The sequence below is a fragment of the Oncorhynchus clarkii genome, chromosome 2, assembly GCF_045791955.1.
Source record: "Oncorhynchus clarkii lewisi isolate Uvic-CL-2024 chromosome 2, UVic_Ocla_1.0, whole genome shotgun sequence".
In the NCBI taxonomy this organism is placed as follows: domain Eukaryota; kingdom Metazoa; phylum Chordata; class Actinopteri; order Salmoniformes; family Salmonidae; genus Oncorhynchus; species Oncorhynchus clarkii.
This window is the reverse complement of record NC_092148.1, coordinates 74191869-74315507: the sequence shown is the minus strand read 5'-3', so window position 1 is coordinate 74315507 and position 123639 is coordinate 74191869. Positions and strand designations below refer to the sequence as shown.

Below are 123639 nucleotides of genomic sequence, written 5' to 3'. Positions count from 1 at the left end.
CCAATATCTTACTGAGTGTAGGGAGTAGACTAATTGGTCGACTATTGGCAGGAGTAATGGGTTCTTTGCTGTCTTTCAGAATAGGACACAGTTTTGCATTCTTCCATACATTTGCACACATCCCCTTTTCCAGTGTTCAACTAAATATGTATCTCAGTGGAACTGCAATCTAGGGAGCAGCACAGCAAAGCAAAATAATTGTCCATAAGACCATAACCTGTAGATTTACTATCAGGTAATGACTTCAATAGGTTTAACACCTCCTCCACTGACACTGTTTGCAGACTAAAAGAGCAGATCTTGTTGCTCATAATATGATCATCAATCCATTGGAAAATAGCTTTTTTGGAAGAATGTATGTTTACATTGTTGCTCAGTAAATTAATTTTCTTTGTAAAAAAATCTGCAAAATGATTGGCAATGTCAACTGGTTTTGTTACTATTCTCCCATCAACCTCCACACTAGATGGGCATGATGAGATAAATGTACCAAGTAAGCCCTTTAACTGTGTTCCATACCTTTTTAGATTGTTTTTACAATCAATAAAAGCATTGTTGTAAAATAACAATTTTTTCTTTTGATTAAATTGAACAGCATAATTACATAATGTTCTATAATTCTGTTCATCAATTTCTAATTTTGACCTGGCTGCTAAGACTTTTGCCATATTTCTTTAAGAAAAAGCCTCACCCAGTTCATCATCAATCCATGGAAATGGACGAGCACCAACTGTACTCTTTTTTATAGGGGCATGATGGTCCATTACCTCAGTGAGCAAATCAATAAAACATTCTGTAGTGTGATTTAGTTCATTCTCTAGATAAATCAGCTCCCAGGGTACAGCAGCCAAATAATTTAGAAATAGCTCATGATTAAATGTTTTAAAATTTCTCTTGACCACAATCCTAGGGGGTTTCTTTGGAACCTTGGTGTTTATGGTTATGGTCACAATATCATGGTCTGGTGAGGGCAGCAAAGAGAGTAACGTTCCCATTGTCTGTCTGTCTTTTGCAGATTCTTCTTCCTGGAAGGTGGCAGACATCCCTACTGCCTGAGCAACAGGAGTTGGTGAGCCGGGCCCTGTTTCAGAGGGACAGTTCTGGAAACATCGAGTTCATTCTGAGACCAACCAAGAACTGCCACTAACCTCACCTGCCCCCTTCTTTGCAACACGTTTTTCTTGTGGATGCCCCAACGCATGTGGCAATTGAAGCTGTTATGCTCCAGTGCCAAGGCCACCCGTTCTCAGATTGTGGGCTGTATAAGACCGTGCGGAGGAATCTGGACATTGAGAAGTCGTATTACATGGCCACAGAGTGCCTTGAATGCAGTCAGTATTAGAGGGAAGGGAAGGGTGGTTTCTGAATGTGTTAAATCAACTGCCTCCAGGTTGCCACCTGTAGTTTGCAGCAATCTTTACCTCCCGGCAAGTTTATCCTTATCTGGTCCAGATGGCGATGAACTAAGTATCTAGAGAGAAGAAGGGGAAGAGGGAGGATCCATGGTCCTCAAAATTGAACAGGAAAACAAGAAGAGCAATAAAGACTTTCATTGCATCTTTACCCATCTAAAGGTTAGACTTTTTCAAACCAGAGTTGACCAACCACAGACAGAAACCAACCATATATCCAATCAGATCAAACCACAACCAAGTCCCCTCATAGAGGGGTCAAACCTTACTGTGATAAGTAGCCTAGGTGTACTGCTTGTATGAATTTGGGATGGTTTTTGTTGTTTTAATTGAACCTTTATTTAACTTTATTGGCTTGACGTCATTTCCGGTCACAACTTGTAGACTTCTTTACGTGCTGCAGTGCGGTTTGTTGCTAACCTTACTTTGCTACCTGCCAACTTTATGTTTTTTTACTTTTTAATTACCGTTTTATATTTTTATTTTTTCCCTCACTTTACTTTTTTCATTCAACTTTTTCACCCCGGACGCTTCATCTGGACAGGGTTCGTCAGGACCTCCACCAGCCGCAGCTAAGTAGTAGCATTAACATTATGCCTTCTAATTGCAGTTTCTGTGCTCATAATATACAGGAGAACGATCACCTTATAGCGAGGATAGCTTTGCTGCAAGCCCAGCTTCAGACGCAATCGTTAGGCAAGGGTCATTTAAGTGTAGGAAGGGATGAAACAGCGTCTGTGCCACCAATATGTACAGATAGTAGTATAAATCCGCTCGCACAGTCCCTGCAGCCAGACAATTTTCTCATGGCTTTTGGAAGGAAACGCTGTAGGAATTCTCAACCGGTGTCGCTCATTCAGCCTATGACCGGTTCTCCCCATTAAACAACGGTCAGAGGCCAAGCCTTCTCTGGTCTCTAATCCTCCCGTTATGGGGTCTGAGACACCGAAGCATCCCACCATTAGCTCTGACAAATTGAAAACCAACCACAGTCATTGGCGACTCCATTACCGGCAGTAATAGACTTAAAACAAATCATCCAGCGATCATACACTGTTTACCATGGGGCAGGGGTAAAGACGTTAAGGCTAATCTGAAGATGGTGCTGGCTATAGCTAAAACTGGCGAGTATAGGGATATTGTTATCCACGGCGGCACCAACGATGTTAGACTGACTACGCAGTGAAATCTATGTTATTCAATTATTGAGTCAAAGAGGTTCTGCGTTGCCAAGGGCTAAAATAGAATCAGTTCTATTTCTGACGCAGATCTTGCTGCAAGTCCTGCCTCTCCCATCTTCTCATTGGTTTATAGAAGCAGGTACCCACGTGCCATCTCCTCATTGGTTATACCCACGTGGGTGACTGAAAGACGAATGAGATCAGTGGCAGTAATGCCCCTAATTTGTGAAAGTTGCCAACCGCAATATAAAGTCAAGAGAAGAAAGGCGTGGAAGGAAGTGAGATGACTAGAACCGATTCAGTTGATCGTTTTATGTGTGGATTAATTGGTGGAGTAGAGGACCTTGTGCTTTTCAGGTAAAATAACAACTCAATGTTTATATCCCAGGACAAATTAGCTAGCAACAGCAAGCTAGCTAAATAGGACAAATTGACGTTAGCTAGCAAGTGCAAGCTAAATTGCCATACATGTTTAATGCTTTTCGACCTGTCCCCAAATGAATGTCATTGGTTCAGAGGTTGTTTTGATATTTTAACCTGCGTGTCATGATCGCGTTTGGTGTGGGGGGGCAAAATAAATTTATGCACGATAGCGCTTGGGTTCCGTAGGATGAAACAGTCAGTGGTCACCAAGCGCAACATAGCTTCAGCGTGTAAATCAGCTAGACAGATGTGTAGGCATTAAGTAATTGTCTCTGGACCCCTCCCAGTTAGGGGGAGTGATGAATTCTACAGCAGTCTCACAACTCAATCGCTGGTTAAACTGTTTTCTGCCCCTCCCAAAATATAGAATTTGTAGATAATTGGCCCTCTTTTGGGACTGACACACAAACCGGACCAAGCCTGGCCTGCTGATGAGTACCTGGAGAGGTGCTCTCATCTTATCTACGAACATAGACAGGGCTCTACATTCCCAAGCTCCACAATGAGAGGGTGCAGGCCAGGCAGCAGGCTGTTAGCCAGCCTGCCAGTTTAGGGTAGTCTGCCACTAGCACAATCAGTGTAGTCAGCTCAGCTATCCCCATTGAGACTGTGTCTGTGCCTCAATCTAGGTAGGGTAAAACTAAACACGGCGGTGTTCGCCTTAGCAATCTCACTGGAATAAAGACCTCCTCCATTCCTGTCATTATTGAAAGAGATTGTGATATCTCACATCTCAAAATAGGGCTACTTATTGTTAGATCCCTCACTTCCAAGACAATGATAGTCAATGAACTGATCATAATCTTGATGTGATTGGCCTGACTGAAACATGGCTTAAGCCTGATGAATTTACTGTGTTAAATGAGGCCTCACCTCCTGGTTACAATAGTGACCATACCGCAAAGGCAGAGGTGATGCTAACATTTATGACAGCAAATTTCAATTTACAAAAAAAACCTGAAGTTTTCGTCTTTTGACCTTCTACTCATGAAATCTATGCAGCCTACTCAATCACTTTTTATAGCTACTGTTTACAGGCCTCCTGGGCCATGTACAGCGTTCCTCACTGAGTTCCAATCAGACCTTGTAGTCATGGCAGATACTGTTCAAATTTTTGGTAACTTTAATATTCCCATGGAAAAGTCCACAGACACACTCCAAAAGGCTTTCGGAGCCATCATCGACTGAGTGGGTTTTGTCCATGTCTACGGACCTACTCACTGCCACAGTCATACTCTGGACCTAGTTTTGTCACGTGGAATAAATGTTGTGGATCTTAATGTTTTTCCTCAAAAGTGGCAGTGATTAAGCCTCTCTTGAAAAAGCCAAACCGTGACGCAGAAAATATTTTAAAAATCTATCGGTCTATATCAAGTCTCCCATTCCTCTCCAAAATGTTTGAAACGCTGTTGCGCAGCAGCTCACTGCCTTCCTTAAGACAAACAATGCATACGAAACGCTTCAGTCTGGTTTTAGACCCCTTCATAGCACTGAGACTGCACTTGAGAAGGTGGTAAATGACCTTTTAATGGCGTCAGACCGAGGCTCTGCATCCGTCCTCGTGCTCCTAGACCTTTGCTGCTTTTTATACCATTGATCACCACATTCTTTTGGAGAGATTGGAAACCCAAATTGGTCTACACAGACAAGTGCTGGCCTGTTTTAGATCTTATCTGTCGGAAAGATATCAGTTTGTCTCTGTGGATGGTTTGTCCTCTGACAAATCAACTGTAAATTTCGATGTTCCTCAAGGCTCCGTTTTAGGACCACTATTGTTTTCACTATATATTTTACCTCTTGGTGATGTAATTTTACCTCTTGGTGATGTCATTCGTTAAACATAGTGTTAACAGTCACTGCTGTACCACACACAGCTGTACATTTCAATGAAACATTGTGAAGCCCCAACATTGCCCTCCCTAGAAGCCTGTGTTTCAGACATAAGGAAGTGGATGGCGGCAAATGTTCTACTTTTAAACTCGGACAAAACAGAGATGCTAGTTCTAGGTCCCAAGAAACAAAGAGATCTTCTGTTGAATCTGACAATTAATCTTGGTTGTTCAGTCATCTCAAATAACTGTGAAGGACCTCGATGTTACTCTGGACCCTGATCTCTCTTTTGACGAACATATCAAGACTCTTTCAAGGACAGCTTTTTTCCATCTACGTAACATTGCAAAAATCAGAAACTTTCTGTCCAAAAATGATGCAGAAATTAATCCATGCTTTTGTTACTTCTAGGTTAGACTACTGCAATGCTCTACTTCTGGCTACCCGGCTAAAGCACTAAATAAACTTCAGTTAGTGCTAAATATGGCTGCTAGAATCCTGACTAGAACCAAAACATTTGATCATATTACTCCAGTGCTAGCCTCCCTACACTGTCTTCCTGTCAAGGCAAGGGCTGATTTCAAGGTTTTACTGCTAACCTACAAAGCATTACATGGGCTTGCTCCTACCTATCTCTCTGATTTGGTCCTGCCGTACATACCTACACGTACACTACGGTCACAAGACGCAGGCCTCCTGATTGTCCCTAGAATTTCTAAGCAAACAGCTGGAGGCAGGGCTTTCTCCTATAGAGCTACATTTTTATGGAATGGTCTGCCTACCCATGTGAGAGCCGCAAACTCGGTTTCAACCTTTACGTCTTTACTGAAGACTCATCTCTTCAGTGGGTCATATGATTGAGTGTAGTCTGGCCCAGGAGTGTGAAGGTGAACGGAAAGGCTCTGGAGCAACGAACCGCCCTTGCTGTCTCTGCCTGGCCGGTTCCCCTCTTTCCACTGGGATTCTCTGCCTCTAACCCTATTACAGGGGCTGAGTCACTGGCTTACTGGGGCTCTTTCATACCGTCCCTAGGAGGGGTGCGTCACTTGAGTGGGTTGAGTCACTGATGTGATCTTCCTGTCTGGGTTGGCCCCCCCTCTTGGGTTGTGATGTGGCGGAGATCTTTGTGGGCTATACTCAGCCTTGTCTCAGGATGGTAAGTTGGTGGTTGGAGATATCCCTCTAGTGGTGTGGGGGCTGTGCTTTGGCAAAGTGGGTGGGGTTATATCCTTCCTGTTTGGCCCTGTCCGGGGGTGTCATCGGATGGGGCCACAGTGTCTCCTGACCCCTCCTGTCTCAGCCTCCAGTATTTATGTTGCAGTAGTTTATGTGTCGGGGGGCTAGGGTCAGTTTGTTATATCTGGAGTACTTCTCCTGTGTCCTGTGTGAATTCAAGTATGCTCTCTCTAATTCTCTCTTTCTTTCTCTCTCTCGGAGGACCTGAGCCCTAGGACCATGCCTCAGGACTACCTAGCATGATGACTCCTTGCTGTCCCCAGTCCACCTGGCCATGCTGCTGCTCCAGTTTCAACTGTTCTACCTGCGGCTATGGAATCCTGACCTGTTCGCCGGACGTGCTACCTGTCCCAGACCTATTATTTGACCATGCTGGTCATCTATGAACATTTGAACATCTTGGCCATGTTCTGTTATAATCTCCACCCGGCACAGCCAGAAGAGTACTGGCCACCCCTCATAGCCAGGTTCCTCTCTAGGTTTCTTCCTAGGTTTTGGCCTTTCTTAGGAGTTTTTCCTAGCCAACCTGCATCAACAGCTGCATTGCTTGCTGTTTGGGGTTTTAGGCTGGGTTTCTGTACAGCACTTTGAGATTTTAGCTGATGTACGAAGGGCTATATAAATACATTTGATTTGATTTAAGAAGCGAGGTTAGACAGGTCGTGTTTCGGGGGACCGACCTTCGTCTCTCTCGAGCCCGTTAGGGAGTTGCAGTGATGAGACGAGATTGAAATTGGATCGCAATTGGGGAGATAACGGGAGTAAAAAAAATAAAGCATAGGCTTGCGGTCTGTTTCAAAATATAACTTTTTTTATATATGACAGCGTTTCCACACGTTCCCGTGACACAAGTTGTGTGGGTAAAATATTATTTGTATTTTGTTATATTCCATTAGGCCTATATTAGGCCTATATTCTTACTACAAAATGTGTGTTTACTGTGATTGGGGTTGGTATGTATTTTCTGTTTAATGAACTATTGATTTCATTTATTTGGAGGTAACATAGTTAAACTCCAAACATGTCATTCTATTGTTTAGAACATAAAACAAAAGGAAACCACATTTTTGACTGCACTGCCCCTTTTTTTTTTTTTAGATAAGAGCTTTATATAGCATGAATGTGTCCAACTTTACTATAGGGTCCAAAAAGTTAATGATTTAATTCTGAAATACCATTAATGAATGCATATATCAATAAGCCATTAGTAAAGTGAGAAGAAAAGGTGACACTTCACTTTAAATTAACACTGGTAGTTTGTGAGAGTGTCTTTGTTAATAGTGCAGTAAACATTGATTAATGCTTTGTAAATTGATTAATTGATATATTCATGTTAACTACTTCATGAACACATGTTGATTAATGTATCCTTACTGTAAAGAGTTGCTAATAGATTTTGTCTGAAAGGAAAAAGATGGAGGCAATAATAAATGTGGAAAGAAGCATAAAGGAAATTTGGAGAAGATGAGGGGTGAAAATGAAGCATAATTAATGGATATACTGTAAACTCAAATTATTGTAAGAAATATACTATCACATTTAGCGAGTCTAGAGTGTACCAGGATACTCAGCACTCAACACAAAATAGTGTACATATGCAAAGGATATACCAGAAATATTAAACCATATGGTACTGAGTAGAGCACCATATGAAGTGCACTCCATTTTGCTGGGTCTGTAGTTGACTCTCTCTAAAATTAATGTGGGTCTATTTTATAGCCTCCTATCAACTTCCTGTGTGCAATGACACAGATCACACGTTTAAGAGAGTGAGTTCCAGGTCAGTCTTTGAATTCAGAGATAATTAAATTCCTTTAAATTGCAACGTAAGGTAAATTCCAATAATTAAATTCCGAATTCAATATTATACCAAACAATTTCACAAATTCCAATTTGAATTAAATTCCCTCAGGCTTTCAGTCTGATCATGTCACTGTTCAGACAGCCTAGCTATACTGGAAATACAAGTTGAAATTATTAAAAACAAATCCTGCAGTCCATGTTGATACTAAGTGCATTCATTCCGTTAACTGGGAAATGTAAAAACATTGAATTCCAATTAAATGTAATTCCATAAATGAAGTTCCCTCAGCAAATAAAAGTGATTTTAATTCAATTGAACTTGAATTTAATTTGATTGAAATTCATCCCTTTTGTGATGCTTTACTTGTTAGGCTACCTGGGAAACAAGTATTTAAATTCTAAATTCTTTAGAATTCAAGTTAGTGACCATCGCACCGGTATAAAATGCATGTCGGCCATGTGGGGAACATTTTTAGAGGTATCAGAGCTGGGACAATCATCCCTGCGTCTCTGCAGTATAAATTCATCTTTATTATAACCATCCGGAGGTGTGACTTATTGAAACCAGAGCTGACCAACGACAGAGACCGAAACCAACCAATATATCCAATCATATCAAACCAACCAACTTCCTCAGACCTAGTGTGATAACCTGCGGGGGTAACCTGAGTACAATAGAGGTTCATTGTAGAAAAACACAAATTACCACAGATATATGAAATATCATTCATCCAAATAAATTACATCAAAGTTCTCTTCACAGCACAAGGTTTGGATAGGTACCAAACATAGATGCAAATTCAAACACACAAGTGCAGTGGTGGACTTACCATTAGGCAGAAGAGGCAACTTCCTCAGGCCTCACATCATCAATGTGCCTCATAAGCTGGGCATAAAAATGTAAAATAAAATATCTCCGCTTCAGGCCCACCCATTCTCTGCTTGAGTCACAAAGAGATCGGCACGTGGACCTACTACAGAACGTGAGTGATGATGACGTGAGTGATGATGCATATATATATTTTTATATATAGATAACTTGGTTCAGTCAAAGTAGAGGGATGGAGGACATCCAGCTAGATAGGTAAGAGCTCACCAGCATTGCCATTATGACCCAGGACCCAGTGAAATTGGGCATCAACTCAGACCAGGGTTCCACAGTAAGTACACATTAAATTTGTTTTCAGTCTGGTATAAAAAGTTTAAAAGACTTTGCAATTGATCTCTCCCCTTCTCCATTTTCTCCCTGCCTCTTTTTCCTTCCCTCCTTCTCTCTGCAGATTTTTCAGATGCAGGAGGATGTCAGTATGGTTGTGTTCCTCCCTGATGAGGTCACTGCCAACAAGACCCTGGTGGAGGAGAGCCTAATGGCCAAGATTGTCCAGGGCCTCTCCATGACCTTTCAGCCTGTGAAGGTGACCCTCACACTGCTTTCCTAAAGTTCAGCTACTCCACTGACTTGCTGCATCTGCTCACTGACCAGGGTGAGTACTCATTCATCCCACCTCATCCTGTCTTTGAATTGTTGTCTCCCTCCTCCTCCTCTGCCCTCTTCTCAACCCTTAGGACCCATAAAACTCAAAACTTTAGGAGTAAAGGAAAATAACTATTATAAAAAAAATGTGTAAGGATTCTTGTGTTCTTGTGGACAATCTAGTCCATTTTCTACAGTATTTGATTGCAGGAGTGCATTTATCTCTCTCTCTCTGTAATTTACATACGCTCTTATCCAGAGTGACTTACAGGCACAATTAGGGTTAAGTGCCTTGCTCAAGGGCACAACGTCAGATTTGTTTTCACCTAGTAAGTTCAGGGATTCAAACCAGGAGCCTTTTGCCTACTGGGCCAACACATTTAACCGCTAGGTTACCTGCCACCTGTATCGCACTCTCTGTATATCTCTGTCTATATCGCTCAACTTTAGAGTAAAGTAACTTCAATAAAAAAAATATGAGGGAAGATACGTATAAGGGGTAAATATCAGAAGTGGAGGGAATAATCTCTGTTTCTTACTTGTCAAGTACCTTCTGCCCTCTCCCTCTCTATCTTGATTGGTTGCAGGACACAGACCTGATGAAGATCACCACTCAGGCAGCAAAGCACACACACCAAGCAGCACTTAAGAGGATCCTAAGAGAGGACCAGCCAATAAATATCATATGTATTAATAGTATTAATCATATGAAACAAATCAAATTAATTCAAAAGAATAATAGTCTGTCTCCTCTTGTCTATTGTACTGCCTCGTCTTCTATGTGGCGATGCAAAGACTTTTACTAGTGAAGGGTATTTCAAGTCTTTTCAGTCTGCGTTTTCAATATCCTCCGAGGCGGTTCCGAACAGCTCTGGGGGAGGGAGATCAGACTGACATTAAAAGGTAATACATTTTGACATTGGGGGGGTCTCTACCTGGGGCCTCCAAATCACCAAGTCCGCCCCTGCCCATGTGACATGGGCAGAGCACATATGGGATGGGGCCTTCATGAATATAAATGTTGATTAAATGTTGATTAAATACCTATTTTCACTACCTTTCTCTTGTTCTCTGTATACCGCCATAAACAAACAGGAAAATGCTCATCCAAAGGTGGCGCTCCTAGAGGCCAGGGACTTTATGCAGGGAAACTTACATCCGTTTGACCTAATTTCTACCAGCATGTTAAACGTGCAACCAGAGGGGGAAAAACTCCAGACCACCTTTACTCCACACACAGAGACTCGTACAAAGCTCTCCCTCGCCCTCCATTTGGCAAATCTGACCATAATTCTATCCTCCTGATTCTTGCTTACAAGCAAAAATTAAAGCAGGAAACACTAGTGACTCGGTCAATAAAAAAGTGGTCAGATGAAGCAGATGCTAAGCTACATGACTGTTTTGCTAGCACAGACTGGAATATGTTCCGGGATTCTTCCGATGGCACTGAGGTGTACACCACATCAGTCACTGGCTTCATCAATAAATGCATTGATGACGTCGTCCCCACAGTGACTGTACGTACATACCTTAACCAGAAGCCATGGATTACAGGCAACATCTGCACTGAGCTAAAGGGTAGAGCTGCTGCTTTCAAGGAGCGGGGCTCTAACCCAGAAGCTTATAAGAAATCCTGCTATGCCCTCCGACGAACCATCAAACAGGCAAAGCATCAATACAGGACTACAATTTAATCGTACTACACCGGCTCCAACGCTTGTCGGATGTGGCAGGGCTTGCAAACTACTACAGACTACAAAAGGAAGCCCAACCGGGAGCTGCCCAGTTACACAAGCCTACCAGACGAGCTAACTTACTTCTATGCTCGCTTCGAGGCAATTAACACTAAAACATGCATGAGAGCATCAGCTGTTCCGGATGACTGTGTGATCACGCTCTCCGCAGACGATGTGAGTAAGACCTTTAAACAGGTCAACATTCACAAGGCCTCAGGGCCAGATGCATTACCAGGAAGTGTACCCCGAGCATGTGCTGACCAACTGGGAAGTGTCTTCACTGACATTTTCAACCTCTCCCTGTCTAAGTCTGTAATACCAACATGTTTCAAGCAGACCACCATAGTCCCTGTGCCCAAGAACACTAAGGTAACCTGCCTAAATGACACCGACCCGTAGCACTCACATCTATAGACATGAAGTGCTTTGAAAGGATGGTCATGGCTCACATCAACACCATTATCCCAGAAACCCTAGACCCACTCCAATTTGCATACTGCCCCAACAGATCCACAGATGATGCAATCTCTATTGCACTACACACTGCCCGTTCCCACCTGGACAAAAGGAACACTTATGTGAGAATGCAGCCTGGTATGGCAACTGCACTGCCTCCGACCCCAAGGCACTACAGAGGGTAGTGCGTACGGCCCAGTACATCATTGGGGCCAAGCTTCCTGCCATCCAGGACCTCTATACCAGGCGGTGTCAGAGGAAGGCCCTAAAAATTGTCAAAGACTCCAGCCACCCTAGTCATAGAATGTTCTCTCTGCTACTGCACGGCAAGCGGTACCGGAGCGCCAAGTCTAGGTCCAAGAGGCTTCTAAACAGCTTCTACCCCCAAGCCATAAGACTACTGAACATTAATCAAATGGCTACCCAGACTATTTGCAATGCCCCGCTCTTTTACGCTGCTGCTACTCTCTGTTATTATCTATGCCTAAGTCACTTTAGTAACTCTACCCATATGTATATATTACTTCAATTAGCTCGACTAACCAGTGCCCCGCACATTGACTCTGTTCCGTTACCTCCTGTATATAGCCTCGCTATTGTTATTTTACTGCTGCTCTTTAATTATTTGTTACCTTTTTTTCTTTTTTTTTCTTAAAACAGCATTGTTGGTTAAAGGCTTGTAAGTAAGCATTTCTCTGTAAGGTATTTGGCGCATGTGACAAATACAATTAGATTTGATTATGTATGAATATTTTTAATGAGGTTTTACTTTCTCAACTTCTGTAAGTGAGAATGAGATGTAAACACTTGTAATCTATGCAGTGATAAATGTACACGTCTCCAAAGCTTTCAGTGTTTTAAATCAGACCCTGGAACGCTGTTTTATATTTGCTTAGGCTTACTTTATAATAGGTTATGCATTATATAACGTTGGCACAGACATATGATTAGGGGTAGTTCACAGGCCAAAATTGGGGGGATGCTGTGTTCTGTGTGGTTTCACACTTTAATTGCAAAATGAAGCAGTTCGGGCTAGTTTGAAATAGAATATGTTTACCAAAGATGGTAGGCCTTGTAGTATTTTGTGGCCTAGATGCTTTTAGTAGCCTACCCTTTGGGACCTCCCTTACTGAGCATACTAAAAGAAAGCATCGCGCACAACCTAACCAATCGAATTCGTCTATTTCTCGACGGAGCCTTCTTCCCTACTGCCCTTGTGAAAAACCCTCCTCCAGGGTGAGTGGAATGAATATATCCTTCCTTTTCATTTGATCAGTCCTAAACATCGGACTGTAATCAGATATATGTAAATCATTAATAGTAAGAAAACCCGTATATTATTGGACTTTATTGTGTATTATATAAATAGGGCACTTCACGAAGGAGGACTAGGCGGGTGCGACGAGGGATCGAGGGACGCCGCCATATTTGCTCTTGCTAGCTAGTGCACTACGAGATACGTGCTTTGTTTCGTGTACCCTTCATTTTAGTACCCTTGTATTTGTTCATGATGGAAGCGATGGATAAAAGGCCTTTTGGTTCAGAATATAACTATAAAAGTAAGTTTTATGCCAACCACGAATGTCGTTTTCTAAAATGTGTGTTAACCTAATTGTTTATGTTAAGCATAGGGTATTATTTTGCGACGCCGACTTGGGAGTCTGTTAAAGTTATCAAAGTTATTTGTTTACTGCTGATGATGGATATACTAACATTGTTGTATTTTTTACCCAATAAGTGTCGGAAAATGACATATCCAGATTGATAAAATTGCGTGCAACGAATGACGCCATCTTCACTGGGAAGAGAAACTCTGCCATGCCTGCCTGGAGGTGAGTGAGTGATACAATGTCTGATACTCAAAACAAAAGTGGATGTTTGATGGCTTTGATAATGGCAATTAGTTGTGGCTTTCATCTATATGCTTACCTCAAAATAAACTGTATCTTATGCCACTTTATTTGATATGAGAATGTTATATTTGATCAATTTTGTTGATAAATCAATGTTGAATCACTGATGTACATTTCCTAACAAAAATATAATTTGAAAAACATGTAGGCCTATAGGAAAGTCAGTGTTTTAAGAGCTAGTTATGAAGATGAAACCCTATCGATATCTGACTTAACTCACTTTGATTCTGCAGAGCAATGTTAGTGGAGTTGGGTCTCGAAGGAAAGCTGACAACTGGGCAATTGAAAAAGAAGTGGGAAAACCTTAAAAAGAAATATAAGGTAATAATTATGAATGCAACACCCTTGGCCTTAACTCAAGATGTATTATCTTCTATTTGAATCACGCTTGAACACAGATTCTAGGCTTTGGTTCCGGCCCAGTACTAACCCGATGTAACTAATCAAGGGCTCAATGATGCATTTAATCAAGTGTGTGTCATAACCATAAATCCTGCAAAGACAAGTAATAGAACATTAACCTGATTGTACCCTGTCATCTTTCTTTGTAGGATTTTAAGTACCCTCCTCTTGGCATGGAGAAAGTCAATCCAATGTCCTGGCGTTGGTTCCACCTCATGGACGATGCCATCGAGGGTCGCCTATCTGGGTCTGCCCGTATCCTAAACCCTTCACTGTTTGATTTTGGGGAAGTTGGGGACGTTTCATTTGCATCCTCTCCCACTACCTCTCCCATAGCAAACAAGAGACTTTGTATGAGGCCGGAGGGGGGTGAGGGGACAAACATTTTTGAGTTCTGGGCCAAAGCACAGTTGGGGGAGAGTGTTGGGGCTGCGAGCACGGTAGCAGATGGACAAGTGGCGTACACAGACGCAGCTACAGAGGAGATCCGTAGGGCTGCGGTGGAGTGTGAGAGGGCCCTGCGAGAGGAGGGCAGGGGTGGGGGTCAGAACGAGAGGGCTGCGCCTGACAAAATGCCAGTGGGTGGATACGGGAGGACCATGGCTGAGGATGTAGAGACCATAGCTGAAGACGGAAGAGCCATGTTGGTGAGAAATCCTGGCAGGAACATTGAGAGGGAGACTGCTGAACTAGAGAGACAGATAGCAGATTTGGAGAAGGAGAGGGAAGTGTTAGAGAGGGAGCAGGCTGATTTTGACAGGGAGAGGTTGATATTGGACAGAGAGAGGGATGTGGTGAACAGAGAGAGGGTGGCTGTTGAGCGAGGCAGAGCATCACTGGACAAGGACAGAGCGGCGATGGATAGGGAGCGAGCGGCGATGGAACGGGAGCGAGCCATACTGGACAGGGATAGGGCGTCAATCGAGAGAGAGAGGACAGAGCTGCAGAAAGAAAAGGAAGCCCTAATGAAAAGCAAGATTTCCAGGAACAACGGCTCTGCTGATGTAGAACTGGACTCATCTACTATAGAGAAGAGAGAAAGACTGCTTTCCATATTTGAAAGACTTGTTGATAAGCTGTGAAAATGAAACATAATTCAAAAAAAGTGTCTAGGTGAAGGATACTATAGGTGACAGTGCGTACAAGACATGAACAGGTTTCTATGTCACCAGGCCCCTTATCATTGTGATCATTTTCATAAAGTGATCTAGTGGTGGCTCTCAGATCCTCCCTGCAGACACTGGGAGTGCAGTCATTTAATTAGTGCTTGGTGAAATGAGCATTGAGTGTGAGGTTTCACCTGGAAAAAGAACCCGCTGCGATGTTTGTTGCGCTTGTTCTGTTTTTAAATTTTTTTTTGTAGCTTGTTTACCATTAAATGTCATCCACTATTTAAGTATAGGTTTACACTACGAGAAATGACAAGAATTTCTGTTCCCTAAATGCATTTGTTAAACTGCATTTGACCATTATTTATGTTCTGTTCGATCTGCCAGAGTACCAGTGTAATGCTATACTGTTAATAAAGCCCACTTTTTTTTTTTCGTCCCTCTAGTTGTCATATACTGCCATTACTATGTAATTACCCTCTACCGAGGTAGTAAATATGCATGAATGCATTCAGTTGTACAACTATAGTCTTTTACAATAAGCACTATGCAACTGCCAATATTTACATACCTGGTACAATGTAATGCTCCTCTATGACCCTGGAATAATACCTATAACATAATGACATAGCCTTCCTCACTGCCACCATGTCAATGTTATGATCATTTTATTTACTTTAAAAAGGTGTGCTTGAATCATGCAAAGACAGTCAGATTAATGTTATCAGGTTTCCAGATATTTATTTATCCAGTCAACATTTTCAGAAATAAATAATCTCAAAAACATCTGTCAGACAACAGTCAGTCCATAATTATTCCATCTGTGCCTAATGGACAGCTCCTGAGATACTATTGTACAGCATTACAAGTTTAATAAAGTCAAAAAGGTAATGAGGTTTTCTGAACACCAAACGCATTAGTTCTTGTCACACCTTTTTGGCTTTGTGCAAAATCTGTACGATTCCATTGGCTGGAGACTTCCAATGGTGTCACGTGCCCTGCAAAAGGTGTTAGCATTTTAAAATGCTCGAATACAAAAAAACTAGAGAAAGTTGCCAGTCAACTCAACACTCATGACCTTTTCTTGACAGACAGCTGGTTGCCAGGCCAGGGAGTGTCCATTGGTTGGCTGTGGACACCAGGGCCTGAGAGATCCTGAAGTCATTGGAAAAACGTTAGGCCATTACCTCACAAGAGTGATGTGCCTAAACAAAACATCTGGAATACCTTATCTCAGCATAGATGTTCGTTAGAGGAAATGCCTGTATCCAACATGTGACACAATTACCTGACAGTGGCACGACGTGCCAGAGAAGACACTGACTGACTTCAAGGGGAAAGACCAAGCAAAACAGGTGCATGGCTGTGGGACAGAAAATCCAAAATAACTCAAAATTCCCCTCCAAGAGGAAATAGAGATGTGCATGTGATAATCCACCATGCATTAGCAGTACAAGCTCTGAAACATCAAAATAACTATAAACACTTGGAAGGAGTCATCAGACAGAGAAGAGCATACAATATACAAAAGATGGAGCTCTATAAAATGTTGGTCATTTTTTATGTTTACTGCACACCTTGATGCCTGTAGTCGGTGTGTGCGAAGTTCAAATGTGTGCCAGTCATGTTGAGAGTGCATATAGGGTGCTTTGTTTTTACACTGCTGCTACTCGCTGTTTATTATCTATGCAGTCACACGGCAAACTACCAAATTACCTCGACTAATCTGTACCCCCCGCACATTGACTCAGTACCGGTACCCCCTGTAATATAGCCTTGTTATTGTTATGTCATTTTCTTGTGTTACTTTTTTAGTTTTGTTAACTCTATTTCTTTAACTGCATTGTTGGTTAAGGGCTTGTAAGTAAGCATTTCACGGTAAGGTATACCTGTTGTATTCTGCACGTGACAAATGTAATTTGAGTTCAGCCACACCCCTTGCTGACACATGTATTAAAATCGAGCACACAGCCATGCAATTTCCATAGACGAACATTGGCAGTAGAATGGCCTTACTTGAAGAGCTCAGTGACTTTCAATGTGGCACTGTCATAGGATTCCACCTTTCAAACAAGTCAGTTTGTCAAATTTCTGCCCTGCTAGAGCTGCCCTGGTATGTGAAGTGGAAACGTCTAGGAGCAACAACGGCTCAGCCTCGAAGTGGTATGCCACACACGCTCACAGAACGGGACCGCCATGTGCTGAAGCACATAGTGCTTAAAAACCACCTGTCCTCGGTTGCAACACTCACTACCGAGTTCCAAATTGCCTCTGGAAACAACGTCAGCACAATAACTGTTTGTCGGTAGCTTCATTTAAAGGGTTTCCATGACCGGGCCGCCGCTCACAAGCCTAAGATCATCATGCGCAATGCTAAGCGTCGGGTGGAGTGGTGTAAAGCTCGCTGCCATTGGACTCTGAAGTAGTGGACACACGTTCTCTGGAGTGATGAATCACGCTTCACCATCTGGCAGACGAATCTGGGTTTAGCGGGTGCCAGGAAAACGCTACCTACCGGAATGCACAGAGACTGGCCTGCAGAGCCCTGACCTCAACCCCATCGAACACCTTTGGGATGAATTGGAACACCGACTATGAGCCAGGCCTAATCGCCCAACGTCACCAATGCTATGTGGCTGAATGGAAGCTAGTCCCAGCAGCAAAGACAAGCAAATCTAGTGGAAAGCCTTTCCAGAAGACTGGGGGCTGTTGTAGCAGCAAAGGGGGACCAACTCCATATTAATGCCTATGATTTTGGAATGAGATGGTCGACGAGCAGTTGTCCACATACACTACAAGACCAAACGCATCTTAAGTGTGTTAAGTCTAAAGACAAGTCAAACGCATTATCTGCTGATGTATGCATGTCCTGTGGCGAGAAGGAAAACACTTGTAGAAAATTATCTGGGGTTATTTAACTGTAGAATTGACACTTCTTTCAGAATCAATGGAAATATCCTAGTAGACAATGTTCATTAAATATTGGGTAGTATTATTCGTGGCCATGGTTCCAAGGGGTGAAGTGAAAGGCCCACATTGTACGCCCAATTTCTTCTCGTCACACTGAGACACAATAATAAACATCTCGGTGATGGCGATTCTTTGGCCTGTTCTTTCATGATATTGCTCTAATGGCGAGTAGTTTTGTCTCTGAAGTTTCAGATTGCTGTTCAAAGGACTTTGTTTTCCCTGGCAACATTGTGGCTTTTTCACCGACTTTCGATAGCAAGGACTGAATGTTCGTGGTTATTTTAAAGCCATTGCATCAAAACACATAGCTACCAAATTTTTGTTTTTTAATATCATGGAAAAAAAGTTATGTTTAGGACGGTCCTTTCTGTCAAATGGCTATTGTAGCTAGCATATCACAGAATTGACATCTACAGAAAATATTTTTGTTAAAATGTTTTCGTTTTGTTGAAAAGATTGAATATCCTCGTAATATGCAAGAAAAAACTATTTTTTTTAAAAGCGGCGATGTGTCAACTATAAACTGCTGCAGAATTTGTGAGCAAATATTTGGATCCAGTTGCATTGTTTTTCTACCCCATGTTACACGGTTAGGACACAGGAAACAACCAATCATATTGGTTGAAATACATGACACTCATCAAATTCATACGGATCGTCTATAACGTCAAAGTATATGCATATACTGACAAGATACTTGTCTCAATGGGAGTAGTTGTCCACAAAGCGGCACCTGTGTCAAGCTTCCGCCTATTCCTTTCTTTGGATTGGTGGATGCATATATTTAAATACATGTTTTAGTATTCGATAAGGGTTGTTGACGTCAACAGCCTGTATTCAATTGGGATATGCTATTTTCGCCTTCACCTGCTCGTCGCAACTAGGAAACTCGAAAATGTTCAGACTTGCTAACTCATTGAAGTCAACAACTGCGTTCATCCAGTTAGCATTTCGGAAATGTCTGAGTTTCCTAGTTCCGACTTGCATGTGAACGTGGCATAGGCTAGTAGACTATGCTAGTAGTCTCATTTACGTTCTAATGGCAAACGTTCTAATTTCTAGAGCTCCTTGGTCATGTGACCTACTGACCTCAAACAAGGTTCAGAATGTACACTCAGTGGGCAAGTCAGATCTGTAACTGTGTGATAAGGATTGGCTCTAAGGACTGAGTCGGTCAGGCTTGGTGACAGTGACTCTGGACGTGCCCCGGGCCATTCTTGCGGATCTCCCCAGCTACGGTGCTAGCCGGCCCTTAGAAGCTGACTTAGAACTGGTATGGACCTGGGGAATCCGACTGTTTAATTAAAACAAAGCATCACGAAGGCCCGGGGTGGGTGATTTCTGCCCAGTGCTCTGAACAAATTCAATGTAGCGCGGGTAAACGGCTGGAGTAACAATGACTCTCTTAAGGAATCCTTAGCCTTAGTAAGGGAGATAACGAGGTAGCCCTCTAGTAGGGCTCTTCCAATCCCCCCCTGTAATGTCACCTGTTTTCAGGTGTCGCTAACATACGCAAAGAGAGTCCTGCAGATGGTGATGGCTGTTGAACGTTAACGGAAGGCGGCAGTCGGTCCTGGAATATGGGACTTTCGGTCAAGCATGAAAATGTGACGGCGGTTCCACCAGACTCATTGATTTGCTGCGGGGCTCTTGTAAACGAATCCTGACCTTGACAGGAAGCCAATCAGAGAATGATGGCTCAAACCTATCCCTGGCTTTGGCTGGGAGGGGGGGAGTCAAGTCCTGGGAGACGGCTGATGAAAGTGTACTACTGGCATCAGTCTTATCACAGAGCGGGTGTGGTGAAACGTTTAAACTTGTCCCCGTATACTTAGCTAACTGTAAACCGCAAAAGTGTGAATCGAACGCTGGCTTCGGCTGGACCCACTAACAGTGGAGCACTAAATGGAGATGGAATGTGCTTAGCGGTTATGGACACTGCCAGGTCTCAGGTCCGCCTGGGTGCGGGACTCCACACATTCTATGTGGGGGCTCTCCTCCACACTCCTTGGAGCATGTAGTGGAGATGGCGTGTGCCTTACCATTAGCTGACACTACCAAGCCTCAGGCTTGCCTGAGTGCGGGACACCACACATTGTAGGTGGGGAGGTCTTCTCTACGCTCACTAGACTCTAGACCCATTGGCCCCGCAGTGATAGGGCATTGCATGGATCTGGATCATGCCCTACGAAGTGGGGAGAGGTATCTCCAGCTTGTCTTGGAGGGAGGCCTACATCTGATGTGGGTAGTACCATCCACGCCCATTGATTTGCTGCGGACCTATAAAATGGACGGGTGAAGCCTAGGTTCCCACTGGGCACGGATCACTGAATGTCAACTTGATGAAATTCAAAGGAGTATACCCACCTGTCGCGGTCGCACTCATATCACCCAAGCACATTTGGTGTATGTGCTTGGCTGAAGAGCCAATGGTGCGAAGCTACCATCTGTGGGATTATGACTGAATGCCTCTATGTCAGAATCCCCCCTAAATGTAACGATACAGTAGCACCACAGATCTTCGGTTGGCCCGGGATAGCCTGCCTCTTTTGGTAGGTGAGTAGAGCTGTTTGTGACGGGGTTGGGGTGCGGCCGGATGAGTTACCGCCCCTCTCCTGATGCGCACCGCATGTTTGTGGGGAACATAGTGCAAAATCACTTGCAGACAACCTGATTCTGGGTCGGGGTTCCGTACGTAGCAGAGCAGCTCACTCGCTGCGATCTATTGAAAGTCAGCCATCGATCCAAGCTTTTGTCGGGGACAGAAGGCCTTCTTCCCCTACCATCCTCCTTTTTTACTTATGGGTTACCAGATGTATGCAGAAGGGCCAGGGGCCAAAGGCCAGACACAGAGTGTGAGAGAGCCCAAGCGGGCAGGTAGAAGGCGTAAGACATTGACATGGGGCTCTAGATAGGTAAGGAGCTAGGTGGTGGTCACCCAACCACCCCCCCATCCACTCCACCTGTGAGTCAGGTTGGGACTCGCTGTAGAAGTCAAAGGGTCACCAGGTGCACGAGGAGGTGCACTCAGGTGCACTCCATCAAGGCAGGGGGCACTCAGAGTCCGAGCAGGGGTGGCCGGACACGGAGGCCATGGAGTTTATTTAACTAGGCAAGTCTGTTAAGAACAAATTCTTATTGGGACTGTTTGGGACAAATTCTTATTGCCTGTTTGGACCTGTCCAAGGGTATCGTCGGATGGGGCCACAGTGTCTCCCGACTCCTCCTGTCTCAGCCTCCAGTATTTATGCTGCAGGAGTTCATGTGTCAGGGGTCTAGGGTCAGTCTGTTATATCTGGAGTATTTCTCCTGTCTTATCCAGTATCCTGTGTGAATTTAAGTATGCTATCTCTAATTCTCTCTTTTTCTATCTTTCTTTCTCTCTCTCTCGGAGGACCTTAGCCCTAGGACCATGCCTCAGGACTACCTGGCCTGATGTCTCCTTGCTGTCCCCAGTCCACCTGGCCGTGCTGCTGCTCCAGTTTCAACTGTTGTTCCTGCGGCTATGGAACTCTGAATTGTTCACCGGATGTGCTACCTGTCCCTGACCTGCTGTTTTCAACTCTCTAGAGACAGCAGGAGCGGTAGAGATACTCTGAATGATCGGCTATGAAAATCCAACTGACATTTACTCCTGAGGTGCTGACCTGTTGCACCCTCTACAACCACTGTGATTATTATTATTTGACCCTGCTGGTCATCTATGAACATTTGAACGTCTTGGCCATGTTCTGTTATAATCTCCACCCGGCACAGCCAGAAGAGGACTGACCACCCCTCATAGCCTGGTTCCTCTCTAGGTTTCTTCCTAGGATCTGGCCTTTTTAGGGAGTTTTTCCTAGCCACTGTGCTTCTACACCTGCATTGCTTGCTGTTTGGGGTTTTAGGCTGGGTTTCTGTACAGCACTTTGAGATATCAGCTGATGTAAGAAGGGCTTTATAAATAAATTAGATTTATTGACAATGACTGCCTACCCTGGACCAATTGTGCGCCACCCTATGGGACTCCCAATCACGGGGGATTTGATGCAGCCTGGATTTGAACCAGTTACTGCAGTGACACCTTTTGCACCGAGATGCAGTGTCTTAGACCTCTGCGCCACTCTGGAGCCACACTCAGAGTCTCTGAGTGGTAAAAAGTGGACGGGTCACAAACTGCACAGAGACTGTTTCGGGTTACCAGGTGTACGTGGTTCCTGACAGCGGAAATATATATGTCTTAGTGTCCGGGGAGGGATGCTTAAGTGTGGTTGCCTAGTGGGCAAGGTTATGGAGATAGCTGACCCTGGCCGGGACGCGGTGATGGGTGATGCCCAGTGAGAGGGGTGTTGACCGGATAGGGAGAGTAGGTGTGGAGGCCCGGAGGTCTGTAGTTCCAGGGAGTAAGCTATACACTCTCAGCCCCAGGGAGAGGGCAGGCAGGCGGCAGGGAGTGTAGGCATAGAGGCCTGGAGTCAGAGGTCACCAGGTCAATGGGTGCCTGCCTGGAGGTCAGGAAGGCCCCAGGGAGAAGGCCCAAGTGAATAGGTGTGTGAGTGACACTGTCCTTCAGGGGAACAGAGCAGGCAATTAATGTAAAATTGTGTGAGATGAAAATGGACAAGCGAAAGGGTGTGCAATATAGAAGGGTAGTCAGTGGATATTCTGAACCTTGGTTGAGTCCAGTAGATAGCATGAACAAGGAGCTATTGAAATGAGAAAATTTGAAAAATGAATGTAAAATCTTGTGAGATGAAAATGGACGAACTAAAGAGTGTGCGATATAGAAGGGTAGCCGGTGTACATTCTGAACCTCTTTTGAGGTCAGTAGGTCACATGACCAAGGATCTATTGAAATTAGAAGGTTTGACAAATGTACAATGGCTTGCGAAAGTATTCACCCCCTTGGCAATTTTCCTATTTTGTTGTCTTACAACCTGGAATGAAAATTTAATTTTTTGGGGTGTTTGTATCATTTGATTTACACAACATGCCTACCACTTTGAAGATGCAAAATATGTTTTATTGTGAAACAAACAAGAAATAAGACAAAAAAACAGAAAACTTGAGCATGCATAACTATTCAGAGAGACCCTTTGCAGCAATTAAAGCTGCACGTCTCTTGGGATATGTCTCTATTAGCTTGGCACATCTAGCCACTGGGATTTTTGCCCATTCTTCAAGGCAAACCTGCTCCAGCTCCTTCAAGTTGGATGGTTTTGGCTGGTGTACAGAAATCATTAAGTCATACCACAGATTCTCAATTGGATTGAGGTCTGGGCTTTGACTAGGCCATTCTAAGACGTTTCCCCTTAAACCACTCAAGTGTTGCTTTAGCAGTATGGTTGGGGTCATTGTCCTGCTGGAAGGTGAATCTCCGTCCCAGTCTCAAATCTATGGAAGATTGAAACAGGTTTCCTCTCAAGAATGTCCCTGTATTTAGTGCCATCCATCATTCCTTCAATTCTGACCAGTTTCTCAGTCCCTGCTGATGAAAAACATCCCCACAGCATGATGCTGCCACCACCATGCTTCACTGTAGGGATGGTGTTCTCTGGGTGATGAGAGGTGTTGTGTTTGTGCCAGACATAGTATTTTCCTCGATGGACAAAAAGCTTAATTTTAGTCTCATCTGACCAGAGTACCTTCGTCCATATGTTTGGGGAGTCTCCCACATGCCTTTTGGCGAACACCAAACATGTTTGCTTATTTTTCTCTTTAAGCAATGGCTTTTTTCTGGCCACTCTTCCATAAAGCCCTGCTCGGTGGAGTGTACTATGGACAGTCCTATGGACAGATATTCCAATCTCCGCTGTGGAGCTTTGCAGCTCCTTCATGGTTATCTTTGGTCTCTTTGTTGCCACTGATTAATGGCCTCCTTGCCTGGTCCATGAGTTTTGGTGGACGGCCCTCTCTTGGCAGGTTTGTTGTGGTGCCATATTCTCTCCATTTTCTAATAATGGATTTAATGGTGCTCCATGGGATGTTCAAAGTTTAGGATATTTTTTTATAACCCAACCCTGATTTATACTTCTCCACAACGTTGTCCCTGACCTGTTTGCCACTTTTCCGTTTCAATAATTTTTGAATATTTTGAAACATGTTGTTTTTTTCATTTCCCTTCACCAATTTGGACTATTTTGTGTATGTTCATTATATGAAATCCAAATAAAAAACTATTTAAATTACAGGTTGTAATGCAACAAAATAGGAAAAACGACAAGGGGGATGAAGACTTTTGCAAGGCACTGTATGTAAAATCTTGTGAGACAGAAAATGGACAAACTTAGAGTGTGCAATATAGAAGGACAGTCAGTGTTCATTCTGAACCTTGGTTGGGGACAGTAGGTCACATGACCAAGGAGCTATTGAAATGAGAAAGTTAGAAAAATTAATGTAAAATCGTGTGTGATGAAACTGGACAAACCAAAGGGTATGCAATGTGTAGGCCAACTGAGTGTACATTCTGAACCTTGTTTGAGTCCAGTAGGTCACATGACCAAGGAGCTATTGAAATTAGAAACATTGAAAATGAATGTTAAATCGTGTGAGATGAAAATGGATAAACAAAAGATTGTGCTATATATATATGGCTACTCAGTAGATATTCTGAAAGTAGTTTGAGAGTTGTAGGTCCTAAGACTAAGGAGCTATTGAATTTCACAAATGGACAAACAAAAGGTTGTCCAATGTGTAGGCCCACTGAGTGTACATTATGAACCTTGTTTGAGATGTGTGGGTCACATGACCAAGGCGCTGTTGAATTTCAAAAATGTAAATAAATAATTTAAAATAGTGTGAGATGTAAACTGACAAAAAAAAATAATTGTGCAATGTGTGTCTATGCCATCGGGTTAGCTAGAACCAGTTTTGAATGTTTTAAGAGTAATGGTCACTACGTCGATGGTCCCAAACTGCTGTTGGTGGATGTAAGGAAAACTACAGGCGAATAAACAGCCATCACTAACACAAAGCGGCTGCTGACAACATACAGACTTGAAATCATTAGCCACTCTAACAAATGGATCCCTAGTCACTTTATTAATGACACTTTAATAATGAGGTTTACATATCTTGTATTTCTCATCCCATATGTATATACTGTATTTTAGACCATCTATTGCATCTTGCCTATGTCACTCGGTCATTGCTCATCCATATTTATATGTACAGTGCCTTGCGAAAGTATTCGGCCCCCTTGAACTTTGCGACCTTTTGCCACATTTCAGGCTTCAAACATAAAGATATAAAACTGTATTTTTTTTGTGAAGAAACAACAACAAGTGGGACACAATCATGAAGTGGAACGACATTTATTGGATATTTCAAACTTTTTTAACAAATCAAAAAATGACAAATTGGGCGTGCAAAATTATTCAGCCCCCTTAAGTTAATACTTTGTAGCGCCACCTTTTGCTGCGATTACAGCTGTAAGTCGCTTGGGGTATGTCTCTATCAGTTTTGCACATCGAGAGACTGAATTTTTTTCCCATTCCTCCTTGCAAAACAGCTCGAGCTCAGTGAGGTTGGATGGAGAGCATTTGTGAACAGCAGTTTTCAGTTCTTTCCACAGATTCTCGATTGGATTCAGGTCTGGACTTTGACTTGGCCATTCTAACACCTGGATATGTTTATTTTTGAACCATTCCATTGTAGATTTTGCTTTATGTTTTGGATCATTGTCTTGTTGGAAGACAAATCTCCGTCCCAGTCTCAGGTCTTTTGCAGACTCCATCAGGTTTTCTTCCAGAATGGTCCTGTATTTGGCTCCATCCATCTTCCCATCAATTTTAACCATCTTCCCTGTCCCTGCTGAAGAAAAGCAGGCCCAAACCATGATGCTGCCACCACCATGTTTGACAGTGGGGTGGTGTGTTCAGCTGTGTTGCTTTTACGCCAAACATAACGTTTTGCATTGTTGCCAAAAAGTTCAATTTTGGTTTCATCTGACCAGAGCACCTTCTTCCACATGTTTGGTGTGTCTCCCAGGTGGCTTGTGGCAAACTTTAAACAACACTTTTTATGGATATCTTTAAGAAATGGCTTTCTTCTTGCCACTCTTCCATAAAGGCCAGATTTGTGCAATATACGACTGATTGTTGTCCTATGGACAGAGTCTCCCACCTCAGCTGTAGATCTCTGCAGTTCATCCAGAGTGATCATGGGCCTCTTGGCTGCATCTCTGATCAGTCTTCTCCTTGTATGAGCTGAAAGTTTAGAGGGACGGCCAGGTCTTGGTAGATTTGCAGTGGTCTGATACTCCTTCCATTTCAATATTATCGCTTGCACAGTGCTCCTTGGGATGTTTAAAGCTTGGGAAATCTTTTTGTATCCAAATCCGGCTTTAAACTTCTTCACAACAGTATCTCGGACCTGCCTGGTATGTTCCTTGTTCTTCATGATGCTCTCTGCGCTTTTAACAGACCTCTGAGACTATCACAGTGCAGGTGCATTTATACGGAGACTTGATTACACACAGGTGGATTGTATTTATCATCATTAGTCATTTAGGTCAACATTGGATCATTCAGAAATCCTCACTGAACTTCTGGAGAGTTTGCTGCACTGAAAGTAAAGGGGCTGAATAATTTTGCACGCCCAATTTTTCAGTTTTTGATTTGTTAAAAAAGTTTGAAATATCCAATAAATGTCGTTCCACTTCATGATTGTGTCCCACTTGTTGTTGATTCTTCACACAAAAAATACAGTTCTATATCTTTATGTTTGAAGCCTGAAATGTGGCAAAAGGTCGCAAAGTTCAAGGGGGCCGAATACTTTCGCAAGGCACTGTACATATTCTTATTCCATCTCTTTACTTAGATCTGTGTATTAGGTAGTTGTTGTGGAATTGTTGGATTACTTGTTAGATATTGCGGCACTGTAGTAATTAAAAGCACAAGCATCTGCTAACCATGTATGTGACCAATACAATTTGATTACTCCACTTTTGTTTTGAGCCGACATCACTTTCGGGCAGAACGGGGCAGCCGGCTCATGCCCGGGAGACAGCCCGCTTCCAAAACGAATGCAATAATCTTCCACGCGTTGCAAAATACGCCTGCCCGGGCCAGATTAATAGAATCCCCTCACTAGCCAGCTTGTTAAATAGAAGAAAAACTGCATAACATCTCGTTAGATGTTGTACATTATTGTGCAACCTGTTCCATTTGGTACCAACTCGAAATATTCCTAACACATGGACAAATTTACTGCGAGATGAAAGGAAGAAATTGTTTTGATTGTTATTCCGTTAGTGGGTTGGGTTATCTGAGCTAGCTGCTTGCTACCAAAACGTTAGCGGCCACTATTGCCTGCCTAGGCTACGAAAACGTTAGCTCCTAGCCAAACAACGAATCGAGCGCTGGCAAATCCAAAGTTCTTTGTTTGAACAAACTGCACCTTGAAGAGAAATATTATCAAACTCAACGAGATTCTGGCTGCAGGATAGGTACAACTACCTACTCAGCTATTCTTAAAGTAAGCTCACTGGATGAAAAGCTTGGGCACGCTTCCTTCCTGTAAGTGTTCACTTCTCCATTCTTTAGCTGGCGCAAATGGTGGACCCACTTCCCGTCACGGATAGCTCTTATAAAAGTGAGTAGCTAATGTTATTAGCTAATTTCCCTTGTCTAATTTAGTTAGCTGGCAGAAGGTCAATTGTAACATGTTCAATTGCAGGTTGTTTTACTAGTAAAGTAATTTATTATGTGGATTGTTTTTATCAGCTGTGCCTCCATCGAGATCTCTAGCTTGTTATAGACAAGGAGATTGCAATACATTGTGTTTTGTTTACGGTATCTGAAAATGACATCAAGAGGTTAATAGAACTCTGTTCCTCCAATGATGTTATTTTCACAGGACAAATAAATGCTGCCAAGGTTGCCTGGAAGTATTTATTTATTTATTTCACCTTTATTTAACCAGGTAGGCCAGTTGAGAACAAGTTCTCATTTACAACTGCGACCTGGCCAAGATAAAGCAAAGCAGTGTGACACAAACAACAACACAGAAATAATGGAATAAAGAATAAAGAAACGTACAGTCAATAACACAATATAAAAATATATATACAGTGTGTGCAAATGAGGTAAGGCAATAAATAGGCCATAGTGGCGAAATAATTACAATTTAGCAATTAAACACTGGAGTGATATATGTGCAGAAGATGAATGTGCAAGTAGAGATACTGGGGTGCAAAGGAGCAAAATAATAATATGGGGATGAGGTAGTTGAGTGTAGAGGTCGACCGATTATGATTTTTCAACTCAACTCGATACCGATTATTGGAGGACCAAAAAAAGCCGATATTTTTTTAATATACATATTTGTAATAATGACAATTATAACAATACTGAATGAACAATGAACACTTATTTTAACTTAATATAATACATCAATAAAATCTATTTAGTCTCAAATAAATAATGAAACCTTTTCAATTTGTTTTAAATAATGCAACAACAAAGTGTTAGAGAAGAAAGTAAAAGTGCTATATGTGCCATGTAAAAAAGCTAACGTTTTTAAGTTCCTTGCTCAGAACATGAGAACATATGAAAGCTGGTGGTTCCGTTCAACATGAGTCTTTAATATTCCCAGGTAAGAAATTTTCGGATGTAGTTATTATAGGACTATTTCTCTCTATACCATTTATATTTCATGTACCTTTGACTATTGGATGTTCTAATAGGTACTTTAGTATTGCCAGCCTAATCTCGGGAGTTGATTGGCTTGAAGTCATAAAAGTCATAAAAGAGCTGCTGGCAAACGCAGTAAAGTGCTGTTTGAATGAATGCTTACGAGCCTGCTGCTGCCTACCACCGCTCAGTCAGACTGCTCTATCAAATCATAGACTTAATAATATAATAACACACAGAAATACGAGCCTTAGGTCATTAATATAGTCAAATCCGGAAACGATCATTTCAAAAACAGAACGTTTATTCTTTCAGTGAAATACGGAACCGTTCTGTATTTTATCTAACGGGTGGCATCCATAAGTCTAAATATTGCTGTTTCATTGCACAACCTTCAATGTTATGTCATAAAATTCTGGCATATTAGTTTGCAACTAGCCAGGCGGCCCAAACTGTTGCATATACCCTGACTCTGCGTGCAATGAAATGCAAGAGAAGTGACACAATATCCCAAGTTTAATATTGCCTACTAACATGAATTTCTTTTAACTAAATATGCAGGTTTAAAAATATATACTTCTGTGTATTGATTTTAAGAAAGGCGTTGATGTTTATGGTTAGGTACATTTGTGCAACGATTATGCTTTTTTCGCAAATGCGCTTTTGTTAAATCATCCCGCGTTTGGCGAAGTTGGCTATCTTTGTTAGGAAGAAATGGTCTTCACACAGTTCGCAACGAGCTAGGCGGCCCAAACTGCTGCGTATACCCTGACTCTGTTGCACAGAACGCAAGAGAAGTGACACATTTTCCCTAGTTAAAATACATTAATGTTAGCATGCAATATTAACTAAATATGCAGGTTTAAAAAATATATACTTGTGTATTGATTTTAAGAGAGGCGTTGATGTTTATGGTTAGGTACACATTGGTGCAACGACAGTGCTTTTTTTCACGAATGCGCTTGTTAAATCACCAGTTTGGCGAAGTAGGCTGTGATTCAATGATAAATTAACAGGCACCCTGCAACGCAGGGCAAGCTAGATAACTACACACATGGTTGATGATATTACTAGTTTAACTAGTGATTATGTTAAGATTGACAGTTTTTTATAAGATACATTTAATGCTAGCTAGCTTCTTACCTTGGCTCCTTGCTGCATTCACATTACCGGTAGTCCGCCTGCCACGCAGTCTCCTCGTGGAGTGCAATGTAATCGGCCATGATTGGTGTCCAAAAATACCGATTACCGATTGTTATGAAAATTTGAAATCGGCCCTAATTAATCGGCCGACCTCTAGTTGAGTGGGCTATTTACAGATGGGCTATGTACAGGTGCAATGATCTGTGAGCTGCTCTGAAAGCTGATGCTTAAAGTTAGTGAGGGAGATATGAGTCGCCAGCTTCAGTGATTTTTTTGTTGTTGTTGCAATTCGTTCCAGTCATTGGCAGCAGAGAACTGGAAGGAAAGCCAGTCAAAGGAGGACTTGGCTTTGGGGGTGATCAGTGAAATAGACCTGCTGGAGCGCATACTACAGGTGGGTGCTGCTATGGTGACCAGTGAGCTGAGATAAGGCGGGGCTTTACCTAGCAAAGACTTACAGATGACCTGGAGCCAGTGGGTTTGGCGACGAATATGAAGATAGGGCCAGCTAACGAGAGCATACAGGTCGCAATGGTGGGTAGTATACGGGGCTTTGGTGACAAAACAGATGACACTGTGACAGTGCCATCCACTGGCATCCACTGGCATCCAGTGGCATCCAATTTGCTGAGTAGAGTGTTGGAGGCTATTTTGTAAATGACATCGCCGAAGTCAAGGATCGGGAGGATAAAATCAGTTTTACGAGGGTATGTTTGGCAGCATGAGTGAAGAATGCTTTGTTGTGAAATAGGAAGCCGATTCTAGATTTAATTTTGGATTGGAGATGCTTAATGTGAGTCTGGAAGGAGAGTTTACAGTCTAACCAGACACCTAGGTAGTTGTCCACATATTCTAAGTCAGAACTGTCCAGAGTAGTGATGCTAGACGTGCGGACATGTGCGGGCAGAGATCGGTTGAAGAGCATGCATTTAGTTTTACTTGCATTTAAGAGCAGTTGGAGGCCACGGAAGGAGAGTTGTATGGCATTGAAGCTCATCTGGAGGTTAGTTAACACAGTGTCCAAAGAAGGGTCAGAAGTATACAGAATGGTGTTGTCTGCGTAGAGATGGATCAGATAATCACCAGCAGCAAGAGCGACATTGATGTATACAGAGGAAAGAGTCGGCCCGAGAATTGAACTCTGTGGCACCCCCATAGACTGCCAGAGGTCCGGACAACAGGCTTTCCAATTTGACACACTGAACTCTGTCTGAGAAGTAGTTGGTGAACCAGGCGAGGCAATCATTTGAGAAACCAAGTCTGTTGAGTCTGCCGATAAGAATGCGGTGATTGACAGAGTCCAAAGCCTTGGCCAGTTTGATGAATACGACTGCACAGTATTGTCTTTTGTCGATGGCGGTTTGATATCGTTTAGGAACTTTAGCGTGGCTGAGGTGCACCATTGACCAGCTCTGAAACCAGATTGCATAGCGGTGAAGGTACGGTGGGATTCGAAATGGTCTGTAATCTGTTTGTTAACTTGGCCTTCGAAGACCTTAGAAAGGCAGGATAGGATAGATATAGGTCTGTAGCAGTTTGGGTCTAGAGTGTCACCGCCTTTGAAGAGAGGAATGACCACGGCAGCTTTCCAATCTTTGGGGATCTCAGACGATACGAAAGAGATGTTGAACAGACTGGTAATAGGGGTTGCAACAATTGCGGTGGATAATTTTAGAAAGAGAGCTTCTGGATTGTCTAGCCCAGCTGATTTGTAGGGGTCCAGATTTTGCTGCTCTTTCAGAACATCAGCTATCTGGATTTGGGTGAAGGAGATGGTGGAGGCTTGGGCAAGTTGCTGTGGGGTTGCAGAGCTGTTGACTGGGGTAGGGGTAGCCAGGTGGAAAGCATGGCTAGCCGTAGAAAAATGCTTATTGAAATTCTCAATTATAGTGGATTTATCGGTGGTGACATTGTTTCCTAGCCTCAGTGCAGTGGGCAGCTGGGAGGAGGGGCTCTTATTCTCCAAGTATGTCAGGGTTGGTGTATGAAATGGTATACACCAGTATACCACAACCAGGTTTATATCTATCTTTTAACGATGCAGTGCAATTCTAAGGTGATTGGGTCTTGATGGAAAGCTGACAGCTGACCAGATTGCCAAAAAGTTGGAAAATCTGAAGACCAAATACAAGGTAAAGTGGGCTTGTGTTCTTAGAAGACTGAGATTTCGGACTTCTAAAATAAGTGTTTACTGATATTGTCAATATTTACTGATCATGAAGTCAAAACAAAAAAGCCTCATCCCAGCCATAGTCACACTTTTGTATTTGTCTTTTAGGACTTAAAATACATTTTTCTTGGCAAGGACACTGTTGCTACCAGCATAGCCTCCTGGCCCTGGTTCCAATTTATGGGCGAGGCCATGGAAGGACGCCTCTTCAACAGCGCCCAAGTTTTGGCAGTGGCATCTTTGGCTGGTGAGGCTCCAGGTTCTTCCTCACCATTAACCAACGAGAGAGGACAGGGGGGTGACGGTGCTGACATTTTGGAGTTCTTGATCAAAACTGAGATGGAGGACAGTGTGGGGACAGAGAACTTGGAGGACAATGCAACTGTTAACACTGATGCAACTCAGACTGAGGGCCCTACTACTATGGGCTGGCGAAGAATTTCAGAATGCTCGTATAAAAGTAAGTGAGTTGGGGATACTCTGATTCTGTTGACCTTTCAAATTATTTCTTCAACCTTAATTTGACCAGGAGGTCTGTTTAGTCCAGGGCTCTCCAACACTGTTCCTGAAGAGCTACCATCCTGTAGGTTTTCAGTCCAAACCCAGTTGTAACTAACCTGATTCAGTTTAACTAATTATTAGAATCAGGTGCCGTAGATTAGGATGGATTGGAGCAAAAACCTACAGGACAGTAGCTCTCCAGGAAAGGGTTGGAGAACCCTGGTCTAGACTCTGGTCTTTAAGGTTCCCTAGTGGCGCAGCGGTCTATGGCACTGCATCTCAGTGCTTGAGGCATCACTACACACACCCTGGTTCAAATCCAGGCTGTAACACAACCGGCCGTGATTAGGAATCCCATATGGCGGCACACAATTGGCCCAGCATCGTCCGGGTTTGGCCGGTGTGTGCCGTCATTGTAAATAATAATTTGTTCTTAACCGACTTGCCTAGTTAAATAAAGGTTCAAATTCAAGAATAAGAATTTAATTGTAGTTATTGGTTGTTAGCAAGCTTGCTGCAAAAAATGGTGTGTTATTTGATACATGGTAATGTATGCTCAATCTGATGTACCTGATTCATATTACTGACATTGGTTCCTGCTTATCAGTGACAGAGCAGGAGACGGAGAGAATGATAAAGCTGCGTGCCGTGAATGAGGCTCTCTTCACAGGCAGAAAACATACTGCCAAGCCTGCCTGGAGGTGAGTATGTTTGGAAAGGACATATACAGACCATGTTTTGGCCCAGCACATCCTGTGATTATCTGTCCCAAATCCACCTCCAGCTCCTTTGCACTTATGTATGTCTAAAAGGACTGGATAGGTGTAAACAATATGGTGATAAGTCTTTCTAGCTCGACTTGGAGCTATTACCATATTGCTTATACCTATTTGATAATTTCAGATTTCGTTAACTTCTCTAAATGAGAATTAGTTTGCAAATTGTTGTCTTCTGCATTTTTGTTTGTCTCTGACAGGAGGCTGCTGAGTGGAGGACGGGCTCATAATAAGGGCTGGAATGGAGTAAATGGAATGGTATCAAACACATGGAAACCATGTGTTTGATGAGTTCGATTATCATTCCATTGATTTCGTTCCAGCCATTACTATGAGCCCGTCCTCCCCAATTAAGGTGCCACCAACCTTCTGTGTTTGAGTTTATTTTATTTTTACAGGGACAGTGCACATTAATCAACGTTTCAGTAAAAGTGACGGTTTTAGCCGGCCGGCTAATTTTCAACCGCAGTCCCTGGGCAGGTTATTAAAAACAATTACAGTATAGACAATAGCAACATAGGACAAGCAAGACATAGCATACAGACAGAGCAACATAGAACAAAAAGCAGCAAGACAAAATTCATAAAAGCAACAAAGTGTTTCCACACCTCACAAACAACAGACAACATGGAAAGCGGCAACACACAGCTAGGGACCATGTTCACAAATCTGATTGACCTTTAGCCATGTCTTCAAGCATTTTGTGAAAGTGTGATATGTGGTGCAGTTATGTTGTCTCCATGTTTTCCTGCAGAGCTATTTTGAATGAGTTGGGCCTTCAGGGAAAGCTGACTACTGACCAGCTTGCCAAAAAGTGGGATAACCTCAAGAGGCGATATAAGGTAATGTGACAGTGACGGCAGTACTCAACCAGCGTATTTGTGCGTTTCATTTTCATTCTTGAATTTTTTTGTGTAGTGTATAAGAAACATTCCCAAAGTTTCTTGAAGTTATTCTTAATCCACAATGTATCGCTCTCTCATCACCTCCTGCACACATCTCTTCTCAATTCCACTCCACACTGCTTTGTCCACTGAACCCAGACACTTTATTCCTCTTTTGGTGCAGGAGTTGAAATGTCCAGCCCGCAGCATGGAGAGCAACCCAAATTCCTGGCCCTGGTTCTACCGCATGAATGATGCCATGGAGGGACGATTCGCCGGCTGCGCCCCCATCCTGACGCCAGTAGTAGAGGAGGGTGATGAGGAGTTTGAGCCCTCTCCACTACCAAGGAAGAGGGCTCGTCGGATGCCAGGGAAGGGGGGGATGTCTGAGTTCTTGACAGAGTCTGAGATGGATGAGCTGGTGGAAACGGAGGAGAGGAATGGAGCAGCCGTCTTCCAAGGGGCCACCATAGGGGAGTATCACACGGCCACAGAATTCTCATATAAGCGTAAGTGATGATGTTTTGCCTTTCAAAGGGACTATTTGCTCAAAATATAAATCAATATGATTTTCCACTTTCTTGGAATGGTATTGGTCGACCCAGACAGTTTATAAAGTGCATGTTTGAGTTATTGGCAATAAGCTAACTAGCAACAAGTTACTTCGATAACAATTATTTGTGAATAATAACGCTAGTTGTTATATTTGCTTGATTTACAGTGACTGAGGAGGACACCAAGAGATTGATAGAGCTGCGTGCTTCCAATGAGGCTCTTTTCACAGGGAAGAGAAATACGGCCAAGCCTGCCTGGAGGTGAGTTAGCTTGTGTTGGAAGAAACTATTTGGCTAAATAAAAATGTGATATTTCCAGTCAATGTACTCAGTTTATTTTATACTTCCATTATTTCTCTGTAGGGCTATAGTAAAAGAGATGGGCCTCGCAGGAAAGTTGTCTGCTGACCAGGTTGCCAAAAAGTGGGACAACCTGAAGACAAAATTCAAGGTATTGTAACTAGTGTGTGTCCATGTATATTTTGTCCATGATTTCTCACCCTGTTTCAGGGGCTGTGTGTGTAGTTGCTTGCACATGTACACTGACTGTACAAAACATTAGTAACACTTTTCCTAATATTGAGTTTCACCCCTTTTGGCCTCAGAACGGCCCCAATTCATAAGGGCATGGACTCTACAAGGTGTCAAGTGTTCCACAGGGATGCTGGCCCATGTTGACTCCAATGCTTCCCATAGTTGTGACAAGTTGTCTGGATGTCCTTTTGGTGGTAGACCATTCTTTTTATATATATTTATTTCTTTACTCCATTTTTCTCCCCAATTTTGTGGTATCCAATTGGTAGTTAGTCTTGTCTCATCGCTGCAACTCCCGTACGGACTCTGGAGAGGCGAAGGTCAAAAGCCGTGCGTCCTCCGAAACACAACCCAACCAAGCCGCACTGCTTCTTGACACAATGCCCATTAACCCGGAAGCCAGCCGCACCAATGTGTCGGGGGAAACACCGCTGACACAGTCACCTGGTGACTGTGTCAGCGTGCACTGCGCCCAGCCCGTCACAGGACATCCCTGCCGGCCAAACCCTCCCCTAACCCAGACAATGCTGGGCCAATTGTGCTCCGCCCCATGGGCCTCACGGTCGCGGCCAGCTTCGACAGGTGGTGGACCATTCTTGATCCATACGGGAAACTGTTGAGCGTGAAAAACCCGGTGGCGTTGCAGATCTTGACACACTCAAACCAGTGTGCCTGACACCTACTACCATACCCCGTTCAAAGGCACTTTTGTCTTGTGCATTCACCCTTTGAATGGCACATGTACATGATCCATATCTCAAAGTTTAAAAACAATTATTTAACCTGTCTCCTCCCCTTCTTCTACACTGTTTGAAGTGAATTTAACAGGTGACATCAATAAGGGATCATAGCTTTCACCTGGATTCCCCTTGTCAGTCTCATGTCAGTCTCCCTAATGTTTTGTACAGTCAGTGTATATGTACATGGATGCTCATATGTGGGGACCAGAAGATGGATAGGTCACACTAAGTGATATCTCCTAATAAGTTTATATCTTCTCTTAGGACTTGAAGTATCCGCCGCGTGGCATGGAGAACCAGAGCACCCCTGCCTCCTGGCCTTGGTTCCAACTCATGAATGATGCCTTCGAGGGCCGACTGGCCGCGAGAGCCCCCAAAATAACTCCCATATGGATGAACGAGGAAGACTACTTGTTTGTATCCTCACCGATGCCTACAGAGAGAGACCCGTGTCCCATGCCAGAAAGGAGTGAGATTTCTGATCTGGAAGAGGGAATGAGACCAGAGGGGACAGAGGTGGATGGAACGGTTACGTTCTTAGACGCCAGTGGAGAAGAGTGCTCCACACCTGTGGAATTCTCCTATAAAAGTCAGTGTCATTCCTTCATTCTTCATGTCTCCGAATGTTCTTTTCAAGGAGGATAAAATATACTTTTAGAAGTCAAATTTCATGAGTAAAAATGGATTAATGTGTTCAGGTGTATATGGACTAGGGCTGTCCCCGATTAAAATAAATCTTGGTCGAACGAGAGTAGTCTTTTCTTTTGAGCAATCGATTGGTCGAAATTTAAAAACATGTACTTTTCCATATATAGACACACCCTATGTGTTTTAATAAAATCAACTATATGTACTGAGCTTGTCTGATGCTTTAAGCTTTCTGTTTTATTAAATAATTAAGTCACACAAATGACTCAAGGGAGCCAGAGATCAAGATAGCCTAACCAGAAGGGGAAAAAATAACTGTTCCGTACCCTCCTCCTCCTGCTGCTGCTCGCCTTCAAAGATTCTGCCTTGCCGTTACACTCCTGAAGTTGCCGGTAATAGGCTACACCAGGGGTCGGCAACCTTTTTCCATTTGGAGTGACAATTTATCTTACCATTTCTATCGATCTGTGTGCCAGTTATGATTTTCATTTGCACATTTTTGTGGAACAGTTTGATTTAATTTATTGTCTTTTATATCTCAAAATCATTGTAATGTGGTTCATCTAAATTCTATCTAACAAACAAATAAAAACATGGTAGCCTGAAGGTAGAAAATATCCTGATAAATATACTATAAATCACATTGGCTACGCATGTCTGTCTGCAATGAACTTGAAACATGTATCAACTGTGTCCGGCCCAAAGCCCATTGCTAGCAAATTTTCAACATTGGATAGAAAATACTGGGCCCTCAGTTTCCCACCCTAGTGAGCTTAGGACAGACACAGCTGTAGACTATTTGTGCAAGGGATAATAAGTAATCAATTATTTTGAAGTTTACACTGGATCAGAGCATTACATTTTTCCCTTTCAGGCCGAGTGGTTATCAAAAGGGAGAGAGCTGGAAATATTTGGCAAATACATTGAGGAACTATTGTCATTCTCAATGGAATCTAAAAAGAGACTTTGTTTACTCGCTGTTTGAGTTTAAGACATTTTTAATTTGAGAAGCTCCACAGCTCAATAGTGGTAGTGAGTTAAGACAATCAGAAATACTATCCAACATCCCCAAATAGGCACATTTATAAGTCAAGTAGCCTAGGCCTACTTCTATATGCGTAATCAGGTGCACATCCTTACTCAACATTGACAGGAGCTCTCCAAACAAAAGACAATGGAATTTTTTTTTACAATTTGTAAATGTTAAGAAATAAACCAAAACATTTTCTCACAAGTGTAGCATAGGTTGTGAGCTCTGCAAACAACGTTTCCACTCCGACCATGAGAGAGCTTCACGACTGTAATAATAATATTGAATGCATTAACAGAAATTACCGTAACCAAACAAATATGGTAGATTAGAAATTATGTGAATTAAAGTAAATGTAGGTTACTACTGGTGATTACAGTGGGGCAAAAAAGTATTTAGTCAGCCACCAATTGTGCAAGTTCTCCCACTTAGAAAGTTGAGAGGCCTGTAATTTTCATCATAGGTACACTTCAACTATGACAGACAAAACGAGAGAAAAAATCCAGAAAATCACATCGTAGGATTTTTTATGAATTTATTTGCAAATTATGGTGGAAAATAAGTATTTGGTCACCTACAAACAAGCAAGATTTCTGGCTCTCACAGACCTGTAACTTCTTCTTTAAGAGGCTCATCTGTCCTCCACTCATTACCTGTATTAATGGCACATTTTTGAACTTGTTATCAGTATAAAAGACACCTGTCCACAACCTCAAACAGTCACACTCCAAACTCCACTATGGCCAAGACCAAAGAGCTGTCAAAGGACACCAGAAACAAAATTGTAGACCTGCACCAGGCTGTGAAGACTGAATCTGCAATAGGTAAGCAGCTTGGTTTGAGTAAATCAACTGTGGGAGCAATTATTAGGAAATGGAAGACATACAAGACCACTGATAATCTCCCTCGATCTGGGGCTCCACGCAAGATCTCACCCCGTGGGATCAAAATGATCACAAGAACGGTGAGCAAAATTCCCCAAAAATCCCAGACCCACACGGGGGGACCTAGTGAAGAGCTGAGACCATAGTAACAAAGCCTACCATCAGTAACACACTACGCCGCCAGGGACTCAAATCCTGCAGTGCCAGACGTGTCCCCCTGCTTAGGCCAGTACAATAAATGTGCATGAAATGGCGGGAAAGACGTGCTTTGTGCATCTTAGCCACACTCCCCTTTTCCTTGGATAGTGGCATCCCCGCAGCTTCCTCAATGGATTTAGTCCACTGAGACCGGCGAGAATCAGACATGTCAAGTGTGCCATGAAAAAATCTATATATTTGCGACTGCTCAACAAAAAAATTCTCGGCCGACCAAGAGCCTATCGACCAGACAATCAACCAGTTGACTAAATGCGGTCAGCCTTAATATGAACCATATACAGTGCCTTCAGAAAGTATTACTCCTTGACTTATTCCACATTTTGTAGTTACATTCTGAATTCAATATTGATTCATATTTTTTTTATCACCCACCTACACACAATACCCTATAATGAAGAGTGAAAATATGTTTAGAAACTTTTGCAAAAGTATTAAAAATAAGATACAGATCTAATTTACATAAGAATTCACACCCCTGAATACTTTGTAGAAGCACCTTTGGCTGAGATTACAGCATGAATTGTCTTGTACAGTGCATTCGGAAAGTATTCAGACCCCTCTACTTTTTCCAAATAATGAAAACCGGTTTAGACATTTTTGCAAATGTATTAAAAAACATATATTTTTTTAACATACCTTATTTACATAAGTATTCAGACCTTTTGCTATTAGACTCAATTGAGCTCAGGTGCATCCTGTTTCCGTTGATCATCCTTGAGATTTTAAACAACTTGATTGGAGTCCACCTGTGGTAAATTCAATTGATTGGACACACCTGTCTATATAAGGTCCCACAGTTGACAGTGCATTTCAGCAAAAACCAAGCCATGAGGTCAAAGGAATTGGCCGTAGAGCTCCGAGACAGGATTGTGCTGAGGCACAGATCTGGGGAAGGGTACCAAAATAATGGCTGCAGCTGTGAAGGTCCTGAAGAACACATTCTTAAATGGAAGAATTTTGGAACCACCAAGACACTTCCTAGAGCTGGCTGCCTGGCCAAACTGAGCAATTGGGGGAGAAGGGCGATGGTCAGGGAGGTGACCAAGAACCCGATGGTCACTCTGACAGAGCTCCAGAGTTCCTCTGTGGAGATGGGAGAACCTTCCAGAAGGACAACCATCTCTGCAGCACTCAACCAATCAGGCCTTTATGATAAAGTGTCCAGAGAATCCACTCCTTGATAAAAGGCACATGACAGCCCACTTGGAGTTTGCCAAAAGGCACCTAAAGACTCTCAGACCATGAGAAACAAGATTCTCTGTTCTGATGAAACCAATATTGAACTCTTTGGCCTGAATGCCAAGTGTCACGTCTGAAGGAAACCTGGTACCATCCCTATGGTGAAGCATGGTGGTGGCAGCATCATGCTGTGGGGATGTTTTTCAGCGGCAGGGACTGGGATACTATTCAGGATCGAGGAAAAGATGAACAGAGCAAAGTACAGAGAGATCCTTGATGAAAACCTGCTTCAAGTCACTCAGGACCTCAGACTGGGTGAACATTCACCTTCCAACAGTACAACAACCTTAAGCACACAGCCAAAACAACGCAGGAGTGGCTTCAGGACAAGTCTCTGAATGTCCTTGAGTGGCCCAGCCAGAGCCCGGACTTGAACCTGATCTCTGGAGAGACCTGAAAATAGCTGTGCTCCGACGCTCCCCATCCAACCTGACAAAGCTTGAGAAGATCTGCAGAGAAGAATGGGAGAAATTCCCCAAATACAGGTGTGCCAAGCTTGTAGTGTCTTACCCAAGAAGACTCGAGGCTGTAATCACTGCCAAAGGTGCTTCAACAAAGTACTGAGTAAAAGGTCTGATATTTCCATTTTTTATATTTAAAACATTTGCAAATATTTCTAAAAACCTGTTTTTGCTTTTTTATTGTGGGGTATTGTGTGTAGATTGAGGGGGGACACAATTTAATACATTTGAGTAAGGCTGTAACCTAACAAAATGTGGAAAAAGTCAAGGTGTCTGTATACTTTTCCGAATGCACAGTTTACTTGTATTTGGTATTTTATTAGGATCCCCATTAACTGTTGCAAAACCAGCAGCTACTCTTCCTGGGGTCCACACAAAACATGAAACATATTGACATAACACAGAACATCAATAGACAAGAACAGCTCAAAGACAGAACTACATACCATTTTTTTTTATACATAGCCTACATATCAATGCATACACACAAACTATCCAGGTCAAATATCTGCATTTGAGGATTTTCTCAAGCTTTCTCACCCACCAAGTTGGGTGGGGAGTGTGGGAGAACAGCAATCTAAGTCTTTCCAAAGATTTTCAATTGGATTCAAGTCTGAACTTTGGCTGGGCCACTCAAGCGCTTTCACATTTCTGTTCTGAAGCCATTCCAGGGTTGCTTTGGCTGTATGCTTGGGGTCATTGTCCTGTTAGACTGAGGCAAAGATTTCCATTCCAAGGTCATTTGCACTCTGAAGCAGGTTCTCGTCAAGGATTTGCCTGTATTTGGCTCCATTCATTGTTCCCTCTATCCTTACCAGTTTCCTAGTCCCTGCCGTTGAAAATCATCCCCATAGCATGATACTGCCACCATGCGTCATGATTTGGATGGTGTTCAGACCGGTGACCAGCTGTGCCTGGTTTTCTCCAGACATAGTGCTTTGCATTCAGGCCAAATGGTTACATTGTCTCATCAGATCATATAATATTTTGCCTTATGCGCCGAGTCTTTTACATGCCTTTATGCAATCTTCAGGTTGCCATGTGGCTTTTTCTCAGGAGTGGCTTCCTTCTGGTACACTCTTCCATAAAGTCCAGATTGGTGAAGTGTTATAGAGATTGTTGTCCTTCTGGCCAGTTCTCCCATCTTAGCCAAGGAACTCTGTAGTTCTGTCAGAGTGGTCATTAGGGTCTTGGTCATCTCCCTGACCAAGGTCTTTCTTGCCTGGTTGCTCAGTTTGGTTAAATGGCCAGCTCTCGGCAGAGTAGATCCAAATGTGTTCAATTTCCCAATGATGGAGACCACTGTGCTGTTGGAATCTTTCAACACTCTAGAAATAGTTTTACACCCTTCCCCAGATATATGCCTCCCCACCACTCTATTTCAGAGCTCTACAGCCAGTTCCTTGGACTTCATGGTATAGTTTCTGCTCTGACATGCACTGTCAACAATGGGACCTTATATAGACAGGTGTTTTCTTTCTAATTTATCTCCAAACAATTCAATTGGCCACAGGTGGACTCCAATCAATTTGTAGCGACGTCTCAAAGATGATAAAAGGAAATTGGATCCATCTGAGCTCAATCTGGAGTAAAAGGGTGTGAATACTTATTTAAATGAGATTTCTGTATTTCATGATGTGTGAGAAAAAAAATAAACAAAACAACAATGTGGAATAAGTCAAGGGGTATGACTACTTTATGAAGGCACTGTAGGCAACAATCAAGAAAAACATATTGGCAAACGAATAGTAACTTGAATTTTGTTTTGATGACAGTGACAGAGCAGGATACGAGGAGGCTGATTAAGTTGCGTGCGGCCAATGAGGTTCTCTTCACTGGGAGGCGAAATGCTGCCAAGGCTGCATGGAAGTGAGTAGGATTTAGTATGAAAATAAATGTCAATGATGAAGCACTAAAGTCAGATATGCATAATCAACACTGATCACATTGGTTATTTTTGTGTGCAGGGCCATTTTAAAAGAGTTGGTTCTCCTGGGAAAGGTGTCAACTTACCAGGTGGCCAAGAAGTGGGACAACTTAAAAAGAAGATATAAGGTAAACAAATTGTCAAGTGTTTCTGGCAAATTTCTGCAACATGAAATAATCAAAGTTTAAATAGATCAAAATCAGAATGTTTATATTGAAGGACCAATCCTTAATAATGTCCATGCATTGCTAAAACACTTTCACCCAGCTGAAGTCTGCTCTGTTGTTTGTATTCTACACTGTGGTCACACTTGTCCCCTCTTGTTCCCTGAACAGGACCTGAAGTACCCTCCTGTGGGCATGGAGAGCATAGCAGACAACGCTGCTTCCTGGCCATGGTTCTACCTCATGAATGAGGCCATGGAGGGCCGCCTCGCCGCCAGCGGACCTGTCTTGACCCCTATAACGGAGGGTGATGACCCCGAGCCTTCCCCTTCACAGTCGTCTCGAAATAGAGGATGCCCATTGCTGGAAAAGGGTGACATCACACTGGAGTACCAACAAGAGATTTATGTGCACCCCACCATCGAGGAGTGCCACCGGGCCACAGCGGAGTGTGAGAGTGCACTGAGAGAGGAGAGGTTGGGTAGGGGGCCAGCAGGGGGCACTGCTGCTCAGAAGTCAGTGACACTGGAGAGAGGGTGGGAGATGGTGGAGAGGGAGAGGGCAGCGATAGAGGGGGATAGAGCGGCGGTAGACAGAGAGCGGCAGTGGCTGGAGAGCGAGAGAGCCAACTTGGCAAGAGACAGGATGCTGTTGGAACAGGACATGGCGGCACTTGGTAGAGAGAAAGAGGCCTTTGAGAGCCAGAGGGCAGCAGTGATGATGCACAGTGCTACAGGGGTGCACACTGGACACGTCAACCACTGTGGGATGGGGATGTAGACCTATGGTATTAACTGCCTTGGAAGCCAAGGACTGTTCAAGAGCCTTCAAGTTAATTAGAGGAGTCTTTTCAGCATGTTTTCACCTTATTGGCTCGAGATTAATAAATGTTTTACACTCACAAGAGAACACGCTGTCTTTGATTTGTGATTGATACATTCAAAACATCTAAATGTAATGGTTTATTAAACTAACCAGTGACAGAGACTTCAATCTGTAACATTGTTGACTTGTTTTAAATGTAATTTGAGAATTTCTCTTTCTTTTGACAGAACAGGCTAATGATGTCATGTAACCCTTAAAGTGTTTGTGGTGTGACTCATTATCTCAATGGCCTCATCCTGTCTTTTCAGTCTCGGTTGCAATTATATTGTAATATAAGACAAAATTAGCACTATAAGTGAGAGAACTGAATTTGTTATGGAAGTGTTAACTTTTTATGTACTGACTACTTTTCTCTAATGTGAAAACTGTTTCCATTTTCAAACAATGAATATGCTATAAATTACTGCCAAAAAAGTATGGAAGTGAAATATTGTTTAAGAAATCAAATCACAGTATGACCAAAGCTCAAGTGAGAAATGTGGTAAGATATTTTTTTGAGGAAATAGTACCCACTCAACAATTGTGTATAGCCTACAATAAAAAGGATCATACTCTGCTCGTGATTTTCTTGTTATCGGATCTGTACAAATGTAGAGGACTAGGGGCTAAAATCAATGGATGGTTAGGTTTGAACGTAACAGCTATTTTATTTAACCTTGATATAACTCAACATAGTAATGCATGGAATTAAATATGTTTGTGTCCAGATGCCCTTTGTAGCCAGCTGAAGAAGCTTTGCTAGGAGAATCTCCAGGTGGACTTTATAAAGTCCTTGTCTAACCCGCTCCACTGGCTGGGACAGTGTGCCACGTGCTGGGACAAGTCCTTCTTTCTTCGCGGACCTGGAGGTCATGCAGTTCCACCGACTGTCTAGCTTGAAGTGTCATCGCGGCTGCAGCCTCCAGTGCAGTGAGCAGAGGGTTTCCGGGTGGAAAGGTTCCATATTACCCAGGAGATTCATTGCCTCTTGCATAGACCTTGTTGAAACATAATGCACAATGTGTTTTTGACAGGCAATGCCTGTGCATAGTACTGCAGTTGTATATTGTTTTGAGAGGGGGTGGAGAAAAGGAGGGATGATTCAGTTAAAGAATCTGGTGAAGAAAGAAACTTAGGTTAAAAGCTAACTGGATCAACCTGACTAGCAACCAGCTGCATTTGCTCTTTTGTGTTTTTCATAAGGGGCTTCTCATACAGGCAACAGGAGAGAGAGTAATCAGATATCATGCTCACTGTACGCATAGGTAAGTCATATTTTCCCAAAAAATGCCAATGTTTTATGTTTACTGAGAAATCTGTATGTCAATCTGTCAATACAGTATTTGCTTTAAGAACAATGACAAGGTAATCTCTTGTAGGACAAATTAAAGCATGTTTTATGTATTACTGCTCAATATATGTTTTAATAGTGTCTATAGAGTAATACGGAATAACTTATTTTATGAACAGATGAATAAACAAGATTATAAACAAAATATTTTTTCCCATAGAGGGTTGAAGACTACCAACCAACAATGTGGTTTTACTGGTAGAGCAGTCTTCTATTTATCTCTGGCTCAGGCCAGTCCGGTGTTATTAACCCTTTCCTACTGTAGGGTGAGTGTAGAAATATACTTTAGTGTTTAGTGTAGGGCCCAGATCCTAGCTTGTGATCCATGCGAGTACTGACTTTCTCATAATTCATGCATTTACTGTATGTCAATAGGAAATTGGATTGAACATGAGTGAAATCAGCCCTTTGGTTGTACATTTTACAGTTGTAGTCATGCAGTCATTGACAGCTGTCTATGCTTGTCCACAATACATAAGTGACTTGGTGATTATCCTGTATAAGTACAATATCCCCATTATTTATCTTGCAGGCCTTCTTCCAATCATAGCAGTGCTTGGAATCATTTTCTTTGCTGTTTTCCTCATAATGCGGTCTCAAAGTAAGTCTCGATGACAATGTTTGTCACACAAGGACACATTCATTTGATAACGACTATTAATTACATGCTGTTAATAAAACCGGCATAACATTTGAATAAAAGTTTGTCATCTAGCCTAGCAACTGATGAATTTATCAGGAAAAGTGTTAATGTTTTCTTCAAGAGTAAGTACCCGCTACAATAGTTCCCATTCATAATGATACACGCTGCTCCTTCCCCCTATTACTCTAGGCCACACCCTCTCCTGGTATCCTGAGTTTCCTGGTCCAGAGTGGCTACAGGTGCCTAATGTACCCAAAGAGACCAGTGAGTAATCAGAAGGATGTGTATTTCCACCTGTGCAACCTGTTTGGGCTACTAGCATCCACATATTCAACATTTAAACAAAACAAAGTTATAGCTGGCAAGGCCAAAAAGCTAGTCTATCCCATCAAATTAATGGTATGGGGAACCATTAATATGTGTGATTGTGTGTGTTTATCCTCCTGAATACTTGCACAGCCTCCAGACAAAGACCGTGTGGCATCCCAAAGCCCTGTCCAGAGGGGGACTTCAGCTTTTTAATCGCCAGTGGAGCTGCTAATGTGGTTGGACCCAAAATCTGCATGGAGGACAAAATGTAAGGAACATATCCTTGTGTGTGTTGTTACAGGTTTTTTCCATTTATGTTTTGGGGTTGGACTTTTAGCACGTAGGGCTCACTGTGACCTTGTTAGTCAGTATGTGTTACACCTGTGCTGGTTGCAATGTCGTTAGTGTGAAGGTGTTTCACCTGAGCTTGCCCAGATGCTATTTAAGAGTGGCTGGCCCACTGTTCCAGTTGTCTTGATAGATCCGAAGGGTTAACACCTTTAGTTGGTGCTCCCTATTTTTATTTTGTAGACCAGCAAGCCTTCATCTGCTTTTGCGCCACACTTTTGTTTTGCTTCCTGTCTTTACATTTGGTGTGGGTTTTACTTTCGTTTGCTTTTTCTTGGGCAAATTCAGTCGGCGCTCATGGTGGGTGTCTTTTAGGTTCCTGTTGTTTCTAGTCAACCTTTAGTGGACACCACCATGAGTCTTTCAGAACCCCTCCTAAAACCCCACCTGTTTTGGTTGTTGGTCAGTGACTCCGTTAGTGCCCTATTCTGTTTGAGCAATTTTTAGTTTTTTTGCTGGGGAACGTATGTGTGTGAGTGAGAGCGATATCTTGATGTAGAGTGCCCTATTATTGTTCACGGTTGGGGGGGAGGTTGTCAGGTTGTGAGACTCTGTTCTATGTTCTCTTCAGGGTTATGGGTTATGTGGAAGAAAATGTTGGGTATGGAATTAACATTGCTGTTCTGAACGGTAAGTCAAAAGGTTATATACACATAGTATTAACAGTTTTCTTATTTTACATCTTGTATTCAGCGTAAATCTGATTTTAAATACCTAATTATTCTCTTTTTCACACAGGGAAAACGGGGGAGGGTATGAAGACAGCATTTTTTAACATGTATGATGGTGGTAAGATGGTTTACAGCCCCTATAAAAAAAAAATTGTCCAGCGGAGCATGTACATTGCCTAGTGACCTACACACCACATTGCAGTTTTCACATTTTGCAAATCTAAATGGTTTAAATTGGGGACTTTTTTTAACCAATCTACACAACATACTCCACATTTCAAAGTTAAATAAATTATATAAAAAAATACAATTATATCCCAGTGTTATGTATTCAGAAGACTGAGGCAGGGTTTTATCTAACCTTTCATATTTCTTTGAGCCTAGCAAACTGCCCAGTCCCTGCCGGTGACAAGCATACCCATAACATGCCACCACAATACTTGAAAATACAGTATCAACATTGCATTCACTACACATTACTGACCTGTATGGGGAAAAAAGGAAGCCCGTGTTAAAACTCCACTCTAAATCATTGATTCTGTTCGCAAAAAGGCAGTAAAGAAATATACTTTTTGGAATAAACTGAAGGTTTGGGTCAAATCCAGTACAACACACAGTGAATCACTTTATTTTCAAGTATTGTGGTGGCAGCATTATGTTATGGGTATTCTTGTCACTGGCAGGGACTGAGTTGGTTAGGATCAAATACATTTGAAAGGAGCAAAGCTCAAGAATTGAGTACATTTTATTGCAGAAGACATACCAGAATGGCTTTCCAAGAGGTGTTGAGTGGTCCAGTCTATCCTGAATTAAATTTGCGTGAAAATCAGAGACATACAGAGTATACCAAACACCTTCCTAATATTGAGCTGCACCCCCCACCACATAACAGCCTAATTTCATCGGTGCCTGGACTCTACAAGGTGTCAAATGTCACAGGCTCCGAATACAACGGGTGTAGACCTTACCGTGAAATGCTTACTTACAAGCCCTTAACAAACAATGCAGAATATTTGCTAAATAAACTAAAGTAAAAAAATGTACACAAAATAACTAACGAGGCTATTTACAGGGTGTACCGTTACAGAGTTAATGTGGTACAGGTCAGTTGGGGTAATATGTACAGTGGCAAGACAAAGTATGTTAACCCTTTGGGATTACCTGGATTTCTGCATAAATTGGTTTTAACTTTTGAACTGATATTCATCTAATTCACAACAATAGACAGTGTGCTTAAACTAACACGCAAATTGTGTATTTCTTGTCTAAATGTAATATATTTTAAACGTTCCCAGTGTAGGTTGGGAAAAGTATGTGAACCCCTTGGCTAATGACCTCCAAAAGTGAATTGGAGTCAGATAACCTGGAGTCCAATCAATGAGACGAGATTGGAGATGTTGCTTAGAGCTGCCCTGCTCAATAAAAAAACACTCACAAAATGTAAGTCTGCTATTCAAAAGAAACATTGCTTGACGTGAACCATACCTCGAACAAAAGAGATATCAGAAGACTTAAGAATTGGTGACTTGCATAAAGCTGGGAAGAGTTACAAAAGTATCTCTTAAAGCCTTGATGTTCATCAGTCCACGGTAAGACAAATTGTCTATAAATGGAGAAAGTTAAGCATTGTTGCTACTCTCCCTAGCAGTTGCCATCCTGTAAAGATGACTGCAAGATCACAGCACAGAATGTTCAATGAGGATAAAAAGAATCCTAGAGTGTCAGCTAAAGACTTAAAGAAATCTCTGGAACATGTTAACATCTCTGTTGATGATTCTACGATATGTAGAACACTAAACAAGAATGGGAGGACACCATGGAGAAGCCACGGCTGTTAAAAACACAAAACATTGCTGCACGTCTGAAGTTCGCAAAAGAACACCTGGATGTTCCACAGCGCTACTGGAAAAATATTCTGTGGACAGATTAAACTAAAGTTGAGTTGTTTGGAAGGAACACACATCACTATGTGTGGAGAAAAAAAGGCACAGCACACCGACATCAAAACCTCATCCCAACTGCAAAGTATGGTAGAGAGAGCATCATGGTTTGGGGCTGCTTTGCTGCCTCAGGGCTTGGACAGTTTGCTATCATCGACGAAAAAATGAATTCCCAAGTTTATCAATACATTTTGCAGGAGAATGTAAGGCTATCTGTCCGGCAATTGAAGCTCAACAGAAGTTGGGTGATGCAACAACACAACGACCCTAAGAACAGAGGTAAATCAACAACCGGATGGCTTCAACAGAAGAAAATATGCCTTCTGGAGTAGCCCAATCAGTCCTGACCTCAACCCGATTGACACCAGACATCCCAAGAATATTGCTGAACTGAAACAGTTTTGTAAAGAGGAATGGTCCAAAATTCCTCCTGACTATTGTGCAGGTCTAATCCGCAACTACGAAAACGTTTGGTTGAGGTTACTGCTGCCAAAAGAGGATCAACCAGTTATTAAATCCAAGGGTTCACACACTTTTTCCATCCTGCACTCAATGTTTACACGGTGTGCTCAATAAAGGCATGAAAACGTGTAATTGTTTGTGTTATTAGTTTAAGCAGACTGTGTTTGTCTATTGTTGTGACTTAGGAGAAGATCAGATCAAATTTGATGACCAACTCATTCAGAAATCTGGGTAATTCCAAAGGGTTCAGATACTTTTTCTTGCAACTGTACATGTAGGTAGGGGTAAAGTGACTATGCATAGATAAACAGCGCGTAGCAGCAGCGTAAAAAAAGGGTGTCAATGCAAATAGTTTGGATAGCCATTTGATGAACTGTTTAGCAGTCTAATGGCTTAGGGGTAGAAGCTGTTAAGAAGCCTTTTGGACGTAGACTTGGCACTCCGGTACCGCTTGCTGTGTGGTAGCAAAGAGAACAGTCTATGACTAGAGTGTCTGGAGTCTTTTACAATTTGTAGGGCCTTCTTCTGACACCACCTAATATAGAGGTCCTGGATGGCAGGAAGCTTAGCCCCAGTGATGTACTGGGCCGTACACACTACTCTCTGTAGCGCGTTGCGGTCGGATTCCGAGCAGTCGGATGCCATACCAGGCAGTGATGCAACCAGTCAGGATGCTCTCGATGGTGCAACTGTAGAAACTTTTTGAGGATCAGAGGGCCCATGCCAAATCTTTTCAGGGGAATAGGTTTTGTCGTGCCCTCTTCACGATCTTGGTATTGTCCTGGCACCACACTGCCAGGTCTCTGACCTCCCTGTAAGCTGTCTCATCATTGTCGGTGATCAGGCCTACCGCCGTTGTGGTCGGCTAACTTAATGATGGTGTTGGAGTCGTGCGTGGCCACACAGTCATGGGTGAACAGGGAGTACAGGAGGGGACTAAGCACGCACCCATGAGGGCCCCCAGTGTTGCGGATCAGCATGGCAGATGTGTTGTTGTTTACCCTTACCGCCTGGGGGTGGCCCATCAGGAAGTCCAGGATCCAGTTGCAGAGGAAGGTGTTTAGTCTCAGGGTCGAAAGCATTCCACAGGGATGCTGGCCCATGTTGACTCCAATGCTTCCCACAATTGTCAAGTTGGCTGGATGACCTTTGGGTGGAGGACCATTCTTGATACACATGGGAAACTGTTGTGTGGAAAAACCCAACAGCGTTGCAATTCTTGACAAAAACTGGTGCGCCTGGCACCTACTACCATACCCCTTTCAAAGGCACTTGCCCGTTCACCCTCTGAAGGAACACACACAATACACAATCCATGTCTCAATTATCTCGCGGCTTAAAAATCCTTTAACCTGTCACCTCCCCTTCAACTACACAGATTTAAGTGGATTTAACAAGTGACAACAGTAAGGGATTATAGCATTCATCTGGTCAGTCTGTCATGAAAAGAGAAAGTTTTGTATACTCAGTGTATTGCTGTCCATCAATGATTCCCAACCAAATTTACTGAGCTTGAGCAATTCTGACAAAAACAATGGATATACAGAGTTCCATAATTATTGGCACCCTTGATAAAGATGAGTAAAAAATATATGATACAAATACTGGGCTATATTCTATGCTAAATAAAATTGGAAAATTATATTTTATACTAATACAATTAATCAGATTAAAAAAAAAACAGTAATCAAAAAAAGAAAAAAAGGGGTCAACATTATTGGCAACCCTGTTTTCAGTACTCCAGCACTCTCCCCTTGCGAGAATGACAGATTCTTTCCAAAATGTTTTGAACACATTGGGATGGATTTTAGACCCTTCCTCCATACAGAATCTTCCCAGATCCTTGATATCCTTTGTCTGCGTTTATGGACTGTCCTCTTTTGATTCAAACCACAGGTTTTCAATGGGGTTCAAGTCCGGAGACTGAGATGGCCATTGCAAGATGTTGATTTGTGGTCAATTAACCATTTCTTTGTGGATTTTGATTCATGCTTTGGATTGTTTTGCTGGAAGATCCACTTGCGGCCAAGTGTCAGCCTCCTGTCAGAGGAAACCAGGTTTTTGGCAAAAAATGTGCAGTTATTCAAAATGAGTAAACTGTAATGGCTTCCATAGATGCTTCCACCAAGTATTAACTGTGAGGTGTGAAGACATGCAATAAAGACTTAATATTTAAAATTGTATTTAGAACATTGTCTATCATTTGAAACTTTATTATTTAAGGCAGCAAAATGTGAAGATTGTAAGGGGTGTGTAGATTTTCACTAGGCACTGTATTTCCTGCTTAGCAACATTCGTTAAATGCATCTCCACCCTTTCCATGATCGATTTCTGTACCTTGTTATAAATGTTGAGCTATTAACCAACCAGATACAATCATTCCTGAATGGGTTGGTCAACCATATCCAGCACGTTGAAAACTGAAGTACCATTTTTTTTTTAATAATACATAGATTTTGTTCAATTTGAGTGTGCATAATTCTAATTTCCACTCCTCAATAAAGAAAACCATTGATCATGTTGAAAAGCTGACATGTTATCCCTGTCTTGCAGATATTGAACCTCTGGTGGAGTTTCTGGAGTCCATTGAGAATGGATCCATTGTGTTGATTGCCACCTACGACGACCCAGCTACAAAGTGAGTCACATTTCATTTTAACATTAAACCAACTTTCATGGCAGAATTTGACCAATATGGTCATCCAGGATACTATATGATAATGCTTTGGGATCTTTGGAGTGTGCACCAAAATCATTAAATTAATTGAAGCGCTCTGCATGCTCATATAAAGTCCTATCGCAAGCCTATCCATATTGTTTTTAGTGATACAATTAATGATGGTAGTGAGGAAAAATACTGAATGGTTTTGGTAATTGATTGACAGATTGAACGAAGAAGCAAGGAGGCTTATCAGAGAGCTTGGCAGCTCTGCTATCCAGTCATTAGGCTTCAGAGACAACTGGGTCTTTGTTGGAGGAAAGGGAGCAGATGTCGAGAGTACCTTGGAGAAGGTAATACCATACCAACATTTTTATAATATGTTTTCACTGTCTCTGTTATCCAGTTTTTTGGATTGCACCTGCAGTTCCCCACTTTTTACTGATATCATTTGAGCTGGAGGAGCTATGTGTTTATGTTGCTGTTGCAGGAATCTAATTGATCCGTTTCCCCCCCACAGCATATTAAAAACAATAGAGACAAAAACAAGTATGACTCCTGGCCAGAGATGATTGAATTGCAAGGATGCTTACCACGCTATTTGGAGTGATTGGTACCAAAAATGTTGTTATCCTGCCAGACCCCATATCCACTATAAACATTTGCACATGTTGTGATGTCTGTATTACTCTGAAAAATGCATAATAAACAACAGTTTGGCCTTGTCTATGAAGTATTTTTTTGGCAAAATACAGAATTATCTGTTTATAACACAGATAATAGAGCTCGTTAGTCTGTAGTCCTACAAACGGGAAATTAGTTACCTGTGGTTCATTCAGCCATTTTTATTGGGGAAATTGATGGGGAAAGAATGGGGTTTTGGGATAAACACCGAAAATAAGGTCTGTGGTTAACACAGGCTTTGGTCTTATACGTTTTGTTCAATTAGATCGGTAAATCAGCTTTTAGTTTTCTTGCCCCTTATTTGTGGAACATTCTTCAAAATATTCTTAATGTGATGTTTTGGTGCCTCAAGGGCAATTCAGAAAGCTGATTGAGGACCTTATTACTGATTAATGTGTTTTTTTTTTATGACCGTGTCTTTCTAAAAGCAATTTGTATTTATATGAATGCATTTTCTGTAATTCAGGGCTAGTCTGTAAACGGGACCTTGGTCTCTGACTCCCAGATAAAATAAAGGTAAAATAAAAATCTGACATTTCAGCATGGAATTAAACATCAAGGTAGGTATTCAGGTAACAATCATGTAAGTAATAACAAATAAACAGTGCAGATAACAATTACCATCATCAACTCAATCTTCTCTTTCCTGCCAAGGTAGGATTTACCCTCCATCCTCCTCTTCCGAACGTCTCCTTTCCACTTTGAAGGTTATTTTGTTTTCTTGGTTGGCCCATTCTCATCCCCTCAGTTGTGCTACTACTGCTGTACACCTTTTTATTTGTAGTAGCTATCTAAAACTTACTGAGATGTTTCACCATATGACAGATGTGCTTATACGCGGTGTCATAAAAACAGAATTACATTTAGACACACACACTATACAGAGAGAGCAATCGAGTGGGAGGATTCTGCGCTGGCATGACCAGTTGATCAGCTAGCTACTGTACATGGTTGACACTGCAGCAAGTTTAGCCAGTTAACATTTGCTAAATATGCATATGTGACCAATAAAATTTGATTTGAAAAAGCATAACAAGCAAATGTCTTGGTATTTGCTTCCTAAAAGCCTTGATTATATTTCACCATCTTTCATTATTAGTAATTCATTGCAATATTATCAACATTAAAAATTATAGTAATTATGAAAATAACCATTCTAACCTGTCTTGCTTTCTTTTCAGTTTGCATTAGCCTCAAACAAATTAGGAGAATTTTACTGTAGAGCATTTTCACTTGAACAATTTTGTTTTTATTCTAATGCAAAATTGAGAGAAGCAGTATTTTTGTTCTTATTGCTATATAACTTATATTAGAATAACACCCCAGACTTTACAAAATATGATTTTATCTGATTTGTTTTTCAAGAGCTACACCATGTGTGTGTGTGTGTATATATACAGTGCCTTGCGAAAGTATTCGGCCCCCTTGAACTTTGCGACCTTTTGCCACATTTCAGGCTTCAAACATAAAGATATAAAACTGTATTTTTTTCATCAACAACAAGTGGGACACAATCATGAAGTGGAACGACATTTATTGGATATTTCACATTTTTATAACAAATCAAAAACTGAAAAATTGGGCGTGCAAAATTATTCAGCCCCTTTACTTTCAGTGCAGCAATCTCTCTCCAGAAGTTCAGTGAGGATCTCTGAATGATTCAATGTTGACCTAAATGACTAATGATGATAAATACAATCCACCTGTGTGTAATCAAGTCTCCGTATAAATGCACCTGCACTGTGATAGTCTCAGAGGTCCGTTAAAAGCGCAGAGAGCATCATGAAGAACAAGGAACACACCAGGCAGGTCCGAGATACTGTATACAAAAATATTTCCCAAGCTTTAAACATCCCAAGGAGCACTGTGCAAGCGATAATATTGAAATGGAAGGAGTATCAGACCACTGCAAATCTACCAAGACCTGGCCGCCCCTCTAAACTTTCAGCTCATACAAGGAGAAGACTGATCAGAGATGCAGCCAAGAGGCCCATGATCACTCTGGATGAACTGCAGAGATCTACAGCTGAGGTGGGAGACTCTGTCCATAGGACAACAATCAGTCGTATATTGCACAAATCTGGCCTTTATGGAAGAGTGGCAAGAAGAAAGCCATTTCTTAAAGATATCCATAAAAAGTGTTGTTTAAAGTTTGCCACAAGCCACCTGGGAGACACACCAAACATGTGGAAGAAGGTGCTCTGGTCAGATGAAACCAAAATTGAACTTTTTGGCAACAATGCAAAACGTTATGTTTGGCGTAAAAGCAACACTGCTGAACACACCATCCCCACTGTCAAACATGGTGGTGGCAGCATCATGGTTTGGGCCTGCTTTTCTTCAGCAGGGACAGGGAAGATGGTTAAAATTGATGGGAAGATGGATGGAGCCAAATACAGGACCATTCTGGAAGAAAACCTGATGGAGTCTGCTAAAGACCTGAGACTGGGACGGAGATTTGTCTTCCAACAAGACAATGATCCAAAACATAAAGCAACATCTACAATGGAATGGTTCAAAAATAAACATATCCAGGTGTTAGAATGGCCAAGTCAAAGTCCAGACCTGAATCCAATCGAGAATCTGTGGAAAGAACTGAAAACTGCTGTTCACAAATACTCTCCATCCAACCTCACTGAGCTTGAGCTGTTTTGCAAGGAGGAATGGGAAAAAATGTCAGTCTCTCGATGTGCAAAACTGATAGAGACATACCCCAAGCGACTTACAGCTGTAATCGCAGCAAAAGGTGGCGCTACAAAGTATTAACTTAAGGGGGCTGAATAATTTTGCACACCCAATTTTTCAGTTTTTGATTTGTTAAAAACGTTTGAAATATCCAATAAATGTCGTTCCACTTCATGATTGTGTCCCACTTGTTGTTGACTCTTCACAAAAAAATACAGTTTTATATCTTTATGTTTGAAGCCTGAAATGTGGCAAAAGGTCGCAAAGTTCAAGGGGGCTGAATACTTTCGCAAGGCACTGTACATACACACACACCTGATCTCGCTCTCTTCTCTCACTCTCTCTTTTTCTCTTTTCTCTTCTCTTCTCTCCCTCTCTCTATTTTCGAGAACTGTTTTATAATTTAATGTGTTTATTGTTTGTCTATCTTTTTTATGTATTCGTCTTCAAGTTTATATATGTTTACAACAAGCAAGGGGAAGATATCAGAATAGGGGCATTGGGGAATAATAACATATTGTACGGAATACATTTGTACTGTAGTGAAGCCATCTCTAGAGTAATGCAAGGTCTCTTTCATGATCATGTGAAACGTCAATTGCTATGGAAATGCTGGGATGTGTTTTTCAATTATGTTAAAGTTAATTATGTGATGCAACGATGGTGATACGATATGGATTACAATTATCATTATGAATATTAAGGCTACACGCACTACATGTTACACACATAGGCACTCAACCATGCATATTGGCAGAGTTATTATTTATTTGGTCATCACACATTATAGTCTTACTCTTATACAGACATCGTACACACTCACAATATCACCTCCAATATCATACACATCAACCTACTCAAATTTGCTACACACATAATATCTTGTCTCAATTTTCTAACATCTGTGGCATTGGCTCACAGGCAAACAGGCAAGGGAATAAAACAAATATTGCTAGAACAAATATGTCTATTTCTTGAATTCTAAATATCAGACATTTGAAAGCTCTAGTTTTGACCTTCATAATACGGCAGTAACTTTACAAGCACTAATTATGGTCAATTTAGACTGAGAATAGTATCTAGTTATGGTAAGGGGTGAAATAAGTATAGCCAGTTATAATTGTAACGGTTTAGTAGATTATAAAAAAAGAAGATCGGTCTTTACATGGCTAAAAGAAAAGGAATATAACATATACTGTTTACAGGAAACGCATTCTACATCCTTAGATGCTTATTTCACTGTATAGTAGAGCCTCTAGCCCTGCTCAATATGCCTTAGCCAACCCTTTAGTTCCACCTCCCACACATGCGGTGACATCAGCTGGTTTAAATGTTTCTAGAGACAATATCTCTCTCATCATCACTCAATGCCTAGGTTTACCTCCAATGTATTCACATCCTACCATACCTTTGTCTGTACATTATGCCTTTAATCTATTCTATCGAGCCCAGAAACCTGCTCCTTTTACTCTCTGTTCCGAACGTACTAGACAACCAGTTCTTATAGACTTTAGCCGTACCCTTATCCTACTCCTCCTCTGTTCCTCTGGTGATGTCAAGGTTAATCCAGGCCCTGCAGTGACAGAAACAAGTATCTTACCCTTGCTGCTTGCTACAGACCACCCTCTGCCCCCAGCTGTGCCCTGGACACCTTATCTGAATTGATTGGCCCCCATCTATCTTCAGCGCTCGTGCTGCTAGGTGACCTAAACTGGGACATGCTTAACATTCTGGCCATCCTACAATCTAAGATTGATGCCCTCAATCTCACACAAATTATCAATGAACCTACCAGGTACAACCCAAAATCCGTAAACACGGGCACCATCATAGATATCATCCTAACCAACTTGCCCTCCAAATGCACCTCTGCTGTTTTCAACCAAGATCTCAGCGATCACTGCCTCCTTACCTGCATCCGTAATGGGTCTTCGGTCAAACGACCACCCCTCATCACTGTCAAATGCTCCCTAAAACAATTCAGCGAGCAGGCCTTTCTAATCGACGTGGTGCGGGTATCCTGGAAGGATATTGACCTCATCCCGTCAGTAGAGGATGCCTGGTTATTCTTTAAAAGTGCTTTCCTCACCATCTTAAATAGGCATGCCCCATTAAAAACAATGTAGAACCAGGAACAGATACAGTTGAAGTCAGAGGTTTACATACACCTTAGCCAAATACATTTAAACAATTCCTGACATTTAATCCTAGTAAAAATTCCCTGTATTAGGTCAGTTAGGATCACCACTTTATTTTAAGAATGTGAAATGTCAGAATAATAGTAGAGAGAATGATTTATTTCAGCTTTTATTTATTTCATCACATTCCCAGTGGGTCAGAAGTTTACATACACTCAATTAGTATTTGATAGTACTGCCTTAAATTGTTTAGCTTGGGTCAAACGTTTCGGGTAGCCTTCCACAAGCTTCCCACAATAAGTTGGGTGAGTTTTGGCCAATTCCTCCTGACAGAGATGATGTAACGGAGTCAGGTTTGTAGGCCTCCTTGCTCGAACACACTTTTTCAGTTCTGCCCGCAGATTTTCTATAGGATTGAGGTCAGGGCTTTGTGATGGCCACTCCAGTACCTTGACTTTGTTGTCCTTAAGCCATTTTGCCACAACTTTGGAAGTATGCTTGGGGTCATTGTCTATTTGGAAGACCCATGTGCGACCAAGCTTTAACTTCCTGACTGATGTCTTGAGATGTTGCTTCAATATATCCACACAATTGTCCTTCCTCATGATGTCATCTATTTTGTGAAGTGCACCATTCCCTCCTGCAGCAAAGCACCCCCACAACATGATGCTGCCACCCCTGTGCTTCACGGTTGGGATGGTGTTCGTTAGCTTGCAAGCCTCCCCCTTTTTCCTCCAAACATAACGATGGTCCTCATGGCCAAACAGTTCTATTTTTGTTTCATCAGACCAGAAGACATTTCTGTAAACAATTGTTAGAAAAATTACTTGTCATGCACAGTAAATGTCCTAATCGACTTGCCAAAACTATAGTTTGTTAACAAGAACTTTGTGGAGTGGTTGAAAAATGAGTATATGTGTATGTAAACTTCCGACTTCAACTGTATAGCCCTTGGTTCACTCCCGACCTGACTGCCCTTGACCAGCATTAAAACATCCTGTGGCGTACTGCATTAGCATCGAATAGCCCCCGTGATATGGAACTTTTCAGGGAAGTTAGGAACCAATATACACAGGCAGTTAGGAAAGCTAAGGCTAGCTTTTTCAAACAGAAATGTGCATCCTGTAGCACAAACTCAAAAAAGTTCTGGAACACTGTAAAGTCCATGGAGAATAAGAGCCCCTCCTCCCAGCTGCCCACTGCACTGAGGCTAGGAAACACTGTAACCACCTATAAATCCACTATAATTGAGAATTTCAATAAGCATTTTTCTACGGCTGGCCATGCTTTCCATCTGGCTACCCCTACCCCGGTCAACTGCCCTGCATCCCCCACAGCAACTCGCCCAAGCCTCCCCCATTTCTCCTTCACCCATATCCAGATAGCTGATGTTCTGAAAGAGCTGTAAAATCTGGACCCCTACAAATCAGCCGGGCTAGACAATCTGGGCCATCTCTTTCTAAAATGATGTACCGAAATTGTTGCAGCCCCTATTACCAGTCTGTTCAACCTCTCTTTCAGATCTTCTGAGATTCCCAAAGATTGGAAAGCTCTAGACCGAAACTGCTACAGATCTATATCTATCCTATCCTTCCTTTCTAAGGTCTTCGAAAGCCAAGATAACAAACAGATTTCCGACCATTTAGAATCCCACCGTACCTTCTCCGCTATGTAATCTGGTTTCAGAGCTGGTCATGGGTGCACCTCAGCCACACTCAAGGTCCTAAACGATATCAATACCGCCATCGATAAGAGACATTACTGTGCATCCGTATTTATCAACCTGGCCAAGGCTTTCGACTCTGTCAATCACCACATTCTTATCGGCAGACTCAACAGCCTTGGGTTCTCAAATGACTGCCTCACCTGGTTCACCAACTACTTCTCTGATAGAGTTCAGAGTGTCAAATCGGAGGGCCTGCAGTTTACCTATAAAATGGGCTGATGGTGAAATAGACATACTCTGTATTTATATCACAAAATATATAAATAAGCTCTCCACAATGAATTTCAATAGAAAACTTGTAAAAATAGACAAGATCCTGCAACCATGAAGAGGAGAAATACAACATGATACTGATGTTGTGTCAAAGTCTTAACGTCAAACTTCTTAAGATTTAAACACCGTCCTTATGCCTCACCTGTCTATTTATGGAAAAAATTGCCCTGATTAACTCCTTAGCCATGTCTCAGTTTATTCACTTACTTATGGCGCTGCCTACTCCTGATGATTCTTTTTTCAAATCATATGAGCAAAAAATATTTTGCTTGACCTGGGACACTAAACCAGACAAAATAAAACGTGCCTATCTATATAATGAGTATGAATTGGGTGGGTTGAGATTATTAAATATAAAAGCACTAAACCTCTCTCTAAAAGCTTCACTCATTCAAAAAGTTTTATTTGAACCTTAAATGGTTCTCAAGTAAATGACTAAGAAAAGCTCATCTTTTTGCCTTTGTGCAGATTGTCATGTATCATTTTTGATTAATTGAAAATTATACCTTTTTCAAAGTATCACTCTTTTTCGAACAAGCATTGCAGAGCTGGCTACATTTTCAATTTCATCGCCCTGAAAAGATAGAACAAATATTATAATAAATATTATGGCTGAACTCAAATGTGCTGGTTGATAAAATACCTGTATTTATGGGAAAGATGTTTGAAAAGGGTATTTTGTTCTTAAATTATTGTAACGACGTTCGTCTGTAGGAGGAGAAGCGGACCAAAAAGCAGCGTGGTGGTTATTCATGTTCTTTAATGGAAAACTGAACAATACATGAAATAACTCAAATCTACAAAACAACAAACGGAACGTGAAAACCTATACAGCCTATCCTGTGACAACAAACACAATGACAGGAACAATCACCCACAAACACACAGTGAAACCCAGGCTACCTAAGTATGATTCTCAATCAGAGACAACTAATGACACCTGCCTCTGATTGAGAACCATACTAGGCCGAAAACATAGAAATGCCCCAAAACATAGAAAAACAAACATAGACTGCCCACCCAACTCACGCCCTGACCATACTAAATAAATACAAAACAACGGAAATAGAGGTCAGAACGTGACAGTACCCCCCCCCCAAAGGTGCGGACTCCGGCCGCAAAACCTTGACCTATAGGGGAGGGTCTGGGTGGGCGTCTGTCCGCGGTGGCGGCTCTGGCGCGGGACGCGGACCCCACTTCACCATTGTCTTAGTCCGCCTTATTGTCCGCCTCCGTGGCTTACTCACCATGACCACCCCTCTCAATGACCCCACTGGACAGAGGGGCTGCTTGGGACAGAGGGGCAGCTCGAGACAGAGGTGAAACAGCTGCTCGGGACAGAGGGACAACTGCTCGGGACAGAGGGACGTTAGCAGCTCGGGGCAGAGGGGCAGCTGCTCGGGACAGAGGGGCGGCAGCTGCTCGGGACAGAGGGGCGGCAGCTGCTCGGGACAGAGGGGCAGCTGCTCGAGCGGCCCCTGGCTGACTGGCGGCACTGGCGGCCCCTGGCTTACTGGCGGCCCCTGGCTGACTGGCGGCCCCTGGCGGCACTGGCGGCCCCTGGCGGCACCTGGCTGACTGGCGGCACTGGCGGCCCCTGGCTGACTGGCGGCACTGGCGGCCCCTGGCTGACTGGCGGCACTGGCGGCCCCTGGCTGACTGGCGGCACTGGCGGCCCCTGGCTGACGGGCGGCACTGGCGGCCCCTGGCTGACGGGCGGCACTGGCGGCCCCTGGCTGACGGGCGGCACTGGCGGCCCCTGGCTGACGGGCGGCACTGGCGGCCCCTGGCTGACTGGCGGCACTGGCGGCCCCTGGCTGACTGGCGGCACTGGCGGCCCCTGGCTGACTGGCGGCACTGGCGGCCCCTGGCAGACGGGCGGCACTGGCGGCTCCTGGCAGACGGGCGGCACTGGCAGCGCTGGGCAGACGGGCGGCACTGGCGGCGCTGGGCAGACGGACGGCGCTGGCGGCGCTGGGCAGACGGACGGCGCTGGCGGCGCTGGGCAGACGGGAGGCTCAGCTGGCGCTGGGCAGACGGGAAGCTCAGCTGGCGCTGGGCAGACGGGAAGCTCAGCTGGCGCTGGGCAGACGGGAAGCTCCGGCAGCGCTGGACTGAGTAGCTCTCGTAGCGCCGAACAGGCGGGAGACTCCGGCAGCGCCGGAGAAGAGGAAGGCCCTGGTAGCGCCGGAGAGGCGGGAGACTCCGACAGCGGCGCCGGACAGGCGGGAGGCTCCGGCAGCGGCGCCGGACAGGCGGGAGGCTCCGGCAGCGGCGCCGGACAGGCGGGAGGCTCCGGCAGCGGCGCCGGACAGGCGGGAGGCTCCGGCAGCGGCGCCGGACAGGCGGGAGGCTCCGGCAGCGGCGCCAGACAGGCGGGAGGCTCCGGCAGAGGCGCCGGACAGGCGGGAGGCTCCGGACAGGCGGGAGGCTCCGGCAGAGGCGCCGGACAGGCGGGAGGCTCCGGCAGCGGCGCCAGACAGGCGGGAGGCTCCGGCAGAGGCGCCGGACAGGCGGGAGGCTCCGGACAGGCGGGAGGCTCCGGCAGAGGCGCCGGACAGGCGGGAGGCTCCGGCAGCGCTGGAGAGGAGGGAGCCCCTGTAAGGATGGGCCGGAGAGACAGCCTGGTACGGGGGGCTGCCACCGGAGGGCTGGTGCGTGGAGGTGGTGACGGATAGACCGGGCCGTGAAGGCGTACTGGAGATCTTGAGAGCAGGGCTGGCACCAACCGCCCTGGCTGGATCTTCACCCTAGCCCGGCAGATGTGGGGAGCTGGGATATAGCGCACCGGGCTAAGCACGCGTACTGGGGACACCGTGCGAACAACTGCATAACACGGTGCCTGACCAGCACCACGCCCGCCACAGTTAGCACTGCTAGGAGCACTGTAGTGCTGAGATGGCATTACCCCAAAAATGGAGGAGGCAGGTGGCAGCGGGAGGAGGTAGGGAACTGGTCTGTCTGCCCAATATAAAGGATCAAAACTGGTCTCAGGTTCAGGAATAGCTGAAAATGCATAGCATTGATCTAAAATTGACCCTAGAAATAGTACTGTTATTAGATCTTGAGAGACCGGGTCAGTCAATTACTAATATACTAATACTCTTAGTAAAAGTATTTATCTTCAATTCGCAATCTGTGGATTCTATTCGATTAGATCGATTGAAATTGTACGTTAAACATCACAGCATAGTGGAAAGATATGTGTTGCTTAGATACCCGGAGTGGGGGGCCAGCAGAGATAGATGGGATGGGCTGAAGGAAGCTGAGGGTTGGTATGTGGAAGTGGAGACAAGTGGGAGTGGAGTTGCTGTGTGGGAGATAGAATGATGGTCAAAGATAAAAGTAAAACATTTAAAATAATCCAAATAAAACATAATAAAAAGTACATTTGAATGACACTAAGTGGCAGTGTTTTTACAACTAATGCTGGTTTGCCCGAGGCTGATGCCGTGCAGGTGTTTGTACACATGCATATACACACACTCTCATTCAAATAAACACATACAAGAACACACATACATGTAATAGTGCCAGACATGCACACAAACATATACAGTTGGCATTGCTGTTATGATTTTAGTTGTCCTTGATATCTTTTGTTTTACATTTATTTTTATAAAAGTTTTAAAAATGCATTGTTGCTTGCTGTTTTCTTCTGTATTTTCCTTTTTTCTATTTACTTCATTCTCTTGGTTGTTGGTGCATTGGGGGGTTCTTGGGGGTGGGGAATGGAATTAATTGTATTTTTTATTTTTCTTCCTGGGGGGGACTGTGGGAGGGGTCATGGGACAGCTATTGGGGAACTGTGGGGGGATCTTGGAGGGTTCGGGTTCACATTTTTTGGCATGGTGGTAGATCGGTCAACATGCACTTGAGCAGGGCATTGACCCTGGATGCTTCTGTGTGTCGCTCTGAATGAGAATCTGTTGGATGACTGGTATGATGTAGTTGTTGAGCAGCTTCACTGCAAGCATATGTATGTTTCGAATATTCAATAAAAAACATTTAAAAATACCTTGAAGTTTGTGGAAATGTGAAAGGAATGTAGGAGAATATAACACAATAGATCTGGTAAAAGATAATACAAAGAAAAAAAAACGCTCTTTTGTATTTTTTTTACCATCATCTTTGAAATGTAAGAGAAAGGGCCTAATGTATTTTTCCAGCTCAGGTGCAATTTACATTTTGGCCAATAGATGGCAGCAGTGTATGTGCAAAGTTTTAGACTGATCCAATGAACCATTGCCTTTCTGTTCAAAATGCTGTATCAAGACTGCCCAAATGTGCCTAATTTGTTTATTAATAACTTTTCATGTTCAAAATTGTGCACTCTCAAACAATAGCATGGTATTCTTTCACTGTAATAGCTACTGTAAATTGTAAAGTGCAGTTAAATTAACAAGAATTTAAGCTTTCTGCCAATATCAGATATGTCTATGTCCTGGGAAATGTTCTTGTTACTTACAAGCTCATGCTAATTGCATTAGGCTACGTTAGCTCAACCGTCCTGTGGAAGGGACACCAATCCCGAAGACATGAACCCTATCAGTCACAAGACCCCAACAAAAATCGGCTTTTCATTTATCTGACTTTCATTTATTGGCATTTAGCCTCATAATTAAGTGTTTTATCGTTTATTTTCAGGACAACCAGGGCTACAAGTATAACACAAAACACATTTTAGGAGACCTTTGAAATATTTAGCAGGTCTTTGAAATATTTAGCAGGGCTTTGAAATACAGTATTTCACAGCCTTTTACCAAACTTTGCAGCCTATTACCAAACTTTGTAGGATTTAAAAATATTTGAAGCCTTTTACCAAAATTCACAGCCTACAATTTGGAAAGCTGGTTAACACCTTAGGGAAACCGTAAAAAAAATCTGTAAAAAACGAAATCTTCCCATAGGCTTTGTCCAACGAATCATGGTGGATTTAGTGCCTACAAAAAGACGCCATTACTATTGCCACATAGTTTGTAAACCCAGAGGCGCAACATCGCAAGACTTTCAGAAATTATTGCGAAACAGACCAAGCAGACCAAGCCGAGGTTTGGGCTTTGAGAAGTCAATGAGAGAAGGTTAAAAATTCTTCCTAATTTTCTTGAAATCTAAAAGCACAACCTAGATTCGAGCCAAAGCGACAACTGACACCTTTTCATTTGTCAAAAACAACTTTATATCGAAGGAGTGCCTTTGATTTGACTGCCTGCACATGCGCAATTTGGCATTTAAATGAACATCAAAGCAAATCAATTCAAAGGTTATTGGTCACATACACGTGGTTAGCAGACGTTACTGCGAGTGTAGGGCAATGATTGTGCTTCTAGTTCTGACAGTGCAGCAATATCTAACATGTAATCTAACAATTTCACAACAACTACCTAATACACACAAATCTAAGTAAGGAATGGAATAAGAATATATACATATACAGTGCCTTGCGAAAGTATTCGGCCCCCTTGAACTTTGCGACCTTTTGCCACATTTCAGGCTTCAAACATAAAGATATAAAACTGTATTTTTTTGTGAAGAATCAACAACAAGTGGGACACAATCATGAAGTGGAACAACATTTATTGGATATTTCAAACTTTTTTAACAAATCAAAAACTGAAAAATTGGGCGTGCAAAATTATTCAGCCCCCTTAAGTTAATACTTTGTAGCGCCACCTTTTTCTGCGATTACAGCTGTAAGTCGCTTGGGGTATGTCTCTATCAGTTTTGCACATCGAGAGACTGAAATTTTTTCCCATTCCTCCTTGCAAAACAGCTCGAGCTCAGTGAGGTTGGATGGAGAGCATTTGTGAACAGCAGTTTTCAGTTCTTTCCACAGATTCTCGATTGGATTCAGGTCTGGACTTTGACTTGGCCATTCTAACACCTGGAGATGTTTATTTTTGAACCATTCCATTGTAGATTTTGCTTTATGTTTTGGATCATTGTCTTGTTGGAAGACAAATCTCCGTCCCAGTCTCAGGTCTTTTGCAGACTCCATCAGGTTTTCTTCCAGAATGGTCCTGTATTTGGCTCCATCCATCTTCCCATCAATTTTAACCATCTTCCCTGTCCCTGCTGAAGAAAAGCAGGCCCAAACCATGATGCTGCCACCACCATGTTTGACAGTGGGGATGGTGTGTTCAGGGTGATGAGCTGTGTTGCTTTTACGCCAAACATAACGTTTTGCATTGTTGCCAAAAAGTTCAATTTTGGTTTCATCTGACCAGAGCACCTTCTTCCACATGTTTGGTGTGTCTCCCAGGTGGCTTGTGGCAAACTTTAAACAACACTTTTTATGGATATCTTTAAGAAATGGCTTTCTTCTTGCCACTCTTCCATAAAGGCCAGATTTGTGCAATATACGACTGATTGTTGTCCTATGGACAGAGTCTCCCACCTTTTGCAGTGGTCTGATACTCCTTCCATTTCAATATTATCGCTTGCACAGTGCTCCTTGGGACGTTTAAAGCTTGGGAAATCTTTTTGTATCCAAATCCGGCTTTAAACTTCTTCACAACAGTATCTCGGACCTGCCTGGTGTGTTCCTTGTTCTTCATGATGCTCTCTGCGCTTTTAACGGACCTCTGAGACTATCACAGTGCAGGTGCATTTATACGGAGACTTGATTAAACACAGGTGGATTGTATTTATCATCATTAGTCATTTAGGTCAACATTGGATCATTCAGAGATCCTCACTGAACTTCTGGAGAGAGTTTGCTGCACTGAAAGTAAAGGGGCTGAATAATTTTGCACGCCCAATTTTTCAGTTTTTGATTTGTTAAAAAAGTTTGAAATATCCAATAAATGTCGTTCCACTTCATGATTGTGTCCCACTTGTTGTTGATTCTTCACAAAAAAATACAGTTTTATATCTTTATGTTTGAAGCCTGAAATGTGGCAAAAGGTCGCAAAGTTCAAGGGGGCCGAATACTTTCGCAAGGCACTGTAAATATATGGATGAGCAATGACAGAGCAGCATAGGCAAGATGCAATAGATGGTATAAAATACAGTATATACATATGAGATGAGTAATGCAAGATATGTAAACATTATTAAAATGGCATTATTAAAGTGAATAGTGATCTATTTATTAAAGTGGCCAATGAATTCAAGTCTGTATGTAGCAGCCTCTCTGTGTTAGTGATGGCTGTTTAACAGTGATGGCCTTGAGATAGAAGCTGTTTTTCAATCTCTCGGTCCCAGCTTTGATGCACTTGTACTGACCTCGCCTTCTGGATGGTAGTGGGGTGAACAGGCAGTGGCTTGGGTGGTTGTTGTCCTTGATTATCTTTTTGGACTTCCTGTGACATCAGGTGCTGTAGGTGTCCTGGAGGGCAGGTAGTTTGCCCCCGGTGATACGTTGTGCAGACTGCACCACCCTCTGGAGAGCTTTGCGGTTGTGGGTGGAGTTGCTGCAGTTGCTGTACCAGGTGGTGATACAGCCCGACAGGATGCTCTCAACTGTACATCTGTAAAAGTTTGTGAGGGTTTTAGGTGACAAGCCAAATTTCTTCAGCCTCCTGAGGTTGAAGAGGCGCTGTTGCGCTCCTCTGTCATTGTCACAGCTGTGCATATCCCCCCTCAAGCCGATACCACCTGACAAAGTCAGGTTTGGATGTCAGTTATCCCGTGAGAGCTTTTGTCCCGAACCCATTAAGATGTTTTAGGTGCCAAGCTTATGATCATGTTGCAGCAGTGTGTAGGAAGGAGATTCCTAGATGTGAGAAGTGTGCAGGAGGGCATGAGACAAAGGAATGTGTAGTATCGGTTGAAAAAGTTGTGTGTGTTAACTGTAGCGGTAAACAGAACGGAAAACGCCGCACACTGCTGCTCATACTCCCAGGTGATATTTATTTATGACAACATTTCAACCCTTTTGGTTGACAGAAAGGGTCAAAACATTGCGTTTTCCTTTCTGTTTTCGATGAGTTTGCCTACAACTCCAGCACCTGCGGAAAGTACCTGGATTTGCACATGTTCTTCAGCTTTTGTAACTGTAGGGGTACACATGGTGCTGGAGATCCGAAGTGTCCAGTTTTAAAAAAGGCAGGTTGAGGTTGCCAGGATCAGAGTAGTACAGAAGGTGTCGTATGCTGCGGCACTGAAGAGAGTAGTAGAGGGAGATTGGTCCAGGGCGAGGGATACTAAGAGGCTCCTTGTGAATAAGCCAAGGCCAATAGTTAGCGTTCATAGCCATGGTTATAAACTTTACCGCGGAAATGGAACGTATATCACATAACAGTAGATGATGTGGTGGCAGCTGCAGAAAAGTACTTGGGTGTATGAGATTTTACTGCAGAAGAGTTGGCCTGGTGTTGGATCAGATGGAATAGTGGTGAGGTTTTAATGAGTGTAGTTTTTTTTTTAAAGTATTCTTTATTTAACTAGGCAAGTGAGTTAAGAACAAATTCTTATTTACAATGAAGGCCTACTGAGGAACAATGGGTTAAATGCCTTGTTCAGGGGCAGAACGACATATGTTTACTTTGTCAGCTCGGGGATTCGATCAATGCTCTAACCTTTTTCTTTTTTCCCCCCTTTATTTAACCAGGTAGGCCAGTTGAGAACAAGTTCTCATTTACAACTGCGACCTGGCCAAGATAAAGCAAAGCAGTGCGACACAAGCAACACAGAGTTACACACGGGATAAACAAATGTACAGTCTATAGCACAATAGAAAATCTATATACAGTGTGCGCAAATGGAGTAAGGAGGTAAGGCAATAAATAGGCCAATAGTAGCAAAGTAATTACAATTTAGCAAATTAACACTGGAGTGATAGATGTGCAGATTATGATGTGTAAGTAGAAATACTGGTGTGCCAAAGAGCAAAAAAGTAAATAAAAACAATATTCAACTAACCTACCGCCCCAGGTTAGGCAGTAGGGCAATTTTTCTTCCCTTTTCCCAGTCCTTTTTCCTTTCCCTTTTTGTGTCACATCGTGTAATGAATTCGCACTCCAGAACAGTAGGCAGAAACACACGGCCAGATAAGAGAACTACAGTAGATGACTAGGAAGGCTGCGACTGGCCTCACACTCCAGTACAGTTGGTGGCGCTGTATACGCCTTTCAGTTGGTTGCGATCGGCCAATACAAATGTAAAGAAGAAGAACAATCCTTTCCCATACTGCAATGCGTCAATAATTTGATAATGTACCAAAATGGTGAGGAGTTTCTATGTGTACATCCATTTATTATATTTGTATGGTGTACATATGATACATTTTGTGTTGCAGTGGCTTTTATTATTATGCAGTGTTTCCTGTAGGTAGCTAGAGCCGAAAACACAGACAGGAAACTGTATTGGGCTCAAGGCCTTTGAGGGCTAGCACTGCCTAGCTCGAATTATTTTCAGTTGGCTAGCGAGCTATAGTAGCTATGCTTATGGCCAACGTTAGCTAGCTAACTGTATACATATTATATTGTTGTAGTTGATATTGGTAGTTAGGTAAAGGTCTATACGTATCCCACAAAAATGCAACCCAATAGCCCATGTAACACCACTATGCAACAGTAACCTGTTGAAGTTAGCATGCAAACATCTAGCAAACTAGACAGGCAGGATATAAGCATGTTTTGTGACCACTGACACTAGCCCAAGCAGAGACCTTAGAGGATAATAATCTATGACCCAAGCATTAGTTTGAACAGTTACAGCAAACAAGTTGAAAAAGATAAATGTGCACATTGAACTAGCTATGGCTATTGACATTGTGACATATGATTATTTTTAGACACTGATCTACAAGGCACTGATGGTTCAGGCATTCTTGGGGGCCCTGATGTACGTAGACGGATCCCCATTAAGCTGATATCCAAGCAGCCAGTCAGAAACAAGGCTGTTAACCACTCACAGAGACCCTTAAGCAGACTGCCCTCCAAAACTCAGTCTAATGATGAAGGTAAGCATGATGGTGGCTTGAAGGAGAGAGAAGCACATCCAGAATTGCCATTCATGCCAATTGTATTCCTTAATGTTCTAGAGGGCTTTGGTTTCAAGCAGGAAGATAGATTTGAGCGCAAGTCTGGAGATGCGTTAGGCAACCAGAGGAGGTTCCCTCAGCCCGTGTTCTGGGACTACAAAGTAAGTGTCCATTCTCTATATTTCTTCTAAAACACGGTTACTCCTCTAATTTGTTGCGACCCAAAATAACGCTATCATGATGTTGCAGGCTGCATATTGTGTGTATTCTTTCAGAGACAGCTAAATGTGAAAATATTAGTTTTGTCTCTTCAGCTGAATCTGGTTGGCGAAAAGGACGACACGCCAGTTCATTTCTGTGAGATATGTGGCCTTCCCATAAAGCTCTATGGACGCATGGTAAGTTTATGCCTCCTTCCCTCACTAGGAATATTTCTGCAAGTAACTATAATCCACACTCTTTATTCATTCATTTTTATGCCTTGACACCACAGTAGGTTGGTGGCACCTTAATTGGGGAGGACAGGCTTGTGGTAATGACTGGAGCAGAATCGGGGGAATGGTATCAAATACATTAAACACATGGTTTCCATGTGTCTGATGCCAATCCATCTACTCTGTTCCAGCCACGAATATGAGCCGTCCTCCCCTCACCAGCCTCCTGTGCTTGACACTTGGCGCTCATGTGTGCTAACATTGTTCCTCTTCCACAGATTCCCTGCAAGCATGTATTTTGCTATGATTGTGCCCTGCTCCATGAGAAGAAGATGGAAAAGATGTGTCCAGGGTAAATTGCCTCAAACCTTTGCGTTCGATTATACTGTACAAGAAATTAGTCGTGAACTGTTGTGAGCTATCTCCCTCACATTGTGAGTGCACAGTCTAGTCTCTCTGCTAAGTCTCAAAGCATGTGTTGATGTAATGCGTGTGTTGTCGCTGGCTCCACTTCCCTTACTAAACCACTGAGATTAGTCTCACCCTATACAGCTGCACAGATCCGGTCCAGCGGATCGAGCAGTGCCTGCGGGGCCTCCTCTACATGTGCAGCATCGTTCCGGGCTGCAAGCGCACCTACTTGTCCCAGCGCGACCTGCAGGCCCATGTCAACCACCGACACATGAGGGCATCCAAGGCTGCAGGAGGGGGCATTCTACCACGCCTAGAGCCCTTGCATCCACAACTGGCCTCAGAGCCACCTGACCACTTCCGTCGACTACCACTGCCCCACCTGGCCAAAGGACACCCCCTCATACCCCCACAGCTGCAGGGACACGACCCCTATGGTCAGCCCCCTCCCTCCTCGCCGTCAACCCCCTCCTCTGAACTGGGCCCCTCTGGTCTCCATCGCCCCCCACTGGGTCAGGAGACGTTCCGCATTGCCACGTTGACTACTCGTAAGCACAGCAACCTCATCACTGTGCCCATTCAAGATGACTCTGGGGACTCGCCCCTTCCCCAGCCTGCCCAGGGCATGCCCCCTCCCCACCAGCATCAGGGAGACTACCCTGGCCAGCCCCACCACCTGATGGCCCTCCCACCCCAGCAGCAGCACTACGGCCCACCCCCTCAACCGCCACCCACCCTCAGCCACCCTATGCAGCACATGCCTCAGGGCTCCGGGACGCCTCATCTGGTCTACAACCAGGTCCCTCCCATGTCCTCAGGCCTGCCTCCTATCACCCCACCACCCGGACACATCATGGGCCAGATGCCTCCCTACATGAACCACCCACCTCCCCCAGGCCCCCTGCCCCAACACGGTGGTCCTCCTGTTAACACGCCCCCTCCCCACCACTACAATCCAAGCTCCATGCAGCAGGATCGGGGCACTCTTAGCCCGCCCTTTAATCAGCCCGGGGGACTGAGCCCAGGGATGTGGCCAGCCCCCAGGGGCACTCACCCGCCCTGCATGCAGGGGCTTCCACCCCATGGCCAGATGCCTGGTCCTCCCCAGCACCCAGACCAGTCCCGCTACCACCCTTACTATCAGTAACCTCACCCACAAAACCTAGTTCAGAGTTCAAACATTGCATTGTGTTGATTAGTTTAAATATGGAGCCTATATGAGTGAGTGGAACTAATGATAACCTGTATACTCACTTCAGGGTTTCTGAACATCTCAATAGATTTTAGAAATAATTTCTATGTTTTTGAATTCTCATCAAATTAATTGTGAAAGACTGAACTTAATTTAATTTTTCTGAAATCAATCCTTATTCAGACACATGGAAATGTTATTTTGTAATTTTCCAAATATGTAATGCCTGGTGAATTTTTCAATGGGATAGAATTTGATTAAATGTATGGTTACAAAAATGATTTAATGTCTTTGGTACATTGTGTGGAGGCATTGGCCATTCATATTTTGGGTGAGATGTAAACAAAATGAATGTACTGATATGAAAATAATGATTCAAAAATACCTGCCATTTCTGAAATGTAAGCAACTGAGTTTTTTTTAACCAAATTTTATTACAATAAAGGTTGCATACCCCCGTTTGATCATGTTATTGTGGAGGACCTTGTAGGCGTATATTTTACACTGTCGGAACTTAGTGGATTGTGATTTTCAAGATGCGAATAAATGCCCATGTTTGTTGGTACAGGCCCGGAACTATTGTTATCAAATACGCTTCCTCCCGCCCTAACTATTGGAAGGACACATTTCTTGAGTTATGATTGGCCAGAAAGAAGCACGCTAGAAGAGCGCACGATACATTCGATATTTGCTCAGCTATGTAGCTAGCTACTGTAGTTTGATTGTTTATTGAACTACAGTTTAAGTGGTCCTGGTATAATCTCGCAAGTTACAGAAAATGACCACTTTAGTTCTTGATAACGGAGCTTATTCGGCCAAAATTGGATACAGCCACGAAAAAGTCAGGTAACATTAACGTTACAAGCTATGATGCTAGCTAACAAATATAACTGGATAAACATACCGTTGTGCTTTTTATTGTTGGATGTTTTATAGAAAAAAATGCATCTATTATTGTGACCAATTTCAAGGGAATAATCAGATCGGATGGTTAAAGCTTCAGCGTCACTTGTTTTGGTATGGACGGGTTGGTTGTTCAGCAGCAACTGAGGCAAAACATGCGGGATTCTTAGATTGTTGACAACGTGTAAACTATATTTCGTCTCCAATGTTTATATTTAACATAAATACATTTCCACAATGAGCACTTGTCTCTCAAATACTTCGTTACTTATTGGTTAACTAGATTTGATCCATATTAGCATTGACATGAAATCAGTCAGAACAAGACAGGATGGTATCAACAGCTTGATTAAAGTTGTTGCAACCAGTCACTTACGATTCCCCACATGGCAGTTTGTCATTGTTGGTAGCTATCTGGCCATCCAGAATCACAAAAACTCATGGATTTCTGCCCCATTGATGCGTGCACATCGTTTTCCTGAATTTGTCAGCTAACCCATCTATACAGATGGGGCTAGGGAATTGAGCTCCCTCTCAAATTCATAGACTGTTCTCTAGCTAGATGCAAGGACTGACACTTCATGACATGTACATGATATTTTGAAGCTTTATGTTCTTGTTTGTAAACAATGGAGTAATAAAACCTTTCATTTGGGTAATAGAGAAATAGTCGTACTAGCTAATGGGGCATTTATAACTTCAATAATCAATGGGAAATATCAATAATATTCATACCTTTTAAATGAGTATTTCAGGATTTTACAACTTGATTTTAGATGGTTCCTAACCCTGAAAGTTGTTTTCAAGCCAGGAGAAATTGTAATGCATGGTTCGGTTTTCTTTAAACAGCCACTGCAAACTTCAGCTAGCTTAAGCCACTGCAAGTTAAGATTAACGGAAGTGATGTGGGCATGTAAAAAACAAATCTAAAGATAGTTACGTTTGTAGTGGCTGTGTAAAGAAAACCGAACCATTGATTACAGTTTATCCTGGCCCATAGACTACTTGCAGAATGAGGAACCATCTAACATTAAGTTGTAAAATCCTAAACTACCTCTTTAACCGGCAGACCTCTTCGATTTCAAGCAGAGTGCTCTTGTTTCTCTTTTCCCATAGCGTTATCCCAAATTGTCAGTTTCGCTCCAAGACGTCAAGGTTGAAGACTTTTACCGCCAACCAACTGGATGAAATCAAGGATCCCTCAGGACTTTTCTACATTCTCCCTTTCCAAAAGGTGCGCACGTGATCTGGCCGTGTCGTCCAGGGGGTTGCACTGCATCTTGCCAGTAAATTATTCCTAGGCTTGGCGGACAAAAGGGGCACTGCATCCGATAGACTAAAATGCTTTTTATTGTCTGTTCTGTTGCAGGGTTACCTTGTTAATTGGGATGTCCAAAGAAAAGTGTGGGATCACCTCTTTGGAAAGGAAATGTTTAAGGTGCTGTTGATCCATTGTGTTGTGATTAATGATTTTCCACAATTAGCTGAATCACAAATGTTGTGTAAGTAACCCTATGGAATTGAAGATGGGTGGAGATTGATAACAGTAGGGAAGAAGTTGCAATGTGTATGTTATGGCTGCAGGTGGACTTTGCAGACACCAGTGTAGTGATCACAGAGCCCTACTTCAACTTCACCTCCATTCAGGAGTCCATGAATGAGATCCTGTTTGAGGAATACCAATTCCAAGCAGCTCTCAGAATTAATGGTGAGTTCAATGTACTCAGTATAGGACTTCCCCAGTGGCCGAAGGCTTGTGTGTTTTCAATTAGTAACTATGCTAGATCTAAGATATCTATATTTTGATCTTACACTGTGACTGAATGATAAATTCAACCCCATGCAAGTTAAATTATGATGATACAGACCTGGCTGTGATAATGGTAGAAAGTATTCCTACTTGGCTGTGTAATGCGGATGTCCTCTCTGTTTCAGCTGGATCCCTGAGCGCCCACCGCTACTTCCAGATGAACAACCAGGAGCTGTGCTGCATCGTGGTGGACAGTGGCTTCTCCTTCACCCACATAGTCCCCTACTGCAGGGGGAAGAAAATGAAGGATGGGATATGCAGGTTAACACTATTGCTATTCAACATTAACAGTGCAAAAATGTTAACAAAAAGTACTATAATTTTCAAAAACGTGCCACGACATGATTCAAAATGAGTTTGGAATATTTCAGATCACAATTGTATTATATACACCTTTTACCAAACCTGTAACCTCAACATGGACGTCTTAAAAATACATATTTTATGAAATATAGTAGCCTTTGGTGTTATTTATTTGTGCTGTGCCCTAAAGCTAATGCGACATGGTTTTGGGATTTAGCTATTAGAATGTAACCATACTTTGAGTTGACCATAGTTTCATTTTGTTTCCCTTGGTAGGATCAACGTAGGAGGCAAGCTACTGACCAATCATTTGAAGGAGATTATTTCATATAGGTAAGATTGTCATGTCAAACTGACATTGACTATTGTGTTCATAGTTTTGTACAGCTCCTCCAATGTCACGTGTTTGTGCAGAATTGTAATTGATATAATTTTATTGCGCTGAATGTCCTTCCTCAACAGGCAGTTGCATGTCATGGATGAGACCCATGTGATCAATCAGGTGAAAGAGGATGTGTGCTATGTATCCCAGGATTTCTACAAGGACATGGATATAGCACAGTAAGGACATTTTCATTTTTATTAGAGCATCGTCAGTTAAGAACAAGTCAGTTAAGAACAAATTCTTATTTACAACGATGGCCTACTGGGGAACAGTGGGTTAACTGCCTTGTTCAGGGGCAGAACGACAGATTTTTACCTTGTCAGCTCAGGGATTCGATCCAGCAACCTTTCGGTTACTGGCCCAACGCGCTAACCTGCCGCCCCAAACTTGTAGGCTACTATTTAATTGAAGCAGTTATGTCAGTAGATAAGTGAGACAAGTGAGACCATTGAGTGAGTGTTGATTTAAAGGTGGTGATCGACTCTGTTTGCAGGTTAAAAGGAGAGGACAACACAGTGATGAGAGATTATGTGCTACCAGATTTCAGCTCCATCAAGAAGGGCTTTTGCAAGGTATGGATTCTTCACACGCATTTATTTGAACCCACTTTCCGTTCATTGTTACACCTAAACTCAGCAAAAAACATGAACTGAACAAGTTCCACAGACATGTGACTAACAGAAATGGAATAATGTGTCCCTGAACCAAGGGGGGTCAAAATCAAAAGTAACAGTCAGTGTGGTCACCAGCTGCATTAAGTACTGCAGTGCATCTCCTCCTCATGGACTGCACCAGATGTGCCAGTTCTTGCTGTGAGATGTTACCCCACTCTTCCACCAAGGCCCCTGCAAGTTCCCAGACATTTCTGGGGGGAATGGCCCTAGCCCTCACCCTCCAATCTAACAGGTCCCAGATGTGCTCAATGGGATTGAGATCTGGGCTCTTCGTTGGCCATGCCTCACCAGACATTACTGGCAACAACGTCGCCTATGGGCACAAACCCACCATCACTGGACCAGACAGGACTGGCAAAAAGTGCTCTTCACTGACGAGTCACGGTTTTGTCTCACCAGGGGTGAGGGTCGGATTCGCGTTTATCGTCGAAGGAATGAGCGTTACACCGAGGCCTGTATTCTGGAGCGGGATCGATTTGGAGGTGGAGGTTCCGTCATGGTCTGGGGCGGTGCGTCATAGCATCATCAGACTGAGCTGGTTGTCATTGCAGGCAATCTCAACGTTGTGTGTTACAGGGAGGACATCCATGACATTCCTGACTTGCAGGAAATCATGCACACAAAGAGCAGTATGGCTGGTGGCATTGTCATGCTGGAGGGTCATGTCAGGATGAGCCTGCAGGAAGGGTACCACATGAGGGAGGAGGATGTCTTCCCTGTAACGCGCAGCGTTGAGATTGCCTGCAAACCGCCCCCAGACCATGACGGAACCTCCACCTCCAAATCGATCCCGCTCCAGAGTACAGGCCTCGGTGTAACATTCGTTCCTTCAACGATAAATGCGAATCCGACCATCCGACCGAATGAGACAAAACCGTGACTCGTCAGTGAAGAGCACTTTTTGCCAGTCCTATCTGGTCCAGCAATGGTGGGTTTGTGCTCATAGGCGACGTTGTTGCCAGTGATGTCTGGTGAGGACCTGCCTTATAACAAACCTACAAGCCCCTGGTCCAGCCTCTCTCAGCCTATTACAGACAGTCTGAGCACTGATGGAGAGATTGTGCGTTCCTGGTGTAACTCGGGCAGTTGTTGTTGCCATCCTGTACCTGTCCCGCAGGTGTGATGTTCGTATGTACTGATCCTGTGTAGGTGTTGTTAGTGGTCTGCCACTGCGAGGACGATCAGCTGTCCGTCCTGTCTCCCTGTAGCGCTGTCTTAGGCATCTCACAGTACGGACATTGCAATTTATTGCCTTGGCCACATCTGCAGTCCTCATGCCTCCTTGCAACATGCATAAGGCACGTTCACGCAGATGAGCAGGGACCCTGGGCATCTTTCTTTTGTTGTTTTTTCAGTCAGTAGAAAGGCCTCTTTAGTGTCCTAAGTTTTCATAACTGTGACCTTAATTGCCTACATCTGTATGCTGTTCGTGTCTTAACAACCGTTCCATAGGTGCGTGTTCATTAAATGTTTATGCTTCATTGAACAAGCATGGGAAACAGTGTTTAAACCCATTGCAATGAAGATCTGTGAAGTTATTTAGATTTTTACAAATTATCTTTGAAAGACAGGATCCTGAAAAGGGGGCGTTTATTTTTTTGCAGAGTTTACTTTACAATTTAAGGAGGTTGTGGATGGAGTAGTCCCCTGTTCTCTGACCATCCTCTGTGTCTTCCCCAGCCAAGAGAGGAGATGAACTTCACAGGGAAATACAAGACTGGAGAGCAGATCCTGCGCTTGGCCAATGAGAGGTTTGCCGTCCCAGAGATGCTCTTTCACCCCTCAGACATCGGCATCCATGAGATCGGCATCCCTGAAGCGCTAGTCAACTCCATCAACAACATGCCAGAGGGTAGGAGAAAGAACAATCATCACACTTTCACTCACAGCCATACAAGAGATTGGTGAAGGGTGAAGAGGTGTCAATGAAATAAAATGTAATTTTCTCTCCTGTTTCCTTGTATAGAGATGCAGCCCCACTTCTACAAGAACATTGTTCTCACTGGGGGTAACACATTGTTCCCAGGGTTCAGAGATCGGGTGTACAAAGAGGTCCGCTCCCTCACCCCCACCGACTTCCAGGTTTCTGTGCTGCAGCCACCCAAGTGAGTGCACAGGCAGGGTCTATTTAGAAGAGTGAAGAAGAAATAAACACTAGTTTGCAACTACTTTTCAAGGCTTAACATTTTTATTTAGGGAGTAAAATCTTATCACTGATTTGTAAATTAACACGTTTACCTTTCTCTGTCCGTAGTCCAATCTCCTACCCATGGGAAGGAGGCAAGCTCCTGGCAGAAAACCCAGACTTTGATGAGATGGTGGTCACTCGTGAAGACTATGAGGAGAATGGACATTTCATTTGTGAAGAAAAGTTTGATATCTAAAGGACTTTAGTTGTAATCATATGTCTCACAAAGGTCATTGGACAGAGGATGGCTGAAGCAACTACAGCAGATCCAACAATTACATTTTTTTTTTACTGAAAATGTAATTGGAATTCAGATTTCTAGTACTGTTATTGGGATGCAGACTTTACATTCTTACGTCTTCGGCTATCATTATAAATGTGTGAACATTGAGTCACAGGTAGTGCCCATCAAAGGAGTGTAGAATTTACCAATTCAAATTTACCACTGGGTTTGCTGGCAAACCATGAAACAAAATTCTAACTCAATACAGTAACAAACCACCCCTAAAGCCCCTCAATCATCATTAAATTGCTCCAGTGAGTTTATTTGCTAAATAAACACATTCCTCAAGAGTCTGTTAGATGTTGATCATTATTTCCCCCCTACTTACAGATTCAACTTTACTATCAACTTTCGTAGAATCAACTACAGTGGGCAAAAAAGTATTTAGTCAGCCACCAATTGTGCAAGTTCTCCCACTTAAAAAGATGAGGCGTGTAATTTTCATCCTAGGTACACTTCAACTATGACAGACAAAATGAGAAAAAAAAATCCAGAAAATCACATTGTAGGATTCTTTATGAATTTATTTGCAAATTATGGTGGAAAATAAGTATTTGGTCAATAACAAAAGTTTATCTCAATACTTTGTTATATACCCTTTGTTGGCAATGACAGAGGTCAAACTTTTTATGCAAGTCTTCACAAGGTTTTCACACACTGTTGCTGGTATTTTGGCTCATTCCTCCATGCAGATCTCCTCTAGAGCAGTGATGTTTTGGGGCTGTTGCTGGGCAACACGGACTTTCAACTCCCTCCAAAGATTTTCTATGGGGTTGAGATCTGGAGACTGGCTAGGCCACTCCAGGACCTTGAAATGCTTCTTACGAAGCCACTCCTTCGTTGCCCGGGCGGTGTGTTTGGGATCATTATCATGCTGAAAGACCTAGTCACGTTTCATCTTCAATGCCCTTGCTGATGGAAGGAGGTTTTCACTTAAAATCTCACGATACATGGCCCCGTTCATTCTTTGCTTTACACGGATCAGTCGTCCTGGTCCCTTTGCAGAAAAACAGCCCCAAAGCATGATGTTTCCACCCCCATGCTTCACAGTAGGTATGGTGTTCTTTGGATGCAACTCAGCATTCTTTGTCCTCCAAACACGACGAGTTGAGTTTTTACCAAAAAGTTATATTTTGGTTTCATCTGACCATATGACATTCTCCCAATCTTCTTCTGGATCATCCAAATGCTCTCTAGCAAACTTCAGACGGGCCTGGACATGTACTGGCTTAAGCAGGGGGACACCTCTGGCACTGCAGGATTTGAGTCCCTGGCGGCATAGTGTGTTACTGATGGTAGGCTTTGTTACTTTGGTCCCAGCTCTCTGCAGGTCATTCACTAGGTCCCCCCGTGTGGTTCTGGGATTTTTGCTCACCGTTCTTGTGATCATTTTGACCCCACGGGGTGAGATCTTGCGTGGAGCCCCAGATCGAGGGAGATTATCAGTGGTCTTGTATGTCTTCCATTTCCTAATAATTGCTCCCACAGTTGATTTCTTCAAACCAAGCTGCTTACCTATTGCAGATTCAGTCTTCCCAGCCTGGTGCAGGTCTACAATTTTTGTTTCTGGTGTCCATTGACAGCTCTTTGGTCTTGGCCATAGTGGAGTTTGGAGTGTGACTGTTTGAGGTTGTGGACAGGTGTCTTTTATACTGATAACAAGTTCAAACAGGTGCCATTAATACAGGTAACGAGTGGAGGACAGAGGAGCCTCTTAAATAAGAAGTTACAGGTCTGTGAGAGCCAGAATTCTTGCTTGTTTGTAGGTGACCAAATACTTATTTTCCACCATAATTTGCAAATAAATTACTTTTCATTTTGTCTGTCATAGTTGAAGTGTACCTATGATGAAAATTACAGGCCTCATCTTTTTAAGTGGGAGAACTTGCACAATTGGTGGCTGACTAAATACTTTTTTGCCCCAGTGTACTGTCTGGGGAGAAACTGATCTCTGAAGCGGGATCATGGATCCATCTGTGTCATAGAAAAACGGATATGGATTTCTATGAGAATTTAGGTTCTATAAAGCTTTCTCTGCAGGAAAGGCTCATTCTGAGACCATTTGTTCAACGGTTACATCTGGCACCTGACGAAAGTGGCTGGTATTTATTGACAATCATTATGAGAACACATGTAAGAGGTCATGCATGCTTATGACAAGATGCATTCCAACCACATCTTAATGCATTATACCTGTTGGTGTAACAGGATAAATAACCACGGCAAGAATCGGTGAGAAATCCAAATTGAGATCAGGCACTGGTGTCTTTAGTCATGGGACGTCTACTGTTGCTAGACGTCATTTCCGGTCACAACTTGCAGACTTGTTTTCGAGTTGCTGTGCGTTTTGATGCCAACTTGTTTTGCTACCTGACAAATTTATGGTTTTTACTTTTTAATTACCGTTTATATTTTTGTTTTTTTTTCCTCAACTTTTTCACTCCGGACACTTTATCTGGACACGATTCGTCAGGACCTCCAACAGCCGAAGCTAAGTAGTAACATTAACGTGATGCCTTCTAATTGCAGTCGCTGTACTCGCCTTACGGCGAGGATAGCTGTGCTACAAGCCCAGCTTCAGACGCAATCGCTAGGCAAGGGTAATTTCAGTGTAGGAAAGGATGAAACCGCGTCTGTGCCACCAGTAAGTACAGATAGTAGTATAAATCCCCTGGCACAGTCCCCGCAGCCGGACAACTTTCTCACGGTTTCTGGAAGGAAATGCTGTGGGAACGCTCAACCGGTGTCGCTCATTCAGCCGACAGAAACTTTCAACCGGTTTTCCCCATTAAGCAGCGGGTCGGAGTCAGAGGCCGAGTCTTCTCTGGTCTCTACTCCCGTTACGGGGTCTGAGACGCCGAAGCTTCCCACCATTAGCTCTTACAAATTGAAAACTCTAGTCATTGGCGACTCCATTACCCGCAGTATTAGACTTAAAACGAATCATCCAGCGATCATACACTGTTTACCGGGGGGCAGGGCTACCGACGGCTAATCTGAAGATGGTACTGGCTAAAGCTAAAACTGGCGAGTGTAGAGAGTATAGAGATATTGTAATCCACGTCGGCACCAACGATGTTAGGATGAAACAGTCAGAGATCACCAAGCGCAACATAGCTTCTGCGTGTAAATCAGCTAGAAAGATGTGTCGGCATCGAGTAATTGTCTCTGGCCACCTCCCAGTTAGGGGGAGTGATGAGCTCTACAGCAGAGTCTCACAACTCAATCGCTGGTTGAAAAATGTTTTCTGCCCCTCCCAAAATATATAATTTGTAGATAATTGGCCCTCTTTCTGGGACTCACCCACAAACAGGACCAAGCCTGACCTGCTGAGGAGTGACGGACTCCATCCTAGCTGGAGGGGTGCTCTCATTTTATCTACCAACATAGACAGGGCTCTAACTCCTCTAGCTCCACAATGAAATAGGGTGCAGGCCAGGCAGCAGGCTGTTAGCCAGCCTGCCAGCAAATTGGAGTCTGCCACTAGCACAGTCAGTGTAGTCAGCTCAGCTATCACCATTGAGACCGTGTCTGTGCCTCGACCTAGGTTGGGCAAAACTAAACATGGCGGTGTTCGCCTTAGCAATCTCACTAGGATAAAGACCACCTCCATTCCTGTCATTATTGAAAGAGATCATGATACCTCACATCTCAAAATAGGGCTACTTAATGTTAGATCCCTTACTTCAAAGGCAATTATAGTCAATGAACTAATCACTGATCATAATCTTGATGTGATTGGCCTGACTGAAACATGGCTTAAGCCTGATGCATTTACTGTGTTAAATGAGGCCTCACCTCCTGGCTACACTAGTGACCATATCCCCCGTGCATCCCGCAAAGGCGGAGGTGTTGCTAACATTTACGATAGCAAATTTCAATTTACAAAAAAAAAATGATGACGTTTTCGTCTTTTGAGCTTCTAGTCATGAAATCTATGCAGCCTACTCAATCACTTTTTATAGCTACTGTTTACAGGCCTCCTGGGCCATATACAGCGTTCCTCACTGAGTTCCCTGAATTCCTATCGGACCTTGTAGTCATAGCAGATAATATGACTTTAATATTCACATGGAAAAGTATTCACATGGAAAAGTCCACAGACCCACTCCAAAAGGCTTTCGGAGCCATCATCGACTCAGTGGGTTTTGTCCAACATGTCTCTGGACCCCCTCACTGTCACAGTCATACGCTGGACCTAGTTTTGTTCCATGGAATAAATGTTGTGGATCTTAATGTTTTTCCTCATAATCCTGGACTATCGGACCACCATTTTATTACGCTTGCAATTGCAACAAATAATCTGCTCAGACCCCAACCAAGGATCATCAAAAGTCGTGCTATAAATTCACAGACAACACAAAGATTCCTTGATGTCCTTCCAGATTCCCTCTGTCTACCCAAGGACGCCAGAGGACAAAAATCAGTTAACCACCTAACTGAGGAACTCAATTTAACCTAGCGCAATACCCTAGATGCAGTTGCACCCCTAAAAACAAAAAACATTTCTCATAAGAAACTAGCTCCCTGGTACACAGAAAATACCCGAGCTCTGAAGCAAGCTTCCAGAAAATTGGAACGGAAATGGCGCCACATCAAACTGGAAGTCTTCCGACTAGCTTGGAAAGACAGTACTGTGCAGTTTCGAAGAGCCCTTACTGCTGCTCGATCATCCTATTTTTCTAACTTAATTGAGGAAAATAAGAACAATCCGAAATTCCTTTTTGATACTGTCGCAAAGCTAACTAAAAAGCAGCATTCCCCAAGAGAGGATGACTTTCACTTTAGCAGTGATAAATTCATGAACTTCTTTGAGGAAAAGATTATGATTATTAGAAAGCAAATTACGGACTCCTCCTTAAATCTGCGTATTCCTTCAAAGCTCAGTTGTCCTGAGTCTGCACAACTCTGCCAGGACCTAGGTTCAAGAGAGACGCTCAAGTGTTTTAGTACTATATCTCTTGACACAATGATGAAAATAATCATGGCCTCTAAACCTTCAAGCTGCATACTGGACCCTATTCCAACTAAACTACTGAAAGAGCTGCTTCCTGTTTTTGGCCCTCCTATGTTGAACATAATAAACGGCTCTCTATCCACCGGATGTGTACCAAACTCACTAAAAGTGGCAGTAATAAAGCCTCTCTTGAAAAAGCCAAACCTTGACCCAGAAAATATTTTAAAAAACATCGGCCTATATTGAATCTTCCATTCCTCTCAAACATTTTAGAAAAGGCTGTTGCGCAACAACTCACTGCCTTCCTGAAGACAAACAATGTATACGAAATGCTTCAGTCTGGTTTTAGACCCCATCATAGCACTGAGACGGCACTTGTGAAGGTGGTAAATGACATTTTAATGGCATCGGACCGAGGCTCTACATCTGTCCTCGTGCTCCTAGACCTTAGTGCTGCTTTTGATACCATCGATCACCACATTCTTTTGGAGAGATTGGAAACCCAAATTGGTCTACACGGACAAGTTCTGGCCTGGTTTAGATCTTATCTGTCGGAAAGATATCAGTTTGTCTCTGTGAATGGTTTGTCCTCTGACAAATCAACTGTAAATTTCGGTGTTCCTCAAGGTTCCGTTTTAGGACCACTATTGTTTTCACTATATATTTTACCTCTTGGGGATGTTATTCGAAAACATAATGTTAACTTTCACTGCTATGCGGATGACACACAGCTGTACATTTCAATGAAACATGGTGAAGCCCCAAAATTGCCCTTGCTAGAAGCATGTGTTTCAGACATAAGGAAGTGGATGGCTGCAAACTTTCTACTTTTAAACTCGGACAAAACAGAGATGCTTGTTCTAGGTCCCAAGAAACAAAGAGATCTTCTGTTGAATCTGACAATTAATCTTAATGGTTGTACAGTCGTCTCAAATAAAACTGTGAAGGACCTCGGCATTACTCTGGACCCTGATCTCTCTTTTGAAGAACATATCAAGACCATTTCAAGGACCGCTTTTTTCCATCTACGTAACATTGCAAAAATCTGAAACGTTCTGTCCAAAAATGATGCAGAAAAATTAATCCATGCTTTTGTCACTTCTAGGTTAGACTACTGCAATGCTCTACTTTCCGGCTACCCGGACGGATAAAGCACTAAATAAACTTCAGTTAGTGCTAAATACGGCTGCTAGAATCCTGACTAGAACCCAAAAATTTGATCATATTACTCCAGTGCTAGCCTCTCTACACTGGCTTCCTGTCAAAGCAAGGGCTGATTTCAAGGTTTTACTGCTAACCTACAAAGCATTACATGGGCTTGCTCCTACCTATCTCTCGGATTTGGTCCTGCCGTACATACCTACACGTACGCTACGGTCACAAGACGCAGGCCTCCTAATTGTCCCTAGAATTTCTAAGCAAACAGCTGGAGGCAGGGCTTTCTCCTATAGAGCTCCATTTTTATGGAACGGTCTGCCTACCCATGTCAGAGACGCAAACTCGGTCTCAACCTTTAAGTCCTTACTGAAGACTCATCTCTTCAGTGGGTCATATGATTGAGTGTAGTCTGGCCCAGGAGTGGGAAGGTGAACGGAAAGGCTCTGGAGCAACGAACCGCCCTTGCTGTCTCTGCCTGGCCGGTTCCCCTCTTTCCACTGGGATTCTCTGCCTCTAACCCTATTACAGGGGCTGAGTCACTGGCTTACTGGGGCTCTCTCATGCCGTCCCTGGAGGGGGTGCGTCACCTGAGTGGGTTGATTCACTGATGTGGTCATCCTGTCTGGGTTGGCGCCCCCCCCCCCCCCCCCCCCCCCCCCTTGGGTTGTGCCGTGGCGGAGGTCTTTGTGGGCTATACTCGGCCTTGTCTCAGGATGGTAAGTTGGTGGCTGAAGATATCCCTCTAGTGGTGTGGGGGCTGTGCTTTGGCAAAGTGGGTGTGGTTATATCCTTCCTGTTTGGCCCTGTCCGGGGGTGTCCTCGGATGGGGCCACAGTGTCTCCTGACCCATCCTGTCTCAGCCTCCAGTATTTATGCTGCAGTAGTTTGTGTCGGGGGGCTAGGGAGTACTGGAGTACTTCTTCTGTCCTATTCGGTGTCCTGTGTGAATCTAAGTGTGCGTTCTCTAATTCTCTCCTCTCTTTCTTTCTCTCTCTCGGAGGACCTGAGCCCTAGGACCATGCCCCAGGACTACCTGACATGATGACTCCTTGCTGTCCCCAGTCCACCTGGCCGTGCTGCTGCTCCAGTTTCAACTGTTCTGTCTTATTATTATTTGACCATGCTGGTCATTTATGAACATTTGAACATCTTGGCCATGTTCTGTTATAATCTCCACCCGGCACAGCCAAAAGAGGACTGGCCATCCCACATATGCTCTCTCTAATTCTCTCTTTCTTTCTCTCTCTCGGAGGACCTGAGCCCTAGGACCATGCCCCAGGAATACCTGACATGATGACTCCTTGCTGTCCCCAGTCCACCTGACCGTGCTGCTGCTCCAGTTTAAACTGTTCTGCCTTATTATTATTCGACCATGCTGGTCATTTATGAACATTTGAACATCTTTGCCATGTTCTGTTATAATCTCCACCCGGCACAGCCAGAAGAGGACTGGCCACCCCACATAGCCTGGTTCCTCTCTAGGTTTCTTCCTAGGTTTTGGCCTTTCTAGGGAGTTTTTCCTAGCCACCGTGCTTCTACACCTGCATTGCTTGCTGTTTGGGGTTTTAGGCTGAGTTTCTGTACAGCACTTTGAGATATCAGCTGATGTACGAAGAGCTATATAAATACATTTGATTTGATTTGCTTAACAACAGACCTTGTGGGTAAAGATGGCAAACAATTACTTATTTGAGGAAAGCTAAGAAACAACTGTATGCATTATATAACGGCCTGAAGCATTATATATGCTGTTGTTATACTGTTATGCTGATTAGGTTTATATTGTTACCTGTGCATAGAAGGCACTGACATATCTGTACTTTGTACCAAATGAAACTGGGTGTAGCTGGTAGTATGATATCAGTTTCAACTCAACTCCAGAATAAATTGGTGGCTATGAGTGATCATGGAAATATGGCAAGTTTTTGCATGCCTTCCAGTCATGGTAAATCCTACATTTTCAAAGAGAGACAAAGCATGTTTTTGTATTTTTGACATAGACACCAGCAATACAATATAATGTTTGTAGGAAGCAGGAAAAAACTTCATGATTTGCTCAAGTTTCATATTGCCATTGCTCATGTCTCCAAAGGCAACCTGAGATTGCTCTCTTTCTCTGTGACAGGCCAAGCACTACCAGAAGTCAAGATTGTGCTTCTTGGCAGCAGAATCTCTGGCAAGAGTTCCTCTAGAAATACCATCCTGGGTATAAAGAAATGTAGGCAAAAACAGTCAGTTGCACAAGGCAGTCAGTTGTACTACCAGCTACACTGTATGGTGGTCACAGTGATTGAAACACCACACTGGAGCAGTGTTCCGACAGTGACCTCTCCAAAATGGTTTAAAGAAGAGCATAGCATTTGTCTGTGCCGTCCAGTGACATACGTATTCCTCCTGGTAATCCCAACCGATGAGCCATTAAGAGAAGCTGATAAGAGAGCAGTGGAAGAACACATGGGTCTTTTCAGTGAGATGGTTTCGAGACATCCTGTTCACGTATGGTGATAGCCTACAATAAATAACAATTGAGCAGCAGATTGAAAGGAAGCCCTCCAGTGGCTTGTTACAAAATGTGAGAACAAATATGTTCTTAGCAATATGCTCAAAGCGGAAAATACTCGGAAGTTGTAAAACGTTTGGAGAAGATAAAGGAGATGATGGAAAGAAACAGGTAAATAATAGCCACATTTATCTAAATGGTTAGTTTCAATAAGGAACCCTATTGCCACATGTTCTTTCTCAATTAATTTGTCTCAAGTCTCAACAGCAGCAAGCATTTCAAAAACATTTTCTGTTTTGTGCCTACTTACCCAACCCTAAACTGTCATATTCAGCACTTCATCTCTTGGCATCTGAACGCAGGACAGTACTGCTGGGAAAGCTTTGAAGAACTCAGCAGGAAAGTGCTGTTCACTACAGAGAACCCACTAGAGGACATAAAGCAGAGGGCATTAAGCATGGAAAGAGAAGGGAAGGCTCTCAAGTTGCTCTTGAAACAGTGTGATCAAAGGCATCATGTGCTGAACTTAAATGGAATGATCTCCCTTAGATCACAGAGCTTTTGTGGAAGTTGGAGAGCATGGTGATAGGAAACGGGATTACAGTAGGTTTTACAAGACCTTGAAGAGGAGAGCAGCGATTGACAGAGGGAAGCAGAGGATGTTGAAAGTGCAAGAGCAACGAAATATGATCAAAGAAAATCAAAGAAAGTCCAGTGCAGTGGTCCATTTGCAGTATACCCACATGACTACTGTGGTCTTTGACCCCTTTCCTCTATTAGCTTAATTGACCTTTGTGACAGAGGTATCACACACATTAATAATTCAACCATTTGAAGAATTTATTTCTAAAACGCTATATCCACCAATTTTTCACATTTGTGTTTTGTAATCAGAAATCATTGCTTATTTGTGTGTAAAATATTACTGTTCTCAGACTTGTAATTCATAGATATTAGATGTGTACGAAAATAAATGTTTTTGCAAAATGCTATATATCCATTGTTTAGCTGAAATGGAATGTTCGTATCCTGTATATTTGACTGTGATATGTGGTTGTCTCTATCTTAAGATGAATTCATTTACTGTAAGTCGCTCTGGATACAAGCATATGCTATATGTTAAATGTAAATGTTTTACGTACAGATCTCATATTACTGTATTGAATTGTCTATATATATATATATTATATATATATATATATATATATATATTGATGTCACATGTAATTATATTACATTTGACTGTGCAAAACCTAGCAGTAGTACTTGTGTCTCTGAGAGTGAGGCGGTATATAGCATATAAAACATGATTATTTGTCTCTGAAATTAAACCAAGTGATACATTTTAAACAAATACATGTCTGTCATTGAACAGCCCCTTGCCATGATTAGATAGTGAAAAAAACACACATTCTTTCATAATTTCTTTCATCAATAAAAGCAAATGTACCAACATTTCTGAAAATGTATATATAGCGTTTTGGAATGAAACTCTTCAGTTGTAGATGCCACATTTCTCTCACATATTGCAAAGACCAACTTCTCTTTTAGGATGTCACTTAGGCCTACTTGATATAAGCCTAAACATAGATATAGTAAATACTAACACTATTTTTGTTCAGTCTCTTTCAATAAATAAATGGTACAGGGAACTTTTGTATCTCACCTTCCACCCTACACTCTTTTCACAGAACCTGCAATCCACCTCTCAGAACTCAGGATTGTTCTTCTGGGATGGAGAATGAGTGGGAAAAAGTTCAGCAGGCAACACCATCCTGGTAAGGGAGGAATTTCAGACTGAGCAAGTAACATCTGAGTGTTTAGAGGGGCAGGGTGCAGTGGCAGGGCAACAGCTCACTGTTGGACATACCAGGAAGATGGACAACCTCTGAGATCAACACTCCAAAGATGGAGAAACTGGAGAAAGCTCACAGTGTGTCTCTGTGTGCCTCAACCGCATGCATTCCTTCTGGTCGTTCCTGCTGGCGTCTGCTTCAAAGAAGTTGAAAGAAGAACCACGGAGGAACACATGGGTATGCTCAGTGAGACAGTCTGGAGACACACCATGGTGCTAGGAGACCATGCCATTGAGCAGCACAATGAAAGTGAAGAAGAGGCCCTACAATGGCTCATTGAGAAATGTGTTTTCAATAACATGAACAAAACCAGGTCACAGAGCTATTGGAGAAGAAGGAGGAATTGGTGGCAAAGAACAGAAGTTGCCACACCAGAAATGAGGATCTAGATGATGAAGAAAAAACGATATCTGTAACTGAATGGGAAGATCTAGTCGAGAAGATGGTCAAGATAACAACAGAGGAATCGCAGAGGAAGCATTGTTTTTTCCCCCTCCCAGCAGTAACTTTGATTTAAAGAAAGAGAACCTTGGATCTTGCATGTTTTTATTATATATGCCTATTCAATAAGTGCATACCACACAACTGCACTACTTTTACTGTGTGAAAAGAAAGGCACACAATATGAGGGGCTTTACTCAACCCTGCTTTTACGTTTCAGTGAGTGGTGGCACCCCCTCTGAAGATGGAAGCTCAGTTTATAGTGCTGAAGCACACACCAAGGCAAATATACTTATGACTAACAAAGTGAACAAATGGCTAGGTCAACTGAGTACAGATGTCAGTGTTATTGAGCCAACAAGGAAGACAAGGACAAACACAGGAAGCATAGACTTCCCTCTTCCCAGCAGTAAGTCTATTAAAATGACAAGCTTACTGATGAGTCTTGAATAATAACCACCACTCCTGCTTTAATTCTCCTTTCTGTACTAAGTTGATGACTGATGATTACTTTTATTAGGAATTGATTTGTCTCATACATCATGTACAATTATACAATTATTCACCTAGACATACTAGCAGCACATAATTTGCAAACATTACAAACATAGTGCAAGAGCCACGTAACATTAGACTTAAAGTATTCACATAGACAGATAACCATACAGCACAGTACAACCACAACACAACAACAGCTAAATGTACCAGAAAGATATTGCAAAGCTATTTTTGTTTTACATAATATACAGCTGCACAGCTATTATTTTTTTTATTTTATTTAACCTTTATTTAACCAGGTAGGCAAGTTGAGAACAAGTTCTCATTTACAATTGCGACCTGGCCAAGATAAAGCAAAGCAGTTCGACACATACAACGACACAGAGTTACACATGGAGTAAAACAAACATACAGTCAATAATACAGTATAAACAAGTCTATATACGATGTGAGCAAATGAGGTGAGATAAGGGAGGTAAAGGCAAAAAAACAACAAAAAAAGGCCATGGTGGCAAAGTAAATACAATATAGCAAGTAAATGGTCAAGATGTTCAAATGTTCATAAATGACCAGCATGGTCAAATAATAATAATCACAGTAGTTGTCGAGGGTGCAACAGGTCACAACCTCAGGAGTAAATGTCAGTTGGCTTTTCATAGCCGATCATTTGAGAGTATCTCTACCATTCCTGCTGTCTCTAGAGAGTTGAAAACAGCAGGTCTGGGACAGGTAGCACATCCGGCAAACAGGTCAGGGTTCCATAGCCGCAGGAAGAACAGTTGAAACTGCAGTAGCAGCACGGCCAGGTGGACTGGGGACAGCAAGGAGTCATCATGCCAGGTAGTCCTGAGGCATGGTCCTAGGGCTCAGGTCCTCCGAGAGAGAGAAAGAAAGAAAGAAAGAGAGAATTAGAGAGAGCATACTTAAATTCACACAGGACACCGGATAAGACAGGAGAAATACTCAAGAGCAGTGTGTGGTTTCCTTTTTCCTTAATCTTGTTCAACTGTTACCATGCACCTGCAAAAAAGATTGCTCAGATGTGCGAGTGCCTTTTGAATTTGGAGTTCTGATATTTGGCAAGCCTGGTAAACAGTACTGATGTAACTTGTTATAGGGAAATGTGCCAAATTTTTCCTGGTGGCTGCACAATGGGCCCTTATCTGAACCCTGGCATTGCTGCTTGCAGCTACTGTATATATGATCCCTGTACTCTTCTAGCTAGCCTAGATACGACTACAAGATCTGGATTTGAGTGTCTTTGAAGTCTGGTTTAGGTCGTCCTGCCTCTTAAGATTTCATAGCAAGCTCGTGCTATCATGGCGCGAAATCCTGGAGAACCAATTATATTTTCCTTGGCGGGAACAGACCAGCAGGAACGTCAAATACAGTTTACTTTAGAGACTCTGTGGAAACGCTACAGCAGCAACAACGTAACCATAACGTAGACTGTATAAATATATACAGTATTAGCAACTAATAAACATTTGACTTATGTCGACATTACAGTAGGTTAAAGCGGTAGCAGTGACTAGTATTCGTCCTCACTTAATTTAAACGTTGACGTAAATAAACAGTAGTTAGTTAGTCTAGTGTGTTCCTTAGATTTTTGGCTAGAATAACACACGTCCGGTACTGTTAATGGCCTCCACTGGGAGAAAACAGTCAAAGAAAACGAAGCATGCAGAAGACTCAACTGACATAAAATCGTTTGATTTCGCTCTTGAGGACGAAAAGACAGGACTGAGTTGTTCAGAGGATGACATCCGAGAAGGTATCTAGCTAACTAACGAACGTTAGCTATGCAAAGGCAATTGGTTTTCTGACCCCATTTGGGCTAGCTAACAGTTAGCTATTTACCGTATGTGGTATCTTATCACCTTCATCTCTGCCAATGTCCATAGATGAAACTCCTGTTGTTGACAAGATGGCCAAGAAAAGGTCATTTGAGGAGGATGATCTAAAAGTTGGAGTGGGGTAAGTTATAAAGTTAGCAAACATAAATTAAGCTTCCTACCAGCAACGGCCTCTAATCGTCTAATTGAGCCTTCATCCTTGTAATTGTTTCTTGAATCTTGGCATTCCCTAGGAACGAGGTACAAACCATGTTGGAGAGATTTGGAGGCAAGTTTATCACAATGTGATTTATTTTAGCTAGACAATAGCTATATATTGAATACTCTAAAACAACTGTTGGTTAAGGTTGTCGTAACCAAAGGTAGGCTTATGCTATGTTCTTTAATACATGTTTGTCTCAAATTAGTATTTGTTTCATAGCTGATATAAGCAAAGCCATGCAAGCCAAGAGGAAACGTTTAGAGACCTTCACCAAGAGCTCACTGAAGGGCAGCAATCAGAAACTGGAGCAGCTGTGGAATACCCAGTATGCACAAAGGTAACAACACCTGCTGAGACCAGAGATTGTGTGAGGCATGTCAGCCCTCCTTCACCTCAGCAACACCTCCTGACATTGAATATAGGCAGTATCACAACCAGCAGTGATTGGGAGTCCCATAGGGCGGCGCACAATTGACCCAGAGTCATCTGGGTTTGGTATGTGTAGGCCATCATTGTAAATAAGAATTTGTTCTTAACTGACTTGCCTAGTTAAATAAAGGTTAAATTAAAATATATATAAAATGTACACACAGATGGCACCCAGTTTGTCATATACATTAAGTGAAAAAATTCTGAAAAAAACAGGGCCCATATGAATGTCTGCATTCTTTGTTTAGCTAGGTGTTTTCTTTATTCAGGTGGAGCTGAAGAATACAAAGGTACCAATCAGAAGTATACTTCTACCTGAAAGTTTTGCTTTGTTCTCATTAAAATCTCCATGAACACTGCCAGTTGAATTTTTGTATCGTAGCTTGCTCTTTGTGTCAATGTTTTTGGATCACCTTTGAAACAATATGCATGCTCTCAAATCAAGCACCCAGACTCCAGCAACAACAACAAAACTAAGAATATAATTATGTTTGGGCGCATTGTCAATGACTACACATGGCAGGTAACATTTGATATCACTGTAGTGGCCAAAATCCTATCCCAGACACCATTTTATTGCCATTAGTTTACACATTTATTAGCCTACATCTGATGTTTGCTTTGCACTTTGTTATTTGTCTTGGGTAACGGTGAAAACTTTGTCTACTGGGTGTTTTTGCAGGCAGAAGCTGACTCAGGAGTACTCACAGCAGGTGTCATCTGTGCTGCAGCAATGGGAGATTGATGCACAGAAATCAGAGGATCAGGAGGAAAAATTGAATGTCAGTGCTTTTCTGTATACTGATAATGCAACTTTTTCGGGACTCAGATACAGTATACAGCTGAAATGTAACATGATCTTTTCCTCTGTAGAACTTGTTTCGCCAGCAACAAAAACTGTTCCAGCAGGCTAGAGTGGTGCAAAGCCAGAAACTGAAAACCATCAAAGAGCTATATGAGCAGTTCATTAAGGCGAGTCCCAGATGACAGTTTCCTCATACAATGTTAGGCAGGTGCAAATGCTCCCAAAGACATTGATCCATAGCTGGAATTCCATCATTACAGATGAGGAATTTTACACAACTTTTTCACAAGTGTTTTTGATTTGCACATCAGTATGGTACTTAATTTATAACTTGGCCGTTCTGTGGCATTCGCTAGATGACTTCTCCGTCAGGTTTGTTTTCTGTATTTACGGGTCATGCTACGGGAGTACCAATTTCAAAATTACGCGTCAACTCGCTGCTGTTCTCCAACACACTATTGTACAAATCAAAACACCTGTCAAATTGAAGTGCAAAAAAAACGCTATTTGGAATGATTCAATTTCAACCCAGATCTTTCTATCAAGTTAATCAAAATAATTGAAACTCTTGGGTTTGTCATAATGTCTTTTTAAGAACATGGAGGAGATGGAGAAGAGCCATGAGACCTTCTTGCAGGGGGCACAGGTGGAGCTGAAGAAGGAGATGGCAGTGTTGCAGAAGAAAGTTATGATGGACACTGTGAGTTACGCAATGTCAATTGCTTCGACAGTTAAAAAAAAATTGTACACATGACAAAATTATGTTAAGTTCAGCTAATTGGCTTGGCTCAAAGCTAGCAAACGGTCAAAAATAACTTATTTTCACGTCATGTAGCCTTCATGTCTGAGGGTTAATTAAAGTAAATTGAAACTGCTTATTAATTTATGATAGAAGTTATGTTGCGTCCAACTCCTACTCATTTCTGGCTACCACTGAGTTATGGCAAGAAGAATGTCGCCGAAGGAGATGGCTGCCGTTTTACGATCCCGTAACCAATTGTGCTATTGTGTATGTTTTTTTCGCGTTATTTGTAACTTATTTTGTACAATAAGGATTTACTTCAGACGCCCGACAAGGTGTCGAGGACAAAGGTATGGGTGCCTTGTAAGGATCCGTCGCCGAGAGGGTACTTTTTCCATCGGTCCTATTAGCCAACGTACAATCAATCGATAATAAAATAGACCAAGTACGATCATGTATATCCTACCAATGGGACATTAAAAACTGTATTATCTTATATTTCACCGAATCGTGGCTGAACAACGACATGAATAACATACAGCTGGCTGGTTTTAAGCTTTTTCGGCAGGATAGAACAGCGGCCTCTGGTAAGACAAGGGGTAGCGGTCTATGTATATTTGCACAAAGTTAAGTAGGGGAAGGGGGTATATTTGACCTCCATCATCTAGGAAGTGACAATGGTTAATCAAATTTCCCCATTTATGCCCATTGTTTTTGCTCAGTTTTGCAGGCCTTCTCATACATCTGCAACTGTATATGCATTCGTAAATCATGACCGTTCTTGAGTTGGGCCCTGGGATGGTCCAACTGTTGAGAATCTGAGTCTATGGTTGTTGTATGGGAAAGGGGTTGAGTGTATCCCACAACTGTTACGAGGGAGTAAAAGATGTTAGGGACAATATAGGATGATTCACAATAATTGTTTGCTAATGTAATAATTGCTTGCCATAATGTAATTTTGGTAATGGCGAGACTGGTGAGAAGTAAAAATCCTTTACATAAATTGCCTACATTACTACAAATATTAATAGCTAATTATGGAAAATAAGAAACAGGATTTTATTTAATTTTAATGGCTATATATAAAATACAAATACAGTTGAAGTCGGAGGTTTACATACACCTTACACCTTATACATTTAAACTCAGTTTTTCACAATTCCTGACATTTAATCCTTGTAAAAATTCCCTGTCTTAGGTCAGTTATGATCAACACTTTATTTTATGAATGTGAAATGTCAGAATAATATGAGAGAATGATTTATTTCAGCTTTTATTTCTTTCATCATTCTTTCATCACATTCCCAGTGGGTTTTCTATAGGATTGAGGTCAGGGCTTTGTGATGGCCACTCCAATACCTTGACTTTGTTGTCCTTAAGCCATTTTGCAACAACTTTGTAAGTATGCTTGGCGTCATTGTCCTTTTGGAAGACCTATTTGCGACCAAGCTTTAACTTCCTGACTTGCTTCAATAGATCCACACAATTGTCCTCCCTCATGATGCCACCTATTTTGTGAAGTGCACCAGTCCTCCATGCAGCAAAGCACCCCCACAACATGATGCTGCCACCCCTGTTCTTCAGAGTTTGGATGGTGTTCTTCGGCTTGCAAGCCTCCCCTTTTTTCTCCAAACATAACGATGGTCATTATGGCCAAACGGTTCTATTTTTGTTTCATCAGACCAGAGGACATTTCTCCAAAAAGTACGATCTTTGTCCCCATGTACAGTTGCAAACCGTAGTCTGGCTTTTTTTACGGCGGTTTTGGAGCAGTGTCTTCTTCCTTGCTGAGCGGCCTTTCAGGTTATGTCAATATAGGACTCGTTTTACTTTGGATATAGATACTTTTGTACCTGTTTCCTCCAGCATCTTCACAAGGTCCTTTGCTGTTGTTCTGGGATTGAATTGCACTTTTTTTTTTAATCTCTAGGAGACAGAACGCGTCTCCTTCCTGAGCGGTATGATGGCTGCGTGGTGCCATGGTGTTTATACTTGCGTACTATTGTTTGTACAGATGAACGTGGTACCTTCAGGCATTTAGAAATTGCTCCCAAGGATGAACCAGGCTTGTGGAGGTCTACAATCTGAGGTCTTGGCTGATCTTCTTTGATTTTCCCATGATGTCAAGCAAAGAGACACTGGGTTTGAAGGTAGGCCTTGAAATACATCCACAGGTACACCTCCAATTGACTCAAATTAGGTCAATTAGCCTATCAGAAGCTTCTAAGACATGACATCATTTTCTGGAATTTTCCAAGTTGTTTAAAGGCACAGACAACTTAGTGTATGTAACCTTCTGACCCACTGGAATTGTGATACAGTGAATTATAAGTGAAATAATTTGTCTGTAAACAATTGTTGGAAAAATTACTTGTCATGCCCAAAGTATCATGCACAAAGTAACCGACTTGCCAAAACTATAGTTTGTTAACAAGAAATTTGTGGAGTGGTTGAAAAACAAGTTTTAAGGGCCTCCCGGGTGGCGCAATGGTTAAGGGCGCTGTACTGCAGCGCCAGCTGTGCCATCAGAGTCCCTGGGTTCGTGCCCAGGCTCTGTCGTAACCGGCCGCGACCGGGAGGTCCATGGGGCGACGCACAATTGGCCTAGCGTCGCCCGGGTTAGGGAGGGCTTGGTCGGTAGGGGTGTCCTTGTCTCATCGCGCACCAGCGACTCCTGTGGCGGGCTGGGCGCAGTGTGCGCTAACCAAGGTTGCCAGGTGCACGGTGTTTCCTCCGGCGCATTGGTGCGGCTGGCTTCCGGGTTGGATGCGTGCTGTGTTAAGAGTGCGGCTTGGTTGGGTTGTGTATCGGAGGACGCATGACTTTCAACCTTCGTCTCTCCAGAGCCCGTACGGGAGTTGTAGCGATGAGACAAGATAGTAGCTACTACAACAATTGGATACCACAAATTTGGAGAGAAAAAGGGGTAAAAAAAAAAACAAGTTTTAATGACTCCAACCTAAGTGTATGTAACCTTCCGACTTTAAATAAATATATATATATATATATATTTTTTAATGGCTATATATAATACAAATCGAGGTGAGGGTGATGGAAATGTATTTGGCGGTTGATCTGCTTCTGTTCTGTGGGTGGCACTGTGTGCTCTTTTGGAAGGATGTGTCCCGGTTTCCGGGGCTATGGGGTCGGGGGTGGTCTGCCGGGCATTGGGATGACAACCCAACTTGGGATGGGGAGGGGTTTTAGCGGGTGGAATAGTGGGGACCAATTGGAGGTTTACTAAGTAGCAATGCAAATGTCATGGTACAGCTATATAGACATTCAATCATCATGTTACTTTTTAATTGTACGTTTACAAACATATTTTGAAAAATAGAAATTAAACTTGTGTCTCATTATGGTAAGTGGTGAAATAAGTATAGCCAGTTGTAATTGTAATGGCTTAGCAGATAATAAGAAAAGACGATCAGTATTTACCGGGCTAAAAGAGAATGAGTGTAATATATTGTTTACAGGAAACTCATTTTGTGGAAAGAGGACTGGAGGGGGGAATATACACTGCTCAAAAAAATAAAGGGAACACTTAAACAACACAATGTAACTCCAAGTCAATCACACTTCTGTGAAATCAAACTGTCCACTTAGGAAGCAACACTGATTGACAATAAATTTCACATGCTATTGTGTAAATGGAATAGACAACAGGGGGAAATTATAGGCAATTAGCAAGACACCCCCAATAAAGGAGTGGTTCGGCAGGTGGGGACCACAGACCACTTCTCAGTTCCTATGCTTCCTGGCTGATGTTTTGGTCACTTTTGAATGCTGTCGGTGCTTTCACTCTAGTGGTAGCATGAGACGGAGTCTACAACCCACACAAGTGGCTCAGGTAGTGCAGCTCATCCAGGATGGAACATCAATGCGAGCTGTGGCAAGAAGGTTTGCTGTGTCTGTCAGCGTAGTGTCCAGAGCATGGAGGCGCTGCCAGGAGACAGGCCAGTACATCAGGAGACGTGGAGGAGGCCGTAGGAGGGCAACAACCCAGCAGCAGGACTGCTACCTCCGCCTTTGTGCAAGGAGGAGCAGGATGAGCACTGCCAGAGCCCTGCAAAATGACCTCCAGCAGGCCACAAATGTGCATGTGTCTGCTCAAACAGTCAGAAACAGACTCCATGAGGGTGGTATGAGGGCCCGACGTCCACAGGTGGGGGTTGTGCTTACAGCCCAACACCGTGCAGGACGTTTTTAATTTGCCAGATAACACCAAGATTGGCAAATTCGCCACTGGCGCCCTGTGCTCTTCACAGATGAAAGCAGGTTCACACTGAGCACATGTGACAGACGTGACAGTCTGGAGATGCCGTCGAGAACGTTCTGCTGCCTGAAACATCCTCCAGCATGACCGGTTTGGCGTTGGGTCAGTCATGGTGTGGGGTGGCATTTCTTTGGGGGGGCCGCACAGCCCTCCATGTGCTCGCCAGAGGTAGCCTGACTGCCATTAGGTACCGAGATGAGATCCCTCAGACCCCTGATATGCTGGTGCGGTTGGCCCTGGGTTCCTCCTAATGCAAGACAATGCTAGCATTGACCTCATGTGGCTGGAGTGTCAGCAGTTCCTGCAAGAGGAAGGCATTGATGCTATGGACTGGCCCGCCCGTTCCCCAGACCTGAATGCAATTGAGCACATCTGGGACAGCATGTCTCGCTCCATCCACCAACGCCACGTTGCACCACAGACTGTCCAGGAGTTGGCGGATGCTTTAGTCCAGGTCTGGGAAAACCATCCGCCACCTCATCAGGAGCATGCCCAGGCGTTGTAGGGAGGTCATACAGGCACGTGGAGGCCACACACACTACTGAGCCTCATTTTGACTTGTTTTAAGGACATTACATCAAAGTTGGATCAGCCTGTAGTGTGGTTTTTCACTTTAATTTTGAGTGTGACTCCAAATCCAGACCTCCATGGGTTGATAAATTTGATTTCCATTGATAATTTTTGTGTGATTTTGTTGTCAGCACATTCAACTATGTAAAGAAAAAAGTATATAATAAGAATATTTCATTGATTCAGATCTAGGATGTGTTATTTTAGTGTTCCCTTTTATTTTTTTGAGCAGTGTATTTCTCCCATGGGCAAATAAATTCAAGAAGGGGTGATTTATATTAATTAACAGTCATTTTGATCCAAATGTGAAATTGGCCAAACAGATCATCAAGGTAGATGGATTATTTTAAATATGTTATATGACAATAAACAGATGGCTTATTAACCTATACAGTCCAAATAATGATGATCCAAGCTTCTTTGAAAATATATATAAGAATTTATCAACTCTACAAGCCACACTAGACTCTATTATTATGGTGGGGGATTTTAATAAGGTTTTACTGGTGTTTTGCGGTTACTATTTAATGAAGCTGCCAGTTGAGGACTTGAGGCGTCTGTTTCTCAAACTAGACACTAATGTACTTGTCCTTTTGCTCAGTTGTGCACCAGGGCCTCCCACTCCTCTTTCTATTCTGGTTAGGGCCAGTTTGCGCTTTTCTGTGAAGGGAGTAGTACACAACGTTGTACGAGATCTTCAGTTTCTTGGCAATTTCTCCCATGGAATAGGCTTCATTTCTCAGAACAAGAATAGACTGACGAGTTTCAGGAGAAAGTTATAACAGTAACATACCAATAAAACTTTTTTTTTTTTAAAGACGAGCCTGCTGGCCTTACTGAGTTGATAGGAACATTAGACCAAGCTATTTAGGAGGGATATCCACACCTAGCAGGAAAAACAGATGTGATGTGCCGAGGGGTGCCCTATACCTGTGCCCGGAGGGGAGTATTTCAAAGTATGGGTACAGGGGGTGGCTTTGGTCTAAAATGATTTTGTGAGCCTTGCGGTGGGCCCTGACCTTAAAGATCTCATCCAGGCCTGTCTGTTTGACTCCTAGTACCTTGCTTGCTGTGGTGATAATCCGTCTATATTTCTATGGCTGACAGTGGGCATTGCCAAACCAACAAACAATACAAAAAGTTAAAATACTCTCAATTAAAGATTGTAAAACAGTCAGTATAGTACAGTCTACATTAAAAGATCCCAGCTTTTTGAGAAAGTACAGTCTGTTGGCTCTTCTTGTAGATCAGGTCTGTACATTTACTCCATTGAAGCTTATTGTCCAAGAGGACACCCAGGTATTTGTATTCCTCTACAATCTCTAAAGGTGGAGGTAGGTGGTGAACACTTCCTGAAGTCTATGCACATCTCTTTGGTCTTGTTGGTATTGAGGACCAAGTGTGATTTCTCACACCGCTCTACAAAGTCATCTAGGAACGGGCCATGATGTTCCTCATCATCATGCAACAGGCTGATCAAGGCAGTGTCATCAGTGAACTTAATAAGGTGTCTGTCAGAATGGGAACTAATACAACTATTAGTGTACAAGATGTACAGGAGTGGGGACAAAACACATCCCTGAGGAGAGCCTGTGTTGGTATTGCGTATGTCTGACACGTGGGGATCTATTTTGACTCGCTGTGAGCGTTGGCTCAGGAAGTCCAACAGCCACAAAAAGTATTCGCCGCATGTGACAAATACAATTTTATTCAATTTTTTTATTTTTTAAAATCTGGAATGATTTCCCATTGGTTACTTGAGTGTTATAACCTATCTCTCTCTGTCCACAGCAACAGCAAGAGATGGCCACTGTCCGCAAGTCTCTTCAGTCTATGCTGTTCTAGAGGAAGTTTAATCTGATGTTACCATGTCAATAGCCTCTACAGTCAAACCGCTAAGGGTTTTTACAATTTGAGAGTTCACAACAATTAGACACTGGAAATGAAAGACAGATAAGGTTTTGAAGGTCTGAATTCTGTTTGTATATTTGCATGCTGTATTTATTCATTAACATGTTGCTTATTCGTATATTTATTTGCCAGTTGATCTGCTATTGTGTACTTACCTGTATGTTTATCTTGTTTGTTTCATAAAACAATTTGCTGTTAACAATACAATTTTGTTTTTATTAAAGCCATTATAAGTAGCAGTTATTTTTTATAATGGACTGAAGTATTTTCTGATTTGTCAAGGCAGACAACAATAACAAAACTTTGATCCACTCCTCTGTCTGTGTGTTTTTACATTTTTGCCTCTTGTTTTTTTCTCCAAACATTGATGTATTCTTTTTTTATATTTACACAATGTTGGGGCTGTACAGTATGTTGGTTGTAATATAGTAGACTATCAAATCACCAGTACATCCCTGCAAATAGGTGGAAATAATGTACCAATAACTGAGCTGGGCATGTAAACAAACCCACAAGGAAGAAGACACTTCACTTACTGGATAGGTTTGCAGGGACTGTTATTTGGCAAAAATGGGTAAGATTTGTTGCTACCTTTTTTAGTGTGTCATACTTTTGTTACGTTTCTCATGAAATCAATGTTTGCTCTGTGTTAGCATTTAAAGAGCTACGTAGGATGTTGTAAATTTACAATTTCCTATGAATACAGTTCAAATTATTTGGGTGTTTTTTTTTTAGGTAAACCAGATGAACGTTTGCTATCCAGGGAATGTGTAAGACAGATGTTGCTGTATACTAGCTACTTCAATGACCTCTTCTGTCTCCTCGTATTGCATTGTTATTCAGGAAAATAACTTGCTGACCCGTGAAAGTGAATGCATACCAGACGATGCTATTATAGCTAGGCCTTTAGTAATATGCATTGACCAGACCTGATATTTTGTATTTTGTCCTTTGAAGTTATGTCTGTATAGTTTGATCAATGTAATGAGTAAAGTATGACTACTATACTTTTATCTATCTCTCCTGCCTTGTTAAATCAAGATGGGTTCTTCTCCTATCTCTTTTCTGGCTTGTTTTGCACCAGGAAAATTGGATGGAGCTGTGGTTGGATGGAGCTGGAAAAAAAACTACAATTCTTTACAGACTTCTAGTTGGGGAGGTCGTCACCACTATAACCAGTGAAAGAAAATATTCAACTTATTCTCAGTGCTGAGTAACATACTCAAACTGATGCTCGTAATATGATGCTCTTTTTGTATCCAAATCCGGCTTTAAACTTCTTCACAACAGTATCTCGGACCTGCCTGGTGTGTTCCTTGTTCTTCATGATGCTCTCTGCGCTTTTAACGGACCTCTGAGACTATCACAGTGCAGGTGCATTTATACAGAGACTTGATTACACACAGGTGGATTGTATTTATCATCATTAGTCATTTAGGTCAACATTGGATCATTCAGAGATCCTCACTGAACTTCTGGAGAGAGTTTGCTGCACTGAAAGTAAAGGGGCTGAATAATTTTGCATTTGTTAAAAAAGTTTGAAATATCCAATAAATGTCGTTCCACTTCATGATTGTGTCCCACTTGTTGTTGATTCTTCACAAAAAAATACAGTTTTATATCTTTATGTTTGAAGCCTGAAATGTGGCAAAAGGTCGCAAAGTTCAAGGGGGCCGAATACTTTCGCAAGGCACTGTATAAGTAAGTACCTAGGAGTCTGGCTAGACTGTAAACTCTCCTTCCAGGCTCATATCAAACATCTCCAATCTAAAATCAAATCTAGAGTCGGCTTTCTATTTCGCAACAAAGCCTCCTTCACTCACACCGCCAAACTTACCCTAGTAAAACTGACTATCCTACCGATCCTCGACTTCGGCGATGTCATCTACAAAATAGCTTCCAATACTCTACTCAGCAAACTGGATGCAGTTTATCACTGTGCCATCCGTTTTGTTACTAAAGCACCTTATACCACCCACCACTGCGACCTGTATGCTCTAGTCGGCTGGCCCTCGCTACATATTCGTCACCAGACCCACTGGCTCCAGGTCATCTACAAGTCCACGCTAGGTAAAGCTCCGCCTTATCTCAGTTCACTGGTCACGATGGCAACACCCACCCGTAGCGCGCGCTCCAGCAGGTGTATCGCACTGATCATCCCTAAAGCCAACACCTCTTTTGGCCGCCTTTCCTTCCAGTTCTCTGCTGCCTGTGACTGGAACGAATTGCAAAAATCGCTGAAGTTGGAGACCTTTATCTCCCTCACCAACTTTAAACATCTGCTATCTGAGCAGCTTACCGATCGCTGCAGCTGTGCATAGTCCATCGGTAAATAGCCCACCCAATTTACCTACCTCATCCCCATACTGTTCTTATTTATTTACTTTTCTGCTCTTTTGCACACCAGTATCTCTACCTGCACATGACCATTGATCATTTATCACTCCAGTGTTAATCTGCTAAATTGTAATTATTCGCCTACCTCCTCATGCCTTTTGCACACAATGTATATAGACTCTTTAAAAAAATATATATACTGTGTTATTGACTTGTTTATTGTTTGCTCCATGTGTTGTTGTCTGTTCACACTGCTATGCTTTATCTTGGCCAGGTCGCAGTTGTAAATGAGAACTTGTTCTCAACTAGCCTACCTGGTTAAATAAAGGTGAAATAAAATATAAATAAAAAGTGCATCACCAATCCTTAGATAAGGCTGTACAGTGTCATATGAATGCCAATAGGTTGACTGGGGAGGTGATTTCCCAGTCAAAGTCCCGCAATTAGAGCTACGACACTAATATTTGCGTAAACTCTTCACAGTTGTGTTCTGTGGGTGTTACCGAGTAGACTGATACCCCATTTCATTGCTCCACATTCCAACATTGTTTAACATTATCTAGACTAAATATGTTATGATTACGCCAATTGTAACCTTCTGCATCACTTTCAACTAGGGACTTCATTTGTGTGAGCCTCGTAGGAAAATACATGTTACTATACCGGGAGGTATAGTAACCAACTATGAATTGAAATATACATGTAGTCAACAGTGATATTCACTGACAACTACATAGGTCACAAACATTTTATGAGCATACCAGCTAACAACTTTTTTTGATTTTTTTATCATGAATTTATTACATTCATTAAAAAGATCAATAACAATCTTTGTGATAACTACAGCTTAGGTTCAATTGTGGATTCTCGGTTTCACCAGCAAGATGACAATTATGACTGAGAGTAAAAATCCCTAGTCAAAATATTCTATACCTAAAAATCTTTAAACTATTTTATACGTTAATGACTGGTATTTTACCTACCTATAGCGCTATTGGCATTCATTATTCTCAGATGAAGTGAGAGAACTCGCACTTGAAAAATGCTCCTCTCGCGCGCTCTGAATCTATCCAATCACCGCTTTCATGCTGTTGACCAATGACGGGGACGTAATGTAGGCTGGAATACGCCCCTATCTTTAAAAGGGCGTGGATTTGGCTAACCTCGTTTGGGGGAAACGCATTTCGCAAGCGTTCACGGAAGTCTCGCGATGTTGCGCCTCTGTTTTGAAGCACTTTTGCGCAGCCTTAACAGTAATTTGTTTCTACCCAGCTAGTGTGGTGTTGCATCTCATCACTCAACTTCCGGTTTTCTTATCGTTGTCGACTATCAGCAGGTTGCCAGTTTCGGTGCAATGTCCATCTGGTTTCTCCACCTTGTTATTGCACAAACGAGGACTCGTCAGACAGACAGTGCAGCACCCGACTCGATGAGGCGTGTGGACCACTTCAGAGGTTTATTAACTAGCTAGCTGATCATCAAAATATAACAGTGCCACCTTAAAAACATGAGTCCAGAAGGAAAGACACTGTTGAACATCGTAATCCTGGGCTTTGGATTTATGTTCATGTTCACTGCTTTTTCAACATGTGGAAATATAGAGCAAACTGTGATCAAGAGTTTCAACAGCACTGGCTTCAGTGGGAGTGGATACACAAGCATGTCCATCATCTATGGAGTTTTCTCTGCATCCAACCTGATTGCTCCCTCGGTAGTGGCAGTTATAGGACCACAACTTTCCATGTTCTTTAGTGGACTAGCATACAGTGGATACATTGCCACGTTCATCAAACCCTTCACTTGGAGTTTTTACACAGCCTCTGTAGTTGTTGGAATAGCGGCGGCAATATTGTGGACTGCTCAGGGTAACCTACTCACCATCAACTCTACAGACGCCACCATTGGCAGGAACTATGGTATTTTCTGGTCCTTGCTACAGTTCAGCTTTTTATTTGGGAACATGTATATTTATTTTGCCTGGCATGGCCATGTTCACATATTAGACAAGGATCGTCAGACTGTATTCATCGCTCTCACGGTCATAAGCCTGATAGGCAGCTTCCTGTTCTTCCTGATCCAGAAGCCAGAGCCTAAGTCCATATCCTCTGATGAATCTGAGTCACTGCTGCAGGCTGAGTCCTCAGAGAGTGCCTCTGTTGTTGTAGTACCTCAAGGTTTCGGTTCCCAGGCTCTGGATGCTTTCAGGAAGGCATTGCAGCTGTCTGTCACTAAAGAGATGCTGCTGTTAAGCATCTTCATAGCATACACAGGACTGGAGCTGACCTTTTACAGTGGGGTATATGGGACGTGTATTGGGGCCATGACTCAATTTGGGGACAATGCCAAAAGTCTGATTGGGCTCTCAGGCATTTTCATTGGCATTGGGGAGATCCTGGGAGGGGGCATGTTTGGGATGTTGAACAAGTGCAACCGGTTTGGGAGGAGCCCTGTGGTGCTGTTGGGGCTGATCACTCACTTTGTGGCCTTCTACTTGATCTTCCTGAACATCGCCAGCGACGCCCCTCTGGCCCCAGAGGAGGGTACAAGCCTGAAGGCCTTCATCACCCCCAGTGTTGAGTTGGCTCTGCTGTGCAGCTTCCTGCTTGGCCTGGGAGACAGCTGCATCAACACCCAGCTGTTGAGCATTGTGGGATACATGTTCCAGGAGGACAGCGCTCCCGCCTTCGCTGTCTTCTACCTTGTCCAGTCCATCATGGCAGCCCTGGCCTTCTTCTACAGTAACTACCTACTACTGCACTGGCAGCTGCTCATCATGGTGCTAGTGGGCTTCCTGGGCACACTATCCTTCTTCATAGCTGAGGGGATGGTGGTCTCCAGAAGACGCGATACTGACAACAATAGCATATGACAACCTAGGCCTAGGGGACAAGGGGCTGTGGTGAGAGGAACTTCCTATCATCCCTTTAGGACCCTTCAACTGACACTGTCACTGGCCTACCTGAGCCCCACCAAGCACAGACTGTAGGTAATGCTGTTTTTGCAGTCATCCCAACTCTATAGATTTTTGCTTTTCAAGTGCAAGAGACACTTTCTGTTGAATGCTGTATGTTTGCTCTACTTGGAGCACATCAGTCCTTTTTTTAAAGGAGGGTATGATAGTGAAGTCCATACAAAATGATTGAACAATGCTGTGAATATGCATTTCTTTGTTGATGTTTATAGAAAGCTAATTCTGATTATTTTAACCGCTCTTTCGGATTGTTATTGCAACCCAGCTAAATTCTGGAAAACTGTCAAATATGTTAAGGGTTCTACTTCCTCCTCTCTGCCACAACAAATTAATTCAGACACTGGCCTCATTTCTGGAAGAAATGGCATCATTGATGCATTTTATTTGATTTAACTAGGCAAGTCAGTTAAGAACAAATTCTTATTTTCAATCACAGCCTAGGAACTGTGGGTTAACTGCCTTGTTCAGGGGCAGAACAACAGATTTTTACCTTGTCAACTCAGGGATTCAATATTGCAACCTTTCGGTTACTAGCCCAACACTCTAACCCCAAGGCTACTTGCTGCCCCAATTTAATCACCATTTTATTTCAGCGGGCTCTCTCTTTGAAATAACTTATAAGCCAATTTACAATGATATTAGGCTGGATGATCAGAGAAATTATAGTCAAAGCTTTTATTTTAGGCTATTTACAGAAAAATAAGTCCAGGATGCTTTGCTAGCCATAGAAAACAAGACATCCACAGGGGCCAACCAATTGGATCCCAGTTTGCTTAAGTGTGCAGAGCCCATCATTTTAGGCTTGATAACCCAAATTGTTATCAGGAAATATTCCAAAAGTATGGAAATCAGCTCTTGTGCTGCGACTCCATATGAGCGGGGATAGTAGTGATCTTAATGAATATTGCCCCATTTCCAGGCTTCCTTGTCTAGCTAAAGTTATTGAATCCTTAGTGAATGTACAACTTTTCTTTTTTTTATCTGAGAAATGTATTTTGAATGTAAACCAATCAGGGTCTAGACCTGGGCATAGCACTATTACAGGAACCACTTTAGTTGTTAATGATCTTGTCAATGCTTTAGACACTAAAATGAAATGTGCTGCTTTGCTTGTGGACCTGTCAAAAGCTTTTGGTACTGTTGATCATGCTATTTTATTGAATAAGTTGTCCTCGATAGGCCTGAGGTCTGACTCCTGTTCATGGTTTAATGATTATCTTAGTGAAAGAACTCAAGCCATCATGATTGATGGGGTTAAGTCTGAATTTCTTGATGTAAGGTGTACCACAGGGGTCACTTGGGACCTGTTCTCTTAACTATTTATATAAACACCATTGGTCAATCTGTGTTAAAAATGGTAAAATTCGGATTTTGCAGATTTTTTACTTTTTATTTAACTAGGCAAGTCAGTTAAGAACAAATTCTTATTTACAATGACAGCCTGCCAAAAGGCCTCCTATGGGGACGGGGGCCTGGGATTAAAGAAAATAAATAAATACAATATAAATATAGGACAAAACACACATCATCTTGATTAAGTCTTTGAATGAAGAGATTGAGAAAAAACTGTCCAGTTTGAGGGTTTGTTGCAGCTCGTTCCAGTTGCAAGCTAAGGGGAACTGAAAAGAGGAGTGGTCCAGGGATGTGTGTGCTTTGGGGACCTTTAACAGAATGTGACTGGCAGAACAGGTGTTGTATGTGGAGGATGAGGGCTGCAGTAGATATCTCAGATAGGGGGGAGTGAGGCCTAGGAGGGTTTTTATAAATAAGCATAAATCATTGGGTCTTGCAACAGGTATACAGAGATTACCAGTTAACAGAGGAGTATAGAGTGCAGTGATGTGTCCTATAAGGAGCATTGGTGGCAAATCTGATGACCAAATTGTAAAGAACGTTTAGCAGCTCGAGAGCACCCTTACCTGCCGATCTATAAGTTATGTCTCCGTAATCTAGCATGGGTAGGATGGTCATCTGAATCAGGGCTAGTTTGGCAGCTGGGGTGAAAGAGAAGCGATTACGATAGAAGAAACCTAATCTAGATTTAACTTTAGCCTGCAGCTTTGATATGTGCTGAGAGAAGGACAATGAATGCACTGTCTAGCCATACTACCAAGTACTTGTATGAGGTGACTACCTCAAGCTCTAAACCCTCTGAGGTAGTAATAACATCGGTGGGGAGAGGGAAATTCTTCTTACCAAACCACATGATCTTTGTTTTGGAGGTGTTCAGAACAAGGTTAAGGGTAGAGAAACCTTGTTGGACACTAAGAAAGCTTTGTTGTAGAGCATTTAGCACAAAATCCAGGGAGGGGCCAGCTGAGTGTAAGACTGTATCATCTGCATATAAAAGGATGAGAGAGCTTCCTACTGCCTGAGCTATGTTGTTGATGTAAATTGAGAAGAGAGTGGGGCCTAGGATTGAGCCTTGGGGTACTCCCTTGGTGACAGGCAGTGGCTGAGAGCAGATTTTCTGACTTGATACACTGCACTCTTTGAGAGAAGTAGTTAGCAAACCAGGCCAAAGACCTCTCAGAGACACCAATACTCCTTAGCCGGCCAACAAGAATGGAATGGTCTTGGCCAAAAGCTTTGGCCAAGTCAATAAAAATAGCAGCACAATATTCCTTAGAATCAAGGGCAATAGTGACATCATTGAGGACCTTTAAGGTTGCAATGACACATCCATAACCTGAGCGGAAACCAGATTGCATACCTGAGAGAATACTATAGACATCAAGAAAGCCAGTCAGTTGATTATTGACAAGTTTGATGATACTATTATGTATGCTATTGTCCCAACTGTTGGGGAAAAAAGGGGAACTGCACCTGCTGATTTGGCCTAGTTTTTTGTCTTACTCCTCAAGAAATGCTGGTGGCCATGACAAGAAGCCAAACGTGAGTTGGCTTGGGGGTATGGTTTGATGTACACACCCATCTGTCAGAACCTTGCCCACAGCTGTTTACCCCCACTCAGTCTCAACAAACAAACCTGCAGGTTGAGTTCAATAACTACAGGCAAATGTATGGTGAGATGCCGGAGTAAGCTTTCAAAAGGTCGGTAGCCTACAGAGTAATATGAGAAGAATGCAATTGCTGAATTTATTTAGATATTCTAAACTAAATGTTTGATAACTTTCAAATGTAGTAACAGGTCCATGTAGAATAAACAACCCTTTACACAATAGCATAGAAGAAGTGTTCTGCTAATATAACGATGCGCACCTTTCATTGTCATTCCCAGCCGATACAGATACTGTGCCTATCGCCATTTTGTCTGGTGGTAATGGGGCTACCTTGGCAAACATATCAGAGTGGTCATACCTTCTTGTGTGGTGTCCCGTATACAACAGGAGTTCCCTGATCCTGGAGCAGAACACACAGGTGTTCTCTCTCCCCACATTGACTGACACCATTCAATTCAATAATAAAAAAAGACAATACAAGTCAAAGTTGTCTAATAAAATTGTAATGCTGATTGCCAGGTCTCTCCATTCAGAGACATCAGTGTCACGCCCGTCTGTCAGTCTGGACTTCATCACATCATCTTGTAAGTTTCCATGTGCTGACTCCATACATGTTTCTGTGAGGTGGTTAGAGCGTTGGACTAGTAACCAAAATGTTGCAAGATCAAATCCTGAGCTGACAAGGTAAAAATCTGTCGTTCTGCCCCTGAACAAGGCAGTTAACCCACTCTTCCTAAGCCATCATTGAAAATAAGAATTTGTTCTTAACTGACTTGCCTAGTTAAATTAAGGTAAAAGTTAATTATGTAAACGCCTTACTCTGCTTTTCTTAATCGGCGTAAGGTCATAATCGAAGTAAGCATACCATGGTTAAAAAACCTGGTTTAATGAGCAATTTTTTTTATTATTAGGACATGTAAACAGTTTAATCGGCGTTCCAGCTGTGTATTTGATCTGCGCATGTGCTAGCACCAGTAGCGTAAGCCTCCCTCCCTGTGTGAGTGAAGTGAGTTCGGAAAAACTAAATGTATCCAGCTTAGACATAGTTTTCGCAAACTTTATATGTCCAAACTCAGAATCAAATAGTCTTTGCAAAAATAACATGGTCGCTGTGGTTGAACGTTTATTTTTATTGCTGATTTTCTGCATTTCTCAATAGTCCCATCAGTAGCCTAATTTCAGATGTGTCCATGTAAACAGGAGTATTAGGGAAATCATTCTTCTTGCAAAGCATGTTAACATTTTAAACTATTATATTAATCTGACTATCCAGAATAATCATATTGTTGTGTTCATGTAACCATGCTCACTGTTCTATTACCAATGGCAGTTAGGATCGGTAATATCTGACACACAGGTGCTTTGTTGAAGTTTGAAGTGGTTAGATAAAATCTACCCAAATTATGGTCTCCCCATCAAAAGACTGAGGCTGCCGTCTGGCAAAAGCATCTCCAGTCAATCTGTAGAAATAGGCAGAGTTAATCAGTGACACATGGAATGAAAAGGGTGTTGCTATCACTGGACATTTGTGCTGTACTGTATTATGAATAATCACCTCATTGTGGATATGTTAAGTATATGTGTTGAGTGCCAGGTCTCTCTGCATCTCATGCATCTGTGAACACATACACACAGTCACTGTTTGTTAGAAATATTATGAATAAATGAAAACAATATTCTAATTTTTAATAGAACTGTAACTAAGTAAACTTATACTCAGTTTTATTATATCTGATTAACAATATGAGTTCATAAGAAGGGTTTGTGTGACAAGGAGTAATTAAAGTTAATGAACACCATTCCAACTGGGATGAAAGGAATGGGTTGTGGATTAAGTAAACAGATAAGGTAGTTAACCTATGGTTGAACTGACGAAACTGAGCTCTGGGGTGTTTTAGATCAAATCAAATCAAATTTATTTATACAGCCCTTCGTACATCAGCTGATATCTCAAAGTGCTGTACAGAAACCCAGCCTAAAACCCCAAACAGCAAGCAATGCAGGTGTAGAAGCACGGTGGCTAGGAAAAACTCCCTAGAAAGGTCAAAACCTAGGAAGAAACCTAGAGAGGAACCAGGCTATGTGGGGTGGCCAGTCCTCTTCTGGCTGTGCCGAGTGGAGATTATAACAGAACATGGCCAAGATGTTCAAATGTTCATAAATGACCAGCATGGTCCAATAATAATAAGGAGGAACAGTTGAAACTGGAGCAGCAGCACGGCCAGGTGGACTGGGGACAGCAAGGAGTCATCATGTCAGGTAGTCCTGAGGCATGGTCCTAGGAGAGAGAGAGAGAAAGAAAGAGAGAATTAGAGAGAGCACACTTAAATTCACACGGGACACCGAATAGGACAGGAGAAGTACTCCAGATATAACAAACTGACCCTAGCCCCCCAACACATAAACCACTGCAGCATAAATACCGGAGGCTGAGACAGGAGGGGTAAGGCAGTGAGTGCATTCCTATGTTTTCTGTCAGCTAAGTGGTGATCGATAATGGTGAGGAGTCAAAAGTTAATTCAGTTTTGTTGTGTGTCCTGTGTATGTTCTAGGGGGTCAGAATGAACTTTTAATGAACTTTTAAAGTTCTCTTTGTCCCGGTCTGGAGGAGGAGATTCATTTTAGAAGCAATGAAATTACGTCATGTTATTGTATATAAACTGTTGCTCGTGGTAACGTGGGAGCGCGCTCCAAGAATAAATTCTGTTACCTATTATTGATAAGACTGGTCTCCGTCTATTTTATGCAAACAAGAATCTTACAAATTCTCATAAACTAGATTAAGGGAATTCAATTAATGAAAATATATTGGTATAATTAAATTACAGTAACACTGTTCTATTATCAATGGCAGTTATGGATATGTGATGTTATGTTTGTTCTTTGTCTAATGACAAACCAGGGCATAGGTTTAACTACTTTTAATAAACCAATGCTTCCGCTAGCAATATCACTGTGTAGCCATGCAAGGCAGACCTCCCCCCCACCGCTGTTTGGCTTGTGCATTGCCTCCTGTGTAATGCAGTCTTAATGTTAACACAACACATCTTCCTTCCTTTAACATTAAAATAATTTTTTCTAACCTCACATGTCAAATCTCACATTTGTTTACTCAGCATTGCATAACATGCAAAAAAGAATCACACATCAATAAACATATTTTGAGCATGTTTGTTTTTTCCAAAGAAATACAGTTTCTGGCCAACAATACTCTATTGTGGCTCTCTTTGTTTTCACATAAACAAAAACATTCAGTCCAGATGCTTTTTTAAAGCAGTTTTCCTGCTCATGGGACCATTCCCATTAGTTGTTCTGTTCCAGAAGACCTCTGGGTGGAGTGGACTGTGCTGAAAATTGAGGTATGAACTTTGCAAGGTAGGCGATCATGCCTGTGAAGCATCTCATGTCGTCTTTGTTCTTCGAGTGCTCCATTTTGTTGATCGCTGATGTTTTCCTCAGGTCTGGTTTGACTCCCTCCTCTGAGAGTACGTCTCCCATAAAGGTAAGTGTTTTCCCACCAAACTCGCATTTGTCGTTGTTTAGTTTCAGGTTGACTTTCCATGTCAGTTCCAGCACAGCACTCTCGCGTTGTGTTCTTTTTTTGTGGACCCCCAGACGATGATGTCGTCCATCATTGTCTCTACTCCTGGAATATGCTCGAAAATCATGTGGATTGTCTTGTGGTAGACCTCTGGCGCTGAGAGAATCCTGTATGGTAGACAAAGAAATCTGTACCTGCCCTAAGGTGTGTTGAATGTGCATAGCCTTGAGCTTGCATCATCTAGCTTCATTTGCCAGAATCCTGATGAGGCCTCAAGCTTACTGAACCACTTTGCTCCAGCAAACAGCACTGTTTTCTAGGACAGGCTGTACACTTTTCCACGATCAGCAGCTGTGCTTTGAACGGTTTTCCTTTGTGCTGTAAAGTTATTATGCAGCTTCCTTTGACTGGTACATTCTCCCAAGTAACCTTCACAGGGTGTATTTTGCCTTATACTTTGTGTTTTGTAGTCATCCAGCAACAACAGGTTTACCTGAGCTCCAATATCGAGCTTGAATGGTATTATAGTCTCATTCATGATCAATGGCACAATCCATTCAGCTTTTATTGCATTGCAAATATCCAATCAACAAAGAATTCTTCAGTTTCCTCCTTGACTGTGTGAAAAATTCTTTGTAGCCTCAGCTCTGCAGAATTTTTAGAAATTATTATTTTCCCCAAAGTTGTTACACAATTTTCCATATGGAGGGAAATTTTATAGCTTGTGAATAACTCATTTTCCACATGTAAGCTGTGTTCGAATACTCATACTACCCACACTAGCCGTACTATTTGTGACGTGAATTGAGTATATAGTATGCTTATTGGTCATAGTATGGATATAGTTAGTATGCCAAAATTTTCCGGATGTCGTACTAAATTTGCCAAAATATGAAGTACCATAATTTCCAGACTATAAGCCGCTACTTTTTTCCCACGCTTTGAACCTTGCGGTTTATACAATGACGCGGCTAATTTATGGATTTTTCCCGCTTTCACAAGATTCATGCCGCCAAAAAACTGAGCACCGTCACATAATGTGACGTAAATCGAGCGCGTTCAAACTTCCCATCATTCTGATTACGGTAGTCATTTTGTCACCGTCATCATGGCAAAGACACGGAGAAATGCATATGATGCAGCTTTCAAGTTGAAGGCGATCGATCTGGCTGTTGGAAAAGGAAATAGAGCTGCTGCACGGGAGCTTGGCCTTAATGAGTCGATGATAAGACGTTGGAAACAGCAGCGTGAGGAACTGACTCAGTGCAAAAAGAAAACAAAAGCTTTTAGAGGGAAGAAAAGCAGATGGCCCGAACTAGAAAATGAGCTTGAAGACTGGGTCAACACACAGAGAGCAGACGGCCGAGGTGTTTCAACTGTGCAGATCCGACTGAAAGCCAAAACAATCGCCACCGCAATGAAGTTTGAGAATTTTAGAGGTGGACCATCGTGGTGTCTAAGATTTATGAGACGTAAAGGCCTGTCCATCAGGGTACGGACGAGTCTGTGTCAGCAGCTCCCTCCCGACTACGAGGAAAAAGTTTCAAACTTCCGCAAATTCACTGATGCAAAGATAGAGGAGCATTCCATCGGCCCGCACGACATCATAAATATGGATGAGGTTCCTCTGACGTTTGACCTGCCTCTCACTCGGACTGTCAACAGGAAAGGCGAATCATCCGTCACGCTGAAAACAACTGGGCATGAAAAAACGCACTTCACCTGTGTTCTGAGCTGCACGGCATCAGGAGAAAAGCTTCCACCGATGTTGATTTTTAAACGCATGACGATGCCAAAAGAAAAATTCCAGAGAGGAATTGTTATGAAAGTCAACAAGAAAGGATGGATGACGGAAGGCCTAATGCATGAATGGCATACGGAGTGTTACGGCAAGCGACCGGGAGGATTCTTTCACAAGAACAAGGCATTGCTCGTGTTGGACATGAGGGCCCACATAACAGGTTCTGTGAAAGAAGCCATCAAGAGGACAAACTCAATTCCAGCTGTCATTCCTGGGGGCACAACAAAGTATTTGCAGCCACTCGACATCAGTGTAAATCGTGCATTTAAGGTGGCGCTCCGTGTTCAGTGGGAGGCTTGGATGACAAGTGGGGAGAAATCCTTCACTAAAACGGGCCGCATGCGAAGAGCCACTTATGGTCAAGTCTGCCAGTGGGTCCTGACAGCGTGGAGCATTGTCAAAAAATCCACTATCATCAACGGGTTTCGAAAGGCTGGACTGCTGCGTGTTGTTGAGGGCAGTTCAGCGGGGAATTTGCCTCCGGATGAAAGTGATGAGAGCGACAATGAAAACGATCCAACATCGGATGAAGCAATTCTGAGGCTATTCAACTCCGACACCGAAGGAGATGACTTCAGTGGTTTCAGTGCACAGGAGGAGGAAGATAGTGACCAATGACTTTATTGGTAGGCTACTGTTTAATTTTTGTTACAAGCCGTGTTTCGTTTAAAGGCTGTGTAAAGTTAATTTGTTTCAATGTACCGGTAGGCACCTGCGGCTTATAGACATGTGTGGCTTATTTATGTACAAAATACATATATTTTTTTTAATCAGTTGGTGCGGTTTATATTCAGGTGCGCTTAATAGTCCAGAAATTACGGTATACAAACAGAGGACACTATTTCCGTACCTTAGGGAAATAATGCAATTCTTCAGGAAATGGGCGTGGCTTCACATTGTTTTCAGATTGATTTTAAGAAAATGGCAGAAAATATGCAGCCGAAGTCCAATGTTAGCAAATACAAATTCATTGCTTTCACTAATTATGCCAACTAATTAATTGAGCAATGTAATAAAGTAATTACTTTTCAAATAAGTTACCTTACACGTTATGTTGGCTGACAATTTGCTACGCTGTCCTTACAAACGACATCTCAATCTTTTCATTCAAAGACTCAATCATGGACACTTTTACTGACAGTTGTCACTGCTTTGTGAGATGTATTGTTGTCTCTACCTTCTTGCCCTTTGTGCTGTTGACTGTGCCCAATAATGTTTGTACCATGTTTTGGCGCTGCTAACATGTTGTTATGTTGTGTTGCTACCATGCTGTGTTGTCATGTGTTGCTGCCTTGCTATGTTGTTGTCTTAGGTCTCTCTTTATGTAGTGTTGTCTCTCATTGTGATGTGTGTTTTGTCCTATATTTATATTGTATTTATTTATTTTCTTTAATCCCAGGCCCCCGTCCCCGCAGGAGGCCTTTTGCCTTTTGGTAGGCCGTCATTGTAAATAAGAATTTGTTCTTAAATGACTTGCCTAATTAAATAAAGGTTAAATTAAATAAAAAAACATAGCATAAAATATCTAAGTAGTAATTTGTTATGCTAACTAGCTAGCAAGAGGTTGCATAGCAACAGCATCAACTTTCGGTAGACCGGCAAAGAGCTAGTACCTTTGACTGAAAGGATACTGTTCCGTTTTATAGTATACTAAAATGAACTAATAGTATGTAGTATATACTCATTAAGTGTGTAGTATACCGTATGTGTATTCGAACACAGCTGTAGTGTTTAGATGTTTCTCTTTTACTTGTTTTTGTTTTGCACAGTGTTGTCTGTTGCTCCTCTCTTTTTACTGCATGCACTGCAGTCTCATCCCTGTTGCAGCTCTTTAGCTTGTGCTCAGGTGGTTTCAGCTTCTCTATACATGTTCAATGCTTTATCCAAAGTTAAATCTTGCTCAAGCAGAAATCTCTCCTTGAGTCTATTATCAAGTATGCCACAGACTATCCTGTCTTTCTTTCATATTTTCAAATTCACACATTTTGCTCAGTGTGATGAACTCAGCCAAGTATTGGTCAAAACTGACTCCCTGTTTCTGATTATGAGAGAAAAACTTGTAACTCTCTCAAACGTGATGTTCTGGCTTGGTACAAAGTACTCTTCAAATTTAGCCATGAGCACAGTCAATGTCAAGTTTGCCTCTTCTAAATTTCAAATGCATCCTCTCCAATAGCATGCAGAAAATGGAAGCTTTCAATTTGCCATAATCTCCCCCTGCTCCACTGGCTGCTAGGCAGTGGTGTGTATTCATGGATGCCAAGGGAAGTAAGGCTTCCCCAAAACATTTACAAAAAAAAGTACAAATATATAAAATAATTTATCTTTCATCTCTCTGTGTTTCATAATTTCCCTTCAATCCCTGTATGTATCTCACTGTAGAAAGCATCCAAGCGAAACAGTAGCCCATCTATTTGATCCTGTTTGGTCAAAAAGAGCATGATATTGTTGCCCCCCATAGCATTGAATGCAAGGGAAGCCAGCAAGCATTTGGCCTCCCTTGATAAAATTTTTTTAGAGAATAATAGTCAATCAGCAATGAGCTGAACTGTGTGAGCTCAACTGTGAATGGTCCTGGCACACCAAAAATAAGTGTCAAGGGAAGACAGTTTTGATTTGGCTTCCGACCAATCACGTCACGCTAAACATCATTGACAGAAGAAAACTTTAATTGTTGTGTTGTTCTCCGGTGGCTAGCTAAAATTGTCACTTTCCTAAATTAACAACGGTCCTGATCCAACCATACATTCATACAAGTGGTGGTCAGTGCGCTTTAAGTTTATTTCACCTTTATTTAACCAGGTAGGCTAGTTGAGAACAAGTTCTCATTTACAACTGCAACCTGGCGTAGAATAACGCAAAGCAGTTCGACACATACAACACAGAGTTACATATGGAATAAACAAAACATACAGTCAATAATACAGTTTAAGAATAAATAGGCCATGGTGGCGAAGTAATTACAATATACCAATTAGACACTGGAGTGACAGATATACAGAAGATGAATGTGCAAGTAGAGATACTGGGGTGCAAAGGAGCAAGATAAATAAATACAGTATGGGGATGAGGTAGTTGGATGGGCTATTTGCAGATGGGATATGTAAAGGTGCAGTGATCTGTGTGCTGCTCTGACAGCTGGTGCTTAAAGCTAGTGAGGGAGATATGAGTCTCCAGCTTCAGTGATTTTTGCAGTTCGTTCCAGTCATTGGCAGCAGAGAACTGGAAGGAAAGGCGGCCAAAGCAGGAATTGGCTTTGGGGGTGACTTGTGCTGCTATGGTGACCAGTGAGCTGAGATAAGGCGGGGCTTTACCTAGCAGAGACTTGTAGATGAGCTGGAGCCAGTGGGTTTGACGACGAGTATGAAGCGAGGGCCAGCCAACGAGAGCGTACAGGTCATGGTGGTGGGTAGTATATGGGGCTTTGGTGACAAAACGGATGGCACTGTGATAGACTGCATCAATTTGTTGAGTAGAGTGTTTGAGACTATTTTGTAAATGACATCGCCGAAGTCGAGGATCGGTAGCATGGTCAGTTTTACGAGGGTATGTTTTGGCAGCATGAATGAAGGATGCTTTGTTGCGAAATAGGAAGCCGATTCTAGATTTCATTTTGGATTGGAGATGCTTAATGTGAGTCGAAGGAGAGTTTACAGTCTAACCAGTTTACAGTCTAACCTGGAGGTTAGTTAACACATTGTCCAAAGAAGGGCCAGAAGTATACAGAACGGTGTCGTCTGCGTAGAGGTGGATCAGAGAATCACCAGCAGCAAGAGCGACATCATTGATGTATACAGAGAAGAGAGTCGGCCCGAGAATTGAACCCTGTGGCACCCCCTTAGAGACTGCCAGAGGTCCGGACAACAAGCCCTCTGATTTGACACACTGAACTCTATCAGAGAAGTAGTTGGTGAACCAGGCGAGGCAGTAATTTGAGAAACTAAGGCTGTTTAGTCTGCCGATAAGAATGTGGTGATTGACAGAGTCGAAAGCCTTGGCCAGGTCAATGAATACGGCTGCACAGTAATGCCTCTTACCGATGGCGGTTATGATATTGTTTAGGACCTTGAACGTGGCTGAGATGCACCCATGACCAGCCCTGAAACCAGATTGCATAGCGGAGAAGGTACGGTGGGATACGAAATGGTCGGGAATCTGTTTGTTAACTTGTCTTTCGAAGAGCTTAGAAAGGCAGGGTAGGATAGATGTAGGTCTGTAGCAGTTTGGGTCTAGAGTGTCTCCCCCTTTGAAGAGGGGGATGACCGCAGCTGCTTTCCAATCTTTGGGAATATCAGACGACACTAAAGAGAGGTTGAACAGGCTAGTAATAGGGGCTGCAACAATTTTGGCACCATTTTAGAAAGAGAGGGTCTAGATGAAGGAGAAATGGTGGAGGCTTGGGCGAGTTGCTGTGGGGGGTGCCGGGCAGTTGACTGGGGTAGGGGTAGCCAGGTGGAAAGCATGGCCAGCCGTAGAAAAATGCTTATTGAAATTCTCAATTATAGTGGATTTATAGGTGGTGACAGTGTTTCCTAGCCTCAGTGCAGAGGGCAGCTGGGAGGAGGTGCTCTCATTCTCCATGGACTTTAGTGTCCCAGAACTTTTTTGAGTTTGTGCTACAGGATGCAAATTTCTGTTTGAAAAAGCTAGCCTTAGCTTTCCTAACTGCCTGTGTATATTGGTTCCTAACTTCCCTGAAAAGTTGCATATCACGGGGGCTATTCGATACTAATGCAGTACGCCACAGGATGTTTTAATGCTGGTCAAGTGCAGACAGGTCCGGTGTGAACCAGGGGCTATATCTGTTCCTGGTTCTAATTTTTTTTAATGGAGCATGCTTATTTAAGATGGTGAGGAAGGCACTTTTATGGAATAACCAGGCATCCTCTACTTATGGGATGAGGTCAATATAATTCCAGGATACCCCGGCCAGGTCGATTAGAAAGGCCTGCTCGCTGAAGTGTTTTAGGAAGCGTTTGACAGTGATGAGGGGTGGTCGTTTGACTGCAGACCCATTACGGATGCAGGCAATGAGGCAGTGATCCCTGAGATCTTGGTTGACAACAGCAGAGGTGTATTTGGAGGGCGAGTTGGTTAGGATGATATCGATGACAGAGATTTTACGGATTTGGGGTTGTACCTGGTAGGTTCATTGATAATTTGTGTGAGATTGATAGCATCAAGCTTAGATTGTAGGATAGCCGGGGTGTTAAGCATATCCCGGTTTAGGTCACCTAGCAACACGAGCTCTGAAGATAGATGAGGGAGGTCACAAAATTTTTTTAACGAGTATGGCCTTAGTATTCCCAAGAAGACAGAAGGCTGCGATCGGTGCTTCAACAAAGTACTGAGTAAAGGGTCTGAATACTTGTACAGGTATTTTTTTTTAAATATATATTTTTTTATAGATTTGCAAAAATTTAAAAAAACCTGTTTTCACTTTGTCATTATGGGGTATTGTGTGTAGATTGATGAGGGGGAAAAATAATTTGATACATTTTAGAATAAGGCTATAATGTAACAAAATGTGGAAAAAGTCAAGGGGTCTGAATACTTTCCGAATGCACTGTATTTAGTATAGTTTTATCTAAAAAGGATAACTTTTTTAATGTTTTAAAATTTTTATTTTATGAAATTCACTGAGGAGGATGGTCCTCCCCTTCCTCCTTAGAGGAGCTTCCACTGATTCATACATTATGCCTCTGGCCTGAGAGGATGGAAGTTCAATATGTAGCTAGAAGTAATAGGCTAGGTTAACTAGCTGGCTAATCTTTGCCCATGAAAGGAAGTTAGACGAGCGAGCAGGGCGTAAAACATACCTTTTTTTACCAGCTAAAACGGATGAACATGCTTTGTAATATTTCTAAAACAATAAACGTATTACAGGTATGAAGTAATGTGTTAAATTGTTTAATACATTTTTTGTGACATTTTATCCAAAAGATCACAGATGAGACAAAATTGTTCACCTGCCCCTTTAAGGGCTAGAGGTTATCGTGGTAAGACGACTGAAATAATGTTTTTGCCTGTGAGGTTGAGTCTGACTAGTAGCCGCTAGTCAGTTGAAAGTCAAACATTGTTTTTCAACCTAGCTTGCGAACCAAACAATCTAAATTGCCAAAAAACACATGGACAAAGTTTCACTTCAGTAGACTTTAGTTTCAAGTAAATTAGACCAACTTTTATACCTGTGCACCGTGCTTCTAAAAATGTATATTTCATTCAGCGCGAGGTGGGATAGGCTATAGTAGGCTTTGCAGTTCTTTCACTTTGTGCTATTCATTTACCAGCTATAAAACAAAACGGCAGAAATACTTTGAAAACAGCTACTGCAGCATTAATTTTGCTAGAAATGTGATCATACTTGACCATTTGTATTTACAAATGCGAGTGAAATTAACACCCGCATTTTGGCGGATGTTAAAATTTAGGCCCTGCTAGCGAGCAAGCATTTTTGCCAGGTAGCCTAGGACAACAAAAACTAAAAGTGTGTACTGTATGACAATCATAGACTGTTTCGGCAACATGAGAGAAAGGAGGATGGCATTGGTCGGCAAATCCGACCGCGACGCCATCTTGCTCCTACCATCTTATAGGCAGAAACTCAAACAGGATGTATCAGTGACTAGAACCATTCAACGCTGGTCTGACCAATTGGAATCCATGCTTCAAGATTGTTTTGATCACGCAGACTGGGATATGTTCCGGTCAGCCTCAGATAACAATATCGATCTATACGCTGACTCAGTGAGTGAGTTTATAATGAAGTGCATTGGAGATGATGTACCCACTTTGACAATTAAAACCTATCCTAACCAAAAACCGTGGATGGATGGCGGCAATCGCACAAAACTGAAAGAGCAAACCAACGCATGTAACCATGGAAAGAGGTCAGGGAATATAGATGAATATAAACAGTGTAGTTATTCCCTCCACAAGGCAATCAAACAAGCGAAATACCGGTACAGGGACAAAGTAGAGTTGCAATTCAATGGCTCAGACACGAGACGTATGTGGCAGGGTCTACAGGAACTCCCAGACTACAAAAAGAAAACCAGCCACGTCACGGACACTGCCGACACGCTTACAGACAAACTAAACACCTTCTTTGCCCGCTTTGAGGATAATACAGTGCCACCGTCGCGGCCCACTAACAAGGACTGCGTCTTATCCCGCCCTGTGCAATTGGGTCCTGGACTTTGACGGGCCGCCCCCAGGTGGTGAAGGTAGGAAACAACATCTCCACTTTGCTGACCCTCAACACTGGGGCCCCACAAGGGTGCGTGCTCAGCCCCCTTCTGTACTCCCTATTCCCCCAACGACTGCGTAGCCATGCACACCTCCAACTCAATCATCAAGTTTGCAGACGACACAACTGTAGTGGGCTTGAATACCAACAACAATGAGACATCCTACAGGGAGGTGAGGGCACTGGGAGTGTGGTGTCAGGACAACAACCTGTCACTCAAAGTCAACAAAACAAAGGAGATGATCGTGGACTTCAGGAAACAGCAGAGGGAGCACCCCAATATCCACATCGAAGTGACAGCAGTTGAGAAGGGAAAGTTAAGGTCCTCGGCATACACATCACAGACAAACTGAAATGGTCCACCCACACAGACAGTGTGGTGAAGAAGGCGCAACAGTGCCTCTTCATTCTCAGGAAGCTGAAGAAATTTGGCTTGTCACCCAACACTCTGACAAACCTTTACAGATGCACAATCGAGAGCATCTTGACGGGCTGTAGCACAGCCTGGTATGGCAAATGCACCGCCCTCAGAGGGTGGTGCGGTCTGCACAACGCATCACCGGGGACTCAAACTACCTGCCCTCCATGACACTTACAGCACCCGATGTCACAGGAAGGCCAAAAAGATCAAGGACAACAACCACCCATCCAGAAGATGAGGTCATTACAGGTGCATCAAAGCTGGGACCGAGAGACTAAAAAACAGCTTATATCTCAAGGCAATCAGACTGCTAAACAGCAATCACTAACTCAGAGAGGCTGCTCAGAGAGTCTGCTTGGAAAGACAGTACCGTGCAGTATCGAAGAGCCCTTACTGCTGCTCGATCATCCTATTTTTCCAACTTAATTGAGGAAAATAAGAACAATCCTAAATGTATTTTTGATACTGTCGCAAAGCTAACTAAAAAGCAGCATTCCCCAAGAGAGGATGGCTTTCACTTCAGCAGTGAAATATTCATGAACTTCTTTGAGGAAAAGATCATGATCATTAGAAAGCAAATCACGGACTCTTTAAATCTGCGTATTTGTAACGATCGTTGTTGGTGGAATGAGACCAAGATGCAGAGTGGAGCAGGTTAATCATATTCTTTAATGCTAACCAGGAAAAACAAGAACGAGAAAACCAACTAAACGTACAGCCTTGTAGGGCTAAACCGCAACCATACAAGAACAAGATCCCACAACATAGGTGGGAAAAAAGGCTACCTAAGTATGATTCCCAGTCAGAGAAAACGATAGACAGCTGCCTCTGATTGGGAATCACACTCGGCCAAACACAAAGAAATACAACACATAGAATGCCCACCCAAATCACACCCTGACCAAACCAAATAGAGACATAAAAAGGTTCTCTAAGGTCAGGGCGTGACAGTATTCCTCCAAAGCTCAGTTGTCTTGAGTCTACACAACTCTGCCAGGACCTAGGATCAAGGGAGACACAAGTGTTTTAGTACTATATCTCGACACAATGAGGAAAAAAATAATGGCCTCTAAACCTTCAAGCTGCATACTGGACCCTATTCCAACTAAACTACTGAAAGAGCTGCTTCCTGTGCTTGGCCCTCCTATGTTGAACATAATAAACAGCTCTCTATCCACCGGATGTGTACCTAACTCACTAAAAGTGGCAGTAATAAAGCCTCTTTTGAAAAAGCCAAACCTTGACCCAGAAAATATTTTAAAAAACATCGGCCTATATCGAATCTCCCATTCCTCTCAAAAATCTTTGAAAAAGCTGTTGCGCAGCAACTCACTGCCTTCCTGAAGACAAACAATGTATACGAAACGCTTCAGTCTGGTTTTAGACCCTATCATAGCACTGAGACTGCACTTGTAAATGTGGTAAATGACCTTTTAATGATGTCAGACCGAGGCTCTGCATCTGTCCTCGTGCTCCTAGATCTTAGTGCTGCTTTTGATACCATCGATCACCACATTCTTTTGGAGAGATTGGAAACCCAAATTGGTCTACACAGACAAGTTTTGGCCTGCTTTCAATCTTATCTGTCGGAAAGATATCAGTTTGTCTCTGTGGATGGTTTGTCTTCTGACAAATCAACTGTAAATTTCGGTGTTCCTCAAGGTTCTGTTTTAGGACCACTATTGTTTTCACTAAATATTTTACCTCTTGGTGATATAATTTGGAAACATAATGTTAACTATCACTGCTATGCGGATGACACACAGCTGTACATTTAGATGAAACATGGTGAAGCCCCAAAATTGCCCTTGCTGGAAGCCTGTGTTTCAGACATAAGGAACTAGATGGCTGCAAATGTTCTACTTTTAAACTCGGGGAAAACAGAGATGCTGTCATGCGGGACTAGGTGGGTGAGGAAGGAGTCAGGCACAGAGAGTTCCACCGGGAAAAGGTTCACTTTAATGCGGCACAAAATAACAAGCCCACCACACAGTAATGTGGACCACCCAAAACACAGGGTGCCAGGTCCAGAACACGTACACCTCTACCTATCGCACACACGTAACAAAAATACAATCCCACACAAAACAAGGGTGGGTACACGTACTATAAATAAGGAAGCCCATTAAGCACATACAACAGGACACAGGTGAAACTAATAAGACAAAACAAACAGACAACGAAAAAGGGATCGGTGGCGGCTAGTAGGCCGGTGACGACGACCGCCGAGCACCGCCCGAAGAGGCAGGGGAGCCAACTTCGGCGGAAGTCGTGACAGATGATGGTTCTTGGTCCAAAGAAACAAAGAGATCTTCTGTTGAATCTGACAATTAATCTTGATGTTTGTACAGTCTTCTCAAATAAAACTGTGAAGGACCTCGGCGTTACTCTGGACACTGATCTAGCTTTTGACAAACATATCAAAACTGTTTCAAGGACAGCTTTTTTCCATCTACGTA

At 42.7% G+C, this 123639-nt stretch overlaps 7 protein-coding genes across 17 annotated transcripts; all 7 read left to right on the top strand.

The window, feature by feature from the left end:
- The first annotated feature begins 12740 nt into the window (after positions 1-12740).
- LOC139382467 (myb/SANT-like DNA-binding domain-containing protein 4) lies at positions 12741-15866 on the top strand. Of its 2 annotated transcripts, XM_071126546.1 has the most exons (5): positions 12741-12787; positions 12921-13110; positions 13290-13383; positions 13698-13785; positions 14016-15866. In XM_071126546.1, the coding sequence occupies exons 2-5, from the start codon at positions 13059-13061 to the stop codon at positions 14946-14948; spliced, it is 1167 nt and encodes a 388-aa protein (XP_070982647.1). In that variant the 5' UTR covers positions 12741-12787; positions 12921-13058; the 3' UTR covers positions 14949-15866. The 2 variants fall into 2 exon arrangements, with proteins under 2 accessions (XP_070982647.1, XP_070982637.1); XM_071126536.1 differs by having other exon boundaries at positions 12741-13110.
- Positions 15867-26980: 11114 nt separating this feature from the next.
- On the top strand, positions 26981-43876 carry LOC139373561 (uncharacterized). 7 transcript variants are annotated; one of them, XM_071114219.1, is made up of 13 exons: positions 26981-27518; positions 30000-30095; positions 31746-31833; positions 31980-32331; positions 32980-33073; positions 33903-33990; positions 34217-34541; positions 34754-34847; positions 34950-35037; positions 36125-36449; positions 42117-42210; positions 42309-42396; positions 42604-43875. In XM_071114219.1, the coding sequence occupies exons 4-13, from the start codon at positions 32052-32054 to the stop codon at positions 43210-43212; spliced, it is 2085 nt and encodes a 694-aa protein (XP_070970320.1). In that variant the 5' UTR covers positions 26981-27518; positions 30000-30095; positions 31746-31833; positions 31980-32051; the 3' UTR covers positions 43213-43875. The 7 variants fall into 7 exon arrangements, with proteins under 7 accessions (XP_070970320.1, XP_070970337.1, XP_070970329.1 ...); XM_071114250.1 differs by having other exon boundaries at positions 27016-27518; positions 32007-32331; positions 42604-43871; XM_071114267.1 differs by having other exon boundaries at positions 27032-27518; positions 31758-31833; positions 32007-32331; positions 42604-43871.
- Positions 43877-44447: 571 nt separating this feature from the next.
- Positions 44448-52323, top strand: LOC139382458 (protein FAM3C-like). The gene is made up of 9 exons (XM_071126524.1): positions 44448-44561; positions 45180-45248; positions 45480-45554; positions 45750-45867; positions 46519-46577; positions 46686-46736; positions 51574-51658; positions 51906-52032; positions 52200-52323. The coding sequence occupies exons 1-9, from the start codon at positions 44543-44545 to the stop codon at positions 52287-52289; spliced, it is 693 nt and encodes a 230-aa protein (XP_070982625.1). The 5' UTR covers positions 44448-44542; the 3' UTR covers positions 52290-52323.
- A 15960-nt stretch (positions 52324-68283) lies between these two features.
- On the top strand, positions 68284-71715 carry LOC139382437 (E3 ubiquitin-protein ligase Hakai-like). Of its 4 annotated transcripts, none has more exons than XM_071126496.1 (6): positions 68284-68354; positions 68925-69092; positions 69174-69274; positions 69428-69511; positions 69826-69899; positions 70085-71715. In XM_071126496.1, the coding sequence occupies exons 1-6, from the start codon at positions 68342-68344 to the stop codon at positions 71103-71105; spliced, it is 1461 nt and encodes a 486-aa protein (XP_070982597.1). In that variant the 5' UTR covers positions 68284-68341; the 3' UTR covers positions 71106-71715. The 4 variants fall into 4 exon arrangements, with proteins under 4 accessions (XP_070982597.1, XP_070982589.1, XP_070982613.1 ...); XM_071126512.1 differs by having other exon boundaries at positions 68342-68354; positions 68983-69092; positions 70085-71619; XM_071126488.1 differs by having other exon boundaries at positions 68925-69274; positions 70085-71619.
- Positions 71716-71767: 52 nt separating this feature from the next.
- Positions 71768-77989, top strand: LOC139382427 (actin related protein 6). The gene is made up of 11 exons (XM_071126476.1): positions 71768-71996; positions 73170-73287; positions 73423-73491; positions 73638-73761; positions 73989-74124; positions 74443-74499; positions 74629-74727; positions 75045-75123; positions 76906-77077; positions 77192-77330; positions 77480-77989. The coding sequence occupies exons 1-11, from the start codon at positions 71929-71931 to the stop codon at positions 77607-77609; spliced, it is 1191 nt and encodes a 396-aa protein (XP_070982577.1). The 5' UTR covers positions 71768-71928; the 3' UTR covers positions 77610-77989.
- A 12304-nt stretch (positions 77990-90293) lies between these two features.
- Positions 90294-101467, top strand: LOC139373554 (synaptonemal complex protein 3). The gene is made up of 8 exons (XM_071114204.1): positions 90294-90880; positions 91011-91083; positions 91196-91230; positions 91384-91501; positions 92276-92375; positions 92467-92565; positions 92994-93098; positions 99778-101467. Exons 1-8 carry the CDS (start codon positions 90748-90750, stop codon positions 99829-99831), a joined length of 717 nt encoding a protein of 238 aa, XP_070970305.1. The 5' UTR covers positions 90294-90747; the 3' UTR covers positions 99832-101467.
- A 2079-nt stretch (positions 101468-103546) lies between these two features.
- LOC139373548 (UNC93-like protein MFSD11) lies at positions 103547-105434 on the top strand. Its single transcript, XM_071114192.1, has one exon. The coding sequence runs from the start codon at positions 103742-103744 to the stop codon at positions 105101-105103; it is 1362 nt and encodes a 453-aa protein (XP_070970293.1). The 5' UTR covers positions 103547-103741; the 3' UTR covers positions 105104-105434.
- Positions 105435-123639: the final 18205 nt, after the last annotated feature.

Bases quoted from the DNA above. Each gene is read 5' to 3' on its own strand.
- LOC139373554 (XM_071114204.1), top strand. From the start codon at position 90,748: ATGGCCTCCACTGGGAGAAAACAGTCAAAGAAAACGAAGCATGCAGAA. The intron at 90,881-91,010 runs GTATCTAGCTAA...CAATGTCCATAG, and splicing joins AGAGGATGACATCCGAGAAG to ATGAAACTCCTGTTGTTGAC. The intron at 91,502-92,275 runs GTAACAACACCT...GTGTTTTTGCAG, and splicing joins AATACCCAGTATGCACAAAG to GCAGAAGCTGACTCAGGAGT.
- LOC139382458 (XM_071126524.1), top strand. The intron at 45,555-45,749 runs GTGAGTAATCAG...ATACTTGCACAG, and splicing joins TAATGTACCCAAAGAGACCA to CCTCCAGACAAAGACCGTGT. The intron at 46,737-51,573 runs GTAAGATGGTTT...CCTGTCTTGCAG, and splicing joins TTTTAACATGTATGATGGTG to ATATTGAACCTCTGGTGGAG.
- LOC139373548 (XM_071114192.1), top strand. From the start codon at position 103,742: ATGAGTCCAGAAGGAAAGACACTGTTGAACATCGTAATCCTGGGCTTT.
- LOC139382427 (XM_071126476.1), top strand. From the start codon at position 71,929: ATGACCACTTTAGTTCTTGATAACGGAGCTTATTCGGCCAAAATTGGA. The intron at 74,500-74,628 runs GTAAGATTGTCA...CTTCCTCAACAG, and splicing joins AAGGAGATTATTTCATATAG to GCAGTTGCATGTCATGGATG. The intron at 75,124-76,905 runs GTATGGATTCTT...TGTCTTCCCCAG, and splicing joins TCAAGAAGGGCTTTTGCAAG to CCAAGAGAGGAGATGAACTT.
- LOC139373561 (XM_071114257.1), top strand. From the start codon at position 32,052: ATGGGCGAGGCCATGGAAGGACGCCTCTTCAACAGCGCCCAAGTTTTG. The intron at 32,332-32,979 runs GTAAGTGAGTTG...CCTGCTTATCAG, and splicing joins TTCAGAATGCTCGTATAAAA to TGACAGAGCAGGAGACGGAG. The intron at 33,074-33,902 runs GTGAGTATGTTT...GTTTTCCTGCAG, and splicing joins ACTGCCAAGCCTGCCTGGAG to AGCTATTTTGAATGAGTTGG.
- LOC139382437 (XM_071126488.1), top strand. The intron at 69,512-69,825 runs GTAAGTTTATGC...CCTCTTCCACAG, and splicing joins TAAAGCTCTATGGACGCATG to ATTCCCTGCAAGCATGTATT. The intron at 69,900-70,084 runs GTAAATTGCCTC...CACTGAGATTAG, and splicing joins ATGGAAAAGATGTGTCCAGG to TCTCACCCTATACAGCTGCA.
- LOC139382467 (XM_071126546.1), top strand. From the start codon at position 13,059: ATGATGGAAGCGATGGATAAAAGGCCTTTTGGTTCAGAATATAACTAT. The intron at 13,111-13,289 runs GTAAGTTTTATG...TTACCCAATAAG, and splicing joins TTCAGAATATAACTATAAAA to TGTCGGAAAATGACATATCC. The intron at 13,786-14,015 runs GTAATAATTATG...CTTTCTTTGTAG, and splicing joins ACCTTAAAAAGAAATATAAG to GATTTTAAGTACCCTCCTCT.